The sequence below is a fragment of the Lepidochelys olivacea genome, assembly GCF_965140295.1.
Source record: "Lepidochelys olivacea isolate rLepOli2 genome assembly, chromosome: 10".
Classification (NCBI taxonomy): domain Eukaryota; kingdom Metazoa; phylum Chordata; order Testudines; family Cheloniidae; genus Lepidochelys; species Lepidochelys olivacea.
This window is the reverse complement of record NC_140420.1, coordinates 80,649,700-80,771,595: the sequence shown is the minus strand read 5'-3', so window position 1 is coordinate 80,771,595 and position 121,896 is coordinate 80,649,700. Positions and strand designations below refer to the sequence as shown.

The 121,896-nt window shown below is 43.2% G+C and overlaps 1 protein-coding gene across 1 annotated transcript; it reads right to left on the bottom strand.

Moving 5' to 3' along the window:
• Positions 1 to 584: 584 nt before the first annotated feature.
• On the bottom strand, positions 585 to 106,015 carry SMAD3 (SMAD family member 3). The gene is made up of 9 exons (XM_084642480.1): positions 105,470 to 106,015; positions 25,647 to 25,840; positions 24,651 to 24,785; positions 23,776 to 23,850; positions 21,485 to 21,535; positions 13,838 to 14,050; positions 12,178 to 12,315; positions 9,340 to 9,484; positions 585 to 5,648 (listed from the first exon to the last, which is right to left on the bottom strand). The coding sequence occupies exons 1-9, from the start codon at positions 105,673 to 105,675 to the stop codon at positions 5,525 to 5,527; spliced, it is 1,281 nt and encodes a 426-aa protein (XP_084498606.1). The 5' UTR covers positions 105,676 to 106,015; the 3' UTR covers positions 585 to 5,524.
• Between the last annotated feature and the right edge of the window lie 15,881 nt (positions 106,016 to 121,896).

Genomic DNA, 121,896 nt, shown 5'->3' with positions numbered 1-121,896 from the left:
ATCGAGGTCGGTTAAAAGAGCACCCTGGACTACGTCGATGACAGCTACCAGTCATACTGCACTGTCTGCTGCCAAAAGGGAATAAACTGTTGCTGTGTAGTAATGCCGTACTGCGTCTGCCAGCACCCAAGAGACATACGGTGACTGTTAGCTGAGCGGGCTCCATGCTTGCCGTGGTATGGCGTCTGCACAGGTAACTCAAGAAAAAAGGCGCAAAACGATTGTCTGCCCTTGCTTTCATGGAGGAAGGGAGGAAAGGGGGGCCTGACAATATGTACCCAGAACCACCAGCGACAATGTTTTAACCCCATCAGGCACTGGGATTTCTACCCAGAATTCAAATGGGCGGCAGAGACTGTGGGAACTGTGGGATAGCTACCCACAGTGCAATGCTCCGGAAGTAGGTGGTTGCCTCGGTACTGTGGACACACTCCACCGACTACATGCACTTAGAGCATTTGTGTGGGGACACACACAATCGACTGTATAAAAACGCTTTCTACAAAACTGACTTCTTTAAATTCGACCTAATTTCGTAGTGTAGACACACCCTAAGTACAATGACATCTACTTGCTAAAGAGCCTTGTTTTCAAATTAAAGTTTATTAAAATGACAAAAATAGAAGTTTCACATATGAAAGAAGAGGGCATACATGGTACAGGCCTTTAGTAACAACAGGTGAATAATGCTTAAGCTAAAGCACATAGGCAGCTGAACCATTCATTAACATACAATCTCAGGGTAAGAAAATCTAAATACTAATGCAAACGTGCTCATAGGCAGCTACAAAAGGGGGGAATAAGTCCCTCCAGAAACAAAGAGATGGGCCTCCTCCCGCCTCAAGATGGAACAGGCTGCAATGGTGCAGATTGGTCTAGTAGTCACAGATGGGAGGAAGCAGAAGATTAACCAAAACATTTACTGAGTAATGCTTTCTTTCATTATTTTTAAAGTCTCATTTTGTTGTAAAATAATCAAACTAGAAGACCTGAAGAGCGCAGTGCAATGGCCCATCTGTGTATGGCATTTATTGCTAAAAGACAAAAGAACAGCCACCCAAACAAGTGCTTCTGCAACATAAACTGAAGTAAATGGAACAAAAGTCAATGTATTGTTTAATTTGCAAGGGTCTGCTGATCATTTCTTGGACAGATGTCTAGCTGCTCTCACATCAGTAACATCCTAATTATTAACAATCATCAGAGAGGAGCATATGAGAAACCTCAGATCTTTAATAGGAACCCTTGAAGCGCTCTGTTAAAAATTAAATATTTGATTCATCTGAATATTCAAAGAAAGTAGATAAATATAAAAACATGTATAAGAATATACTGAATTCCTTAACCATACAGCTCAATCAACTACTATATAGTGACTAATAATTTCTCATTCTAGCTTAGACCAGTTTATTCTTGATATTCTATTCCTTCTACCTATCCAGTGCCTCAGAGTACCAGGAGAGCTCACACTGAGACATTTTATTGTGTTGTTGAAGTCCTCCACAGAGCTATGCTCTACCTCCTAGTGCTTCTTCCAGTTAGTAACTGGAATGAGATATGGACATCTACACTAGCTGCTTCAGACTCAGCTATGAAAATCTGTCACCCTACAGTGTCTCTGTACTGTTCCAAGTATACTTCCCTCTAAGAGGAGAGAAAACTGGTCGAATAGAAATTATTTCTTTAAGGTCACCCACCCATCATCATTCCTTGACTAAATGTTTGTAGCAAGAGCCTTGAGAAAAGTTGGAGATGCTTCCAATTCCTCCTGCTTTGCACACACACATACTTTATAGCTGTTGATTAAATCAAAGGTATAGCACTGGATTTTAGTCTAAGACAAGCTAAACACAAAATACACACTGCAATTCAGTCCAATACATTAATAAAAAAAAATTCACCACAGTCATTAAAATCACAAGGCGATCTGTAACGTCTGCCAGCAGCCGTGCCCTTGTGTATGGCAATGCCAATTAAAAGAGAGTCAAAGTTCCTGCTAATGACTCTGAGCTTGTAACAAAAATGTATGAAATCCTGGTAAACTAGCCAAGACTACAGCTAAATGAGAGGATATTCCAGTACACATATGTAATCTAAGCTAAGGCATGGTTGACTGCATACATTTGTGCTACATATCAAAGCTACCATAATAAAGTTTTAGAAAATAAGTAAAAAACAAAACAACCCACACATGCACCTCTGGAGCAATGCTGAGTACAATAAGCTACGCTCAAGTGCTACCTTTCAGTAGTGTCACCCACAAATGGCATGATTAAGACACATTAAGTACGTTTCAAACCTGATGGGGAACAAGGTTTTATCTGTACAATATCCACTTGAAACTGTGCAACACAAAACCCTTGAATCACAATGTTTCTCTCCTCCCCTAGTCTTTTCAGCTGTTTAAATGGCACAGTACTCTCTACTTGAACTTAAAAGGTGACTTTAAAACCATAAAGCTATTATGAATTAGTGAGAAGGCGAAGAAAGGAAGTAAGTTAAGATAACTTTTTTCCTCATTATTTTTCTCTAACTGTACTGACTGAGAGACTTGTTTTCTAGTTGAATTCATTTTACAGGAATGATGATGTTGCTAACCACAGTTTACCATCATGATCTGCATACTGCTTTCTGTGCTAAATATTAATAAAGGTTAGCAGGTTTTAACCCTCTGCCAAATAAAACAGATACCTGCTTTGCCAAGTAAGTCCACATGAAAATCAGATTTGGAGAATGAGATTCTCTCTGTGAACTTCATATAAAAAAAGACAATCAGCCCCTTCCCCTAGCTGCTACCCTGCTAACTCAGTTTGGAATCTTAAAGTCAAACTGGATTCTTTCCGTTTTACACCATCACTAGTTATAAAGATTCAACAATCAGAAATTTAAGATGTCAGTTTTGTTGCTAAGGCACCAGAAAGAAGAGAGGCCAGCTTCCTCCATGATTATGTAAGGAGGTAAAACAGGGCTTGTGCAGTGAAATAAGCAGATCCAACTACAGATGCTCAGGGAAGAAACCTGGGGCTGTTTTTACATAGCAGTTTTTTTTTTTTTAACCATAACATCCATTCAAAACAGCTCTGTAACAAGTTCCAGAATAGATCTTTCCATGCAGTTATGTCAGAAGCCCATATCTGCAAGTAAAGAAGCCAACATATAACAAATCAATCCACAATGACAGTCAGACCTATTCTTTTTAAATGGCTTGCGAATACCATATTACTCAGATCCCCTCTCCATGCATGCATCACAGGCATTCATAGTTAAACAAATTCAGATGCACTGCAGAAATACTGAATGACAGAAACCTCCAGTACTCTGATTCAAGCACTGATGCTCCACGAGAGCTCCAGTCAAAGCTGTAGGGGAAGATTCTTCAGTGGGAGCATCAGTCCCTCTGCAAATCTGCTCTGGAATTCTCGGTCACAAGCATGAATTACACACTAGAGGTCATTCCTCACGTTTGATGGAAAGTCGTCCTCCAAGACATCCCTTTATTTGCTAGGAGAAAACAATACTGGCAAGGAACCTCCTGAAGGGCATTTTGAGTGTGAAACTGACAGCATAGTCACTCTCCTGCACATAGGGACAGAAAGCTTGTGTAGCAGGGTAAATCTAGGAGAATTTGTCTGGTATGCATACTAAAGAAAGGTTCCCTTGTAGCCTCCCTTGGTGATGCCTCCAAATACAAAAGTGTGATTTTGTAAACCAATTATTTTGGCCAGTACATAAATGGGTACCAAGGGAATAAGTATGTAATAAAAGCCTTAGTACATAGACAGACCAGACACACGCAGACACCTGAAATGCATCTGTGAAATGGTATCAAAAGTTCCCTGCCCAGTTAGGAGACTTAGGCTGTGATTCTGCAAATGCGCACTCACAAGACTAGTCACATGGAGTTCAAAGGAACTACTCACAATGTCTAAAAGTTAATCGTGTGCATAAGTCCTTGCAGGATTGAGGCTTTATTTATCACAAAGCACTGCAAAGAGCATTCTATACTTCCCAGAGTCAGACATAGATTTGTAATTCACTTTCTACATCAGATTTCCATAGGAAATTCTGAATGTGGTAGGCTTTTTTCCCTGACATTTTGGCACAAACATGTATGATATTTAACAGGAACAAAACGAAACAGATGATCGAGTGGCAAAGAAGTAGTTATGAAATGTGTATGGCAAATTTTAGCTTGTAACAAGCAGTGTGTGTGTGTGTTTTTTTTCCAGTTGTGGAAGTTATTTCTGCTTGCCATGACAGTCATTACTGGGAACAACTACCATTATAACTGTCAAGTGAGGATATTTAAAAAAAACAAAACAAAACAGAAGAATTTTATAATACACGTAAAAAACACGCTCTCCCCTTATACTTTCTTCTAACAGGCAACAAAACACCTTGACCATAGGTTTTAACAACAGAGAGTATTTCTGTATCTGAGATATTATAGCTAAATTTGTAGAGTGGCATGTGATGGCACTGTATGCTCTAAATCAGGTTACTCCCATGTGCTCTTTCTGAATGTGGCAGCAAGGACTGGGTAGCTCTCCTCTCTAGGGCCCACCACTAAGTTCACTGAGCCCATAACATTTAAAAAGTGTAAGATACCATTCAACATATCGAGAGGATACAATACAGAAGTTCATGTAATTAATGCAAATGGACTACCTAGCAAGGAAGGCTTAACTCATCCAGATGTGGCAAGAGCTCATTGCAATGAGTTACACACACTTTTCTGAGAGCTGCCCTAGCTAATCAATATCACTGCAGCGACATTAAAACAAACCTTAACATTGGTCTTTTGCTTCACGTAAATCCAGTCTCCAAGATTACGATGATATTAACTATACATCTCATGCACAAAGCCAGGCCTGCCTCATTGTCCGCTGTCTGACAAGGGAAAAACACTCTCTCTGGGGGACTCCTCAGTGCTTTTTTGGAGGAATCTCTTTTGTGAGTGTGTTGTTTTTATTTAACACCTCTGCCCCTCTGCTGTGGTTGGCCCATTCAGAAAGGGCAGACACATGCCTGTCAGGCTGTCGGAGAGCAACACAGAAGCGGGGCTTAGCAGCAACGTTCAATGGTATCTGCTTTACAGAGATGCTATGTTGCATTGGGCTGAAGTTCAGTAACACAAAGAGAAAACCTCCCCCAACCCAGCGAGCACCTGATGAAAGCAGCTTCCCCATGCTCGGAGCTGTACATAGCAGAGGCAACATAGGCACTACAAGGATTTAAATGAAGAATGTTTGCTTCACTCCACTAAAATGGAAGTCCGTGTTCTTAGCATGAAAAATATCAGCTTCAAATTCTTACTCCAATAGCCCATAATATGTGCTAACATAGTTTCAGGGAAGTGGCTTAAAATGAGCACTTCATTTAAAAACAACCTCTTGTTTTTGCAATTGATGTTTTTTCTGATCACGTGAATACTATGGAGAATTTATTTATTATGCTTTTTGCAAAGGGTTAAACTGATTCCATTTTCCAGAGTCCTTGTTTTGCCACTCAAGGAGATGTTTCCTTAAGATACACTGGAACAACGAATGCTTGGAGAACCCATTTGTGTAAGGACCTTGTCTAGCCATTGCAAAGGGCCATTAAGATGCAGTTCAATCCAGCAGGGGGTACTGGTCACAGTCTGCCGCCTAGAAGAATGAAAAAAAGAACAGAACAGAAATGTGACTTATAGAACTTTAAAAATATGAAGAGATTTTACAGCTACTAAAACATTCTTTCCTGCTTAGACAATAGCCCTGCATGTTACCCCAAAGGAATGTCTTTCTTCTCTACAACAACATGTTTTGTGCATATGCTGCCAAATTGTTTTTACAAAAAAATTAAAAACCCCAAAAACCCTTTCCCCTTCCATATGCTTTATGATCATGGCAGGAGATAACTGCAATAGCATCTACTTACTACTTAAAGATTTCTGAAAGGAGGCAACATTTGATCCTCTAGATAGAAAGGAAGGCTACTGTCTAAATGCCTTTCACAGACCTTGTCTCATAATTAGATTGGATCGAACACTTCACTGTGTGTGTAATTTAAAAATAAAAATAAAAATCAGGACACTCACTCAACCAAAGAATTGGGTTTTAGCAGCTGGTTAAAATTCAGATATGGCAGAATTTTTGAAAGATGTATGGGGATCTCACCCCATCATCCAGATGACATCTACACCCACTCTGAAGGTGTGGCTTGGTCTGCAGAGAGGGTTCAGACCCATGCATTGGATCTCTGCATTTCCCACCCTTCCCCATTCCACAGGCTCAGGGTCCCTGTAGGTTCAATAATTGGTGCAGTTATGCTGTTTCCAGGGCTGTTGCGGGGAGGAGAAAAGTTAAGATTTGACCAACTGAATAAAAGGAGCAGCTAAGAAGCAGAACTGCCAGGCACTGTACAAATAAATTTTTATTTCACACACACACACACACACACACCCCTAGACCAGTAGGTATTTCAGAAACACATCATCATTAACCTGTAGGCTGCCACTAACCTGTATCTCCTGAACAATTCAAGAGCAGAGAGGTGGAAACTGTAGTGAGTAGATGGAGGAGGCTTAGCCAGAGCTGTTGCCTAGTGGAACTTCTATCCTGTCCTGCCTCCCCTTCCTCCCTCAACCTGCCCTCCTACTAAGTCTTTCCCCCACAGGCCAAATGCCATTTGGAGCAGGTGATGTGCCTCCACAAGGCTTAAGGGCCATGAAGCAGGGAGAGGAAGGCCAAGGGACGGTGTGGGGGAATCTCTCCTCCTGCTTGAGAGTATCAAGTTGGATTTCAGCTTTTCACCAAGGGAAGGCTCAGGGGGCTTGTTCTGGGGCCAGGAGGCAGGTGCAGCTGTTGCAGAAAAGAAGGAAGAAGAGGGAGAGGTTGGAGATAAGCGTACTCTATTTCTCAGCTTAGAACCCATCCTCAGAGTTTTAAGCGTTAATCGTTTAAGAGGAGGAAGTCAAAGCCTCAGTGGCCTTGGGAAAAACTGCTGCTGAATCAAGACCCTAGCTGGTGTTGGGGTAATCTCCGAGGGGCTGCTAGATGAATCACGCAACAGCTATTTGAGCTGCAGAATAACAGTGAGGAGACCCCTTCTTCGTTGCCTACATGAGCGAGAGCTGCAACCTATTCTATCTATGAATGTATATCCATTACCCTCTGGTCTTAAAATGGAGACACTGCCTGGAAGGCACCACACCCATTTCCAAATCAAGCATGGCTGACCAGAGTTGGCAGCATACTGTTTGCTGCCACAAGAGTGGGTGTATTGGCAGGGTTTACTCTGTGCAGTGGCCCAAGGGTGAGTCTTTTTTTACTAATGGAAGTGTCCTGAGCCACCTGGACAGAAGGATTGCAAGGGAGAGTGGAACAACTGTCTCGCTCATTCTGACATTTCAGTGAAGCACACATCCCCTTCATGGCCAGCATGAAATTAAAACACTCTCACTGAAGTTAAAATGGAACATTTGTCCGCTCCTCAAACACTGGCTGAAAAGGGCATGCCAACAAATAGCTCAGCACCATTACATACAAATCTATTCTTTAGCATGCTGTTTCCCCCCATCCCCAAGTCTATAACATCATGCTTTATTTTGACACTCTATCAAGACAATCAGACTTCACTGACAGCATGTCAGCTTGAAGATGGATTTCAGTAAGTTAGACCAGGGATGCCTTCTGTTGCTTTTTGGCTTGCCTGCGTTAGGCTCTGCTGTTAGAGAAGAGCCTGTGTGTCATGGCCTTCTTATGCAATTGCCCCCCTGATCGCTGGAACACAAAAACACTCAAACATCCTGCCAACAGATTGCTCAACTGGTTAAGCAGCTAAAGCACAGATTACTAAAACAATGCTCTAGATGCAGCTTTCAATGAGATTTTCATATGAATCAGTTCAACAAATAACTGTGCTATGACAGACAATTAGATGTAATTTCTCGTGGCACGGAAGCAAATGTTGGGCTTTGCTACAGTAAATGTGAGCATAGAGTTTCACTGACTACAATACTCCAATGAGATAGCCGACTTCCAGTAAGTCACGCTCATCTGGATTTCATTAGTGACCATGGCCAGGAGCCACAGCTGAAATGGTCTGGCCTGGGTGCAGAAGATTTAAAAACAAAATGGACTCCAAACATCTGGAGAGATGAAGGAAGAGAGTAACGTGAGAGGCCTGGGCTCCAGCTGATACTATAGCATCACCCCACCCCCCATTGCCACCCAACCCCTTCTGCTGCAGGAGACTGTAAAGAAGAACCAGCCAGGCATGTCTGCAAGCATATCCTGAGATGGTAAATATCACCACAGAATCTTTAAATAAGGCTGCAGATTTAAAGGAACACCATCAAATAATTATTTTTAAGAGCAGATCTTGTTTTAATCCTTTGCATGTTGTTCTGTCACAAAACAATCTTTATTTTCTGACAAATTTCATTTCCCCCATTTGGCATTAGCAAATATTGTCTTTCCTCCCTTTGTGACTTACGGAGCATTTATAAGCTCTGTTTGCTTGATAAATGCAATGCTACTCAGGATGGCAGTATAAGCTCTGGCATTTATTTTTAACCTGTGCTTTCTGTACGAGTACTGTAGTATTAGGAAACACCACACTGTATGTCCTAACTACAGTGGTCATTATTAATTTGTCCTCTCAATACTCCTTTAAGTTATGGAAAGGACAGCAAACAGATCAGTAATTACAAGGACATTTAAACAACTGCCATGTGGCAGGCAATGAGAATGGGGCAAGAAGAATTTGATTTTACAGTAATTTTTCAACGACCCTAACCAATATCTTAAAATGTAAATTTCCAAGACCATCTGCTTTCAATTTAATCCCACAAGTCCCTGACAAAAGAAATGTTAAGGCTAAACCTAATCCACTAATAAATGCTCACAATGATTCTGCTCATTAGAAACGCCAGCCATCAAATTTAAATCTAACTTCAAGAAATAAATAACTTATAATTTTTCTTACAATGTCCATCTGGATTCACCTACAGTTAAGCTCCAGTTAGAGATCCTGTACTGTCCAACACTGTAACCAGATACACATCCTCCCAATGAGGAATGGTGCAGCTTATACTATATTGGATTGATCTGCTTTTTCCTCTCATTTCTCCAGTTATGGAAACAAAATTAAAACATTTGAAAAACACATTCTTAAGAAATGCATGCTATCTGCTTTAATAAAACTACTGCTGGCTTAGTCTCCTACTCTAAAAGCAGCATATAAAGACCTTGTTGAGCACTCTGACTCCCAAAATCAAGGACTGCAGCATGCATGATTTGTGGTAATAAGCACAAAATGTGCTGTCTACTGAAAGATGAAGACAAAAGATCTGACCTGTATTCAGCTCCCCAGCCCTTGACAAAGCTCATTCGGATTGTGCACATTCTGGTCAGCTGATACACAGCCTCGAAACCCTGATTCACAGACTGAGCCAAGAGGGCTGCAAATTCCTGGTTGTTAAAAATCTTCAAGTTGCACCCTGTCAGGAACATGACAACATGGCATTAGTGTAACTAAATTAAGAAATCCCCTTTCTTTCTGCCTAAGGAAAGAAACCACTTAACTCTGCTCTCCCCATCCCCAAACCATATTACGTTATGGACAGATTGCATAAATAAGAAGCAAACTTCTAAAAGAAATTAAGTTTGGTTATAAATGCAACACCCCCACAATTCAACCCCTAAAAAAGTAAGGAAATACCAAGTTATGGGCCACAATGCTGAACCCTACTGCCCCCTCAGCATGTTTATGTTGATGAAAACAGACTGCATCACCACATGGCACTTCCTTCTACCTCCAAAGGATAAAGAAGGTGCACTACACAAAGCACATTCATCTCCTCTGCATTACAATGCAAACCTTGATTACAACCACAACTCTTAATATTTGCTAATTTTTCTGACAGTGTAATTAAGGAATTAGTAGAAATGTACAAGCTAAAAACAAAAGAAACCATAAAAGCTGAATTTAGATGGTATCCATTAGCAGAAGTCATCACCACCCCATCCTGTAGAGAGCCAGTTGCCAAAATAGCTCTTGCTGTCAAAAGTCAGATGTCAGGACTACACTATATAGTTTGGTAGCAAGTACTATAGTTAAGAATGCGGAACTGTTTCAGTTATAACACTCTTTTCACTTGTTCATAACGTTCCAAGGATTTCCCCTTTCAAATTGAAATTTTCCATGATTGGTCCCAGCTGAAAGCTAAAGAAGAATCCATTCAGCGGGTTTTGAGTTCTGGGTAGTTGAAAAATAACAAGTTTCCCAGAGTAAAACATTATTGCCACACTTTTTTTTAAACCCAGAAAACTTAAGTGCTGGACTTAGAAACTTGGCACATGACTAGTGTTCATTTGGGAGTATGTCCAAGTTTGAAAAACAAATGCTTGGATCAAGACGAATTATAAGTGATTAAAAAAAATGACGCTTGAGCATGCTTTGTGAGCCTGACCATAACTCATATTGTCATCTGTTTGGGGATCAAGCCATTTTTGCTGGGAGCATGTCCACATGTAGGGGCCCGGCGGCTACAGGACCTGGCTACCCATTGGTTGAGTCTGTAAGAGTTCCACTGGGAAAATCAAGGAACAGGCCATCCTAGAATAAATCTTGCTCGAAGATATATGGCAGCTTGTGTTCAGTAAGAGGAGAAGCTTCAGAGAGAGCAGATCTGGGGGCAGGGAGATGCTCCATTAAAAAGAGAGAGAAGAGCCAGGAAAAGGCCAGTGAGGAAGCCAGGCAAAGCACATACAAAGAGGTCCTGGAAAGGAAAGACAGGGCAGTTTGTATTACGGGCAGATTGCCCAGTTGTTTAGGGTTCATGGACTGGAAACCCATAGCATGTAGTGGGCATGAGTTCCCCCTATGCTGCAACTCTCTGAGGCTGTTTGGAGGTCAGAAAAGGCTGGACGCTGAGCCCAAGAGGAGGGCTAAAGACCGTGGTGGAGGAGTGCAGACCTGCAGAGGAAGGTCTGTGCCAGACACAAGCCTGGAGCAGAAGATTGGGTTGTGTTTGCTTATGAACTTCAATTAATTTTGGAGCCTGTGACAGAACAAGGAGTAATGGTCTCAAGTTGCAGTGGGGGAGGTTAAGGTTGGATATTAGAAAAAACTTTTTCACGAGGAGGGTGGTGAAGCACTGGAATGGGTTACCTAGGGAGGTGGTGGAAACTCCTTCCTTAGAGGTTTTGAAGGTCAGACTTGACAAAGCCCTGGCTGGGATGATATTCTATGATTCTAGTGGACTCTTGTGATTTAGCCAGAGGGTTAAGTCACCTCAGCAACCTAAAAGCACTGGAAGCTGCTGGTGAACTATCTGAGAAGGGAAACGGAGGCCACGGATGGGCCCAAAGCCACATCAAGTGTGTGAACCCTCCAACAAAAACCCTATCTCAAGGGTGGGCTTGCTCATTATTTCCAAATATTATTTTCTAGATACTTTTGCCATAAAAATTTTATTTTTGAAAAAGCTTAATATGCTCACACCCTGACTTAACTAACGCAACCCACCCATGTATATCTGACACAAGGTTTATAAATGTATTTTTATTTTCTAAGTAAAGCCTATTAAAATCCCCCTGTGACTTTTCAGTAGGTTTTAGATAGATATAAGTACTACAACCAAGACAATGAAATTGCCTCTTATGTGGTTTCCCTAGAAGAAGAACATAAAATAGAAGTAGGAAAATAACAGAGAAGAACATAGATGCATGTAAATTAAAAGGATTTTCTTCATATATTCATTCAGCAAAAGGTTTAAAAACATTTACTACTACTATTGTATTACTTATTTGTACAGTACCAATAGTTTGCAAAGCACATCCAGACTAGGAGCCCGACTGTGTTCTTGCTTAAACGAATCAGAATCTATTTAAGGTACCTTACACATTTACCTTTATGAACCTGGACACTGGTGATGATGGCTGGATATACAGTAGAAACTCTCATAACAGTAACTTTACCCTTCATGCTATCAAGGAACACTGCTGAAGTTGTGGAAATGGCATAAAATATGTTTATAGTAATCAGAAACCTAAAACCAATAGTATTTATCAAATCCAGTTCATTTTGTTGAATAGCTCAACTTCTGTATGCAGAGCTCCCATTCTTCACATGTAAATGTTACACAGGACAGTGCATACAGCATAAGTGAGTAAGGCTAGGCTTGGTTACCTGGTGGAATCTTGCAAACAGTTGCGGGGTGCCAGCCGTACCGTTGGTTACAGTTAGGAGACTGGACAAAAATGGCACTGTCGCTAAGGCACTCGGCAAACACCTCTCCTCCAATGTAGTACAGCCTTACTCCTCTTCCTAGAAAACACATGGCACAGTTTCAGTTTAGTCAGTCAGCAATGAAGCATGCAGAAAACATTTATCATCTTCAAAACCTCAAACATTTGGAAGAAGAGTTTTTAGAAATCTGGTTTACTTCTGAATCAAAAAGGGAGGAATCAAGCAAGGTCAGTGATGATGGGAAAAGAACATAGTAATTTTGTTTTCAATGGCTGTTGGGAACAACAAACTTCCGTGAGGACTTCAAGCTGAGAGAAGTGGAAGAGCAATTTATGAAGCCAGAAGTGCATTCTCCAGCCACATGATCCTTTGCAGCATGCACTGCACAAATCCGCCACTTTGAGAAATGCCTCCCCTTAGCCACTCCGATATTCTCCATATGAACATTTCATCAGTTCAACATATGGTTTTCAACCTCCTCCTAGAGTCACCACAGATGTATGGCACTATTTTAATTGATTTAGAATAAAATTATATAAGGCTTCTCAACCGTTACGTTTAGCCTGAGATAACATTCACTATATCCTGATATATAACGCTTTAATTCCCATGGGAAATACATAAATGAATATAATAAATACAATCTGAGTTGAAAAATCCTAAGTTTCAGGTATCAGTCTATGTAACTCTGATAAACCTTTGCTGTGCTCTCACACTGCTAGTGTGGAAACTTTGCATTCAGTCTTGCTTGAAGCATATGGAACCTGATGAACTTAAGGATTAACTTTAGACTCTTGGGATTTCTCACATCAGGAACCATTTTAGTAATGAAAAAATTAAACACCTGGTAAGTGAAGGAGCCACTGGTTCTGCCCCAGAGAAGGGTACAAAGAAGAATAAAATCTGGTCGAAGAGGGTTTGCTTTTCTGGCAGGAGGTAGGGAAACTAACTTGTACCATTAAGTCGCATTCGAAGGGCCTAATACTGCCCTCATCAGTGTAAATGGGGAAAACTCCACTAACTTTTACACCAGTTAACCAAGGACAGAATCGGGCCCTAACTTGCTATTTAACATTCAGCACTGTCAGGACCTGAATCTCCTCTTGCTTTCCATGGTGTAAATCAGGAATAGCTCCACTGAAGGAAATGCAGTTCTACTGCTTTAAAATGTGTGTAGGTGATGGATTATCTTATAAAAGCCTAGATAGGGCCCATTGAATCAACGGCAGTCTTTCCATTAATTCCAATGAAATTTGGATCAAGCCACTGCTTTCTATTCATGAGGGAACAGGCATGAAAGAGTAAAAACACAAGAGATCTCTCATAAAATTTAGAAATAAATTTCTTATCGATAGATACAATTCAGCTTCTATGATGTATAATAAATCCATTCTAAAACATCTTTTTATTTTACTGTTGTAACATTAATTTTACTTTTATATTATGGAATTTTAATATGTTAAAATAATGAAGATACTTAACTAAAACTGATCAAGTTACACAGATGGCTGATTTTAATCTTCAGCACTCTGTATCCAACCCTCTACACATTCCCCTCCCACTCAACAGATGGTAACAACAACAAGAAAATAGGCATTACCAATGTGTCGTCTTGTGAGCTCCACGGCTGCGTTTCGGTTCACATTAGACAATAAGCCAAGACAGAAGCGTTCCGAGTTAGAAGGGTCGGTGAAGCCATCCACGGTCATAGAAGGCTGTGAAGCATGGAATGTCTCCCCTACTCGCTGGTTGAGTTCATAGTAGGATATAGAGCACCAGAAAGCTGGCTCGCAGTAGGTAACAGGCTGCAGATCTGCACAAAGCAAAAGAAAGAAAGAAATCAGAGAAGTCCTTTGAAGAAAATGAAACATTTAAGAATATTATTCAGCTCCACTGCCTGTGTTTATTTAACAACCAAGCTTTAATTACTTGACAGATTTTAATGGGTTGCAGCAAGAAAGTTACATCAACCCCAAAGCAGTTGGCATGCAGAATAATCACAAATAGCCAACACTACCACTTAACTGACTTCATCTTTACCACCTATAAAACTGAACTCACATAAACAATGAAAACACAACGTTAATTTCAGGTAGCTACTGTGCCTTACCTAAAATCAACGGGCTAAATTCTGCGCTCAGTAAGATGGATGTAACTGAGCAAAATTTTGGCCCACTGGTCCAGCTTCTGAGTTCACTGGCCCTAGTTTTAAGCCTGTCTAGCTCCACTATCTTCAGTGGAGACACTCCTGATTTACACCAAATGTATGTGGGATCCGTGTCAAGGTTACTGGGAATACTTATTTCTCATCATTCTTCTATCTGGAAAGTTGTAAAAGGGAAATCTACTTTCCTTAACAGATAACAAGTCTTTGGTTTTAGTCTTGTGGCAGTGGTTTGATTCAGCCGGTGGGCCCAACTGAAACTGGTTGCACCATCTTATTGCACCGAGTCATTTTGAAGAGGACAGTACTAAATATGCAAGAGGGGTGTGATTGTAAGAGTAAAGAAATTGAAATTCTTCTACTCCTGCTAAAGTCAATTCCAGTAACAGTCGATAGTAATTTAATCTCCTCATCCCCATTCTAAGCAAGTGAGGATATCTTCAAAACACCCGATTGCTGCTCCTTAGTTGGGGAGAAGATTTAATAGTGAGCAACAGAAAGCACCATCTTTCCAGCTCCTACTGCTAGGTTCCCCCCTATGGTATTTCTTCAGTGCTCCAGGCACAGGGTTAGAGACCACCAGCTCTGACAATCAAAGACAGGCCCCACCTCTCTTCCTCCTCTCCTTGCAAAGACGAGCAGCCCAAGAAGATAAGTTCAGTGTCATTTCTTATATAAAAGATCTGTTACCAGCTCCTTAGAGAAAATGAAGCTGCTATCCAACTATATCCTGTCCAAGTCCACACTCAGCTATACCCAAAAATGCAGCCTTCACACTAGAACAGTCCAAATGATCCTTGCATTTATCTGAACCAGAAAGACAATACAAGTGTTAACATATCCCAGTAAGTGGGATACAGATGTGAGGATAGCCACATACCTCAAAAACACCAGCAGCACCATGTGGAACTGCTCCTCCTCCACTGAAATCAATGGCAAAATTCCTACCGAGTACAGTGGCAGCAGGACTGAGCCCTATTTTATACTCCTCTAAACCAGAATGAGTACCAGTACAGATGCAACATTCTTTCACTGTTTCAGGTATTGTGTAAATAGCGCCCTTACTTTCCTGAACATTTAATGTGTATCCTCACCACTCAGTGGTGGGTCTCATATTAATAGAGTACCAGACCAGGAGACTTGAGTTCTAGTCCCAACTCTGCCACTGGCCTGCTAGGTGACCTGGGCAAATCACTTCTCCCCACTCTGTGCTCAGTTTCCTCATCTGTAAAATGGGGATAATGATATTGGCCTCTTTCGTATAGCGTTTTGAGATGTACAGATGAGAAGCACTAGATAAGAGCTAGGTATTATTACTCTGCTGATTGTTGTCCTCTTCTCCCACTTCCACAGAAGCCAGCACCAGTTATTGCAGATAGTCTGTAATAACTTGCACTGTAATAACTTATCTCCACAATTTTTCAGGGGAAAGCGTTCTCAGGGCACCCGACAACCTGCTGCTGGTTCCTCAGGAGATGTGCTGTCCAAGTGCCACAGCACGCCAGGAATCCAAGCAGCAATGTGAAGGCAAAGGTCCGCTCTGCGAAAGCCACTTGACCCCAGCAAATCCCAGCCAAATCCAGGAATTTTGGAAGGGTGGGAGCCCATTTTTATCTTTTTCTATTGAGGGGCAACCTATGCTCCCTTCAGTGAACAAATTAAAAGGAAACTACTTCCCAAGCTAAGGCTGACATTTCTGCTCTCCTAGGTGGTGTATGCCTGCCTGCATAAGGGAAAGTGAGGCCCAAAGGAATCAGAGTGTAACCCTCAAAGCATAAATTAATAGAAAGTAATTCCATAAAATAGAGTATTTACATACTTACGGGGGGCCCTGGCCTCAACTGACGAGATTTTTATTCCATAACATTCTTATGAGCATAAAACTTAGGTTTCTTCAAACTTAAAGCAAAAAATCTTTGAATATTTCCCCTCACATGTTCACATGCCATTGTACAAATCCACGAGTCATCAAGTACAATACATGCTGTTCCTTTTCCACCTCTGCCTTTTTCTGCTATGTTACTCATTTAACTACTACACTGGGATTGCCATGTGTCAAGAGTGTGTCTACAATTTTCACCGATTAGCAGTTTTGGACTACGGCACCTATCTGTGAGTGTTGTAACCATTCTGACAAATGTACAGCAAAGAGAACTGCTAATCAAGGTAAATTAGATCATGCTCATTTGCTTTAAAAAAATCTATGCTTGCTCTTATCCAAGAGCAAACATTTCTAAATAAGAGTCTATTAAGTTTCATAAAAGCAAAACAAGTTTTTAGCCCGGCAAGCGGTATCTTCAGAGTGATGCTGCCCTTGGGTTGTAGAAGCATCCTCAACCTGTGGGACTGTATATACTTTTGTGGTACTTTCCTTCAGCAACCACCTCCACTTGGGTTGTGTCTCAAGGGGACTGCAGGTCCCCACTGAGGAATGTACGGAAATTTCACTTTCAGCTTGATTTGCAATTTGAGGAAAGACAGAAACCAACAAACTCACCACTCATGAATCTTGTTGGAAATGCACTAGTCTCTAAGAAATGCAGCTGAATGTTTAATGATGCTGCCTTCCCTATGATTGTGGCATAAGGCTTAGCCTAAGTTTTAAGCCACCATGGAAAGAGTGAGTTACCTCTTGAGTTAGAAGTGGTCTGTATGTATCATTTTGATTTTTGTGGATTTGGTGCTCACGCAAGTAAGGAGTTGTAGTAATGCTAGAGCCACACAGTGCCCACAGGGACTGTGCAAACAGCTAAATAAAGGATACATCGTAACCAGGTAAACCCTCCTTCTATCTTCCATGCACGGCACTGCCAATCCATTTAAACTCTGATACACAAGATGCTTGCTTTTTCCTGTCCCAGGTCCCTCTCATGAAAGGATCCCTATCATGCTGAATCATGAGGTCAATAAATGTCCCGAGTACTGGGATGAGACCCATCCAACTTATTCTCCCATAATCTCTGAGCTAGACCTCTAGCAGTATTTCTGTTGGCTCAGCTGCAGAGAACAACTGCAGGCTCTTTACATCAATCTAAGTAAAAATATAAAGTGAATTGATACAACAAATCATTTCATGCTATTCCCAGCACTCACCCTGCAGTGAGATCGGTCACTGAATTTATCTCCGATCTTATTTCATCGAAATTTGGTGAAGTACTTGATACAACAAGATGAAATGAGAATGGTGGCTCCTTTCTGAAAATTCTTGCATCAAGCAAGGAACAGCACTTGTAATGTATGCTCAGAGCAGCTAGCATTCCTCCTGTATATACTACACAGAGCTTGCTGGAAACCCAGCATTTATCCCACTCCAAACTTTGTGGGGGAAATGGCCATTTGAAACGTCTGGTCCAAAAATTTCACTTTTCCACAGCAAATATTGAAAATCAGTCAAAACAGAAGTTTCTCAAAGGTGTGAAAAGGTTAAAAAAAACAAACAAACCCTACATTTTTTCATTCTGTTTTTCAGTTGGAAAAAAGTGTGAAAAGGGGTTTTCCCATCACCCTTTCCTCACAATTTTAATGTAGGGGGGCGGGGGGAACTCCTGAAAATCCAAAAACTGTCAATTGAATGTTTAAGTTTCTCAGTTCAAAAAAAAAAAAAAAAAAAAAAAACACAACCTGACATGAGATGACAGTCAAGGCAAAAATTTATTTAATTTTTGAAATACTGACTATTCATTTAGAATCTACCAGTAGGGAAAATTTTATCAAAATCGATATTTTTCTGTGGAAAATTTCAACCAACTAATGATATTCAAGAACTACATTAAATTACAAAGATGCTGGCCAGGAAGGTCTGTACTGGACTAGGGCAGGTGAGCAGAAAATATTAAAGGCCTCTTATTTCAGATCCTAACATTTAGATTAGTTATTTTTCTTTTGTAAGGCAACACCATCACTGGATTCTCAGATGAGACAATCTCTGCCAGAAATTCTGTATTTTAATCCATATGTACCAGTTATGGCTGCCACATCTCTAACTTCATCCTTAAAGCAAGACAGAGAGAGAAAGCAAGCGAGACTGTGAGCACACTCTCCTCATTATCACTACATTCTATAACCACTGAACTTTCAGAAAGGCTTGGGAATACCACTTTTTTTTTTTTTATTTTGAGTAGCAGCGTTGCACCACAGAAACCAGCTGAGGCCTGTATTACTAACTCATCTGACCATATGGTATGTGGTTATTTCACTTGCAGTGTGTGTCTGTGTCAAGCCTCTTGTAGAGCCAACACTGAGGAAGAGGACAATGGATTTCCAGTATACCAAACTCCTAGATAACAATATGCATATCCAATTCTGGCCCTTTGCTGTATAAACTCCCTGACCTCAATCTGAATATCTACAGAGCACCAGAAGCCATAGATTTGTTTTGAGGCTTTTTTTTTAGTTTAAATAAAAGAAATAGGAGATCACTTGGTATTCGTAACTTTCACTAAAAACGTGTGCTTGACAACTAAACCTTTGAACCAAAAAAGTTCTTTCAAGTGGACTCCTTGCCAGGTGCACTCACATTCCAAAACATTCCCTCTGATCTGGAGAGACCATCTGCAGTGCTGGGAGAAGAGAGTTCAGTTCCCATGGCCCATTCAGTCCTTGGCTTGTCTGCTGACACGGTCAGTTGAGGGAGGAAGTGGGTTGGGTTTTTTTTGTTTTTGTATTGTCATCTACCCTGTAACCACCACCAACTCTTCATTTTGGGCAGATCACCCAACAGCGTGTAGATGGCAGCAAGCTTTCCATCACTACTGACACAGGACAGGTTTGATCATCAATGTGTCATTTCACTTATTTTAAAATTACCCACAACTCAACACCCCACAATAAACTTTAAAAAAGATATGTATTTTTTGAAACCTCCACTTGCCAAAGAACAACAAATGTTCATCTTGTAACTCCTGGCTGTGTCCCTTTCATTTTATTTCAAGTTATTACACTTTCTGACTCCAATTTCAGAGACTACAAACGGATTACTTGTGGTTAACATGCTTTGGCTGCCCTTGTTTAGTCTTTGCTACCAGACACCACATTAGACATCCTACAGACCAACCAGCCAAGCAGCACATTTTAATAACCATTGCCTTTGTTGGAAAAAACATGCACTGAAGCCTGATTCCTAGAGACTCCTTACTCATTTGGGTGAGGTGATTGCTATCTGCAGCAACAAAAAGCAATCCGGATTGGGGTTTTTGTTGTTGTTGTTGTTTAAAATGTTGATAAGAAACATGGGAAATCCCAATTGACTCACAAGCAGCACACTTGAGCATAAAGGATGCAGTCAAAAAAACCAAACACCCAAAAAACCCCTCTTCCCTCTTAGGCTTTGACAGTTAAGCCAAGAAAACTGTTAGTACCACCCAGATATATATATAGCACCCTCTTTAAAAAAAAAAAAAAAATTGACTAGCCCGAGACATCCAAAAACAAGCCAGCCAATGCCTGAAATTCTGAAGTGCTGTCAAGATACTCTGTGCCAGGGCTGTAAGCATATGTAAGCTTTGTGGCTGTGGCATTTTAAGAGTAATCTGAAGTAGTCTGTGCCTACTGGCTTAAGTAACATTTAGAGAATGGATCCTGCAGTATGCAGGGTTGTAAGGGTTTTCTATGAGGGTGACTGCTCAGAGTAATTTCAAATGGGGTGAGCTCAACAATATGGTTAGATCTGACCCCTCTGTCAGTCTGCATGAAAATACAGAGCACCATCAGATACACATTGAAGAGATAATACAAGTTCAGAAATACATTCTCAAAATCTACAAGGCTTATCTCAGGGAATTATACAACCCTGATCTCTACATCTTTAGTTTTCCTCTTATTTATTATTTTAAATATCTCTAGTTGACAGGATGAAAACAGAACCACTGATGTGTTGGTATAATGCAATGGTCTGGACTATGCTCTTGGTGCCTACAGATGAGCCCAGGGCTGCAGAGACCTACACTGCTGCCTAGGTCCCCAGATTGAATTCGGCTGTTCTGGCCAGTGCAAAGGGCCTGCCTTAAGCCCATCCCTGTGTTCAGGTAGAAGGACATACACGGGAACCAGAAGGCTTGCATCAGCAACATAATGGTCCCTGACCTCACCTTGTGTGTCCATGGAGAGGTCAGCTACTATCTGGCCCTAAGCTTTTCAGTGCAGGGACTGTCTACATCTGATAGGAGTGCTTTGCACCCTGCAGGACCAAACCAACAGAACAACTGATCCGGTACGTGAGCACCATGATATCGACAGTCATCAATTCAAGTATATTGAACTCACTTCTGTAATCTGCCTCTCTCGTATTTTAAGTGCTTCAGCACGCCACCTGCTTTTTAGCCTACTACTGTTTCTTCTTTCCACCCTTTCCCGGTCTCATCTTCCCCACTGTGCCCTTGTGCTCTCCAAAACTCCATCACGCAACATCCCATTACCAATCTCATCCCCTACTCAATTATCCCAATACACAAAATTTATAAGGAGAGTCGGGTGGCTAGGGCACTAGCCTGGGATCTGGGTTCAGTTCCCTGCTCCATCAGACTTCCTGTGTGACCCTGGGCAAGTCAGTTAGTCCCTCTGTGCCCCAGTTCCCCGTCTGTATGATAGGGATATTCGCACTGCTTCACAAGGGTGTTGCGAGGATACAATTAAAAAGATTGTGAGGCACTCAGTAAGATAATGGTGGTCAGATAATCACCTTAGATAGCTAATAAGCAACTAAAATTATATAGGTGCTTTCTAGAAGAGAAAGTTTAATTTAAAACACCTTTATTAAAATAAGAACCAGCAGGATGCATTCCTGGCAAACCTGTGTGATCACCAGATCATATTTTTGTTATAGCCCTCACACTCATTCACCCTGGCATTACCCCCCCACCTTTTTTTTTTGGTCTGTCACTGCATCTTGTTTTATATCCAACCCTATGTTGTAAGCTCAGATCTCTGTACTAACTTTGAGCTATCGTGAATCTCTGTTGCCATAATAATGGGAATTAGCACAAAGAAGCATTAAATAATGCCACAACATCAGTAATGTCATCATTAATATATACTCGATATGCCTAGCATTATAATTACACACGGTTATGAAGACAGCATACTTACCCAGATTATTATGTGCTGGGGACATAGGATTTGGAGATAAATTTGGAGAACCTGAAAATCAAGATGATGATGGTTAAGCTGGTAACTGCATAGAAAAAACAGTAAAACAGAGACATCAGTGCTGACATGGGTTTTTGGTTCTAAAGATCAAACCAAGGGCACTTATGTTTTTGGTTTGAGACTACTGTGTTTGCTGCTTAAACCCAATGGATATATATGAAATATGTAACAATCTTGGAATTCTTAAGCATCCCATGCCCCAGATGAACTTCATTCTGTGATCTGGGAAAGTGAGACTTGCAGTTTCCTCCACAGCCAATTATTATTTATACAGGCTCAGAGATACTATCATTATGATACAAAGTAATATTGCTAAGCATCTTCATGCTGCTCCAGGTCTTCATTTACAAGAGACCCGATTTTCAAAACTGTGCACGTAGGCATGTGTGCTTCATTTGCATATGCCATTACTATGACTGCATGTACCATCATGGTAACTACACACAAAGGTAACTACTTAGACAACTACAGCTTTGATTTTCTGTTGCCCTGCACCTTATGTATTTATTTACTCTCGTGCAAAATTATTGCAAAGTGAATGTAACTCACTATCATAAGTATGGTAGCATGTTATGCTCACTTTGCCCTGGTGTAAATTCCCATATAGGTAAAGGCCATGGAGAATCAGGTGATCAAAGGTAAATCTGCATGCACAATTACCAGAGAGTTGTAGGCTTTATCATTCTAATTCTGTATGGAAAATATGCACATTCATTTTGAACATCTGAAAGAATTTGTTCCAATAAAAAAAGGAGGCATTACACTGGAGCTTTGCAAGAAAATATGAAGGCTTGGCAGGTATGAGAGCACGTTGCAGAACCTTGCCTTCCACTGAGCTCTGTTAGCTTTTTTAAAAATCTGTGCTTATAAAAAGAACAAAGTCCATGACGTTTGAGGGAGTGGAGGACCCGCAGAGAGAACAGATATAGCATTTGAACATAAACTGGGCATTTATGGTATCTTCTCGGCCAACTCTGTTCCAGTATTTTATCCCCAAAGGCCCTATTTACAGTCCGGATGTCAACCACAGTACCAATAACTGCATGCACAAAAATGGATTGCGTCAGTAGGCTCACGTTTGATATGGACAAACAAACCCACGCTTGCCTTCCTCCATGTGTATCGTGGAGAAAGGCTATAAATCTGTCATTCCTCTTTTAGAATCCCACATGCACTCTAAAGTCCAAAACATTCACAGAAAGGGAGCCGACTGTGTGCACTATTTGCATTAACTAGGCCCTGCACTCCTATCTTTGTTTGAATGCAGCCCATATTTGTGTATTTCTCTTGTAAAGCAGTAACCATTTTAACCAGAGATGTGTCTTTGCTTTTCAACCACAGCTTTTACAAACTAAGGGATGGATTCAGCAACTCTTATTCACGAGGGTAACTCCAACATCAACAGGATGTCTTGGGTAAGGATTACTTATGTGAGTAAGGACTGTAAGCCCTCATATGTTTAACTACCTTGTGTTCATATATTTTAGCACAAATTCCAAGAGCAAATAATCTGATACACAGTATTTGTTTAAATGCCACAGAGAACCTGAGAAGAAGGGGACTGATGGTTTACAGGGAAGCACTTGCTAAACACTTCTTTCTTCTTTCTAAAGAAAGAAGTCTCTGAACGTTTAAATATTCATGGCCCAATATTCAAAAACACTTACTTGGCCATTTGCAAGGGCAAACACTTGGTCTAATCACACCATTGCTTGCAGTGAACGTGCTGACTGGGTAAACGATTTGTGCATGCATGCATTTCTAATAATAAGGACCCAGACTAAATGCTGACACTAGAACTTCTGACTGCAAGGAAAGGTGGAAGGCCAGTGGTCAGTGTTCCTCTCTTCTGCTTACTAGTGTCTAGCAGCAGGTGCTCTGGGGCACGGGAGTGCATGGTGAACCTTTTTCCAGTGGGTTTAAGGCGTGTTATACAGTGTAGGCCATCTTGCGGAATCCAAACTGCATCTGTCCTGCCCTATCAGAAAGCCTCCAACCACAGTCTACTCATCAGCACTCAAAAGAGAAGCCTAGATATAAAAATGGCCCCAAAACCACAATCCTCTACATGTTATAGTGTAACAAATAAATATGCACTATAATAACATATTTAAAAATATAGGGTCAGATGCCAAGGCCCTTAGTCAGGGAACTCGCGGTGGCATAAGAACTAAGTAAGAGTCTCAGGATTTGACCCAGAAAGCTACAGGAAATGGCCAAAGATGACCCACCTGCATCCATGCTGTGGTTCATCTGATGGTCACTGGTTTCTCCATCCTCACTCAGATAACCTGGAGGTGGTGTCTCTGGAAATCAGGAGATTAAGTTGTCATTAGAGTTGATTGCAGAGTTCATACATTATCAAAATTAATTTCTCTGACCTCTGTTCATAGCAGACCAATGAAATACTTTATCAAAGGGGAGGGAACACAAGAAGGTGAGTGGAGGCCTTTTTACGGTAACGGAGCAGATGGTCAGGATTTTAGTTTCAAATAAAATTTCACAATGATTTTGCAGTTTTCCTTCCTCCTGTTTTTCTCTTTTCTGAACTGCACCTTCCTGGACTGCCAGTATAGCTGAGCTGTAGGTCTATAACACACCCTTATGCAGTTATACAGTAAGATACGCTAAATAGCTTTTTCAAAGTCACAAAAGCTTATCCAAATGTGAAATGGCTAAATTTTGTCTGAATATGAATTTGTTTTCAGAAAGTTTTCTCAACACTAGACTCTACAATGTATTCTAAATCCATCCCACCGAGGGGGCAGAACAGAATGTACAGCAAAACATTTAAGCAGCAGTACGTGTGTTTTTGGCTGATAACAACGTTGGTTAATATACCACTGTGCTAAAATCAGAGATTAAGAATGGGTTCTGTTTACCTCCAGATCTGAACACAATCTGGTTCAGTCAGTTAGGGAGCCCAGGAGTTCTAAAGGTTAATGAGGAGGGTAATGATGGAATGGAGAAAAACAGAGCTCAGCCAATGCGCCACATAACCCTTGGGGCCTAATATTAAACCTACAGGACATATGTATCAGTCATTTACTGGGCAATAGATCCTTTCTTCACCCCCTTTGTTTGCTAGATGAAGGCCATACAGTACCTGGAATGTAGTTGCTTTGTGGCTCAATACCTGCCGGGAAGTTAGTGTTCTCTGGAATGGAATGACTATAATCGTCTAATGGCGGGAACTCTGCTGGAATCTCTGTGTGCCTCGGTACCAGCACTGGAGGTAAAACTGACCACATGAAAAGAAAACAGAGCAGGACAGTGACATTAGCAGCAAGTTTATAACATGTCACCTTACATTGAACCAACATGAAATACTGGAAAATGAGGAGAAACCCACTTCTTGGAATAACACTCTCACAAATGCAGATAACTCCAATTACCATGCAAGTGGCTCCAGGAAAGGCTAGTGGTGAAATATTACTGTCTATTAGTAAGTGCTGACAAGATGTTTGGTGCTGTATATGACACAAAAATAAAGACAATCCCTGCCCTGAGATACTAGCAACCTAAGAGAGACAAGATACACCGAGACAGAAAAAGAAAATTCTAAGTTAGAGCAGAGTTATACTATTGGTCTCTGTATAGAAATCTAGGGCTGTTCTGCTGACTGACACTGAAAGATAGCAGCTAGGTCCTATTAGCTACAACTATGGATATAAGAGTGTTTAAATCTCTAGGAGGCACAGGGAGCAATCCTTAGAAACAGCTACTCTCATCAGCAAAATCTGGCAGGAACTTTATTGTTATTTAAGTAAGTTCAGAACACCCCTGGAAGAGAATTAAAGTTTGGACCCTATCTATATGCACACACAAATAATATGTTTGGAGCTTGGCACGAATGCAACCTGCGTAAACTTATATTTTGTTGATTTGTGTGTGCTGAACTTTCCTTCTCCATAAATAAAGCTGTAGATAGATGCATTATTTCACCACAAGAAGTGGGAGGGACTCAGGGAGGGGGGTAGCTAATAATAGAAACCTTTTGGTTTTAAAACACCACTCATGCTATTTTTATTTTGTCCTGAAACTTTAAACAGACTCCTGCCCTTGCATGGAGAAGCTGAAATATCCAGAATGTCCACAATACCTGGTGTCTCCACTCTTTGGTAGTGATAGGGGTTGACACAGACTTCATCTTTCTTCATGTTAAAGGCATACTCGCACATCTCCATGGCACGCAGCTCATGGTGGCTATGAAGGTCTGGCCAACGCCATAGCCGGCAGTAGATCACATGGGGAAGTCCTTTACGATGGGATACTTGCAACCGGCCATCTAGTGATCTGCATTAAGAAAATAATGATGATAATGAACATCCGTGTGTTTTGCTTTTCCTCACCTCAGAGATGTACAGCATTAAAGAAAACCAACAAAAGTCGACAACCAGCCTGGAACTAATGTATATGTAAAAATACACCCAGATTATTGACCAGGCTCTGGCAAGTACTGTGCAAAGGTACCCAGCAGGAAGGCTGCAGCTAGCAGCAGAAGAATGAAAGCTGCCCTGATCTGGCTCTCCTCAAAATCCAGAGGCCACTTCTCTGCAACAGGAGCTGCAAAGAAGTATTCTGGGACAAGGCCTAGATATGTAAGGAAGTCTAGGGATGTGTCAGTTTCTCTGACTCAGAAATGGCTTTATTCATTAACAGTCCTGAGGCAGATCATTCATGCTCCTGGCAGGAACTAATTTGGGGGAGGCTGCTGCCTACCAGAATACAGCACATGAATGGTGCTTCTGAAGCATGCTTACTTGCCCTATTGAAGGGACTCTGGATAGCTCTAAGAATTTGGCCCTACACATGTAAAGACCATATGTTTGAAAAACATATTAATGAAAGGTTATAACTTTTAAAAAAAAACATAGAAAGACATTGTAGTCTATTGCATTGTAATCATCCACAATGAAGATGCAGAATAAAATTAATACAGGCACTCACATTTTTAAATGGCAACAAAAAGTGACTGTATGCCAATTTCCCACACTTAAGATGCCTAATTAAAAAGGGAGTGGGAAAATGAAACCAGAAGACCTACTCCACAGTCTGTAGGTAAGAACATGAAGCATATGTTTAGGGTTTTTTAAAAATTATTATTCCTACACTGCATTGACCCCAAAAATCTAAAACAAACAATTGTTTTCCCACTAAATCTTCTGTCTGGGTTCAGGCAGTAGTGATCTCCCCCCACCCCCCAAAAAGAGTTATAAACTAGTCTAAAAAAACAGGGTGGAGAATGGCAGTCCAACAAGACTCTTCCCAACAGAAGAGCTGGGGGACTGTTATAACATACACACACCTCTTGTAAACATCTTTATAACAAAGAGTGATGTGACTAATACTGGCTATAGCTGACGTGCACTTCATTTAGCAAGGAAGCAGAGCTCACAGGTTGCAAATAACTGTATGCAGAAAGCATATAAGGAATCTGTACCACCGAGGGGCCTGCTCTCACAGGTTATAAAAACACTCAAAACCTGTGATTATGTTACAGCCCTGAAATATGGCTTAGAGCCCATGGGGTTTATTTATAGTATACACACATTTCTTTATGGTGCTCCTCTGTTATTATTTATGGATCACACATTCTCTACGTGCAAAAATAGAGCAAGGGTGTATCCCACTCTTTAGATTTTTCCATGAAGGGAGGTCAAACACTTGAATATCTGGCATATTTTCCAAATCTCCTCTCAGGCTGAGTTTTGCTGCTAACAATCTGCCCCATTCCTTCTTCGAGCATTTCAAGCAGGAAACATGATTTTCAGGTGAAAGACTCAACAGAAGAAGGCCAAATATAAAATGTTTCTGAGGAAACAGGAAGGACTTGCATGTCAGCATAAAGGGTTCTATCAAAACGCAAGTGACTGGTGACCAGGGATGGTATTCGGGCACGCTGGGGGCTTGATGGAAGAGAATTATTAGAAAGGGATTTATCCAGCAATGCCCCTCTGCCATGTACATTGGCCAAACTGGACAGTCTCTACGTAAAAGAATAAATGGATACAAATCAGACGTCAAGAATTAGAACATTCAAAAACCAGTCGGAGAACACTTCAATCTCTTTGGTCACTCGAGGACAGACCTAAAAGTGGCAATTCTTCAACAAAAAAAACTTCAAAAACAGTCTCCAAGGAGAGACTGCTGAATTGGAATTAATTTGCAAACTGGATACAATTAACTTAGGCTTGAATAAAGACTGGGAGTGGATGTGTCATTACACAAAGTAAAATGATTTCCCCATGTTTATTCCTCCGCTCCCCCACTGTTCCTCACACGTTCTTGTCAACTGCTGGAAATGGCCCACCTTGATTATCACTACAAAAAGTCCCCCCCTCTCCTGCTGGTAATAGCTCATCTTACCTGATCATTCTTTTTACAGTGTGTATGGTAACACCCATTGTTTCATGTTCTTTGTGTATATAAATCTGCCCACTGTATTTTCCACTGCATGCATCTGATGAAGTGAGCTGTAGCTCATGAAAGCTTATGCTCAAATAAATTTGTTAGTCTCTAAGGTGCCACAAGTACTCTTTCTTTTTCCAGATTCTAGAGCAACGAGTTCAACAAAATCTACTTTACCTAAAGTTATAGGGTCTGACCAGGTTTCCAGTGAGATAAATGGGAGCTTTGGCATTTATTTCAGTGGGAGCAGGATTAGATCTTTATTCTCCATCTACCAGTTGATGATAACGTGGAAAATTTTTAAGTCAATATCAACAAGTTCAAAATAATTATTTTTGTACAGGAGGAGTTTATTTATTAAAGTTAAGCAAAGAAACAAGGAATTAAATCAGACCACTTTTTTTCCCACTTCCTTGATACTGACAATGTATAAAAAGTCAATGTCTGCTAAGAAGGACAAAGTTATTTAGTGTAATTCATCACATCTGGATGGGGGCAAAGGACGGGGGGGGGGGGGGAAAAAGCACGTAGATTATCCCAATCATCCAGAGTCCCACAGAAAGCATAATCCTGACACACTTTCCAACAAGTCCCAATCACTGTTGCCATCACAGCAGCACAGACAGAGTTAGATTGACATTAATAGCTGTCTGCTGTACAAACTGAAGGGGAAAGTTAATCCATCTGTTTCCTCATGTGTCTTAACTTCTTCAGCAAGCTTTCAAAGAAAGAGAGAAGGTCTAACACAGAGCATGCACCAACTGGTGAATGATTGGTGAACAAGGATCATTCTCCTATACATTTGTCAGGATGGGACAGACTTTTTATACCTAGAAGGAGAATTCTTCAATCAGTTGAAGGAAAGATTAATCTCCTCCCAGTACTCCACGTACCCTTGGTAAAAGGTGCTGAGGGAGATAGGGGGAGGGGAGGTGAAGCAATGCAAATGAGTTGGCCTTGTATGTCTTACTCATTTCCTGGATGCCATGTGAGAACACATGCAAACTTTCACAGAGTTTCCAAATATCCAACAAGAACAGCCAACACAAATCAGGAAAGCTGTGAACAGCTTTTCCCTGTTGCTTCCCCTGACTGTCTGTACTTATGTTCCCATTGTGGCAGTAGAGCATGTGGTATACAAGAGAGGATGAAGATGCAGGGAGGAGGTTAATTTTATTTATTTTTAAATCAAGTATCCTTTACCCCATACATGGGCCACTGGATTTTATCACATGTTAAATGAGATACACACTTGTGTATCATTACATGTACAGTGACTGGTAGAGGGATTGAACCTGGAACCAAAAGCCTTAGCCTTTGCTATCTGACTAAATGAGTAAGTCTGCCAGAGAACACTAAGGCCTTGTCTATGTTTCCAGGGTAAGTTGACCTAAGTTACGCTACTCCAGCCATGTGAACAACATAGCTGGAGTTGACATAGCTTAGGTCGACTTACCGGGGTGTCTACACTACACTGCATCGGTGGGAGGCGCTCTCTCATCGATAGAGTGACCAGACAGCAAGTGTGAGTATAGCTCCATTGTGAATATGTGAAACAACAACAACAGGTTAAAAACAGTTAATTCACAGTAACTTCTTCTGAAGTTCCATATTTTTGTTAGATATTATGCAAGCTGTAGAAAGTGTGCTTGGTATCTGAAGTTACTTGCAATGTGAGTGCTATTTCTGTGATAGAAAAGGAGGAGAGATGGACCAGTCAAGGGTCTTATCTAAGGAAAACCTTTTGAAACAGAGTAGAATACATTTTATTTCAAAACACAGTAATAATGAAAGGCGATAGAGGGAGAATTAAGATTGCACAAAACACTCTTATGGGTTAATTATATTTTCATTCTTGTGAAATCTCTCCTCAGCCCTCTCTGTAAAGGGATTTGGGATGAGACAGCCCCACTTATGTCTTCTTGGGAAGAACTCCAGCTGGGTGGGAGGGCAGCCTTGCTTCTTCTGTTGCCCCATCTAAATTCCCCTAAGACAGCTGATACTGGACACGGTCTGAGACAGGATACCAAACTAGAGGGACTGATCCAGTATGCCAATTCCTATTTTCTTATGACTGAGGGGTTTACTGGGCTATAAACATGTTGTTCAGTAAGCTACCACAATCTGCTTAGCACCTCACCAGGTGATGCACTGGAATGGTCCAAATAACAGTCATTCAATTAAATCCTTCTGCACTGGTCTAAAGAAATATACTCAAATATACCTTTGGCTTCCATTTTGTTTATCTCTAGTTTATTATTTATTACTAGTTTTCGGCAGCACCCATAGCGTGCTAGGTGCTGTGCAAACATAAAAGAAGGCATGAGCCCTGCACAATAGGATAGAGGCAATTCTCACTACCAAAAGAAGCAGGACTGAGGAGACTATTATATCCTCCCCTCAGTGCTTGGGTGATATTATGATGCATGGTGGGGAAGTGTTACATTTGTGACCCAGACGGGAGGAGTTAATCATTAGGATTTCTATCCTCCTGTGACAGGTTTCAGAGTAACAGCCGTGTTAGTCTGTATTCGCAAAAAGAAAAGGAGTACTTGTGGCACCATATGCCCTGTATGAGTCTTCTCCCTGTGCTACTTTCATCCCATTCAAATGCACCAGGACACAGATAATGCTATAATACATCCTCAAGCATTTCTCAAAGATGCTCCCTTCTGTAAGAGGGTTGGAAGAAACACATGGTGCCAACCAGCAGAAGCAGATGTCAATAGAAAAAGGCAGTGGCTTTTGGAACAGCTAACTGCAATAACACAAAGCCTTTTGTTTTTTAGCTTGCTTATTTAACAATGCTTTCCAGCATAGGTGGTCTGCAGTCTGAGGCATTCCTGGTTTGTACTAAGTAGAGTTCTGCTTGGTTGATATGGAAGGATATTTAGAGGCTGAAGCACTGAAACCGAGGCAGTAACTGGAACATGGGAGCCTGATTACCATACGCAACAGAAGTTTACTGACAACCCAAGTAAGCAGATCTCTCTCTCTCTCTCACACACACACACACACACACGCGCGCGATCTCTCCACTAAGCAGGTGCCAAAATCTCCCTCCCTGCATCCTCACCAGTGACCTTTCATAAACTATAACCTCAACTCTAAGGCTGAGATTTTCCAAAGCTGCCTAAGGCATTTGGACATCCCGTTTCTATAAAAATGAATGAGATCTGGGCAGTCAAATCTCAACCACAGTGGCCATTGTCATGGCAAATATATTCTCAGCTGAAATGAAGACAAGTGTCCATCGTAGCCTTTCTCCAGTTCTCTGCGAAGCTGCTCCCCCATCTTCCATTTAACCAACCTCTGTTGAGCAGCTCTCCACTTGTAGATCGACTTGATGCCAGCCGGGATACAGTTCCACACTCACGGCTACTTGACAGGATCTTCTTTCAGTGCTCAAGCTCCTTAAATGAGGTCGTAATGTTGGGTGATTTTCTCCAACTGCAGTACCATTTCCTGTGGCAGGAAATTATGTTTCCTACCATTGGCTGCAGCTGAACCTGTGAAGTGTCCCAAAATTGCGTGCTGGGACTAAGCAGCAAAGGATGTGGAAACAACAGTCTCCTATGACGCAGACATTTCATAGGTGGAGCTTCATGTGGTTGTTCCGGGCCGTTGCCCAAGAGCAGCACATTTTGGTTTACCCAACATAGCCAGTGTGTATTCAGAAGCAGCAATATAAGAATAAGTGAACGTGATACATGTGAACTTGAGAATGGACTGAGATGTTTCCCCCATGGACCATATCAGTCATCTAATAATCAGTCATAGGTGGTAAAATACCAAATGAGATCTAGATTCCAGAATACACTCATTACATTTGTATGCTTGAAGAAGAGCATAAATTACAGTCAACACAACTGCCCAGCAGCATCAACAGAAGTAATATTTTAGACTACACAGATTTAAGAACGACCCCATCCTTTTTATGTTGTTCAGACTCCCTTTTGTTACATAACTGAGAAAGTCTACTGGACTCAAGAAAGTGTTACTTCAAACTGTATCCAAGCTATTTGCTGCCCAAAGAGTACAGGGCAGTAACGAGAAAACACTAAAGAAAACACCTAAAGCAAATATTTTTCACATCCCGCTATAGCTTTCTGCTGACTAAGCAGAGAAGTAAACTCTGCAAAAGTTGAGCAGTGAGTAGGAGAATGTTGCATTGCAGAATGGGAACTTGGTTTGGAGGACTAATGCATAAAATGTGGTTGTGCTATTAAACTGTTCTCTTCATTGTGAGATGCTGAACGCCCTCTTACCCCCTGAAGTCAATGAAAACTGAGCATGCGTCCCACCTCACAGGAGGACTCAGCACCTTTCAGGAGTGGGACCTCTGTCATTTCCACTTTTCCTCATTTAGCATTTTCAGGTTGGTCTTTAAAAAACAAACAAACAAAAAAAAAACCCCAAACAACACACACCAGACTGGATTATTCAATCCTTTCCCTCAACCATCTACCATACAATTACTGGTCATGGCAAATTCAATCCCTTTAAAGCAAACAAAAGTCAGCAGTGCTTAGTACTATACATGATGCACAGTTGTAGTGAGATTACTATCAGGGTGGCTAAATTCAAAATTTGGCTTACCTTAAGTCCATCCTACACAACACTCCCCCTCCTTGCAAAACATACTCTAATTTGCAAAGTGCATAACACTTTTATATCCATTCCCCTCATTTTCCAAAAAAGCCAAATGCTTCAATACTCCTTACAACAAATAAATACAAACCAAATCTAACTGCCAAACTGTACAATAACAAACCAGTGTGCATGTGGAATGAAAGGGTAAGGATGGAAAAAGAAAATTGAAGAAAAATTATTTAAGTCCCAAGCTTCCAAGGGGTTCTTATTAAAAACAGCGAGCAGAAGTCTGTTTTTAAAATGACAAGTGGCTTGTCAGTATGCTTTTAAAATGCACCATTACCAAGAATTATATCTACAGGTTGTGTTTTTCTATTAAGCACCAAATGTGATAAGTAGCTCCTTACTGACCACACACCTGGTGTACTCCAGGAAAGTAAGTATTTATTCACAAAAATCTGGCTTTTGTTTGCAGAGAACTGAAATAGCCATAGAGTTTCACAGAAAAGTTGGATAAAATCTCAGCTTTCCCTGAATACTGGCCAAATGAGCAACACTGAATGAAAAATGACCCATGCAGCACATTTGTAATTCAAAAGTTGATCCCTTGCCATTTCTTTCTCCTCAACATGTGATTCATCTTAACAATGATATTACTCAATTTCTAGAAATGGGAGTAAACGTATTCTGTTAAGGGTTGCAATGTTGATATATTATGTGTGCACAAGCATATAGGAATCCAATACTAAATTAATACTGCTTCTACTTAGCACTTCTGACTACCTGACAAATATATAATTAATCCTTATCACATCTTTGTGGGGAAATTACGTATTTGATAGTCCCATTTCAAAGATGTGAAAACTGAAATGACGGAAGTTAAGTGATTTTCCCAAGGCCAAATATGAGTCAGTGTCAGAGCCAGTATTAGCTCTCAGGAATTCCTTACACTCAGTGCTGTCCCAAGATCACAGCTCTCTTTCTATAACCTCAGAGTTATTTCATCCTGGTAACCATCTCTCTTATCTGCACCTATGTATATCTAAAGGCATGTCTGCATGCACAGCACTGCAGCGGCACAGCTGCACCAATATAGCGTGTCTACTGAAGACACTCCATTCTGACAGGACAGAGCTCTCCCATTGGCATAATAAAACCACCTCCATGAACAGCAGAAGCCATGTCGGTGGGAGAAGCTCTCCTGCTGACCTAGCACTATGCACATGAGCGCTTATGTCAGCATAACTTATGTCACTAAAGGGGTCGTTTATTCACACACTGAGCAACATAAGCTATGCCAACATAAGCTGTAGTGTAGCCATAGCCTAAGAAATTCCCGTTCCTCTTGCTCTTCCCACTGAACATTCCCTCCTTCTGAATCAGAAAAAATATCCAAGGGGTAAATCCAGACCCACTCATCTGACACTTCATGTACATTGTTGATCTGTTAAATGTTCTTCAGGTACTAAGCCTCTGAACATTACCAGTCCTTTTAAATTTGCTGCAAAAGGCAGTAGAACCAGTGCAGTTAGTGGTGTGAGGTGGTGGCAGGTGACCAGGGGCAGCTCTACTAATTTTGTCACCCCAAACAGTCGCCACCAAATTGCCACCACCGCAACAGCGGCGAAGCTGCCGCCAAATTGCCGCCCCCCTAGAAGAGCACCCAAAAGCCGCCGCGGGACACAGACTGCTGCCCCATTCTCAATGCTGCCCCAAGCACCTGCTTAGAAAGCTGGTGCCTGGAGCCGGCCCTGCGGGTGACACAGTCTAGAGCCCCCTCAGGATTACTGCCCCTTCGGGCTGTCACTGTGCAGTTTTCTGTGGGTCTTCATTCATCTCACTGTACAGCAGAGGTGGGCAAACTACGGCCCGCAGGCCACATCCGGCCCATGGGACCGTCCTGCCTGGCCCCTCTCTCGACCGGGGAGGGTAGTCCCCAGCCCCTCCCCCACGGTCCATCCTCTCCCCCAGTCATGCGGGCACTCCCAGGCTTTCAAATAGGGGTGGATAAGGGACGGAGGCCAGGCTGTTTGCGGAGGCACAGCCTTCCCTACCCAGCCTTCCATACTGTTTCGCAACCCCAATGTGGCCCTTGGGCCAAAAAGTTTGCCCACCCCTGCTTTACAGGGTCATAGCCAATGGGTGGCACAACTAGGTGTATCATCTGGCCATGAGATCCTGTGCAGAGGGAGTGCTACCTACAGGGGCTGCCATACTAGAGGCAAAGATTTTGACCTCACAGCAGTTGCAGCCTGCTTGACACTACAGGAACAGTCAAGCTGGCCTTTGCATATTTTATCTCCCAGAGTCTTCATTACCCTTTGAAACGTGCTAGTCTTGATTTTTGAGATTTGGTTCTTGTTTTTTCTGGTCAACAGCTAACGAAGTACAACACACAAAGGTGATGTCAGGATCATATTATGACAGCATGAGTCATTTATTAAGCTCCCAGCAATGCTAAACACTTTAAAAGGGGCCTTGGGACCATATTTTTCAATGTCCAATTTCAGATTCAGACATCAGTATGTTTTTAGGATTACCATAAACTGTCTGTCCATTGTTACTTTGTTAAGTTTCCCTCAATTCATCTTCTGTTGTGCAGATGTTTGACCACTGAGCTTCACCTACTTGTTTTCCGTGCTGGCATCCATTCAACAGGCTATTCTTAATTTAATTTTATTTAAGGCTGTGGCTATATCTTGCTCATTTCACTACCAGATGGTTATATCCTAATAGTTTTTCCTCAGTACTATTTATTAATCTCTTTATTGTTTGTGCCAGTTTGGTACGCAATGTGCTACACCGGTGGCATAAGGTGACAGCCATACATACCTTTCTTTCCCTTTTAAAGTATGGATTATATGTTTATCTATTGTTCCACCTTCCTCCACTGCTAGACAGCAACATCAGACAGACATAATCTAGGGATCCAATCCTACATTCCTTAATTAGCATCTTTGGGCCTGATGCTGTATTAGGGCTGATTAACTATGGACTCTGGCTTTGAACTTCTCAATTATTAGACCTATACTCTTCCTGGGTTGAATTCATTGTCCAGTAGAATATATACTGCAGGGAAGATTGTAGATCTCAAAATATACCATTAACCTTTGGGAATGTGGGGGACACATTTCCCAAGCAGCGCACAGAGCTGTAGACACTCGGCATCTAATGAGCGCAACTGAGAACTATGCAGTTAAGCCAGCACACAATGCTTTTGAATTTGCCCCTTGCCCACTGTTTTGTAAATGGTTCTCACTTGCGGCAGCCCATGGTTGCCAATTATTAGGAATCAAGAAAGTTAACAAACCACAAAAGCTTTTCATTGCAGAAAGCAAATTTTATTTCACCCAGTAAGTGATCATTTTAAAATCAACCATGCTCTCCACAAGTAGAAATTGGCAGAGTAAGGGAAGAAGGTGGAAATTGTGTCCAGAAATATTTAAAAGGTTCCAATTTTAGTTGTTTTCTTAAACAAAAACAACAAAAAAACCCCAAGATTTTAAAAATATATTTAAAATATCAAATAAAGGACAACTAAAGAAAATGCAAACACAAATTTCAGATCTCCATCTACAGTCCCTTGCGTGGCTGAACTCCCCTCAGGCAAACCTGACATTTAGTACATTTTTCCAATATCTTAACTTTAGGTACAATACTTCTGAACAGCCCTGGTCCTTTTACTGTTTTGACTGTTTTTATTTACTAACCTCTGCACCAGATTCATTTAAATTTATTTGTATTTCGGCCTGATGGTGGTTGAAGTGGGGAGAACAAGACATTGTGAGAAGTTCAGTCTCTCAAAAAGGCATATCCCTCTTTGAAAGCACGTTAATGAATGAGCCAAAGCTTACCATTACCACCCCAAAGTCATGGGTCTAACGCCAGTCTCAAACTCCTGAAAGTATGCACTCTCATCCCAGCTGTACCAGCAGGCTTATTCTTTCAAAGGAGGCTCCAGGCATACTGATGGGTGCGTTTGCAGGCCATGAAGAAAAGTTTCATAAGGCAGGGGAAAAAAATGTCAAAATGACTCAAAGCATTTTGTATAATACTTGGTGCATTCAATGCAAAAGTCTTTAAAAGGAGGGCTGTGTAATATGCCTACACAATAACACTACCTAGCTGACAAAAATTTAAGGACCAGATCTTAAGCTGCTGTAAATCAGCATGGATACAATGATTTCCAATGCTGCTATACTGATTTACACCTACTGAGGATCTGGCCCTAAAATTTCTGACTATTTAAACACCAAGTGGCAAATCTTCAGCTGGTATAAATTGTCCTAGCTCCCCTGAAGTCAATAGAGGTAGGAAAATTTATGCCATCTGAGGAGATTTCCCTAAGTAGTCAGAAACAAAACAGAATACAAGGATTAATATGCATGCTAAGCACTGAAAGAAATTACTACATTGCCTAGTTTTCAACTGGTGGAGAAAATTGTTACCTCAAAAACACACATGCTGTTTAAAACAGAAAGGATGAGTGGGTGATTAGCAGTATCACTACAATTACAATTTTAAGGCCCTGGACCATTCTCCTCTACTTGTTCAATTCCCACTGTTTTCAATGGGAACTTCAAGGCTGAGAGCAGCATATGGTTGTTAGGAACTGACTCCTCAAATAAGTGTTTGTGTTCTACCAAGCTGGAATTTATCCAACCTTTCCACTGGAAACACTTTGGTGGTTTTGTGCAGAGAACACGTGCTTTAGAACAGAAATAACTAAAAATGCACTATGCAACAGCCTCTATCTTTTTTGGATTAGTTTGAGGCTACTTGAGCTTCATTGGTGTTATTTTCTTTATTATATGGTCAAAAAAAGCATCACAGCTTTCCTTTCAGTTTGAAAAGTAGGTATTCCAAAATGTGATGTTCTGAGCCAAACTTTTTTCTTGGACTGAGTAACAGATCAAGGGTAAAATTTTCAGAAGTGCCTAAATCCAATTTTCAAGAATGACTTATGCATTGAGGAGCTTATATTTAATTGAAAGTTAATTCATCACTCAGGTGCCTTTGAAAGTTTTACCCCAAATCTCACCTGCTCTAAATTATCCTGGTTTTCAAGCAGCTTTAAAAAGCAACACAGATGTCCAACTATCTGCATAATTCATATTAACGAAAATGCATCAGAAACATAGGGCTTGATCCCACTTTTGCATGTACTTAACTCTACTCATGCAAATAATCCCTTTGAGCTAATGGAACTATTCACGAGTTACAAAAGCAACTCCCTGACCATTTTAATGGAATTAGCTTGCTTTTACAACAGTCAACAACTTGCTCTTTTTACCAAATTTAAAAAAAAGTGATTACAGAATCTTTAAAATGAAATGACTAAGCAGTTTTCCCCCAGCAAAGCAAGAATCAGACCAGCAGTTAACCACCTCTTTCTTCTTTTCCAAATGAGTTTTCCCATCTTCCAGCTCACTCTGGTCTTCACCAAGTTTTAATGAATCAGTTTTGGATGAATCATTTCCTGTGTGTAGACTGCACGCTTCATCACAGAGAGGATTCTCACAGACTTCCCTCTCTGGTCAGATAAAGCAGATGATAAAGAACTCCCTCTCACTACCAAAACAAGCCTTGAAGTTTCCAAAGAGTTAAGAGCAAATGCCTACATGTATGAAAGAGCAGGGAGTGGGGAGGTGAAAAGGCCAGTTGTGTTAATTTTACAGCTCCAACTTCCTCAATTATGACTCACCATCAATGCAGGAGAAATCTAGTTTCACAAATAAACGTAAAAAGTGCACTGTGTAAGGGGAACGCTGCAGCTCTCAGATGAAAAGTCTTGTAACGAGTCCACAAAAGTTAACCTTTTAGAATCTCTTGCCTTTGTAATTACTAGTGAGATGTGGGACTCAAGACCACAAGAGAAAAAACAAAGAATCTTTCATAATTTTTTCTCTTACAGCTAAGTATTACAGCACACTTCTAAAAGCAGGATGTTTTTAAAACTCTAGCAGGATTTGGCAAAGCTCAATGTATAGTAATGAGCAAGGGTATTTTTCTTACGAGAAGGAACTGGTAAATTCCTGGGAGAAGGAGCTGTACAGAAAGTCTATGCAGGGGTGAGGCTTGCGGAAGGTAGAGTTGAGTTTTGTGAATTATACTTGTATATGGAAACAGACTTCCTAAAAATAAGCTGACTATTCAATACTTGGGTAGTGTTATTTTCAGGAAATAGGTGCATAAAATTTCAGCTGAAATGGACACATTTTCCATAAATAGCTGCTTTATCAAAAAATAGAAAAAAAGTTAACTCTGCTTACCTGAAAATTTCCTTTCCTCAAGAGAGAAGGTTCACAGATAATGGGTACTTCACCCTGCTTTCAGCTTGGGGGCAGAACCACACCCTCAGTCACTGACAGCAAAGAAAGGCCCTCAGGTACCTCCCTAGTTGAGATAATTATCCTTACTGTTGAAGTTCAAGTCTATTTTCCTAAATTAGAGAGTCTGTGGAATATACTTAGATGAAAAAGCATAGTCATTTCTCCTACTGCAGTGCACAGAAAAGTTCCCCTAACGAAACAAACCCAAATCTTTGGATGTCAATTTCCATCTCCATTCTGTTGTCTTCAGGGTGGGCTGGATATTTGGACTTTGTTACTTGAAGAAAGGAAATTTTCAAGTATGTACACACATATTTTTCTACTCTTCATTGTGCAAAGGGTGCAGAGATCCATCCAATGGGGTTTTTACAGCAGTGTGACTCCATGGTGGGCATCCAAAATCTTAAAGCTTCAGCTACTGAGTTATGTGAACATATGAGAATATCAGGCCATATCTGCACTGGAGAGCTTTTATAGTGGAACAGCTGTACCAATGCAGCTGTGCTGCTGTAAGATCTTCCATGTTGCTGCTCTATGCCAACAGAAGAGAGCCTTCCGGTTCACATAATTAAACCATCCCCAACGAGCAGCGGTAGCTATTTCCACACCATTGTCCACACCGGTCCATCTGTTGGTGTAACTTATGTCACTCACTTGTGTCATATCAACAAAGGGTGCTAGTGTAGACCTAGCCTTAGCTTTCATTGGTGGATGGGGAGGAGTCAGTTACTAGCTCTAACGGTTGCAGAGAAAAAGAACGAAAATGTATCCCCTGTGTACCCTAAAGGTTCAAATAGCAGAAAGATAATAAATGTGTGGGGTTTGTTTTCTTTCAAATCTCATGATTTTTTAAACCAATCTCAATTTTGGGGGGGGGGGGGGGACTGACTTCTGATTTGGTAACATTCGAGGTTGGCAGCTCTGTAGTTGATCTTTGTGTAAACTCCCCATTGACAGCAGTAGGAGTTCATCTGGGGCAGGAGAACAGATAAGTTCATGGAGAATATTCAGACAGACCAGATGGATGAGGTAATATCTTTTATTGGGCCAACTTCTGTTGGAGAGAGAGAGAGAGAGAGAGAAATTTCTGAACCACACACAGCTCTTCATCAGTACTCCCAGCATCATCGCAACTGCAAGATGGAACATACTGTTTGCTAAAACAGTAAGTTAGCGCATATTGTACGGGACCATTCAAGGTAGAGTGGCCTACCTCTGTAATCATAGGGCAAATAGAGAGGGTTAATGGGTTACAGATTGTTGTAATAAGCCACAAATCCAGTGTCTCTGTTCAGTCCATGATTTTTAGTGCCTAGCAGAATAATGAATTTAAGCTCCGAAGCTCATCTTTTGAAAGTGTTGTGCAGGTTTCCTTTGAGGATGAGGACTGATTGGTCAGATGTAGACTGATTGCTCTGTGGAAAGTATTCACCCACAGGTGATACGGCATTTTTGTCTTATTTTCCAGTGTACATCCATTTGAGACTGTAGTGATTGTCTGGTTTCACCCACATAGTTGTTATGGGGGCATTTTGTGCACTGGGTGAGGTATGCTCCCTCACCAACAGAAGTTGGTCCAATAAAATATATTACCTCACTCACCTTGTCTCTCTAATATCCTGGGACCAACATGGCTACAACCACACAACATAACAATTCATGGATGATAGGCTATTAGCCAAGATGGTCAGGGACACAACCCCATGCTCTGGATGTCCTTAAATCTGTGACTGACAGAAGCTGGGATTGGATGACAGGTAGGGTGGCCAGATGTCTTGATTTTATAGGGACTGTCACGATTTTGGGATCTTTTTCTTTTGTAGGCTCCTATTACCCCCCACCCCCGTCCCAATTTTTCACACTTGATGTCTGGTCACCCTAATGACAGGGGAGGAATCACTCGGTAATTGCATTGTTCTGTTCAATCCCTCAAGTATCTGGCACTGACCACTGTTAAAAGACAGGATACTAGGCTAGACAGACCATTAATCTGACCCAGTATGGCCATTCTTATATTGTACCATACATAGCCCTGAATTTATACTTCAGCCCATGGACCATAAATTATAAATAGAATTTGACCCTCTCCCCTAAGAGTCTGACACTCCTGATATAATGTATTTAAAGCAGCAATAAATTACATTTCATTGGGTGACAAAATGCAACAGATCAAAGAAACAAAGAAACGTTCACTTAATGTTGTGCTTTCTGTTTTATGCCACATCAGTATATCCTGGCTTATTAATGCTTAAACGCTATTGAGCCCAAACACAAGGAATTTCAGCATGAAGGGTCCTACCAACCACTACAGAGGTTACACATGTACATGAGGCAGGAAACACAGAAAGGGGCTTTCATACTATGAAAAATTCCCCCTGCTTCTGTGGGATTGGGGGAGGGAAAAGCACTCCATCCTCAGGAGTTCAGCCCCCCCAAACTGATCCATCCTTTAAGAACTATAGGGATTCGGGGGGATGCTGCAGAAGCAAACAGTTTCTGTGTCTGCATTGCCTCAGCCCTCCCACTCCAAGTCCTCTACAGCTCCTTGGCATCCCTCCTCCTCTAAAGTCCATGCTGCTCAGGACCTCCGTATTACCCAATGCCCAGAGCCTAATTCCAAGGCATTGCGGAGAGGGAGGAAAAGAGGGAAGGAGGGAAGAAGCAGGTATATTTATGTTGACATGGGCATTAACAACTTACTGGAAGAATTCCCATGAGGAGCCTTGACCATCTCCTTGCCCCCTTCCACACACGGTATTCCTTTATCCATTGAACCCACTTACACTAGGCTTCCTCAGAGTCAGCAAAGATGACTGACTATAGAAGGACTAATAAAAGCTAGAGCGAGGCATTCTCTCTCCCACTTCATTCTACCCTCACTTCCCTAGGCTCTAGATCCCTTGCTGCATGGTAGCAGCGGGATCAACAGGGCCACACACTGAAATTAACAAGGAGTATTGCATAAGCATTAATGAGATGTACAGAACTGCACCATTGGGATGATCCACACCCGTCTTCCCCTTCTTGTTGGGGACAGGATACTGGACTAGATGGACATACTGGGTCAGACCAATGGTCCATCTAGCCGAGTATCCTGTCCCCGAAAGTGGCCAGTAACAGAGCTTCATGGGGAGTGTACAGAACAGCGCTATTGGAGTGATCCACCCCTGTCTTCCCCTCCTTGTTTCTGGCAGTCAGAAGATTTAGGCTCAACCTTGCATCACTGACCATCTTGGTTAATAGTCATTGAAGGATTATCCTCCAGGAAGTTATCTAGTTCTTTTTTGAACCTAGTTATATTTTTGGCCACCACAACATCCCATGGCTATGAGTTCCACAGTTAATTGTGCATTGTGTGAAAAAGTACTTCCTCTTGTTTATATTAAACCTGCTCACTATTAATTTCATTGGGTGACCACTAGTTTTTGTATGTGAGAAAGGGTAAATAACACTTCTCTATTTAGTTCTGCCACACCATTCATGATTTTATAGACCTCCATAATAACCATCCCCCCCATTTGTCTATTTATTAAGCTGAACAGCTGTAATCTTTTTAGTCTCTCCACATGTGGAAGGTGTTCCATACGCCTGATAATCTTTATTGCCCTTCTCTGAACCTTTTCCAGTGTCACTATATCATTTTTGAGAACTGCACACAGTATTCCAGGTGCGGGCACACCATAGATTTATATAGTGTTTATTTTCTATCCCTTCCCTAATAGCTGCACACTGAGCTCAGGTTTCCAGAAAACTATCCACAGTGACTCCAAGATCTTTTTCTTTAGTGGTAACAGATGTGGTGCAAGATGCAGAATTTCTCAAGCTCAGAGTAACTAATATGGAGAATGAGGCAGGCGATGAGGGGCAGGAATAATATTCTATGAAAACATCAAGGCCTGGGCATATCATTAGAAAATTAAATCCATCCTTGTAAAGGATTTTGTCTTTGCCAAGGGTGTCAGCTGATATCAGATACAAGGGATTAAGAGGGAACAAGCAACCAGAAGAGTTGAGCTCATCAGAAACAAAATATCCCATATTAATGCAAATGTCATTAGTAATTAAAACCCAGGGAAGAGCCCATTAAAAAAAACAAATACACACACACATAAAAACAACCCCCTCCCCTAGTCCCACCACAAAGAGCCACTGCCCCTCCCATGCCCACCGCGCCCCTGCAGACCGACAAAGGCAAATTTTTCCTAAACTAAATGTTTTTCCAAACTTTTCCATGAGGCCTCCACACAGAACAGCTGAAAACATCAACTGCATCAAAAGTCAGACAGACATTTGAAGCAGCTTTCTTGTTGTCATCCCCTCCCTGCCAAACTAGAGGAATATCTTTTATTAGACCGATTTCTGTTTGTGTAGCTCAAAAGCTTGTCTCTCTCACCAACAGAAGTTGGTCCAATAAAATATACTACCTAACCCATCTTGTCTCTCTAAAATCCTGGGACCAACACAGTTACAACTACACTGCTTAGAATCAGAGGAATGTTATTTAATACCTGTACTGGGAACCTCACTGGATGAATGCTTCTAACCAGGACTTTCGAAAGCTTGCTGCAAAGGAGAAGGGGAAGCAGACTCACTGGTAAATATTAGTTTGTACTGAAAAAGCCAGAGCATGTTTTAAAACTGCTTTTGATTTCTGTGCCAGCTTCACATCATTCCCAGTCAAATTTGGCAGGGTGGGGAGACATGGGGGAAATGAGGATGCATGCCATAGGGAGCAACACTGACTTGGCTTGTCCAGGAAACTGGCAGCCCTACCGGCAGAATTATAAAAAAAAAAGTTTAACATCCCAGAAATATGGACTTTTCAATCCCCCTTCCCCTCCATTTTTTAAGCCCTTTTCCTTTGATGCTCTCCAGCCACAGCTCCATAGGAGACAGAGGGGAGTTAATACAGCTCAGAACTCTGTCCATAGCCAGTCCGACGGTCATGTGGAATTGTAGCTGGGTTGCAAGCAGATGGTGCTGTGGAGTTCAATTAATTCATCCTCGGTTCCTCTATTCCTACTAAACTGCCCAGGCAAATCCTCCACAAACAGGGTCCCATAGAGGTGGAATTCCCATCTTAGCACAGGCAACCTTCGGGGCTTTAATGTTGCTAAAAGATGCTGGACTGACAGTCTTGGGGACTGACAGCCTATTTATCCACACAACAAGTACAGTATGGGCTGTAACAATACAAGACTACCCTTCCACGGCCTCAACCTGAACCTGAAAGGAGTACACATAGTGGTATGGGTTCAGTCTCCATCCCTGTTCATTTGGCAATCGCCACATTGACTGCCAATTACTGCCAATAGTGGTGGTTTCCACGATGTTGACCCCGTCCTCTGAGAATTAGACACTAACCAAGCTCATTTCACAAAGAATTACCAAACTGAATTTAAACTCCTTAACCATCCCCTCCTATTTACTGCTTATCCTTCAATCCTTGGGAATCACAAAATACTTTGTAAACTAAACATGTATAAGAATCAATTAATTCATTACCGAAACACAGTCAAGTCTGGGGTGGAACCTAGAACCTGTTAAACAGCCTATAGAAACACTATGCAGCAATTTAGGGCACAAAGTGAAGAACACAACCACTGAAACCGATTGAAGCTGGAGGGGAAACTTAGGAGGCAAAATATAATTACTCAAGATGAAATTTAGACAGGAGCCCAAGGCACAATGTACTTCTCCTAAAAACACCAGGAGGCACATCATGGCAACAAGCAATTAGAGCCCTATTTTTACATCTCATTTCCAGCAGCACAGTGCACTTGCTAGGTCCCTAGTTCAGCAATGACTCAGAGGGAGAGTGCCTCTTACTGAATCACCAAGACCACTTCCCTGGATGGGAAATCTCACTACCCACACCTCCCCTAAATAATGACCAAGGCTGTCGCAGCTTAATTTGAGATACACAACGTACATGAGGGAATGCTATCTAAACACACTGCTTTAATCTCTTCTCATTTCTACATTGTTAAACGAAAAGAACTGAATTGACATATACAATTAAAACAATAGGGAAACAATGTGCTGGTAGTGACAAGCTTATGCACAAATATTTGGGCAAAGAAGTCAAGACAGCTTTCCCACCTCCAGTGACTAAGCCTTTGGTCCGCACACCCACTCAACCCTCAAAAACAGCTCCATGAAACAAACTTGCTCATTCTAAAATACACACAGGGAATGACCAGTCACACCTCCTCCTCACAGCACTAAGTCTATTTACTAAGAGTCTACACAGACTGTCTGCTTTGCAAAAAACAGAATCCAACTCTCTCTCTCTCTCCCCATGAGACATTAAATGCTAGAAAGGGTCCAAGTCCTTCGCCCCTTCATTTTCTTTATTCCATTCCCTAACCTCTGAGTTCACAGACTCTGCAGAATTGTTCAATTGCAGGGTGTAGTCCGAAGAAATTATGTCAAGCACCCAGCGCTCCGAGGTCAGCCATGACCAGGCTGGCTGGAAGGGGCATAGACGATCGAGGAAAAAGCAGGGGGGTGGATTGTTGGCAGTGGCTGGGGCACCGTCCTCGAGCACCTCCTCAGAATGCCCGTTTCTGGCTGCTCTGGTCTCTGGAGGGCCCAGGCTAGGCAGAGGAGCGAGAAGACAAAGGGTGCCGTTGCTTAAACCCCTTGTCTCTCTCCTTTTTGTAGGAGCTGAGGGACACCCCATGACCTTGACGGTGGAGGCCAGGATGGCTTTCTAGCCTGTTGAGGGGTGTGCAGGCCCAAGGACCAGAGGGTGGCACAGGAGTCTTTAAGGCTGTGGAGCGTGCATCGGTTGCTCTGAGAAGAGCCCTGCTCCCTCAAACAGGAGATCCTGAAAGGCAGTCTGCATCTCCTGGGACAGCCCAGAGGACTGTAATCAGGAGCTGCACTTCATGGCCATTGCAGAGGTGACCACCCTGGACATAGCTTCCCAGGTCACCTGGAGGGCGCCTCTCGCCACCACTTTGCCCTCCTTCAGTAAGGTGGCAAACTCCTGGGCTTGATCCTGTCGAAGGCCCTCCTTTAACTTGCTGATGGAGTCCTCCAAGCTGAAGTTGTACCTGCCTAGCGGGGCCTGATGGTGAGACACCCGAAATTGCAGGCTGGCTGTTGAATAAATACTTCTTCCAAACAAGTCCAGCCTTAGCATCTTTATTTTTGGCTGTGTCACTGGCCTGGCCCTGCTGGTCTCTTTCGTTGACAGCAGACACTACCAGGGACCCTGCTGCTGGAGGATGGGTGTACAGATATTCAAATCCCTTTGCCGGGACATAATATTTCTTTTTCTCTTTGTTGGAGATAGGCAGAATGGACGAGGGGATCCTACCACACCAACTTGGCAATTTTCAGGACCACAGGATGGATGGGCAACGCGACCCAGGCCAGGTTGGAGTAGGGTATGACATTGAAGAAGTTGTCAGACTCCTCCGCTAGCTCCTTGACCTCCAAGTTCAGGTTAGCAGTCACCCTTTTGAGCAGGGCCTGGTGCTCTTTGAAGTCACTGAGGTGGTGGGGATGGGATGGGAGACGCTGCTCGTTTGTGAGGGGCCCACCACCGCCTCATCCAGAGAGGACGAAGATGACTGTACCGCAGGGGGAGGGGCAGTCTCCCCTTGTCTGCCAGAGGACGGCTCATTGGGCATCGGGGCCCGCTGCAACGTTCCCACAAAGGACTCAGCATTGTGCTCCGATGCCAGTGGCAGTTTGTCCGATGCGGCCCGAGAGGAATGGTGGGAATACAGGACTGGCATGACGGGTACATCCCACGGTCTCCAGTACTGCTACTGAGTGGGCCACTACCCCTGCTGCCACGCTGCTGCAGCTGGGGTCATGCCCATCTTGCGGGCTGTTGGCGATTCGCTTCTCCTAGGTAAACGGCTGATCTCTCCCTCCGACTCGGACCACTGCCCTTCTGGCGACCAGGGCAGAGCTGTAGATGTCTGAGTCTGTTGGCTATCCCTCGCTGGTGACTGGTAAGGAAAGGGTGAGGAGTGGTGCCCGCCCAAAGAGCGGTACCGGAGAGTCGGAGACCGGTGCCACGACCAGGAACGATCCCACACAGAGGGGGAATCGAAGCCAGGGGACCACTTAGGCCATGGAGATCTGTGCCACAGTGATCTCTGACGGGAAGCCCAGCAGTATTGTGGGTACGGGGATTGACGTCGTGCCTCAGGCGTCCCATGCTCCGTAGGTGGCGACCTTGGTTAGGGACCTGGGTCTTCTAACCAGAGACTGAGGCTGCAGCACCAGGGTCCTAGGCTGCAGTGACGGGGATCGACGCCTGCGGTCCAAGGACACTCCGTTGCCTTAGACGGAGATCACCTAACCGGCTTGCCCTTTGAGGTCTGGGCCTTAACCGGGTCTACTGCCTGGCCTGGTGTCTGCAGTACCAGCTGGCCTACTTGCTCCTGGGCCGCCAGTGGCCCTACAAGGGGCTGGGATCCCCTGCCACTCCTGGGAAGCGGATCCCTGGCTGGGCTAGGGGGTCCAACCACAGCAGTACCTCTGTGTAGCTCTGGGGCAGCCACGTGGCCTAACAGGTCCTTTGCCCAAAGCCCCCTTATTCTGTGGTGCCGATGGGACCTTCAGCTTCAGCCGCTTCTTGGGCGCCAGCGAGGGGGAATGATGCCAGACGGATTCTAGTGCCAGCGGTGGCTGTGTGCCAACACAGACGTACTAAGCATGGAGTCCGATCAGGAGGGCTCTGAGGCAGAACAAAACGCAGCCTCTGGGAGGAGGGCCCTCAGCAGAGATCCTGCTCCTTTTGAGTTCAAGGGCAAGAGTTCTGGCAGATCCTGCACTTGCCTTTTCTGTGTGACTCCCCCAGACACTTCCAACTGCTCTCGTGGGGGTCACTTATGGGCATCAGCCGGGTACACGGTGAACACGGCTTAAAGCCTGGGGAACGGGCATGCCCCAGCTGGGACTCTAACTACTAAAACTATTATCTAACACTTAACTTAATGGTTGAACTAAGTATCTAACAACTAACTACAAAGGAGACAGAACAATGGGGTGAAAGAACCACTAACGCTCTTGCAATGCAAGATAAGGTGCTCCGACCAACTGTCAACCAATTGTCACGGGTGGTAAGAAGGAACTTAGAGGGCGTTCGGTCAGCAGTGCCTGATAGACCAATGCATGAGCATGGCACTCAAGGGGGCGCTGCAGCCAACCCTACGGATACCACTAAGGCAAAAGTCTCTGACGACTGTGCACCTGGATGCACATGCACACTAGAACTGAATTGACAGAAGCAAGCACTCAAAGAAACAGGAGTTTGACTCCAGCATGCACAGGGCCATAATACGATGACCCAGGTTACATACAGTGCTGGAAGTTGTTAAAACTCCCAAGCTCCCAAATTTTTCAAACATTGTTCACCTCCTGAAGTTTTCCTGGGTTTCTCATTCACTCTCCCCTGTCCACTCAGTCTGCTATCAAGTTTTGATACATATTTCTGCACAACATTTTTTTCGTTTTTTAAATAAAAAGTATCAGACCAGTCCTTTCTTTCACAACAGCTAAAACATTTACCATCTCATCGAATCTCCTCCTCCTCTCTGGCACACCAGATTACTGCTTTGCTCCCATCAAAAACACAGCTGCTAAAATTATCTTCCTGACCCTTCAAACAAACACCCCATCTCATCAGTCTACTACTATCTTCCCTGAGGTATACATTTTAAATACTGCTCAAGACCTCGTCTTCAAGGCCCTGAAGAACTCTGCCATGCCCCATGTCTGAGATCTCATCCCTTATTGTGATTTCTATCCTCCTCACCCTGCTGAGGATACTTATCGTGCTCCTCCTCTTAGTTTCCTGTTCCCACTCCTGCCTTTGTGACTTCTTTCATGGTACACCAATGCCCAGAACACCCTCCCAACCCCAACAAGCCAGACTCTCATTCGTGAACTTGTTTCTTCTGGGATGCCCAATTAAATCAAGTGCCAGCTCCACTACCAACCTGACACAAGAGAAAAAAAAAAAAAAAAAAACTTAACACATGCTGTGGTTGCACCTTCCTCTGGGTCTCCCAGTGGCTCTTATCTTGTATCATTTAGACTGGAACGCTCAGGGGGAAGGATGGTCTATTCCCCCCACCCTTTACAGGACATTGCCAGCAGTTAAATAATTAATATGAATAAAAAAAGCAATTGACATATAGTTGAGCCTATGCAGAAAGGAAGTGCATGTCCTCTTTCAGCCAGTTTAAGTCATTATTCCTGCACAGCTCTGTCCCAGTGCTGTGTCCACTGAAAGCTCCTGGTCTCCCACTCACAACAGTAACACAACTTCCTCAGTGTCCAATTATCTATGAATTTATATGGCTCCCCACCTCTGCAGTATCTGATCACTAACCAGATATTTCAAAACAGATACAAAGAGTTAACTGTTATTTCTGTTCCTCTTTCTTCTCAGTTGGTAGGAGAAATGGCTTCATTACTTCGTACGGTTTTACTTCCATATATATTGTGAAAATATAATTGAGGGACAGAGTTCTGAATGTCCTGAGCTTAGTGGATCACATTTCTCTCTCTCTGCTGCTGGCAAGTTCCACAATTCTGGCCCAGTTCCTACACAGAAAGAGGACATGTCCTACCCAGACCGTTGTAGCTCATGTACCGAACCCCTTACTCCAGCTCCTATTGTACTTCAGTGAAGTAAAAAAGTGGGGAAGGATTGCATTTTGGGTCTCTCCCCAACTATAACGAAGATGGTGCATGGGGGGGGGGGGAGAGATGTGAACTGATACAGTAACAACAGACAGACAGACGTTTATTATAATTAGCAGCACCATCCACATTTGCCACTGCTTCATAATTCTGTGTGTTATGCGGTTGGCCTGAAGAATTCATCAGCAGTCAGCTTACCACAAACCCAATGTGTGTAAGACGGGGCCATGGTTTTATTAAAAGCAATGCAGGGCTTGTTTCTATAAACACTGTCATGTAAAATGTGGTGTTACTGCTTAACTGTTGGCTGAACCTCAGACAAACTGTTAGATGAGGCAAAACACAGACCATCAAAAATTTGCACTCAAATATACTATCACCAAATATTTTGTCATATTAGCAGTACCCTAAAAATGTAACATACACAGATATCACAGAGACATGACTGCGTATATACTACCCATTCTCTGTATTCATAATATTACAATAAACATACTTTGCACTTATGTAGACCTTCCATAATGCACAGCACTAATTTTAACTATTGTACACACATGGACCCCAGTCACACAGTGGGCTATTAATTTCTAATAATGCATAGTCCTCCCTAGGGCCAAGATGAAGGGCTATAGCGGAGTCTCTTCTCTGGCCCTTTGCCACTACTCCAGCCTTAGTCCTGAGCAAACACAGATTCTTCTCCCTTTGCTGGAACAGAATTGCATACACTGATGCCCCCCATTTAATCATTTAAATAAATAAATAAACCAACCAACCAACGGTGCTGCCATCTGTTCTTCCTTAAACAAACCAGAACCTGTGGGAGCATCACCTTTCTGTCAGTGACAGAAATGCTGACTCACCACAGCATGAGTCCTGAAAGCAGGTAGCAGAGTTTTAAAGACTTCTAAAAACTAAAATTTGCACAGGGTGTAAAAAGGAAGCTAAGCAAAAGGAGGGCGAGATTACTGCTGACTTCTGCTTTCTCTCTGAAGCACCATTCTATCTGTGCACTAAACAAAGATAGGAAGATGACCAGGCTCCAGTTAATTACATTCTTTCTTCCTCATCCCCACTTTCAAATATGAAAATGAAGGGGGGGAAGTCATTATTCAGTGGAAGTCAGGGAAGAATAGAGACTTCTCCAGTTGCAAAGCAAGTTGGTCCCATGGTCAGGACACTAAACTCTGACTCAGTAGTCCCAGGTTCAATTCCTGCTCCACCACAGACTTCCTGTGTGATTCTGGACAGTCATTAGTCTCTCTAGTCCTCAAAGGACACCTGTATTTGTTACAATATCACTTAGGAAGCTCAGGGTTATACTGATCTAGGATATGTACAAGAAAGACAGTCCCTAACCCAAAGAGGTTATGATTTAAGTTTATGACAAAGTGCAACAGGTGGATTCAATAGACAAACAGGAAGGAGGAGTACACAATATGCTAGAATTAACAAAAAAGGGTGAAGCAGCCCAATGAAAAACGACATCCCCTTATTTGTCAATCAGGTTTCATTTCCATGGCATCTGTGATGATAAACTTACTCAATTTGCTAGTCTTCTGGGGAAATCAGGATAGAAAAGACCGGGGGGGGGGGGGGGATTTAAATGAAAGAGAGGGGAAGAAAAGCTGAGAAAAAATAAATGCAAAAAATTTAAAAGTATATAAAAATAAAAGGAGAGGGAGTGGAAGAGGAGGTTAGAGACTTCTAGCCTCTTCATATGTAATATTGAAGCAAAAAAGAGCACACTCCCATTTGCTTTGCAGATCACCTTATCTATATACATCTATATTTCTCTATCGCCCAACCAGTAGCGTAGCCAGCGGGGGAAACGGCCAGTCCTCCTCTGAGCACAAGTGGCGCCTTTTTAATTTATAGGTGCCTTTTTAAATTTTTTACTCACCCGGCGGCGCCCCAGGTCTTCGGCGGTGTGGGCCTTCACGCACTCTGGCTCCTCGGCGGCACTGGCTTTCACGCACTCCGCCTTGGCGGGGGCCTTCACTCGCTCTGGGTCCTCGGCAGCATTTTGGGGGCCTTCAGTGCCACAGGGGACCCAGAGCGCCATGCGGTGAGTACAAGCCGGTGGCACCGTTTTTTATGTCCGCTGCCCCTGTTCGCGCTACCTAGCTACGCCACTGCTCCCAACCTGCGTTATGCCCGTTTCTTAAAGTTTTTTCTCCCTACATGGGGGGGAAGATAAAATTTGTCTCCACTTCTGCAATTGGATCTAAGGCGCACACCTTTACACCTGTATGAATCCAATCACAGTGGCTGAGCCTTTTTTATTTAGATTTAATCATGTTTTAAAAAAACATGGTGGTACCAAAAACCTCTAGACACTGACTATTGTCTAATTATTGCTACTAATCAGTAGACTATTGCTACTAATCAGTAGCAGCACTGCAGGCACATAAGAGGGGAACTAAGACCCTGTAACATTCCTAGGTGCACACTTACAAAGAAGGCAATAAAAAAATGTAACCTACAAATGACTCACCCACAGAAGCCACTGCTGGCTAAGTGGTATACCTCCATACCGCACCAACTTAAAAACATACTTGCTTCCACAAAACCTCTGTGACTTTGCCGTACATGGGAGGAACAGGAGCGCTGCATGTGGCTGGTTAGATAGAGATGACAAGGCCAGTACCTAAAATACATGCTAGCCTTGCAAATGTACATAATTTCTGCAGAAAAAGTAGTATGATAAATTTTTAGTTGGCAATGAACTGCAACACCCTGGAAGGTGGAGAAAAGCTCCATGAGGTTTTCCTGAACCAAGTCCTGCAGGTGTCCATAGGAAAAGTGCTGGAGGAAGGCCAAAGTCCATACCAGTGGTAGAGGAATCTCCATATGACCAAGACTGTGGCTGGTGCACTCCTGACTCCTAGGCCAAGGTGCGTCCGGTGGCCATGCAGAGTGCTAAGCTGGCACTAGCATTCCCTCAATATTGACTTCTTAATTGTTTTCGGAAGTTATGCCATCTCTTCCAGAGAGGCTGTGAAGCCAGCACATTATTTGTGAAAAATTGGTGTAAAATGCTAACATCGTTACTTCCTGTCCGTGCCTCTTATGTCTGTCCCTAATTTACATGGAAAGGTACAATATGGTCCTCAGTGAATAATTCATAAATACCTACACGGACACTCAAAGTGCCCATTTCAGCAAAACATTTAAGTATGTGCTTCAATCCCACTGACTTAATCTGTGCTTAAGCACTTTCCTGAATAGGGATGGACTTAAGCAAGTGATTAAAATGCTTTGCTCAACTGGGGCATAAGAAACTATGAAATCTTGCACAGTACTATTCCAATAGATAATGGAGCAGATTTTTTTTAAAGCAAAAGATCTTCCTATTATTTTGTTCTCACACACAGCTAGATCATTTCAGTGCTTGAGCAGGTAACACTCAAAAGCTATCAGGAGGAACCATCAGAGAAAGAGGCCATGAATGACTGTTTATAAGCTAATATCCCTCTTCTACCCAATTCTCAAACCCTGACTGAACAAAAGCCAACATAATTCATATTTTGCTTCCTGCTGTAAAGTTCTGGCAACTGTAGATCTAGCATTTGATTGATGAAAGGCAAAGCAGGATATCAAGTGTCACTGACTTGATACACTATATGCAAACCAGCAGTAACTGAACAGCAGAAGAGAGCAGGGGTTTACTTTTCTTTACCTAACTTAGGCTTCATGCACCATCAAATAATGAAAAAAACCCTTCATTTGTAGCAACTCTTTTTTACAGGTCTATATGAATAGAAATCCCTTTAGAACTAATTCATTTGAACGTATTTAATTTTACTTTGTGTCGAAAACTGTATGCAATCATCTTGATCAGGGGTCTCAAACACACGACCCGCAGGCCAGTTATTTTCTGCGGCCTGCCAGCTCCCCGCAGCCCCCCACCCGCCCAGCATTTACCTAGAGCAGCTCCCGGCCCGGCACGCACTGGGGGCAGGGCAGGTTCCCCATTCCTGGACAATGAGAGCTTTGAGGGAGGTACCTGGAGGAGCGGCCAGGGCAACACACAGACCCCTGTGCCCCCCCGCCCAAGGTCCCGGCTGCTTCCCAGTGTGCGCTGGGCTAGACCCGCCCCCCGAACCCCTCCTGCAGCAGAACTCCCTGCCCTGAGCCCCCTGCCGCACCACGACCCCGTGCCCTAAGCCCCCTGCCACACCCCAACCCCGTGCCACACCCTGACCCCCTGCCACACCCAACACCCCTCCCGCACCCTGACCCCCTGCCCTGAGCCCCCTGCTGCACCCCCCACCCCGACCCCCTGCCGCACCCCACATACCTCCTGCACCCCAACTCCCTGCCCTAAGCCCCCTGCTTCACTCCACACCCCTCCTTCACCCTGACCCCCTGCCCTAAGCCCCCTACCGCACCCATACCCTGAGCCCCCTACTGTACCCCACACCCCTCCTGCACCCTGACCCCCTGCCCTAAGCCCCCTGCCGCACCCCAATCCCCTGCCCTGAGCCCCCTGCCACACCCCACACCCCTTCTGCACCCCGACCTGAGCCCCCTGACGCACCCTGCACCCCTCCTGCACCCCCCTGGGGGCAGGGAGGGAGTGGAGCTGGGGTGGTTATTTCAGGGAAGGGGTTTGAATGGGGGCAGGGAAGGAGTGAGAAGAGGCGGGGCAGGAGCAGGGCCTCATAAAAAGGGTGGAGTGGGGGTGGGGCCAGGGCAGTTGGGGTGGGGGTGGTCAGTGGTGGGGCCCTCGGGCCAATGTACTAGTCCTCATGTGGCCCTCGTGGTCATTTGAGTTTGAGACCCCTGATCTTGACTATAATAGTAATGCTTTTCAAGTTTATTTTAGTGGCTGCCTCAGGCATGCCTAAGATGATTTTACTGGCCAACTGAGGACTAATGCAATACACATTCTTTGAATAAATGCATTTCCAGAACTTCAGTCTCAGAAGGTGATCTTGCGAACGAGCAATAAGAAGTGTCTGCTTTGAAGTCTTCTTGGAATCAGCTACAGTTGCTTAACCACTGATCAAATTCTAACAGAAAAGGCTTAGAGAAATGTTACTTCAAACTTAGTTTATCTGCGATAATGCAATATCACTGCACTAAAAACAGAACTCTCTCTCTCTCTCATGAAGTATGCACTTACACAACTTCTGAGTATTTAACTATGATGTTTGGGGGGGAGGGGTACTTCATCCTGTCCACCCAACTGTTCCAAGAAGAAAACACCCATACTGAATGGAAAAAGGTAACTTTTAAAGTTTTCCCCCTTTTCAAAAAAATCAGATTATCTGCACATGCTAAGGATCAGTTCTGTTACGTTTACTGGCAAAGGATTAATGATTGCTTTGCTCTACTGGGCTGTGTGCAGCAGTTCTCAGTAAATCACTCTCCGTTTTCCTTTCAGCTAGACAGCTCATTCTCCTGTCAGTACACAGGGGATTTCGGCACGTTTGGCCAAAATCAACAACCTTAACCTCAGTCAAAGCTCATTTGGCCTGATTCTCCAATGCCTTGCACCATGAGTAGTCATTGGTACAAAGTGGGCGAGATTCCTGGTCCCTATACTACTACTTTGTGCTGCACAACCAGCATATAGACTGTCTTTATAGCCTAACAGGGCAACAGACAACTAACCCAGCATGAGGGATCTGTAGAAGGAATAGCGGCGCCAGTGTAGCCAGCTCAATTACAACCCCCTTCCAGCCCCAAGCTTTGGGGATGTAGCTGACAGGGAGAACACCTGGAGGGCCCCTGCACTCCAGCAATTCCCAGATGCTGGAAGAACCCGAGAGGCCTATTTGCAATCAGCATAGATTAGAAGCAGCTCTGGATCTGCCCCAAATTATGCTGGGGACCTGGCTGATAGAGAACTGGCAGTGGAATCAAGGTGCTGCAAGCAGCTTCTTTGTGCACCCTTTCCTAACTTGCCCCAGCTCGTACTGTGAGCAGCAGAGATCTGGGCCACTGAGTTCAAAGGTTGGTGTGAAATGCTGCCCTTGTGTGAGTGAAGAGTTCTGATTTGACAGTGTTTCCTGATTAATTGTACAGATGTAAATGACTATATAAAGTGCAAGACAATGGAGAATTAAGCCTAGTATCCTCAATAAAAGCTGCTGGGTACTTAGCACTTTTGAAAATCAGGCCTCTTAGGTGCCTGAAGAAGGAATTAATTTAATTAAGCATTTATTTTAGAAATCTTGACCTTTCTTTTTCCTAGGTTCACACAGGTTGGTTACAATAATAAGGCCCCAAAGTCTACTTCACGCAAAATTCATTATAGAAGACTGCTACAAATACACAAGTTATTTTTATAACATAACATAAGAATGGTCATACTGGGTCAGACCAAAGGTCCATCTAACCCAGTATCTGGTCTTCTGACAGTGGCCAATACCAGGTGCCCCAGAGGGAATGAACAGAACAGGTAATCATTAAGTGATCCATCCCTTGTCACCCATTCCCAGCTTCTGGCAAACAGAGCGGGGCGGGCAAACTTTTTGACCTGAGGGCCACATCGGGTTTCCAAAATTGTGTGGAGGGCCAGTTAAGGGAGGCTGTCTCCCCACAGACAGCCAGGCATGGCCCAGACCCCGCCTCCTATCCAACCCCTTCCCCTACCCCCACGTCTCGCCCCCTGACAGCTCCCCTGAGACTCCTGCCCCATCTAACCCCCCCACCGTTCCCTGTCCTGACAGCCCCCGGGCCTCCTGCCCCATCCACCACCCCCTGACCACCCCTGGGCCCCCCCCCCCGACTGCCCCCTGCCACCTGATCAAACACCTTCTCTCATTCCTGACTGCTCCCCTGGGTCCCCTGCCCCATCCAACCTCCCGTTCCCTGCCCTCTGACCGCCTCGACCCCTATCCACACCCCCGATCCCTGACCACATCCCTGAACTCTCCTGCCCTCTATCCAACCCCCGCTACCACCTTACCACGCTTCCTTGGGCACCGGTGCTGCAGCCGTGCCACCCAGAGCACCGGGTCAGGCCACGGCTCTGCAACTGCGCTGCCCAGCCGCCCAGAGCATTGCACCAGCGGCTCAGTGAGCTGAGGCTTCAGGGGAGGGGGAACAGCAGGGGAGAGGATGGGAGCTAGCTTCGCAGGCCAGAAGCTCAGGCGCCGGGCAGGAGGGTCCTGTGGGCCACAGTTTGCCCACCTCTGGGCTACAGGCACCATCCCTGCCCATCCTGGCTAATAGTCATTGATGGACCAATCCTCCATGAACTCAACTAGTTCTTTTTTGAACCCTTTTATAGTCTTGGCTTTCACAACATCCTCTGGCAAGGAGTTCCACAGGTTAACTGTGCTTTGTGTGAAGAAATACTTCCTTTTGTTTGTTTTAAACCTGCTGCCCATTCATTTAATTTGGTGGCCCCTAGTTCTTGTGTTATGAGAAGAAGTAACACTTCCTTATTTACTTTCTCCACACCAGTCAAGATTTTATAGACCTCTATCATATCCCCCCTTATTCGATTATTTTCCAAGCTGAAAAGTTCCAGTCTTATTACTCTCTCCACATACGGCAGCCATTCCATACCCCTAATAATTTTTCTTGCCCTTTTCTGAAACTTTTCCAAATCCAATATATCTTTTTTGAGATGGAGTGACCACATCTGTACTCAGTATTCAAGCTATGGGCATACCATGGATTTATAGATAATTTTTTAAATTATCTGCCTGATTTATTTTGGAGGTAGGGGAAGGGAGATATTAGATAGGAGTGTATATTAAAATTTTTATTTACATTTATTTTGTTCTGCTCCTGTAGCTCAAAGAGACTCCATACTGTATAAAATATATTTCACAGGAAGTAATTTCATAATGTGAAACAATTTATGCAATGACTTTTTATTTAAAACTTTGAAAAAAATAACTATGGTTTACTACATATTCGTGGTCCTTTCAAGGAAAAAAATATCATTGCTTTCAACATGCATTATGGCACAAGAATGGCCCACCTTACAGATCTTAATAGATCTCAAGTGACCACATTAAGGCCTTCTTTTGCTTTAAGTTCTTCCCTGCCCATCTGAGAAGCTAACATAACTGAAGAGAGAGTCAAGAGAATCCACATCCGTGTCAATGAAGTTTCATTCAATTTAGGAACTTTCCGACTAGTAAAAGCGGAAAGGGCTGGGAAAACACTAAATAAAGGAAGCTGGAGTTGGTACAAGAGCAAGAAGGTACCAGGCAGAAACTGGAGTAGATCATGGCAACTGACCCAGAACCTCAGCTGTGGCACGCATGGCTCAACTCAGCACCAGTGGAGGGAGGAGACAGGTCATCTTCCTGTGGCAGCTATATCAGCATTAGGAGCATAGCCCGAAACAACCCCAAACACAGGGGAGAATCTGAGCCATTATGTCTCCTCTTAAAGTCATGTAAAGTTGATTCATCTTGGGATGTTTTATTTACACACAACCAGGGCACAATTCACATACTACAAAGGCTAACAAAGGCTAACTCACTTTGACGACTTCCATTCAGTAACATCAGGCAGACTTCTTGAAGCAGCTCAAAGACAGCGTAAGCACCTCATTTTGAGTTATGAAACTTCATAAAGGAAGCACACACACAAGCAATGGCAGCTATGCCCTCTATGGAACGTTCGTTCTAGTCTGGGACAGGCCTGCTTTTTTCTTCTAAGAATCAGATTAGGTGGTCATGAATTCTCAAGGTGCCCTCTCTGGATAGCAGCAGCTTCCAACCAATGGTGTCTCAAACATTTTCAAGGCAGAAGGGGAGATTTTCAGCACTCCTCTATGAAATGTTACCTGGGCCCTTTCCAAGGTGGAGCTATTGGCTATGCTCCTTGGACATATGCCTTTGCCTCTCTCACTTTGCTGTGGTTTCCCTGGTGTTATGCTTACATGGGAGACTTTTTACAGTAAGTTCACGGGAAATGACATCATCAGCTCTCGGCTCAATCAGTTTAGTAGAAACAGCTGCTGTCAAACAAGCTTTTCTATATATATATATATATATATTCAATGGCTCTAGAGCACCTTAAAATGCAAGTACACCCAAGCCTATAAAATCTCAAAGAACTTCCAGTATAAACATCCAGACACTGATTCATATTCACCCACTGCACCACTAATTAACCACAAGTGGATTTCCTTTAGAGAAGATGTTTACTTTGAACATATTGTCACTGGACATCTCTAGTTCCAAAACAGAGCAGTAACAATGTTTCTTACAACTGATATCTGTGTGTTTGTTGCTATTCTGAAAAATATCAATTACGAATGAATCAGTGTCTCAACTCACACTGAGAGCATAAAGGCTTTCCAGGTGGCTAAAGTCTCTACTAAGAAACAAGAACAAAAAACGAAACAAAAAAATCTCAGAATGACACTATCTTTCCTTCCTATCAGATAAATTACTCCTCCTACTAAGCACTTCATACAAATGATTTCATAAATCCTCACAGTAGCCTTAGGAGGTAGGCTAGTATTACTCTCATTTTAAAGATTAGGAAACTGAGGCACAGACTGTCTAAATGACTCACCGAATCCCTAGTGAGTATCAGCAACAGAACTGAGAAGGTCCTGTTCCTACCACGGGGTTTGTGCCACTGGACCAAACCTCTCTCTAGATGAGTGTTTCCGAGTATGGAGCAGGGAAGGACCATACTAATGAACAGCAGTAATAGCATGTGAGCACTGGGAGGCATAGGTTTCAGAGTAGCAGCCGTGTTAGTCTGTATTCGCAAAAAGAAAAGGAGTACTTGTGGCACCTTAGAGACTAACCAATTTATTTGAGCATAAGCTTTCGTGAGCTACAGCTCACTTCATCCGATGTGAGGAGAGTGATCACTTAAGATGAGCTATTACCAGCAGGAGAGCGGGGGGGCGGGGGGAGAAGAAAACCTTTTGTAGTGATAATCAAGGTGGGCCATTTCCAGCAGTTGACAAGAACATCTGAGAAACAGTGGGGCCGGGAAGGGAGGATGTGGGGGGGGGGGGGGGAGAATAAACATGGGGAAATAGTTTTACTTTGTGTAATGACTCATCCACTCCCAGTCTCTATTCAAGCCTGAGTTAATTGTATCCAGTTTGCAAATTAATTCCAATTCAGCAGTTTCTCGTTGGAGTCTGTTTTTGAAGTCTTTTTGTTGTAATATTTCGACTTTTAGGTCAGAGATCGAGTGACCAGAGAGATTGAAGTATTCTCCAACTGATTTATTTCCATCCCACCATCAACCTCAGCCTGGACCAGTTCACACAAGAGATCCACTTCCTGGACACTACGGTGCTAATAAGCAATGGTCACATAACCACCACCCTATACCGGAAACCTACTGACCGCTATTCCTACCTACATGCCTCCAGCTTTCACCCAGACCACACCACATGATCCATTGTCTACAGCCAAGCTCTATGATACAACCACATGTGCTCCAACCCCTCAGACAGAGGCAAACACCTACAAGATCTCCTTTTCTTTCTGGGAGTGATAGAAGAAGCTGCAGTAGTAAAGGACAGAAAAGAGTTGTGGGGAAAGTTGTATAACTCTTGTTCTGTAGCCCCTCTCTCCCCACCACTCCCATTGTAAATATGCCTCCATGGCTGTGTGGGAAGCTGTCCATGCTCCTCTGGCTGAATGCAAAGCAATGGACAGCTCTACCTGTCTCATCGCTGTGTCTTTTGCATCTCCCTGACACAGCCAGCTCTGGTTGCAGCTCACACATGCAGGAAGGAACACAGACTTAGGCAGCAGAAAAGCATGACAGCCCAATCTTCTTTTTGAGAGAGCACGAGTGCGCATGCAGCTAAGTGCAAATGGAGCCACCTCCCGATGGATGGCCATTCTCCCGACATAAGCAGGATGAAACCTTCTAAAAAAAAAAGGTATCGTTAATAAATATAAATACTAGAAAAACAAAGACTATACAAAGGAAAAGGGACAGGAGGGAGAGAAACAATGGATAGAAAACACAAATGATAGAGCAATTTTGCAGAGGCAGGATGCCTGGGGACAGGAGGATGGCCATCCACACTTTGAAGGTGGGCTCCAGCACAGAAATGGTTACAACAAGGTTCGGTGGTTGTGTACTTCATACTGTGAGGCTGCATTTAACAATCGCTAGAAAGGACCAAACATCACTAATGGCGCTCATGTACATAAACACATACACACTCACTCTACAGGAAGTGAACTTTTATCTTTGAACCACTTTGGCTACATTCCCAACCCACATTATTATTTAGAGTTTGAACTTCAAAGTCTTTTTTCAGGACTAATTAATCCTTTTAAAACAAAAAAAAAACAAAGCATGTTTGGTAAGGGACTTCTAAAGTCAGTAATAAAAACTAATGGCACTTAGAATCATAGAATCATAGAATATCAGGGTTGGAAGGGACCCCAGAAGGTCATCTAGTCCAACCCCCTGCTCAAAGCAGGACCAATTCCCAGTTAAATCATCCCAGCCAGGGCTTTCATAGGTATTTATTAACATGGATGAATGTAAATTCTACCTAGATATTTTAAGTGATTTAGATGTACAGAGAGGATGTGGCTTTCAGGCGAAGTCTAAAGTGTACTGTATTCTGTGAATTATGGTTCAAAACTCCTAATGATGAAATTAATTTCCAGTTTGGATGGGTAATTTCAGGAGACATTAGAATACTTAATGCATTTATTTGTGCAGTGCACATAAACTCTGTCTCCCTTAGGGTACTACACAGTACAGCCAATTATGTTTTTTCTTGCGATATGAAAAATCGCCACTAAATCTAAAAGCACCCACAAGCACACCATAGGGAACGCGTCTGCACTTGCACTGTGCACTAGCTTTTCCCATCTTTATTTTCTACCATTCTAAACAAACTAGTGATTTTGGGATCAGGACTGGAACCAGAGAGCCAGATTCTGATGCCTTTACTCATGCTGAATAGGTCCTTTCTCCACAAATGGCTCCACTGACTTCAGTGATGCTGGTGGAAGTTACTGTCACCGGTGGGGGCAATGGATTCACAGTTAGGCCCAGAAAGTTACTGTGGCAGTCAGTAGAAAAACACAGTCACTGTGTAGGCACTCAACTCTGCCACTGATGTAGGTAGATCATTTCATTTTTTCCCTCCACACACCCCATTTACCCATCTGTAAATTGCAAAATAGACCAGTATTGTTATTTCCAAGTTAATGTTTGTAATGTGGCTGGCGAGTCTTGGATGAGATGTGCTACAGAAGGCCAACATACCCTTTCATAAACAACATTACTACTAATCTCACTGATTTTTTTAAAATGCACCTTTTGAAATGTTCCCAGACTGAGATTGTGTATAAGCACTTTAAGCCAGGAGCAAATTTTGACAAGTGAGTAGAACCATCTCTGAAATATGGGGTGATAAAGTGAAGGCTGATAGACAATAAGCAGAAGTGAACCTAAAGGGTGGCACTATGCCAGAAAATTAAAGTATATATTTTTCACTGATGCAAAATATGTACTTCTCCGTGACTGATATCTTAAGAGCATAAAGTAAAAACAACTTGCATTGCAGGAAAAAAAACTTCCTATAAATGAATGCTTTAAACCTCCTCAAATTTGTGGGCAGTACATAGTCACCACTCCTTCTGGGACCTGCAGTCCCAAAGAGCAAGCCTTCCCTCATGTGTGGGGTTTCTGGTTAAACAGTTTATTAAGTTATGTTGTGTCTTCTCTACGACCAAATATTGCCCACATTCTGTTTCTGCAATCAAATCACTCCACTCCTAATAGTGATCTAACTGCTGTGTAAGCTAACATATGGGTCTTATACTACATGCTGCTACACAAGCAAGCACAAGACCATATGTCAAGTTGGCAGTGATCCCATGCAGAACTTCGTGATCTCCCCCTGCCCCCACAAGGTATTTTTCAAACTTCCTATTTCTGCTCACAAAGCACAAGCACAGGCACATTTCACAGTATCGTACCATTATGCAACTCTCTTTGTTTTGCTCTGGACAGCTTTTGTAAAGCTTTGTCATCTCTTGATGAAAATCTCTCTGAGGTGGAATCTCAGCTTTTTTGACTTTTGGTGTCACAAAAACCAGGTTTCTACCAGTATCTTTTGCCGATATAGTAATGTCAGTTAGGGATGTGATTTTTTTTTAATAAATATTTTTAATACTGGCAAAAGCCCAAGTGTAGCTGCAGTTATACTGGCATAGCCTAATCTGCTTGGAGAATTGGCATAAGATAGATATACCAGCAAACTATACTGACAAACATTTTCCTAGTGAAGATTAGGCCTCAGTGGAAGCTAGTTTTCTTTACAAATCCTGAGAACTATACTTCTTTGGTAGCTATTCATTCTTAAATGCAGGTGGATCATCTACGGTACAGAGACAAGTGTTGCACAGGATATGTATTTTACTATTGTTTTGTACTGAATACTTTTGCTTTCATGAAGCCCCTTTTTAGCAGGGGTGAATTAAGAGGAACTAAGGCCCAGAGCCACCAAAATGTCACCCAGACCAAATATCAAGCTGATCTCTTCCAAATTGTCCCTTGAGAGCTTTCCTCTTCTGCCAGTTCCCACCTCAGGAGGAAGCTAAGGACAAAAAGCAAAGTCTCCTCCTAGACCTCTGGTTTTGCGAAGAGAAGGAGCTCTCCCTGGCTTCTTCTCCAACTCCACCAGTGCCAAGGATGGTCCTTCTCTGTAGTAACCAGCAGGGGGCAACTATGAGATTTACACGCAGTACTGTTTGCCAACAGCAGGAAGCACTCTCAACCAGCCTTACATGAAGACTACAGAATCTCGATACATCCCAAATTCTGAGTAGGGACTCCTCTATCCAAACCCTTCCATCTCCCTCCACATTTTGTCTGCAGCCTAGACTTGCACAACATGCACAGCAGGGTCAAGTTAGAAAGCTACCTGTAAGTGGCAGGGCCCAGATCTTCACATGCTACCGATGGATGGTTAATGTGCTACTGCCTACACATTCATTCTCATCTGTAGACCTTCTCTCAAAAGCAGTAAGGGTGAGTTAGGATATGTATTTAACCAAGGCCCTAGTGTACTATACTGCATGCATCAAGATATATGTTGCAGAGCTGCACTGAATTATTCAGCAATGTTAGTTGATTACAAAGTCATTCAGCAGCCAGCAGGTCTATTGGAATAATTCTAAAAATACGTATACAAAAATATAACTAATGTCCATTACTTGCCTGGTAAACCTCTTACTGAGTAATCACTTTCTTATCATCACTCTTATCCTTCCGCTACTTTTCCATTCAACGTATGTCATGCTGCATTTTGCTTGCATGCTCATGGGACAAGGGATGGCAGATGGGATTTTCAAAAGCACCTAGATAACTTAGAAGCACAAGTCACACTGAAAGTCAATGGACTTTTATGCTCCTAGGTCACTTAGGCACTCTTTGAAATCCTACCTCATGTCTTCACATGTTGTGAGGTCCATGGCACATTTCTTGGTGCTTGGGGGGGAAAAAACCCTAGCAACCAACAGCAGCAGCCTCCCAGCAGATGGGCCATTGTAACCCCATGCAAAGCAGGGAAGATACCTGCATTCCAGCTCTCTAAAGCCTCTAGTTGTCCTGTGGACTTAAGTGGAACTACTGAGGAGTGTAATGCATGCACCTTTGCAGGATCAAGGTCTAGCTTCCTTAGCCCTGCATGAATGGAGTCTGAGAGTGGAACAATCAAGGGTGAATGGGACACAAGCTCTGGTGAAACTGGAGGATGCAGGACTAGGTGGGGAGGAGGCAGCCATGAGCTCCTGCCATGTAGAACTCCTACATCCCCAAGAAGGGAGCCTCCACTCCTCTGCAGTTTCACAACTTCGTACAGCACGACAAATAGGAGTGCTAGGATGAGACTGTTTTTTAATTTCTGGCCCCAATCAGATAACGAGTGAAGGTTACAAAAGGTTATATCCCTGTCCTATGGCTACTGGTGCAGCATCAGTCTTCCCTGCTGTGCTCGGGATAGCCCAAAGCCTGCAGCGTTTAGTAGATTATGCAGTGTCTTTTTTTTTTTTTTTATATAAACAGAGAGGGGTAAGTTATGCAACCTTGGGCCCAAGTATAGTCATTGCTTTTGCTAGTTCAGGGCTATGAAGTTTCACAAGCAATAGAGACCATCACTAACAGCATGTACATTTCCCTCCTTAAATCACTAGTTTTGCAATTCTAAAGGATATCTGAGGCCCATGTTGAATCCCTATATTTACTTTACCCACCTTATGAGAACTTTTATACCTAATTACAATACGTAATAATACAGCTCCCTTTTCGGTAGTATCTGAGTGTCTCACAAACACTAATGTATTTATCTCCAAACAACCCTCTGCATTTTAAAGAAGGGAAACTAAGCCACAGAGAGATTAAATTACTTGCAGATGGTCACACAAGGATGTCTACGGCCGAGCTCGGAAACCAAATGCAAATCTTCCAGATCCCAGTCCAGTGCCTTAACCACTTAATCTGCCCAATATTTAGTCGTAATTTGATCCTTCAACGTTCATCCTTTACATGCAGGTAATTTATTATGGGGGAGGGGCCCTACTAAGAACGCTACAAACAAAAATGATGATTTTCTTATTGTGATATATGCCTTATTCCAGCAAGATGAGAAATTCTTCTTTTCTTGCAATGGGAACTCACGGTGTTAAATTTTCACAGCTCAAGAACTGCTATTTGGCACATATCATTTCTGTGTTTCATAGATTAACTCTGTGGATCTCCCTTTGCCAGCAGATAGCACTGACCCCTCTGGCACTTTCAGTTTTCATTAAAATATTACCACCACTTGTGCACCTGTGCACTCCTTGTCCTTGATTCACAACACTATTTTTATGTGGTTTAATATACAAATATGAATTTGAATGAGTTCACATCAGACTATACACTTGGTATCTTTTATTAATTGCTGTTATCAAAAATAATTGAACTCCCTCCCTCATGAGGACTCTATGCACTTGCTCCTGGGGAGGAGTCCTGAGGCTTTACTCAGAGATTAACTTTGTGGGGGCTTCTGCAACAGGATAAATAGCATGCAATGCCTCCTGATGGAAATGTGTTGTGCAGGGGTGGCCAACCTGAGCCTGAGAAGGAGACAGAATTTACCAAGGTACATTGCCAAAGAGCCACAGTAACACGTCAGCAGCCCCCCGCCACCATTAGCTCCCCACCCTGCTCCCAGTGCCTCCCGCCCACCAGTAGCCCGACCTATCAGCACCTCCCCCTCCCTCCCCGCACCTCCCGATCAGCTGTTTCGTGGTGTGCAGGAGGCTTTGGGGAGGAGGGGGAAGAGCAAGGGCCTAAAAAGCTTTGGTAAAGTGGAGTTCTCTCATGAATCAACCACTCTCTCAGGTTGCCCTAGTATAAAGTCCCAATGTCAAAATCAGTCATCTTTGCACATCCCATTCTTCATCTGCAACTCTGGATCCAGGCCACAGACATATCTCTACATTCACCGCAATCCATATTGTTGGCTGACCTTGTGAGGATTTACATTCATCTTGGTGGCATTTCTGAACTGGACGTGGTGTTCAAGAGTTAAAAACCCTGCCCCCACCCCCCAACTTATATTTTCTGATTTTTAACCACTAATCACATTTGTTTTGGGGGTAGTTTTCTGGCAACACACTGAATTTTAAAATGCTCACTCACTCAGAGAGAGAGATGTGAGGGTAGGGGCGGGGCACTAAAAGAAACAGAGCCCCTGGCACGGGGAAGAATAAGGGACCATAGTGTGAGAGTGGGGAGGAGAAATGGGGAACTCCTGCCATGGTAAGGAAGGCCACACAAAGCTCCTGGAAAGTGGGGGAAGAGGGAAGGAGGGGCACGCAGAGGCCTTGGCATGGGGAGCAAGGGTTGCATCAAGTCCCTGAAAAAGAGGAGGATGTGAGGGTGGCAAACAGGGAGTTTGTGGGGGATGCAAGGGGCCCTGGTGTGTGCAGTGAGCTCAGCCTATAGAAGCCATGAAGTATGTGTTAGTTGAGCCAGACTCATTTCCATCACCTTAGTGTAAATCTGGAATAATGCCATCAAAGCTATTCTGTTCAGTGGGATAACTCCATATTTACACCGGTATGTCACAAGAGATGAAAGTCTGGCATACTATGTTTTTGTCTTTGCAAAATACTACAGTCTTCAATAAAAAGCTTGTTGAAGCCAAAAATTAGGCAACTATTGCTCCTGTGGGAGGAGCAGCAGTAAAAATACAATAATTTTCCAGGTTAACTTAGCATTATTTACAAATTAGTGGGGCAGTCCTACTCTACATCCATATATTTCTTGGTATTGGGTCAAGAGCAAGAATCAAAAAACAAAACAAACACAAAAGCCCAACCACATACACACAAGCCCAAGATGGCAATAGCACCAAAAAAAATCCAAGTTTATCAGAGATATTGAATTAACTATCACCAGAAAGGCTGCAAACAAATTTTAATAAGAAACACATACCATGTTGCATGATTTATAGCTTTAAACTCTAGCAGCTTAGAAGGATAACAGAAAAATACATTTTGTTCATATAACTTCTCTGTGGAGAAAATAGTATATTTTTGAGTGATTTTTGCTTTTCTGACAGTTTATATATATATTTTATAGCTTGTCATGGACATAGCGTACCAGAACAGGTCTTTAAATGCATTCCTTTTAGTACTTTAGGAGTTATACAAGGGATGACTGCACAGGTTAAAAACAGGGTGCCACTGACCTTCCCTTTCCTGTTGTATTACAGAATCTGCAAGGAGTGAATAATGTTACCTAGTAAGAGTGTAAGTGCCTGGGCCCATCAGGGTCAGATAAAGTTCAGTGTTCACTCTCAACTTTCCTGCCTCTGTGGGTTTTAGTCAAATCCTTTGTGTTATTTTAACATAATATTTATAGTTTAATTTCCTTTTTGTGCCTTTTTATTATTAACATTATTGACCTTACTGCTGATATGCAGCACCCATTCCATCTCTCACTAAGCATGGAAGTATTTGTGGATTTTTCCCCTCACTAATTAAAATCCTGCCTCACCAACCCTCTTTACTTACCACAGGAGACCTATGCTTAAGTCAACAGCAAAACTCCCACTGACTAAGAGGAACCAGAATTTCACCTCAGTCTTCTCAAGAAGGATGCTGCAATTTATCAGAGCAGCTACCAATACTTAGTAGCACCAAAAGGTATTCTAAAACTGATTTACTTTGGACCTTAATCTTAATGCTTACACCTTTCATAGTAAGGTAGACCTACGCAAAGTAAACGAGAAGTGGGCATAAAAGCACTTTGCCTAGGTCTAAATGCCTACGGCAGTTTCAAATCAGACCCCTGTGGCAAAATTCTTATCTTACATCAGTTTTACACTAGTGCAATTCCATTAGCTTCAGTGAAGTTATTCCCAATTCAGACAGCTGTGAGAGCAGAATCAGGTCCTTAGAATGCCAGATTTCAAACTTACACAGATGTTTATAGCAGAACAAAAATTTCTCAGATACAAAAAACAAAAGCCTATAATGGAAATACAGACATACAAATACATTTACACTATGTAAAATCTGTAGGAGATCACTGCCCCACACATTCATATACATATAAAATTCCAGGTATTGAAAATTAATAAAGTTTGGCAAATAAGCAAAAAAAATCTGTCTGTGGTCCACTAACCTGGGAACAAAGGGTGTTTATTAATAATAAGATGTTGTATAATTGTACCTCTCAAGAGATACGTATTTATTTTTTTTATAAAAATCAAGGAAGAATCATAGCTATTATTACAGTTACCCTGGTATTTGCTGACACACATTTAACAATACGAATTCCATATCTGAATCCGAATTTGTTCAATGAGGAGCATCTCCTTTTAAGGCTCCAAAGATGCACCAGTTCAATATCCTTTGGCATGAGGTCACAGACTTTCCATGAACAAAGACACTGGAAAGTTTATTCATTTTTGGATATTACATATTTTTAAAACTATGACTCAGTGGGGAACACAGGCACCAAATATAAGATTATTGCACTAAACCTCATGTGGTTAATCTCTGAACACATGGTTTTTTGCTACCAAAGAGGGGAGATTTTCAAATGCCATTTAGGATGACAAATACTACTTTGAAATGAGAGAGGTTAGAAACATGGGAAGACAAACTGCCATTCAGCTTAGAAAAGTACAAGCTAATACACCTGGGGAAAAATAATCATAGCTATTCACTGGGGAGGGAAACACCTGGAAAGCAATAATGCTGATAAAGAGGTTTTATGGGAAAATGACCCTTTACAGGCAATGGTTTCAGCTACAGGTTCCCTCTGTGCTACCTCTTAAATCAGCGATAGTATCAGTTCAACTGCTAACATAAAATGGGACAGAACCATTTTCAGCACCATTAGAAGAGAGACCTGGTCCCAGTCAACCTCAATTCTCCTCATGGTATCAGTATGGAAAACAATCTCCTTTTTATACTCCATATTACAGCAGCGAGGTAAACACATTTACCAGCTGGCAGTGGTACCAGAGAGAGAAGCACGCACTCAGCTGGGGTTGGAGTGGTGATAATCGTAATTCTCCAGGCCATTTACCCCTCACATTACTCAGCCATTTAACCCTGTTCACATCCAGAACAAACTGTGTGTAGAGTACTGGCCATTCTGAGTTGGTGGTACTTTACCCTTTGCCCAAGTGCAAATGATTCTCCAAGGTATGGGGCTGTGGAAAAACAGGCCAATTTTTTCTGTGTGAGGGAGAAGGGAAGAGATGCTCCATAACAGGGATCGGCTTACCCAGGCAGGCTGTGTGCCAAAGTTGGCTGATCCCTGCCCCATAATGTTATCATGTGGAGAATAGGCCCATTTGTCCTCCTCTTAAGACACCAAGGGGTTGGGCGGGGGGAAAACTGAGTCCATTAGCTATGCCTGAACATACCAGAGAGGGTTGACAGGCCACTGGACCTCCCACTTTGCTCCCTAAGGAAAGCTACAAACATGGAGAAGCCTACTGTGGGTCTTGCATGGAGATGGTGGGTGGGTGGGTGAAGGGTTTAAATCCTCCGAGTCAAATAAAACTCCTGAAATTCTGAATAGTTAGTCAAAGCCTAGTATCAGAGGGGTAGCCCGACTTCTTCAGATGCATCGAGTGAAAATTACAGATGCAGGCATAAATATATTGGCAAATGAAGAGAAGGGAGTTACCTTACAAGTGGAGAACCACTGTTAACAAGGCCAATTCAGTCAGGGTGGATGTGGTCCAGTCCCATTAATTGATGAGGAGGTGTCAATACCAAGAGAGGGAAAATTGCTTTTGTAGTGAGCCAGCCACTCCCAGTCCCTAATTCAAGCCCAAATTAATGGTGTTAAATTCGCAAATGAATTGTAGCTCTGCAGTTTCTCTTTGAAGTCTGTTTTTGAAGTTTTTTTTTTGAAGGATGGTTACTTTTAAATGTTATTGAACTTCCAGGGAGACTGAAGTGTTCTCCTATTGGCTTTTGTATGTGACCGTTCCTGATGTCCGATTGGTGTCCATTTATTCTTTTGTGTCCCTTCTCTTCATGTGTCAGTATATTTATGCCTCATCTGTAATTGTCACTCCATGCATCTGAAGAAGTGGGGTTTTTAACCCACGAAAGCTTATGCCCAAACAAATGTGTTAATCTTTAAGGTACCGCCGGACTCCTAGTCAAAGCCTGTCACTCATTTTTAGGTATTTTCTCAGCATCAGTTGTACAAGGAATTTAATGCAAGAGCTTCAGATAGAGCTTGATCATTAAAAACTACTGTATTTGTAATAATAATACCATAAAATTCAATAGCATGTACTTGAACCTTCTTGCAGCTGAGAGAGTACCCATCACCCCCCAGAGCCATGTCTTATCTGGGGAACTGTTTGAGAGGAAAAACAATCAAAAGGGAAAATAAGGCACGACCCCAATACAGTGGGGAAGCAGTCTTCTTGGAAACAGGAACTAAATGTTCTACTGTAGGTGGCAAAACCATCTGTGGAAAAACATAACACAGTATATACAGCGAGATTCTTACAACTACACCTTTCCTTGGACGTAACATTCAAAAAGAGCAAGCTAACAAAAATAATGGTCAAAATTTATTTTAAAAAGGGATGCCTAAAGGCAGGCTTCAAGCTGTTCAAAACTGACTAGTAATTTCAGATGCCTCAATTATTGTGCGCCCAAATTATTTTTGTATGCTAAATACCTGCCCTCCAAAAATCTCATGTGATATCTAACACACAGAAACTGTGGTACAAACTGTCCACCTCACACGAAACATTTCTGAACTGAAAATTTTCTTACCTTTTCACTCCATTAAAAGTTTCAGTGTTTTGACTTTTCATCCTGATTTGGGACTAAAATAAATTTTGAAATATCAGAATTTGCCACTGGATGGAAATTCCACTTTTTGATCAACTAAATCACTTAGGTTCTTAGTACTCAGCGGTTCCCATTGGCTGCAGTTTAAGGCCCCTACACAAATGTAGGTGTTCACTGTTGAGAATCTTGGTCATAGATGCGTAGACTGTATCTACACCGAGCTAGCATTCTATAGGTTTGATTGTAGTTTACTTATTATAGAAATGCAATAACAGAAATGAGGTAGCAAGGATGGCAACACGCTTCCAAAAGATATGCCACTTACAAAAGATACTTCCAAACGAAAGATCTGCCATTAAGTTAAAAGAACCGCAGGCTTACAAATGCCACACAGCATATATGTAGCTCTGTTTGCTTGAGCAACGAAATCCTATGCAATTTTTTTTTAAATATGCCAAATCCGTGACAAACACAAGAAACCTCTCTTACTCTGCTGTGACTAACTCTTATCATTTACAAAGTAGCCATTATTCAAGCAAATGCAAATTCAGCAAGTGCTTTTAAAAATCATACACCCCCTAGTAAGAACCGCAAATCAAACAAACACCCACACCCAAGCTGGAGCATGCCACAGCATTCCAGAGCTCTGAACAACAAGAGTCTCTTTGAGTCTATGCAGCTTTTTCTGATTGCTTCTTGCAGCCTTAACAGAAACCTTTGCATGCCACAGAACCAGTGCTGGACTAACAGTATGTGACACCTACCTTCTGTATTCAATATAACTGCTTAAGAGCCTATTATGGCTTTATAGGCTGTCACTTATCTTTTTCTTTTTTAAAATAAAAGCCAGAAAATTAACAAAACACTTTTAAATAAACTCAAGATAAAGTCTTACAAAATGCAGTCTGGTAGTAATGTTAGTGGCGAACGGGAACTTGCATTCCCACTGCACTTCTGACAAATGTGAATATGCCAACTTCTTTGTTAAAAATCTATTGATAGTATAAAAACAACCAACAGGTTTTGCAGGGCCAAATTCTACCTGCAAGAGACATGTGCACAACTGAAAGCAACTGGAGCCTGTGCACACAACTCATGGCAGGATTTTGGAGGAGGATCACCCACACTCCTCTTTCATATGAAATTTAGCACACAGATCATTCATTGATTATTGTGGCAAGTGAGCGAAATTTAAAAGCTGTGGAATGCAACTGCAGGTTTCTCTACTCAGATCTCAAGTCCCTATTCAGGAGAAAAGATACACTGCTCTACATGCCACATAATTCCCAGATGGCTGCTTATCCCGACTTTGCAGAGCGACCTATCCCAGGGAAATGTCTGCCTGCTATGCATGGCCTAGACGACCCCTCCCCCAGTTTCTGCACCAGGAAGCTGTGTTCAGAGCATGTGGGAGGAGAGATGGGGAGGGGAGGGAGGCTCCACATTTCCTGTGTAATACAGATCACTATTTTGTGTTGATTCTATTATCTTCCTTTGTCCCAGTGAGGCCTCACAGTGCTGCTGCTGGAGTTCTAGAAAAGAGGGGTAGGCACAGACAGCTGCACAAGGCTAAAGCTGGACAATTACCTTGAATAAGGCACAGCCAGTGTGGCTGAATAGCCTGTAAGGCTCAGGGACTCCAAGAGCAAGCACCAGCTGCAGAGGTATTCTGGACAGAATCGCATAGCTAATATGCCCCCACAGGAATAGCCCCTTTTCAGGATAAGTAAGGTTTCACACTCAAGGCACTTCGGCCACAAATAAATCCTTAATAGAGAAACTTCTGGCATTTAATCACTTCTATACAGAACATCAAGTTTAGAGTCACTTCTTGATAGCAATTTGCCACTAGCCAGCTGCATGAGAAATCAAGACAATGAATAGTGCATCTTTTGGTATGACACCAAAAGCCCGGTGTTGATTTTCTACACAATAATACATTTGATGAGCTGATGCTTCTCAGGCGTGGTGACAAACACGTTAATGAAATTTTCACTTCCAGGACTGTAGTCCACAGATTAAATCCACTAAGTACAGGATAGATAAAGTAATATGCAACAGGAAATCTAACATTGCTGCTGCTAGGTATCTTTTACTAATTCAGGGACAGTAATGTTTTCCCCTGTTCAGTTTTATTGTAACTGTTCCAGCTTCCAGATCAATATTACTCCATGATCATTATCCAAATATTGACTTACACCAATTTACATAACAGTGTTCAATTCATTTGGGGAAGAGGCTTATTCTTAATCCTTTATCTTCACCATGTCTATGGAACTCACTATCACAGGCACTGAGAAAGTAAAATATTATAGATGGGATTTAAAATAGGATGGATAACCAATAACACTACTGGTTATTCATGAAGGACTAGATAAATACTTAGTCCTACCATGAGTGCAGGGGACTGGACTAGATGACCTCTTGAGGTCCCTTCCAGTCCTATGATTCTATGAATATTGGTAAGATCAACAACCCCATTTTTAGCCATGAGCACTAAAATTAAGGATAAGCAGACTATACGTTTCACAGGTGATTAACACAAGAGCCTGAAAGCAGTTCTCTCTTCTCTTACCCATAGCTTTGCCAGGTGCTTTATGGAAAGAGATGCATGAGGCAAGATACCCGAAGTGGTGAACCAATATTAAAATCCTCTATTGCTAAATCTTGCGTTTCCCTGCAAATCTGATTGTGTTCAACAATCTTTCTAGCCAAGGAAAGCGGACTTTACTCCCTCCAGAACCAAGGCCATTCCTAGATCTGCAGCTGGAAGAAGTTGCTCCAGGACAATATACAAAACTGCCTCATAGATGTGTATGGCCTTCATGATGCTCCCAACCTGCAAGCAGTCCAGAAACAACAAGAGCCAAATTCACTGCTGATGTAAGTTCACTGGGGTTATGCCAACAGAGAATCTGCCCCAGGTTACAACCTGAAGGCAATATTCTGAATCAAGTTTCTATTCTTTAAATAAAGTTTTTTTGGTGTGAATTTATCCAATTAAACACTCTAGCAGTTTAAGTTTAAATGATTCTGAGTTATTCCTATTTTCCCCTCCATTGATCGACTGAGCATCAAGCTCTTACTCCAGATAATGGTATCAAAACAATCAATAGCACTCCAAATAATGTCAGCTGCTGGCTAATTTACACTTGCATAGTTGCCATCTGCTATTTAGTCCATTTATACATAAGCCATCAGGCCAAGCTCTTTAGCTAGCACAGTCACAACAAGACTATTGAAATACTGAAATTTTATCCATATTGCCTATCGTGTAAAGAAATCTGATTAATCCAATTATGGTTTCACTGGCCTTGGTTTTTCAAGTTTTGTTCACATCAACCAGGAAATTATGCTACAGTATCTGTTTATTTAAATTTAGCAATCAGACATGGGGTTCACAGAGAAATTAAACACTCTTTCAGACATTTCAGACAAAAAATTCAGAATAAAACTTGGTTGCGTTTTTTTTTTTTTTTGATAGCTTGATGATCCCCATCCACACATCTGCCTGACAGCTTTCTCCACAATTGTAATTTTATTTAGCGTGTATGAGGGGGGAAAGTGCTTAAATTTCATTGAAAACAATTGTCACCAGAGAGATTATTGCTTCTTTTGTAACAGCAAATGTTCAGTCATTCAAAAAAATTCATACTGTAAATCTGCCATTAAAAATATTTTTACAGTACTTGCACATTATTTCCCTTTGAAAAACTTTTATTGGGAAAGTCCTGTGCAATATGTGACAGAAACATGCAGTATGAACCAAATGTTTATACTTCACAGCCAAGTGCATAGCCGATATAGGATAGATGATAGAATTTTATTCCTGGACAGCTACTTTACTAAAACATGCATGGTTACCAGAGCACAAGATGTAAAACCTGAATTTGATCAGAGATAAAAATAAAAAAAGATCAAAGATTTGATAAATAGCATGACAAATGATCTCTACAAGACTTGGTGTAAACTACACAACCAATCAGATAGTGCAGCATACAGACTCCCTAACGATGGATCACATTTGTAAAGGAAACATTTGGGACACATGGGAACAAGTTATATTTCACTCTTTAAAATGGTCTATTATTTAAGAATTAAACAAACCACATCCATATATCTCTGGCATTAAACATCTCAGGCCTGGTCTACATGGGGTGGGGGTGGGTGGGGATATCGATCTAAGATATGTAACTTCAGCTATGAGAACAGCGTAACTGAAGTCAACGTATCTTAGATCAACTTAGAATCACTTACTTCGCATCCTCACAACGTGGGATCGACGGCTGCCGCTCCCCCATTGACTCCACTTCTGCCTCTCGCCGTGGTGGAGTTCCGGAGTCGACAGCAGAACGATCGGGAATCGATTTATCGTGTCTACACTAGATGCGATAAATCGATCCCCAATAGATCGATCACTACCCGCTGATCCAGCGGGTAGCGCAGACATGGCCTAAGTGTCTTGATCCTGCACTGTCCTATTCCTTGTGCAACTCCAAGTATCCTCTGAGTAGCTACTACAACTGTTTATAAACTAGGTCAGAGGTCCCCAAATTATTGGGCACGCCCCCCTGGAGAAATGTACGGGGGAGAGGGTGGCAGGGCCGGGCCAGCCCCACTCTACCCCCAGCTCTGCTCTGGCCCCAGCCGCAGCTTCTGACTGCAGGTTCTACTCCCGGCCCCAGCCCCAGACTCACCCCCAGATGCGGCTCCACTCCCAGCCCCGAACCCAGCCCCACCCCCAGCTTGGCTGCAGCTCCGTTCCTGGCCCCAAACCCACACCCAGCTGTGGCCCCAGCCTTGACCCTCTTACCCCTGTCTGTAACCGCCCCTTCCAGGAGCCGTGGCCTCGCTCCCAGCTCCTGGTGGGGCAGGGAGTATGGAAAGGAATAACGGGGGGCATGCCCACGAAAAGTTTAGGGACCTTTGATCTAGCTATTTTCACAAACTATACAATAAAAGTATGCATATACATCAGAGGCCAGGATCTTATGCAGTGGTCATTTTTATACTCACTGAAGGAGCAATGCACTTAACTTATGGACTGTAACTTATTATTGTCACCTCTCTGCCTAATAGTAGCAGATTTCAGGGTCTTGCAAGACAATTTCCCATTGGAGGAGAAATCAGTAACAAAACGTCTAGGTATTTTCTGAGAGAGAAACTAAGTTGCACTGTATATACCACTCCTTGAACAGAGGTGGTCACAAACAGCACACAATCCCCCCTTTCAGGGACCTCAGCCCCCACACTAATGCCTGACTCCCAGAAAGGCAACTATGGCCCACGAATTGACTCTAGTTAAGAGGGATTAAGGGAGAGATCAACCATCTTGCTGTTTTAAACAGCTTTCTCCAAAGAACTTGTATCACAAAATTAACAATGCATCATTTCTTCAAAGACTGCATCCTGCACTCACAGAGGAGGAACTTTAAATACAACGTGTAACAGTACCATTTGGCATCTCCTACCATACCATTATTATTAAATATTTATATTGCAGTAGCACTTAGAGGTGAATCATATCAGGGCCTCATTGTGCTAGATGCTGTCCAAACACAGAAAAGTTACAGTTCCTGCCCTACAGAGAACTTCAGGTTCTAATTAATTGCTACAAAACTCAAGCACAACCCATGCTACGGTAGTGTGCTGCTGAGTATCAATAGCAGTTTGACATTCTTCTTTCTTCCCCAAACTGATAACATTTAAAGGAACACTTCATTTCTTTAGTTTTTTAATAAATCTAATGGATATACATTATTTAATTAAATGAGAGACAGAATCTGTATCTCAACAGAATTCTTGAAGACGACACTTCAATGATCAACTCTTCTTCCGATTATCCCATTAACTGGGGTCTGGTCATCATGCACACACCTGTCATCTTTCTGTCCAAGGTGGCACTAAGTTCTACCTGCTTACCAATGTCTTTGATGCAATCCATCCATTGCTTCCCCAGCTTTCCTCAGGGTCTCCTTCCCACCATGCTATCTTCACCTGGTCCCCTTCGTTCATCCTTTCCACATGCGTCCGAACCTGTAATTGTGCTTCCTGTATTTTGACCTACATCCTAAAATTTTCATTTCAAAATCTGTCTTTTCATGTGACTTCTCTTATGGTGCAAAAACATTTAATCTCAAATGCCTGAAGGCACTGAAATCTGCAATCTCTTTATCGCCCATGCTTCTGCACCTGACAGCACTGCAAAGTGCCCCATTGTTCTATACAGTTGGGTTTTTGGTCTCAGTGGCACACAACTCTTCACTCTTTCTTTTTAAACAGGCTTTAAATTTTTGCCCTCTACTGTATTTTACTTAAAGGAAAGTCAGCCTGTCAGTCACAACATAACGTCATGTTATCAATCAATGAGTTATGGACAATTTATTTAAGGCTTAGGGAGCACCATATGCCAATGCAGGTGCTGTATCATTCCAGCTACTGATTATACTTGGTTGTTCTGTGTCAGCCTTTGTTCTGTTACAGGCAATGGCAGCATTACTCCTCTTCGCCAACCTGCTGCTCTGGGCCCCAATTCTGCAAAAAACTTAAACATAGGTGCTGACTCTGTGGGTGCCCCGGGGCTGGAACACCCACAGAAAAAAAATAGTGGGTGCTCAGCACCAGGGCCGTCCTTACCTATATGCAAAGTACACAGTTGCACAGGGCACCAGGAAATTTGGGGCACCACACTTCCTGGTGCCCTGAGCAGCTGCGTGCTGCTCCAGCCCCTGCTCCGACTCTTTTGCAGGGCCGCCACCCCTGCTCCGCCCCACCTCTTCCTGCCCCCACTCCGCTGAGCTCTGCGGCAGGGCCAGGCCTGCACTCACAGGCAGTGGGAAGTGCAGCGACCCGGCGCCACAAACAAGTGAGTGCTCGGGGGTGGTTCCCCCCTGCACCCCAAGTCATTCTCCTCCCTCCCCCACAGAGGCCTATCCCCCTCCCACCCCCCACAGAGGGGCTGCGGAGGGCCCCAGAATAGGTAGTGACAGCCCTGCTTACTACCCACCAGCAGCCCCACAGATCAGCTCCTCCACCTCTCTCTAGCCCTCCTGCCCAACAGCAGACCCCGCAGATCAGTGGAGTTGGGGGCCTGGAGCAGAGCAGGATTGAGCAACCCCCAGGAATTCTGAAAGTCGATGCCTCTGCACTTAAACACGTGCTAAGGTCTCACTGAAATAAATGGTGCATAAGCCAAGCATGGTCTTTCTGCACACAGTTCACAGAGACTGGTGCTTTCTCCAGTAGGCACATGCATTGTGGCATGCTGAGTGAATGAAAACTGCTTGCAACTCTTTTGTGTACCTGCAACTGCACAGTACACTTTACCTTGCTAAGCGCTTGTAAAGCATATTTCAGATATTTATAATCTTGATGTTTCCTGTGACATTACTACAATATATATTTATTACGTTAAAAGCACGTGTCTAGCTACCAAACAATTTATTTAAGAGTCACTGTAACTTGTCCAAGCAAGTCTTATGTGCTGTGTAATCACAGAGTTCTCCTCAGGGCAACAATCCTAAGCATAGCTTGAAACAATAAGAGATTGCTGTGTCCCAAATTTACCTACTAAAGAAATGCCTAAGCAACTCAACCTTAATAAGAATGCATGCCCTCTCCTTGGACTCCTGCTGAAACTACAACAATTTGATTAAAATCAGAACTTTGGGCCTCTTCTATCTTTTCTTTTTTTAACTCCCCTTTCCTAAGATTTAAGAAATTTAGCAGCTAGCTCCAGCTTGCCCCATCTGAGTTTGTCAAAGATGTGTTCCCAAAACTATTTCAATCCAGCATACAAAGAAGTTTCAAATGTAACCCATCTTCTTCAAATGACTACTACTCACACATCTTTTGGTGCTTATTTTGTCCTTGTCCACTCTTCTACAGCAGTCTGATTCTGTGTGGAATATTTTCTGCAAATACAGAGTACAGTACAAAAAATTCATAGGCCTCCCACAAGAGGAGATGAGTCTGCACCCTGATGCCAGGGGAGGGCAGAGGCCAAAAGGAAGAATTATGCTGGCCGTGTGGCACACTGATCCTGCAGAAGGTCCCCTGTGTATACTCTGTGGGGTTTGGCCTCCACAGTTTCGATAGAGTCAGGCCATGGAAACAGCCAGGATCCATCACGCTCTTTTGCCATTCCCAAAACACAAGGCAAACCAGCAAAAATTAATCTGGACCAAGTCAACAATAATTTGTGCTAGTTAATTCTCTTCCTTCCCCGTCTGTCTCCCCCCCCCACACACACACACAGGCAGTATACCCCTACCCTACCCTTCCAAACATGCTGAGGCTATTTCAGGAGACACCAGAACTTAAGGGAGACCCTTCAAGAACAGCTGTACTGAAGCGATGCTGCCAAGGGCATAAGGACGGGCACATCGCCTCGAGACATGAGTGGGAGCCACTGGAGGCAGAAGACAAGATCCATGCATACCCTTGGGGAAGGGGTTGGTGTTTAGAAACCCTGCCACAAATGGAAGTATCAGGAAAACATTCCATAGTACCAGCTCCTAACATCTTCAGTCCTCCATGCAGGGGAACACGCAGCCCATAGCTTCCACGGTACATTATGCCCTTAAAATGACCAGGTTAGCTATGATTTTTGATTCTGCTTAACTCTCTATTTCCCATATCACATTCCGACAATAGGAAGGAAAACATTGATTGTATCTTTCCCAAAGAGGCATCCGCAATGTTTCTAACGCCAGATTTATACACAGTTTATACTGGTATATCCATGTCCACAACAGGGAGGTTATAATGCACTAACTATGCACTACAGCTAAAGGAATACAACTTTCCCGATTCCTTAGGCTTTGTCTACATTACAATTAGCATCTGATTTTCTTCTTTATGGATAAGCATCACTTAAGTTTGCAATTCCAGTCTGAACAAAGCATTGATTAGTTAACAGCTGCATCAGAACCAGAACCAGCGCACAAAATGCTCGTTTGACCCTAGAAGGCAACTTTTTTGTTTTAAATTTGCTTGGCAATAAAGATGTGGATTTTAAAGTGAACAACTTAAGTGGTGAACTGCATTTTCTTTAGTGCCCAAAATAAAATTTATATATTAAAAAAAACCACTCAATACATACACACACAGCTCACTGAAAGCCAAGTCCACAAAAGCATCCCCCCTAAAAATATTGAGAAAGCACTAAGTATTAATCACATTTAAAAAAAAATTACTACAAATGGCAAAAAATCACTCAAACCTAAGTAGAGCAATCAGGAATAAAACCAAATAAGTATATCCAACAAATACTTCAGTCAGCAGTATACCCATAAATCAGTTGCATGTTTCAGGAAAGCAACAGCTCAGTACGATCCTCCCACTTAAGCATTTGAGTAAGTTCCATTAACTTTAATTGGACTAATCATGGCCTTGATTCAACTGTCCCACTGAATCTGGCTACCAAGCATGTTTGCAGGATTGCGGTCTTTGCTGATTTGCTTCCAATGGGACTTCAAAAAGGCACAAGGGGTCTGCCACGAGGAGCTCACTGCAGATAAAAATCAAGGAAATCTTAATTCAAATGGAAGTATACCTATGTGTGGTGGCGGAGGGGATGCAGGCACAGAACTTAAGTGCTCTAATGATGTTTGGGGTTCATCGTTTCTCTCTCGCTCCTCCGACTCCTCTGCCCCATGTCAGAAATAACATGATAAAACATGACAAAAATAAATCACAAAGGAAGGAAGAAAGAAAGGGAACTAGTGAAACTAAGTTTTGCTTTTGTTTTAGGTTCGCTGAAACGACTGCCTTCCCTGGATATGGTCTTTGGGTCTTATACCACCCATTGCTATAGCAAAGCCAATCGCTTCAGATATGCAGAAGAACAGAGGTTCACAACCTTTTTTTTTTTTGCTGAGCTCCCCTTCAGATATTCAGGTCCCATGCAATCCCCCTATTTCTAAAAAAGACAGGGACAGGGGATGCCTAGCACCCACCAGGGGATGTGGGTGTGCCCGGCACCCCCCCATGTGGCAGCTGAGGAAGCCTTTTACTCCCTGCAATGGTCAGGTAGCTTTGGCTGCCAAGCCTCCTAGCTCCTTGCCTGTCTCGCTCCCCTACCTGCACAGTAAAAGCAAACAGGGTTGAGCTGAAGGACCAGAGTCAGGGGGAAGGGGGTGGGAGAGAGAATGCCGAAAGCTGCATGTTGGGAGTACAGGCCCCCCTGCACAGAACTCTCTCCTGACCTGTCAGGAGAAGCAGATGGGGCTCTGTGCCCTGGGCTGCATTGAAGAGTTGGAGTCAGGAGAGGGCTGTGTCCAGCTAAAGGTGGGGGAAGGGTGGGGGTTGGAGGTTAGTTCACACTCCTTTTACTTGACGACTCCCCACTGACCTCTCCAGGCAGGGAGTCTAGTCCTTGCCACCAAGACCATCCCCACAAGTCCCGTCTGCTTCCCCTAATGGACAGAGCCCCTGGCCACACCAGCCCTTCAGTACAGCCCCATCAGGAGGCATGCCTCACACCCTGAAAACCTCTGTAGTACAGCATCTATTCTGCAGTCAAGACCCCTTCCCATTAATGGAAATTACGCACACCTACTGACAGTAGAATAGACAGCAAGTGCCACACACAGGGAAGCTGACGGGGTAGGGATGGGAATACCAGGGCTCATGCAGCCTTACTATAAAGACAGTTGTTAGCTTCTCCCTCAGGTGAATGGTAGGCCACTCGCTAGACAGATTGCTAAATTCTGATTATGACTATGATTTACACACACACTGTAAATGCCTCCAGATTTCAGATTTCGTGTCTCACAGCATACTATTACTATTAATTATTTGCTAAGAGATGACAGACATCCAAGTACAGTACACAGAAGACAGTTGCTGCTCTGAAGAATTTACAGTCTGAATGCACACAGCTGTACCTTCCATAGCAGTGTCCTTCATTACTGTGCCTTTCAGAGTTGTTTTCGTCTTTCTTTTTCAACAGAACACAAATGACCAAACTGTGCAGTCTGTTATATCTACACGTTCAGTGACAGTTCACGTCAGAAGTGTTACAATCAAAGTCTGAATAGTCAGCAAAAAGTACAAAAGTGACTCAGTTCTTATAAAGATTCCCCACACTGCTGATAGCTGCACTGGTGGGAAGTATTTTCAAACATTTAAAATGAATCGCTAATGACAAACGCATCAGGCAGCCATTTAACTTCTGGGGCAGGCACTTTCTAAAAAAGTTATGTCTACACTACAGGTGCAGCTGTGCCCCTGCAGAGCAGTCACGTTGATGCTTCCTACATCAATGGAAGGTGTTTTCCCATCAGTGTAGATAATTCTTCCAGCAATCTAATTCCGGTTTGAGAAGATGAATCCCTCCATTGACGTAGCCACACCTACACCAGGTATTAGGTTGGCTCAACTATGCCTCCATGCAAGGTAGACAGGTCAAGCTACATTTTAGTGTAGACCATAGCTAATATTTTGACTTGGAGATAAATCAGAGCCTACTGGAAATAAGATTATCAGGCTAAGCAGGGTTGATTTAAAAAGGAGGAGAGCATGCCTGGGGGCACAAGCAAGTTTGTCTGAACTACACCCCAATAAGTGCTTATACTAATACAAAAAAAAGAAAAGAAAAACATCGCTGCACTGATCTTTTCTTCTTGCAAAGAGGCACATTTAAACAAAGAAAGCACACACTCTGTGGCACCAGATGGTAACAATGTGGTAAAAATTATACTGGATTCCTGCACAGTAACAAAAAAATGGAGGCATGAAAATGAGCAGATTTTCATTCAATGCTCTAAACATGTAGTATTGTGAGCATCAGATAGTCACAACATATCCACCTTCTCAGTTATTCTTGGCCTCTGACCAAACACAGTGTGGTGGTCTAGTAATATTTCAGTTTGAAAAAAAATTCTATAAAGCTTTAACACTAGTCACATTTTGTGTGCATATATTCACAAATATGCAGGTAGTGTAATAGGATAGTTGTTTCTTACACCTAACCTGAACATTAGCATGTGAATAGGCTAATCGGTATAACAGCTGTTACTTAAACTACTGCTGAAACTGCAGAGCCAGACTCAATTAATATAGAGGAATTTCTTCTAACATCACTTCTGATTTACTTATGTTCCTTAAAGAGGAACTTTGCATAACTGAGTCCTTTGCAGAAACATTATGCAACACCCGAGCATACAATGCATTGGTCTATACCACCTGATGCATGCAGTGTACTAGTATCTGTTGCTTTAAAAAAAAAAAGTTTAGTTCTTATGACAGGCAATAGATTGGGGATTGACAGCCCTGAAAACCAACCAAGAGAATGAAGCCAAAGTTTGAGGGCTTCTGCCCTGGGCAGGGGGGCTGTAACTTGAGCCCCGCTGCCCACGGCTGAAGCCAAAGCCCGAGTCCCACTGCCCACTTCAGCCCTGGGCCCCAGCAAGTCTAACACCAGCCCTGTCAACCCCATTCAAACAAGGTCATGATCCACTTTGGGATCTATTGAGATATTATTGGTGTCATAAATATAAAGGGAAGGGTAAACCCCTTTGAAATCCCTCCTGGCCAGGGGAAAGCTCCTCTCACCTGTAAAGGGTTAAGAAGCTAAAGGTAACCTCGCTGGCACCTGACCAAAATGACCAATGAGGAGACAAGATACTTTCAAAAGCTGGGAGGAGGGAGAGAAACAAAGGGTCTGTGTCTGTCTGTAGTTGTCTTGGCCGGGGATAGACCAGGAATGGAGTCTTAGAACTTTTAGTAAGTAATCTAGCTAGGTATGTGTTAGATTATGATTTCTTTAAATGGCTGAGAAAAGAATTGTGCTGAATAGAATAACTACTTCTGTCTGTGTATCTTTTTTGTAACTTAAGGTTTTGCCTAGAGGGGTTCTCTATGTTTTTGAATCTAATTACCCTGTAAGATATCTACCATCCTGATTTTACAGGGGGGATTTCTTTATTTCTATTTACTTCTATTTTTTATTAAAAGTCTTCTTGTAAAACACTGAATGCTTTTTCATTGTTCTCAGATCCAAGGGTTTGGGTCTGTGGTCACCTATGCAAATTGGTGAGGCTTTTTATCCAACATTTCCCAGGAAAGGGGGGGTGCAAGTGTTGGGAGGATTGTTCATTATTCTTAAGATCCAAGGGTCTGGGTCTGTAGTCACCTAGGCAAATTGGTGAGGCTTTTTACCAAACCTTGTCCAGGAAGTGGGGTGCAAGGCTTTGGGAAGTATTTTGGGGGGAAGGACGCGTCCAAACAGCTCTTCCCCAGTAACCAGTATTAGTTTGGTGGTGGTAGCGGCCAGTCCAAGGTGTAATATTTTGTACCTTGGGGAAGTTTTGACCTAAGCTGGTAAAGATAAGCTTAGGAGGTTTTTCATGCAGGTCCCCACATCTGTACCCTAGAGTTCAGAGTGGGGGAGGAACCATGACAATTGGCAATACAAAAATATGCCAAAATATACTGTTTGGGACTTGTAATTTCTTTTTAAATGCATTTGGCTCTACATTTAGATGAGTAGGAGACAATAGCATAGGTTGAAATAACTAGACTCTCCCTGCACAACAGTAATTGTCTTCAAAAATTCAGACTGCATTTGGGGACTAAAGGTTTAAGCAAGAATAAGTCACAAATAAAAGCAAATAAACTTGGAAGATGCTGGTAATAATTCACATAAACCTAATGGAGTTTGCTAAGTCAAGTTGGCTTGCATGTGTCTATTTCAGAATTAGCTGTGTCTTGTTGTAGACAGTATGCAGGTCTAAAGCCTAAATCCTTCACTTGTCCAATTGGTACAAAGGACCGAAGAAGGGTGAGGAGCTCTTCCCACTACGCAAAAAGAGGATGTTTCTATAGCACCCAAAAACAAAAGCAGAAGGAAGAGCTAGCTTGTGTGTAAACCCAAACACATCATGCTCCCAAAGGGATGTGATCCGCAGCGTAGGATGTGATCCGCAGGGCATATCTGGCTCCTGCAGCCTGCTACCAAATAGAAATGTATCTGCAACTGCTAGACAAAGGAATACTTTGCTCTTTTAATGAGGTTCACTTAAATGCACCTCTCAGAGCTTGTCTCCACTTACCAGGGGATTGACATGCGGCAATCGATCCACCAGGGGTTGATTACTCTCCCATCCACTCTGGTACTCCACCGGAACGAGAAGGTAAGTCAACGGGAGAGTTTCTCCTGTCGACCCAGCGCAGTGCAGACACCACAGTAAGTCAACCTAAGGTATGCTGACTCCAGCCAAATAATTCACATAGCTGGAGTTGTGTAACTTAGGTCAACTTAGCCCCATAGTGTAGACCTGCCCTCAGTGTGGTGCCCTAGCTCACTCTGAGAAGTCCTGGAGCAGAAGCAGCATCCACCTCTGGTTGCTGTGCCTACAGTGATCAAGGATTGATTTAACTTATGGTGTAAGAGTTGGTGAATATCTATTAGAAAAATTATGGCTCAAATAACAATTTGTTTCAGTGTTGTGTAATAATCGTTAGAATGTTGTTTCTGGAAGACAATGATTTAGTTCAGGAGTGGGCAAACTTTTTGGCCTGAGGGCCACGTCGGGGCTGCGAAACTGTATGGAGGGCTGGGTAGAGAAGGCTGTGCCTTCACAAACAGCCTGGCCCCCTCCCCCATCCGCCCCCTCCTACTTCCCGCCCCCTTGACTGCCCCCCTCAAAATCCCCAACCCATCCAACCCCCCTGCAACTTGTCCCCGACTGCCCCCTTTCCGGGACCCCACCCCCTGTTCAACCCCCCCTGTTCCCCATCCCCTGACTCCCCCACAACCCCTATCCAAACCCCCCGCTCCCTGACAGGCCCCCTAGGGCCCCACCCCCTATCCAACTCCCCTGCTCCCTGACTGCCCCCCCCCCGGATCCTCTGTCCCTTATCCAATCCCCCCACTCCCTGCCCCCTTACCATGCTCGCAGCCCCGCTGCCCAGCTGGAGCCAGCCATGCCGCCTGCACTGTCCGGCAGGAGCGGCGGGCCCAAGCGCTGGCAGCACAGCCATCTGAGGCTGCGGGGGAAGGGGGCAATAGGGGAGGGGCTGGGGACTAGCCTCCCCAGCCAGGAGCTATGGGGCAGGCAGGATGGTCCCACGGGCCGTAGTTTACCCACCTCTGATTTAGTTAAAGCAATACACTTACACATCCAGCCATGCCGGATTGACCCACTACCAGTTTTGGCAGCATCCAGCCCAAAAAATGCATATAGAAAAATATCCAGCCTTGTCAGAGGTAGCATAACATTTGCAAATAATAATTTAGGAGGAAATGTACTTCCTATGATGCTTTGCTTTATCCTTGGTCCCTGAACCTTCAGGTTCTCTTTGATACTTTCCTGAAGTAGCCATTTGTTCCTCAGCGGTCCCTCCTCATCATTTATTGGCGGTAGTATTCCACCATTAAAAAGAACTTGCAATTTGTGATTTGTAAAAATCAAAATTTGGGCTTTCCAAAAGCAGAAATGTAGCAGCAACACCACCACCAAAACCTGTGATTCACCCACCTGTTATCACTGGACGAGATTCCCAAATTCTGATATCAGTTATGTTAGTGTAAATCCAGAATAACTTTACTGAGTTTAAAGAAAATTTACTCCAGAACTTATACAAGAACTTGAAGCAGATTTAAATGGACACCTCAACACTTCTGCCTAAACTATTTTACCTGCTGTCTTTCCAAGTAACTTCTCCAGTTACAGTAGCTGAAAAATTTGAGAAAACATTTATGTCCCCCTACATTCTGAACAGTCAATTTCCCCTGTGGGCTATGGGTCTCTCCCACAGCCACAGGGGATACAAAAACCAAACCAAACCCCACACTTGCAGAAAAATGTGATTTTAAAGCCACAAAAAATCAGCAACATGGTCAGGTACAAAGTAGCTCCTAGCCACTGTGGAAAGGGGTCTCAACAGTGGAATGGGCCTGGAACACATCTAGGGAGGGGCTGTAAATCAAGTGATCCCTTCAACAACCCTGGAAGAACACCACAGCAGCTGCATTGATCCCTAACCCTTAACGTGTCACTCACTCTCCTAGGCATTATGTGTTGGAGAGGACTTCACCCTATGGTCAACATTAGAGATGGTTGGGAAAGGATTCCCATCCCCTCAGTCCCCTCCAAAAATAATTTTTAATTGAAATTTTAGTAAATTGTCTCTTTTGTTTTTCAATTAAAACCCAAAATCTTTTGACAAAAACTTTAGTGAAAATTTCTATTTAACTGAAACAATTTTTCACCCAGCTCCAGTGAATACACATGGCTTTCTATTATAGAGTATAGCCAACAATGTCCTAAGAATGCAAGTGACACCCCCACCAAACTAGCCCCCCGCACTTCCAACAAATAAAAATACACCACCACGAAGAAATATCAAGCATGTCACAATGCACGTCAGCAGGGGTATATGAGGCAAGAACAACTTCCCATCTACGGTCAACTAAATTGAAAACATATAAGCTTTACATTTAAACACACAAGTTGAATTACTATCAGATTCTTAGCTTTGATAACCCTCCCTTTTTTTTAAAAACTCTGCAACAGCTGACCTGTCACTATAGCAGCAACTCTAGAATGCCATCCTAAAGATAGAGGGTTGAGGAGGGAAATGGGAACTGAGAAAATAAACAGAGTGAGAAGCACTGTAATATACAAAAAAGAAAAGGAGGACTTGTGGCACCTTAGAGACTAACAAATTTATTTGAGCATAAGCTTTTGTGAGCTACAGCATCCGATGAAGTGAGCTGTAGCTCACGAAAGCTTATGCTCAAATAAATTTGTTAGTCTCTAAGGTGCCACAAGTCCTCCTTTTCTTTTTGCGAATACAGACTAACACGGCTGCTACTCTGAAACTTGCAATATACAACTGTCTCCAGTCAATAACCAATCAAAGTCTTATAAATGCTATTTTTCTAAAATCATAGCATTCAAGCTTCTATTTTTACTCCCATCTAGAAGCAGTTATAATAGGACTTCCAACCTACAAGTTAAGCCTGCCATGCAAACCAGTAACTTACAAGACTCAACTTTCAAGCCACAGTTTCCAAGGCCTTTGCTTGTTTATATGGGTTCACCTAAGGCTGGCACACCAGAACAGCAACATTATTTCAAAGCACAGAGACCATAAACAAAAATTAAGAACTAAAGAAAGAGGGGAGGAGAGGTTTACCAGAAACATAATTGTTTTAGCCCTAAAGATTGTTTAAAGGATTTTTTTTTCTTTTAAATGGGAGGGTGGTAGAGGGCGTCATCTCCTTCATGGTTATACACACTGTCCCATGTGTCTGATGGCTACACACATTAACTATCCTGAAAATATGTATCCTATGTGCCAATAATCAAGAACAGTACTAAGTACAGATGCAGGCTTGCAAACAGCCCATCCCTTCAGGACACTAGACTTACAAACAAAATTTGCTGGATGTCCTGAAGCAAGGAACATCTATATAATAATGAGACCTACTCATTGTAGGAGATTAGAAAGACTGAGAAGAAATACTTGTAAACCACATAGCAACCATTAAAGTAAATGCTTAAGATAACATTTTAAGAGGGTACTTTGCTGCACCTCTGCTGCTCTCCAGCTATAACAGATCTTCATTGGACAGCCCATGTTGTAATATAATATATATGGCTCCACAGCAACAGAGAAATTTACAAAGTGTTTCTTTTAAAAGCCCCTTGACAAAGATGTTTGTAGAATGGCTACTATTGGCCTTGTATTTGTTACCTTTCCTTCCAATCCTTTTTAAGCCTTCATTTGGTTGTGTACTTGAGGGGGTGGGCAGTACAGCCTTACAGAGGCTTGTATGAACAGACTCTAAAGCATAAGCTCTGTGGCAGACCGCTGTGGTATGATGTGTCTACCAGTTAAAATACTCCATGTGTACAGGAGGTACCGGCACAGAGATAAAACACAAATATTATGTAAACCAGTTAAGATTTACCACTAAACATCTATGGAATTCTAATATTTTCATGGATGTAGCATCTACATATTTTCAAAGAAAGTGTCCAGCAAAATTTAGAACAGCTGCCTTAATACAAAAATTACACAGAAAAACAAACATCTTTTTAAAAGTGTAATTTTTAAACATCTATACATTATATACCCTTTGGAAAACTCGTTCAGGCTTTAAAGTCTGCTGTTCCCTTTCCTTATCCTGCTCCCACCGATTCTAATGGCAAAATTCCCATTGATTTCAATGGCAGCTGGGTTGAGCCCTTCCTACTTTATACTTACCATAGGTCCCATTCCTAACATAAGCACCACTTACGGCATGGCCCAGTTGACTGCAGAATATAATATCTTATGTCTGAGGAATTCAAAGTGCTTTACAAACAGTATTTAATTCTCCCAACATCCTTTTGACATACATAAATGCTATGTATTTTTCCAGACAGGAAAACCGAGGTATAGAGGGGTTAAATGACTTGCCCAAGGTCACGCAAGTCAGTACTGAAGAACAGAAATTCAGTGTTTTCAGCTAAGTCCCTTGGTCTAACTATAAAACATATTCACTCGGTCATAATCCACAAATGTAAAAGCCATTTATGAACTTTTTTTAAGTTTAAAAAAAAAAAAAGTGTGATTAGAACCTTAGGACACAAATTTGTGGTTGTTAAAGTTTTGCGAGATCAACAGAACCAGGATTTGGAAAATAGCCTCAAGGATCCTCTGTCTACACATATGCAAGTTATTTATGTCGTCAAGTTCACAGTGATGTTATTGGCAGTTTATACTTGTGAACACAATTTTGTTGGAGACACAAGCTATATTTACTAGTCATATTGCAAAAGCTCTAAAAGCTTTTACTTATGTTTATATTATATTTAGTATCTTTCAGAAGGGATTACTATGTTGCTTTTAGTACCTTTATATAATGATTTTAAAATCAAGTTATCGCCACTTGACATAGCATTGTCATAGTTTTTCAGCAAAGCTCTCCCTCTATATTTTTGGAAAGAATGCATTGACCATAACAGATTGCTACAAAATTCCATAAACAACAACCTTATATGATATCATTAGGCAGGCCAATATGAGGGTGTTCAGAGACATTTTAATCTTAGCCTATAATTTAAGTTCAAGGCTGAATCAGGGTTTCAGCCCCAAGTGGTCCACATATCACAAGATTAGCCAAGCTTGTGAAATTTCCACCACACTGGGCCCAAGAGGTGCTTGTGAGATTTTTGTCCACATCCAAAACAGAACCAATAAATAAGACCCTTCAGGTTTTGAATCTAGCCAAAACCAAAGCCACTCAGGCAGATTTTCACTAAGAACTTGTCAATTTGACACTTCAAAAAAAAAAAAAAAATTCACAGGCATGCAGATTCCAAGCTCGAGACCAACTTCAATAATAAAAGGACATCTAGCCCAAAATTAAGGTACAATCCATTATGAAGGGCAAGGCAGTGCTGTACCAGTAGACTGTCTCTCAGAGTACTGCAAAGTGGTGTGCTCTTAATTCAGGTTAGCTAACATGGGTTAAAACAGCAGCGAAGGCATGGCAACTCAGCTTTTAATTTGGGTTAGCAGCTCAAGCACAAGCCTATAGGGGAGCTTGGGGTCAAATTTGAGCTGCTAACCTGCGTTGAAAGCCAAGCTGACATGTCTTCATTGCTATTTCAGTCTGAATTAGCTAACCTGAATTAAGGGGACACACTTTTTTGCAGCACAGACATAGTATCAGAAGCACAACTGCCTCCTGGAGCTTCAGTCTAACTGGTCCTCCAAGTGGGTGGCAGTAGTGGGAGTAATTTGCTACACCCCTGTAAAATACTCCTTCTGGTGGGCATCGTTGGGAGGAGAAATCATGGCTCTGTCTGCTCCACATCCCTTTCCCAACTTGTTGCTGGGGGGACGTTATGGGGGGAGGCTGTAAGTCAGCATCAGCCCCTCCCTGTTCATGGACTGCAATTCTGGGTGGTTTTCTTTGTAGAGGGGAGTCCTTCCTCCTTCCCGCATTTGCATGGCTGTGTAAGAGAATATGGAGGAGGGTGGCACAAATTAGCCCTAAATGGAGCCACCAGTTTCAATCTCCTTGCTTAGCCTTTCTGTTCCAATTCTCCTCTCTCACAGAAGAGAATTAAAGGAGTTAGAAAAGAGAATCAGACCTCCAGCTTTTTGCGAATACAGACTAACACGGCTGTTACTCTGAGACCTCCAGCTGCTTGTCAGCCTTTTATTAGGGACAAAGTACTTTTTAAGCACTGGCATAATTTTTCAGATACTATTACGCGTTGTGTAGTAAACACTCGCTATGCACAACACTCAAAGGGAAGAACAACCAACTCAAAAAAGGCTTTTGGTAACACTTCACATGTGCAGAAACCACAGACACTGTATTTCTATGAAAAACCACTACATTTAGTTTTATGGAGTATACAAAATTAAGATAGTTGTAGCTTGGTTCAGTTTTTCTACACAGCAAATGCTTAAAATTCAGTAGCAATGGGAAGGAAATTTTGTAGAAATTGTTTTTTTTTAATCAGTTATAACAGAGGCGCACTCAGTTCACAAACATACTGGTAATTCTCACTTTCCAAACATACTGGTAATTCTCACTTTCCAAACATACTGGTAATTCTCACTTTCCAAAGCTGTATTCTATGATGTCCATTTTTTGTATTTAACCATTTTCTGCTGTGAAGATTACTAGTTTAAGTAAACTTCCTGTTTTACGGCTAAAGCAGCCAAAACAGCAAGACAAAATTTACTTTGTTTCATCATAGAAAGATATGGATTCAGTATCTGTTTCATCATCCAATTTTATTGCTGGCTGCAACTTCACCCCTGATACAAACATGTTGACACTCATCAACTGTAATATGATCAGAACAGCTCATATCAGCAACTGTATTCTACAGCCTTTCATATTAGGCATAATAGGGTTATGGACACAGTTTACAACAAAGATTTCAGTACAAGTAGCTACAAACTGTGGTGTAAATTATATCGATAACCAATCCAGACAGTACAACAGCTAAAATGTACAATCTGTTAAATCTCAAAACCTGGGTGTTAAATAGAGATTAGCCTCTAAAAACATTACTAGCCAGGAATATAAGTTATCAAAACCCATTTTATTTACATTTTCTAGAATTATGCATTCCTTTTTGTTCTGGGGTGAGTATTGCTGGATTTATAATATTTTTAAAAGAACATCTTCCCATAAAAAGGAGTACTTGTAGCACCTTAGAGACTAACAAATTGATCTGAGCATAAGCTTTCATGAGCTACAGCTCACTTCATCGGATGCATTCAGTGTGAGCTGTAGCTCATGAAAGCTTATGCTCAAAGGTGCCACAAGTCCTCCTTTTCTTTTTGCAGATACAGACTAACACGGCTGTTACTCTGAAACATCTTCCCATGAGGCCCTCTCATAATATTGCAATGTAGTAGAGATGTGAAATTAATTTAAAAAAAAATCAAACCTAATAAACAGGATTTCTTATGGAGTAACATGCTACTAAGCATGAGCAAGGGTGACAGAAGCAGGGTCATGCTGAATAATTACAGTCCCCAAAGAGCACTTCCCATCGGCTTCCTGATGTCTTTTCATCCACCATTCCCTTAGTCACTAATGTCTGTTATTTCTGTATTGAGTTCTTTTATCTGATTAAGGCCCCTTTCTGTAACCCGTCCTCATGCTGGGTAGTGCTTGTTCATGTGGTAATTGCTCATCTAGAGAGGAAGCATAGTTCAGTAGCTAGGGTACAGGCCTGGGACTCAATTCCCTGCTCCGCCACAGATTTCCGTAGCCTTAGGCAAGTCTCTGTGTGCCCATCTCTATCTCACTGGGCTGTTGTGAGCACAAATATATTATGTACAGATATGGGGGCCATATAGGTAGAGTAGAGTAAGACAGAGTAGTTCCCTTGAAGTCAATTCTACTATATGCACAAATAAAGTTAGACATCTATGTGTTTTCAGGATCAGGCCTCTAATGTCTGAGCAGCTCAAAGGGGAAGGGGCCCTGTCTTTATCTCCTTATGCAGAGCCACAGTACTACATAAAATGAGAAAAGTAAGCAGCAGCAAGAGTGTAAATGAACATCAGTCCTGCCTGTCTGAGGCCTCTTTACAATAATTTTAAGGCCTTTTTACATTGCAAAAGCAGAGTAAAGAGGCCTCAGGGTAAATTTGAATCAGCTAAAGAGACTTCAAGCTATCTTTAAAGTAGCATTTACTCAACAATCATTACATTTAGGAAATCATATTGCTTCTTCAGTTACAGAAGAGGTTAAGCTACTAATGACTAGTACAATAGTCCAACTTGCAAACAACTTCAGTGCTGTTTTCGTGAGCTACAGCTCACTTCATCGGATGCATACCGTGGAAACTGCAGCAGACTTTATATACACACAGAGAATATGAAACAATAAGCTATTACCAGCAGGACAGTGGGGTGGGAGGAGGTATTGTTTCATATTCTCTCTGTGTATATAAAGTCTGCTGCAGTTTCCACGGTATGCATCCGATGAAGTGAGCTGTAGCTCACGAAAGCTCATGCTCAAATAAATTGGTTAGTCTCTAAGGTGCCACAAGTCCTCCTTTTCTTTTTGCGAATACAGACTAACACGGCTGTTACTCTGAAACTTCAGTGCTGTTAAGTTTGCACGTAACAAAATGCAATTAGCAAGCATTCGCTAAGTTTAGTGAAGTCAGCCTAGTAGGACTAGAATACCTGGTTTCTGTCCTTACTAGCTGTATTACTTCCCTCTTCATTCCCCTCTCCCCAGTCAGATCCCTTCACTGCCAATCAACACAGTGAGCTTTGGTCTGGAAAAAATTTTTTTTACACAGCACATGAAAGCAGGCTAGGATAAAAGTTAATTAGGACCATTCATGAGCCTTGCTGAAAGGGACTGCTGCATTTCAACCTTGTGTATTTAATTGCTCTCGACAGAGGAACACAAAATATTAAAATTAAAATAAATAAAAAGATAATTTGGGAATAAAATCTAATTTCAATTTAATTCAAGCACTGTTTGGCGCTATTTATTTCATAAAGTACATCATGCAGAATAATGGTATTGTGCATCAAACAGCATTAGAAGTTCCTAATAAATTAACAAGTGTAAATTAATGGCTGCTCAGTCCATTAAATCTTGTTAATTTTATTTCTGTTGCAATAATATAGTGATCACAAGTTTGCATTATTAAACCAATATTTATTAAGAGAGTTCATTTTAATTGGATCCCTGATGTGATAATCCTGTACAGTGCGCATTTCCCGATTTCATCCAATTTTTCCATTTACTTCTCATTATATTTAAATGAGCACAATATTCAAGGTCTTTTCCCTAATACTATAAAAGTTAAGCAACCATTTTAAACTTTACTTCACAAAGATTCAACATTTACTGTTCTACAACATGATATAATCCAACTCTTATGCGCCTTTAAAAAGCTGCTTAAAATGTTTATCTTTTTTAAAAAGTAAATGGTAGAGAATCAAAGAAAAGAAACAACAAAAGGCATGGTTTCAGAGTGGTAGCCATGTTAGTCTTTACTTGTGGCACCTTAGAGACTAACAAATTTATTTGAGCATAAGCTTTTGTGGGCTAAAGCCCACTTCATCAGATACATGCAGTGGAAAATAAGTAGGAAGATATAGACAGACAGACACACACAACATGAAAAAAATGGGGGTTGCCATACCAACTCTTAACAAGACCAATTGATTAAGGTGAGCTATTATCAGCAGGAGAAAAAAAAGCTTTTGTAGTGATAATCAAGATGGCCCATTTCAAACAGTTTACATGCTTACACTGTACAGACAGAGAGGATGATCCTGCAAAGGGAATTTTGCAGTTGATTTTAATTAAAACATGATCTGGTCCATACCTCTCAGGAAAGAACAACTAAACAATGTTGAGAAGCACTGCCTGCTGAAGTAGATATTACTGATACATGGAGAAAGCAGACTTAAGTCCATTCTATTGGGATATTTTAATTTTTGGCTCAATCTACACACAAAGTTGGGCTGATTTAACAAAAGGGGTGGTTACAAATCAGTTTTGTCAAACTAGTCTAACTTTGCATGTGGACACTCTTAAATTGATGTAAACTTAATTACTATTGATTCAGCTTGCCCACAGAAGCAAGCTAAACTGATACAAGAGAGTTTTAAACTGAGAAGCATGTCCACACTCAAACATGCAGTGGCTTAGTTTGTGTGTAGACAAGACCTGAGACTGTTAGAAATATTAATGGCACACCAGAACTGAAAGGAAGCCACACTTTTGCAAGCTCACAGATAGCATACACTACAAAGTTGTCCTCAGTTGGTTCCATTTACTGTATTTAGCGTTTAGTTTAGATGATCCTAAGGAGAAGGTTAAGGATACATTTTTGTAAAATTTGCAAGGTCAACTAGCAACACAAAGAACACCCAAACAAGGTTTTCTAGCACCTCCTAAGTATCTTCTTAAGACTAGTACTATTAAGCATTATTCCTGTTTAAATGGTATTTTACACCTAGGTGGGGGAAGAGAGGAGAGAACTGTGAAAGACTTTGTAGTGTAGACCAGGTCTAAGTTAAATCAATGTAAGCTGCCTTGCACTGACCTAGTTGTGCATGCGTCTACACTTAAATTCATTTCCCACCAATATAAGCAGCCTGTTACAGTGATGCCATTAACACCACCAACCCAAGCAGCGTTGAGACATGGTTGATGTACTGAGGTGGACACACTGCAAGTGTAGACATAGGTAACACAGTGTCAACCCAACAGTCCTCCAGCAGTTTTCCTACAGTGCCCGACACTGACAATCTGGTCATAATTGTGAACTCCACTGCCCAGGGATCACCTTTTAAAACCCTGCAATTTTTTTTGAAAAGCCTTTTCCTGATTGTCCAGCTTCGTGAGCAGACCTAGCAGCTCTCCACTGTTGCATGGAACTTCCCAGCTGATCGTGCCGGCTACCCGCTCCAGACACAGTCCGGCCTGGAGTAAACAGGAGATTTGGGATCTCCTGTGCGTGTGGGAAGAAAAGCCTGTGCAGGCACAGCTATGGATCAGCTGTTGAAATGTGGACATTTATGATCACACTGCACGAGAGATGCAGAAGAAGGGTACAGCAGGGATCTACAGCAATGCTGTGTGAAAGCAAAGGAACTCTGGCAGGCATATCAGAAGGCCAGGAAGGCCAACAGTCAATCCAGTGCTGAGCTGCAGCCCTACCACTTTTACAAAGAGCTGCATGCTATACTTGGCAGAGACCCCACCAGCACACCACTATGGAACCAGAGTCACAGGCACCTGCTGTGAACACAGAGGAGAAGAGGAAGAGCATGGAGGACATGCAACTGGGAGTTCCAGATATGTCACAAGCCAGGACCTGTTTCAGACTCCACCCCAGTCCAGTCAGTCACAGCAGTTGAGCATGGGTGATCCCAATGCAGGGGAAAGAACCTTGGGTAAGTGTGTATATGTTATTTTCCATTACAATGATGTACTGATGGTAAACCCAACTTAACAGGACACAGCTATCGACTTTTCATTCATTTACTCATCCTAGAAGGTGTAGCAGAACAACAACAAGAGGTAAAGGTATCATCTGCTTTTCATTCCCCTGCAGAGATAGGCATGGAAGGCCACATGGCGCAGTTTGTTTGTGTATACAGGTATATCCCTTGAATCCACCTGAGAAATCTCAATTAAACTTTTGGCTGCAATCCTCTCCCAAAGGTTTCTATGGATGGCAGCCTTATTTCTTCCTCTGCAGTATGACAAATTCCCATGCCAGTCAGCAATAATTTCAGCAGCACCATTGCAGTAAACAAGCTAGTAGCATACAGGTCCTGGTGGCTTCAGAACATGAGCAGCAGCTGTGCTCTCTGGGCCTTTGTCATCCTCAGGAGTGAGATATCAGCTAAAATCACCACCACCTGTGGAAAATGGTGCCAGAACTCAATGCCATTGCCCTATACTCAAGAGTTTCACACAACTGAGCAATTCTCTCTTTATTTCCCTCACCCCTGCTAGGCCATAATCATCCTGGCTGGTGCTGTGAGTGGCACTGTGTGCAAGCACTTCAAAGCAGAAGCATCAATAAATATGTCTAGTTTTAAACTTTAGAGGAGCAAGAGAACAGTCCAAGTCTCAACTTTCGCTTTCCATTGTGACCATGGCACTTCTGTGTGCTTTCTCGGTAGCTACTGCCACTGCAGCCTCGAGGGGTTCACCCTCCACATCCGGAGAATGCCTGAGCCAGATAAGGGGGAGAAAGAAGATGACTCAGGGTAACAAGTTCAGTGAGACCCTGTAAACCAGTACTGCATCAGACCATGAGCTCAGGGTCTGGAGAGTGAATATTGCAGACTGTATGGAGAAGGAAAGAGCAAACAAGAGAATGGCCCAGGAGTTCCAGCAGGAAAAGGAGAGAGGAAAAAATGCACCAGGACATAACGGGACTTCTCCACCAGCAAACACAGATGATGGAGACTGTTGTGGACCTACAGGTTCAACAATCACGGACTTGCCTCCCTTTGCAATCTATGGAGAACTCTGTTATAATACAAAAAGAAAAGGAGTACTTGTGGCACCTTAGAGACTAACCAATTTATTTGAGCATGAGCTTTCGTGAGATACAGCTCAGCTCACGAAAGCTCATGCTCAAATAAATTGGTTAGTCTCTAAGGTGCCACAAGTACTCCTTTTCTTTTTGCGAATACAGACTAACACGGCTGTTACTCTGAAACCTGTTATAATACAGTAACTCCTCACTTAAAGTCATCCCAGTTAACATTGTTGCATTATTACACTGCTGATCAATTAGAGAACATGCTCATTTAAAGTTGTGCAATGATCCCTTATAACGTCGTTTGGCAGCCACCTGCTTTGTCCACTGCTTGCAGGAAGAGCAGCCCGTTGCAGCTAGCTGGTGGGGGCTTGAAACCAGGGTGGACCAGCAGCCCCCCCATCAGCTCCCCGCTCCCCTAAGTTCCCTGTGCAGCAGCCACCCAGCAGGCTACCAATTGCTGGCAGTTCAGCTGTCCCTCCCCCCAGTGCCGTGTGCTGCTCCTGCCCTCTGCCTCAGAGCTGGTCTCCAGAGCCTCCTGCTTGCTGTGTAGGGGGTGGGAAGAGGGGGCTAGTGTCAGGGTGTCCCCCCCTACCCCTTGCTTACCCCCATCTTCCATAGAGCAGGGGTCCCATGACAAGGCTCAGGACAGAGGAAGCTTCCTGGCAGCAGCTGCCATCTCTGCTTGCTGATTAACTTAAAAAGGCGCTGTACTTAAGAGTGGGGACAGTGTACTTAAAGAAGCAATGCACATCTCTGTGTGTGTGTCTGTCTGCCATTGCTGTCTCCCCTCCCTCCATTTGTGCTGCCTTGTAGAGCGTGAGGCTACATTAACAACGAGTTAACCCTTGAGGGCTCAGCCAACTGTTAGTTCATCATTTAGCAACAAGGCATCACCTAGGAAATATCCACCCTCTGACTTCACCACCTCAGCCTACCTTCACAATCATCATCGCTGTGTACCAGTATTAAATTGTTTATTTAAAACTTAATACACACACACTAATATAGTCTCTTGTCCGGTGAAAAAAATTTCCCAGGAACCTAACCCCCTCCATTAACATTAATTCTTATGGGGAAATTGGATTCACTTAACATCATTTCGCTTAAAGTCGCATTTTTCAGGAACATAACTACAACATTAAACGAGGAGTTACTGTACCTCTCTAGATCCCCCTCCCCCAACATTCCACATGGCATCAGGAGCTGCATCCCTGCCCCTAGCACTCCACTCCAGGGTACATTAAGGACAACCAGTTTCAGATACGCTGACCTGAGAGTACCATAGGTGCCATGTGTGCGCCAAAATGGACATGAATGTTCCTGCCCTTTCTTCATCTCTGTACGTATTAAGTTTTCAATGTATTTGCTTTTAACTTTCACAGAATTTTTTGCAGCGTTTTAGTTACTGAATAAAATTCTATTGTTTGGAAAATAATTCATCTTTATGAGACCCGAACATATACTGCAAAATGCCTCGCAGTACTGAAAGCACCCACCTATCTCTTACTGTACAGCAGGACAACTCATATGATCAGTGACAAAATAAATGAATGTAATGCAAGCACCACAAAATTAATAGGCGCATTATAGAATCATAGAACTGGAAGGGACCTCTAAAGGTCATCTATTCCAGTCCCCTGTACTCATGGCAGGACTAAGTATTATCTAAACCATCCCTGACAGGGGATAGTCTAACCGGCTCTTAAAAATCTCCATTGGCAATGTTACATTCACAGATATCACGCCAAGCGCCACACAATTCCTAACGGGTCCCAACAGCAGGGCCAGGTAGAACACAGTACACCATGACACATTACTGTGGCTCTCTGTTAGAGAGCTGTTTCAAAGCATCCCTGAGCAATATAGCTCAGCATTGAGCTATTGTGTCTGGCTCTTCAAACTCAGCAGACAGCCTCTCCACCTATACTCTGGCAGCATTTTTTTCCCCTATGCTCAGAGATGCTATGCAGCACACAGCAGGCAGCTATAACCACTGAGATTATTTTTCCCCAGTGAGATCCAATCTTGTGAGTAAATAACACCAGTGCTCTGTCAATCTACCAAAAGCACACTCAACTGTCATTCTACATCTGCTGAGCCCATAGCCGAATCTTTCCTTGCTTCTGTCGAGATGGCCGGTGCATGGCTTCGTGAGCTGGGGAGTAAGGGGTAGGAGGCCAGGTCCTCCAGGATCACTACTGGCATTTCAACATCACACCAGTGGTAATCCACCAGTTGGGAAAGTAAGTCCCTGCTTGCAACTTTCTGAACAGTCCTGTGTTCTTAAAGGTTTGTCATGCACCTTTCTTGACCAGTGAACGTTGATGTTAGTAAAGCGTCCCTGGTGATCCAACAATGCCTGCATATCCATAGAAAAGTAGCCCTTTCTGTGGATGTACTCTATGGCAAGGTGGTATGGTGGCAAAATAGGCATATGATTTTCAACTATTGCCCCACCATAACTGGGAAACCCCACTGCTTCAAATCCATCCACTAAGTCCTGCACATTGCTGAGAGTCACAGTCCTGCATAGCCAGAGACAGTTAATGGCCCTGCACACTTGCATGACAATGGCTCCTACAGTGGATTTTCCAACTCTCAAATCATTTCCCACTGACAGCATTGTCAGTTTCCACTGTGTGATCACCACTCACTTCTCCTGTCAGTGAAGCTCTCACTCTGGTGTCCCTGCACTAGGAAAATCAGGGCTGGGGCTAGTTCAGCACACAGAGCCACGAATGTAGACTTGCACATCCAAAAGCTATATAGCCATTGCTCATCATGCCAAGCCTGCACTATAATGCAATGCCACCAGGCAGTGCTCATTTCTTGGGCCCAGAAACATCACTCCACCATGAATGCTGCTCTGTGAATGCCACCAACAACTTTGTATTGGTTCTTGCTATGCATTCTGTCCTGCACAAAATCATCAGGTTCCCCACTGATTCGGTTCTTCTTGCAGCTGTGCAAATACCAGAGGCTCATGCGTCCTACACTTGGAACACTCATGACAATAGTGCAGAGCTGTGTAGGTTCCATGCTTCTTTCAGAGATGCAGACAGAAAGAGGAGCCATGAGGGGTTTGTGGGTTTTTTTAAGAAAGGTGCAAAAAATATGGAACATAGATAGCATTATGGAATGGAGAAAATTGCATGATGGGAAGTTGCTCCAAGCCCCCCCTGCATGACTCATTTCTGCCCCAATGTGCATTGCCAAAACTTCCCAAAAGACATCATGCTGGATGGTGGCGGGTTGCACACTGGGAGACCTCTCTGTGGTGCCCTGCACTCTGCACTTGCCACAAGCATTCCTGGTGAGTAAGTACAGGACCAGCACAGGGAGCCAAGTATGCATGCACACAAATAATACACTAACTGCAGCAGCTTTATGCCAACATAGCCTGCGTCGGCAAAAGTTTGTAAACCTGCCCTTATTTTGTTCCATTTCTTTCCAAAAGAAAAAATATCCAGAGTTTCCAATTCAGTCATTACACTCTAGCCTTATATCCGATGAGTTCTAGAAGAACTCACACTCATCCTCTCTTCCCAAATATATTTAAACTAACAAAACTTACTTAAAAAGCTTGCCTCTTTCACCAACAGAAGTTAGTTCAATAAAATACATAGCCTGCCCCACCTTGTCTCTCTACAATTTAAAGGAATTTATTCTTTACATAGAGGAATCTTGGCTATTGTAAAAACCACTTGCAATGTTAAATAGAAATACCACAATTGGATCAAAAAAGAAAACAGGCACAGAAAGACACACAAAGGCCACCACACTGGAAAGATCTTATATTTTACCACATGCGTGCACAATGAATAATACTCTTGAAATAGTAAGGCATTTATTGTCTCCTCTCATACAGACAAATGTCTATACTGTGTGACTCCTAGAAATTAATCAGTATCTGCCACACATTGCAGATTTCCACAGTACACTCACATTTAGTAATTTTAAGAATTAAATGCTTACAATTCACCATAACTCCTTTTGTTTCTAGGACTGACTGTGGAGATGCTTGGCACGTGCACAAACAGTGCAACCCATTCTAATGCAGATCACAGGTTCAGGAACAGACTTATGAACTTGTTGCTCTTCTCCTCAAGGATGAAATTTAAAGTTGACATGTTTGTGTTCTGCAGAGAGTACAGCAAAGGTAGTTGTATGCCATCCAATTCCACTACAACACTCTTTGATTTCAGAGAGCTATACTTACAGCCACCAAGAACTTTGAAAACGTGATGCCAACTGGTGGCTTGTAGGAACAACAGATTCAAACCTATTTTCAGAGTAAAGCAGCAACATCCTAACTTTGAACACGTCTGTGTTCAAGGAAGGTATTCCAGCAGCATACAACTTTGGAGAGGTCAAAAGGACACATGAATGCCCATTCTACACCAGATATTTGCAAAACTATCACAAGAAGCTATCACTAAGTTATCTAGCAAAAGGAGCACGTTTTTGAATAATGTCAGCTTAACGTGAATGGAAAGCCTTCTTAATACCCATTAAGATGCAGGCTAACACATCTGAAGCCATGCTAGATGGCAGTGCTGTAGTTGGGAGGGAGAAAAGGGGAGTGTTTTAGAGAGAAAGCCTAGTGTGCTTAGGGTTAAGTGAATGGAGAGCAAGGGCATGCTTTGTATGACCATATCCGATTATTAATGCACAGATTTCCACCTCTGCACAGAGAAGGTCACCCACATAACACCTTCTCCCTTTCTCAGCCTGGCTGAAGACCTCTGTGGTTGGGGATTCTAATGTAGGAGAAGATGATGACCAAAGGCCTGGGGAGCTATATACATTGCTCCCCCACCACGCTACTAGGAATCTACTTAAAATGAATACAGTCTCAAGCAGAGCCCCCTTCATGCTGTGGAAACTCCCCTTTGGAGGAGGAAGGACAAAGCCTCTTTAAGTAAACTATTCTGCAAGGGAGCAGCACTAGCAGGCCAAGGTGACAGTGGACCCAATTCAGTCAGGGTGGATGTGGTCCACTCCCAATAATTGACGGAGGTGTCAATACCAAGAGAAGGAAAACTGACATAAATGTCCACAAAATGGACACAAAATCAGACATCAGGAATGGCAACATACAAAATCCAATAGGAGAACACTTCAATCTCCATGGACATTCAATAACAGATTTAAAAATAGCCATCCTTCAACAAAAAACTTCAAAAACAAAGAGAAACTGTAGAGTAACAATTCATTTGCAAACTTAACATCATTAATTCGGGCTTGAATAGGGACTGGGAGAGGCTGGCTCACTAAAAAGCAATTTTCCCCTCTCTTGGTATTAACATCTCCTCATCAATTAATGGGAGTGGACTATATCCACCCTGACTGAATTGGCCTGGTCATCACTGGTGCTCCACATGTAAGGTAACTCCCTTCTCTTCGTGTGCCAGTATATTTATGATTCTATCTGTAATTTTCACTCCATGCATCTGAAGAAGTGGTTTTTTACCCACGAAAGCTTATGCACAAATAAATCTGTTAGTCTTTAAGGTGCCAACAGACTCCTTGTTGTTTTTGTGGATACAGACTAACCCGGCTATCCCTCTGATATCTGACATTCTGTGTAACTTTGGGCAAGTAATTTCATCTCTTTATACTGCCATTTCCCCGCCACCCCTTGACCATTTATACTGTAACCTCTTCCAGGCAGTGACTGTCTCTTACTAAGGGTCTTCACAGTGCCCAACACAGGCCAATCTGATCATGGGCTTTATTATTCTAGAACATATTGCAAAAGAATCTAAAGGGGCAGGTTAATCTTTTGTGTTAACTTTTGCTGCAAGGGGCAAATGCTGCCAGGCTTACTCAGGCAAAACTCCTTTTGCTGTCAAGGATTAAGGACTGCAGGATTGGGCCTTGTCTCAGCAGACATAAAAGACTGTAATGGTTGCTGGAGGACTCACTTTAGTGGGTAAAAGTAAATTTGCAGAACTTTAAGAGATAAATAAACCTTAACCTCTGCATGCTTAGCATTAGCTAGAATGTTCTCATTTAATGGTGATGGCTTGTGATGTTTACTCTTTTTGCTGATGATTAATTTTAAACCCCCTTTTCCCAGAAATAATTGAAACAAGTTTCCCCACCCTAACCCTATTTGTTTCCCTGGAATTACAATATATCAGAAAATGACTCCCAATCCTTCCCAAACACTTGTGCTGTTAATTATGTAAATTTCAAGTGATTCCCTTCCCAGTTCTGCACTGGTCAGTCCTTATTAAAATCAGAAGCCCAACACACATAGCAAGTCACATCAGTAGCAGAACTTTTTGGGTTTGAAGCAAATACTTCAAGAGCTTTAGCTGGTCACCATGAGTTTCAAAATTAGGCTTAAAGACAGAGAATCCAGGGTAGTCTCACTAACTACAGTGGAGTCATTCTGAATTTACACTAGACTCTGACCTAGTGTAATTCGGTAGAGAAGAACTGAGCAGATATCAAACAATCTTTAAAAACTGTATTTGTTGGGCTTGGAGGTATTCATCTGGGGGGGAGGGGGAGAGAAAGAGTTCCAACTCTACCCAACTTTTTAAAACTACTTGTTTCAGCGGTTCATACAACTGATGCGGCTTTGTGAGTACTAGCCACTACATATTAAATCATTCTGACAACCAAGAGTATATGGGTGCACATGCACGCATGAAAAAGAGAATCAACACACAGAAGCATACAATTATACACCATTGAACTGTTCTCAGTGAACTTTAATATGTTTAAAAAGCAATGCTGTATTATTCCATAAAATGGAACGAAAAATGCCAGATATCTGAATAAGCTTACCAAAAAAAAAAAAAAATCAGCAATGAAACGTTCTCAGTGATTTGATTTCCACAAAGATAATCATTTAAATACTTGTCCTCTCCTGTGCATTACAATGAGTCCTGTGTGCAATCATACTGAATCAATCTTAAAATACTGCAAAAAGAATTAATTTACATGGAAAAAATTAGTTATTCAATTTACATGACTCCTCCTGCAAACAGCAATCCCATTTCGCTGTGCAAATTGCGTTCCTTTGTTGAGGGGAGGGGGTCAGGTCAAGTTACAACCACCTACTCTGGAAACATGTATCCAAGGGTCCTAAATCACTTCTTCAGGGAAATGTGCGACTGAACATAGCAAGACACCTAAAACTAATTTCTCTCATTCAGAAAGGAAATCAGAGATACTAATTTTAACAGTAACAGAAAACAGAGTGAAACTTTTGGCTATGAAACAGAGAGTATCACCTACGAGTATAACTAATCCAGAATACTTCCATCTTTTTTCAAATCTTAGCTGAAAACATTTTCCCTTCTTAATTTCTGTCTCCGCTGTTAATAGATTGTAGTTCAATTCTGTGATCTCTTAATTTTAAATATGCAAAGTATTCTGGAATAGTTTGTAAGAAAGGAATACAAAACCAAACTTCTATTGGAGTTGACTGGAGAGAAAAGCAAAATTCTCCTAACACAAGCCTGTAATGGTATTGCTTTTCGGAGTACCCCATGTGTATGCTTAACGTCTATAATATCCACACAAACGTGTGTGGGTGCATGCATCAGTCTGCAACTATTTACAGGTACACGTGTCTCAGCCATGCGTATGCAAATGGGTGTCCATATGGTTATTCACCTCTCAGTGTCCTGGCAAGTAGCTATGTGTGAGTATAAAAGAGAATGCACGTATTTATATGGGTGCCCTTATGCTTATGTCTCTTGTGGGTGTCCATTCCTTACCACGGCACATGAATACATGCTTCTGCAAGGACACCCATGATTGTGTATGGATGTAAGTCTCTCTCTCTCTGTGGGCAAACATATATCTCTGCCCATGCCTGATCTGTGCATGCCCCCCTCAGGGAACACAGGTGTCTCTCCATGGGGCCCCCCACGTGTGATGAAGGTGCCTATTCCCACATGTTGTGCCCAGCAGCCTGTGCAGGTCTCTCTTTGTGTGCCCCCCCCCCCGTGTTCTGTGTACATGTTTCTCTCGGGGGGAGCACATATGTCTCCGCATGGGCGCCCCTGATTTGGTCTGTGGGTGGGTGGGTGCCACCTCTGTGGCTTTGCGGTGCCCCTGCTCAGCCTGTGGCTGGGTGGATCCCCCCACCCCGGGGTGCCCTCTCCCTACCTAGGGATGGTGATGCACTTGGTGTTGATGTTCTGCGTGGTGATCGCCTTCTCCAGCTCGTCCAGCTGCCCCGTCTTCTTCAGCTTCTTCACCAGGCTCTTCACCGCCTTCTCGCACCATTTCTCCTCCTGCCCGTTCTGCTCCCCCTTCTTCCAGCCCAGCAGCCGCTTGACGATGGGGGGAGTGAACGGCAGGATGGAGGACATGCTGGCTCCCCTGCCCGGCGCTCCGGGAGGCAGCGCCCCACCCAGCCGCTGCCGCCTCCCGCTGCGGGCGGCCCCGCGCTCCGAGCCCGCCCGAGACCCCGCTCAACTTGGCGGCGGCGGCCCGCTGGGCGCCTGCCCGGCTCGCGGCGCGGCCCCCCGGCGCGGGACTGCTCCGCCGGGCAGCAGCGCACAGGGCCGAGGGCAGCGGGGCTGGAGCCTGGCGCCCGGCTTCGCTCGGAGCCCGGCCCCGCGGCGCCCTCAGCAGCCCCGGCTGGCGGCGGCAAACTTTGCCCCGACTGCTCCCGCGTTCCCCTGAGGCGGAGACTCCTCCGGCCCCCACCCACCCCCGCTCTGCGTGTGCGGAGAGGCGGCCGCTCCGGCTCATTCCCAGTCTGCCTTTCATGCAAATCGCCGCCCGGCCCCCACCCCCGCCAGCCCGCCCAAACGCGCTGGCTCGCGCTGCCGAGGGAGGGAAAGAAGGGGAGCAACGGGCGGCCAGCGCCGCCCCCGGCCCGGCCCCCAACCCGGCACGCGGGAACCACCAAGAGCCAAAGCGGGGGGGCTCCCCTCAGTGACCCCCAAACACACAGCGAGCCTGGGGAACATAGGGGGGCGCCCCTCACTCCCTGTGACCGTCCATACACACAGCCAGGCAGGGCAGGGGCTCCACTCAGTGACCCCCACCATACACCCAGCGAGCCCGGGGAACGTAGGGGGGCTCCCCTCACTCCCTGTGACCCCCGCATACACACAGCCAGGCAGGGCCGGGGGCTCCCCTCACTCCCTGTGACCCGCCCCCCCCTGCACACAGCCAGCCAGGCAGGGCTGGGGGCTCCCCTCAGTGACTGTCCCATACCCTCCCTCAGTGACCCCCCCATACACCCAGCGAGCCCGGGGAACGTAGGGGGGCTCCCCTCACTCCCTGTGACCCGCCCCCCCCCTGCACACAGCCAGCCAGGCAGGGCTGGGGGCTCCCCTCAGTGACTGTCCCATACCCTCCCTCAGTGACCCCCCCATACACCCAGCGAGCCCGGGGAACGTAGGGGGGCTCCCCTCACTCCCTGTGACCCGCCCCCCCCTGCACACAGCCAGCCAGGCAGGGCTGGGGGCTCCCCTCAGTGACTGTCCCATACCCTCCCTCAGTGACCCCTCCCATACACCCAGCGAGCCCGGGGAACGTAGGGGGGCTCCTCTCACTCCCTGTGACCCCCGCATACACACAGCCAGGCAGGGCCGGGGGCTCCCCTCACTCCCTGTGACCCGCCCCCCCCTGCACACAGCCAGCCAGGCAGGGCTGGGGGCTCCCCTCAGTGACTGTCCCATACCCTCCCTCAGTGACCCCTCCCATACACCCAGCGAGCCCCGGGAACGTAGGGGGGCTCCCCTCACTCCCTGTGACCCGCCCCCCCCGCACACAGCCAGCCAGGCAGGGCTGGGGGCTCCCCTCAGTGACTGTCCCATACCCTCCCTCAGTGACCCCTCCCATACACCCAGCGAGCCCGGGGAACGTAGGGGGGCTCCTCTCACTCCCTGTGACCCCCGCATACACACAGCCAGGCAGGGCCGGGGGCTCCCCTCACTCCCTGTGACCCGCCCCCCCCGCACACAGCCAGCCAGGCAGGGCTGGGGGCTCCCCTCAGTGACTGTCCCATACCCTCCCTCAGTGACCCCTCCCATACACCCAGCGAGCCCGGGGAACGTAGGGGGGCTCCCCTCACTCCCTGTGACCCCCGCATACACACAGCCAGGCAGGGCCGGGGGCTCCCCTCACTCCCTGTGACCCGCCCCCCCCTGCACACAGCCAGCCAGGCAGGGCTGGGGGCTCCCCTCAGTGACTGTCCCATACCCTCCCTCAGTGACCCCCCCATACACCCAGCGAGCCCCGGGAACGTAGGGGGGCTCCCCTCACTCCCTGTGACCCGCCCCCCCCTGCACACAGCCAGCCAGGCAGGGCTGGGGGCTCCCCTCAGTGACTGTCCCATACCCTCCCTCAGTGACCCCCCCATACACCCAGCGAGCCCGGGGAACGTAGGGGGGCTCCCCTCACTCCCTGTGACCCGCCCCCCCCCTGCACACAGCCAGCCAGGCAGGGCTGGGGGCTCCCCTCAGTGACCCCCCCATACACCCAGCGAGCCCGGGGAACGTAGGGGGGCTCCCCTCATTCCCTGTGACCCTCCCATACACACAGCCAGGCAGGGCAGGGGGTCCCCTCAGTGACCCCCCCATAAACACAGCAAGCCTGGGAAACATGGGGGGGCTCCCCTCACTCCCTCTGACCCCCCCATACACACAGTGAGCCTGGGGAAACACAGGGGGCTCCCCTCAATGACCCCCCATAAACACAGCAAGCCCGGGGAACGTAGGGGGGCTCCCCTCACTCCCTGGGACCCTCCATACACACAGCAGGCAGGGCAGGGCAGGGGCTCCCCTCAGTAACTGTCCCATACACCCAGTGAGCCCAGGGAATGTAGGGGGCTCCCCTCACTCCCTCAGTGACCCCCCCCATAAACACAGCAAGCCCGGGGAACGTAGGGGGGCTCCCCTTACTCCCTGTGACCCCCGCATACACACAGCCAGGCAGGGCAGGGGATCCCCTCACTGACCTCCCCCATAAACACAGCAAGCCTGGGAAACATAGGGGGGGCTCCCCTCACTCCCTGTGACCCCCCCATACACACAGTGAGCCTGGGGAAACACAGGGGGCTCCCCTCAATGACCCCCCATAAACACAGCAAGCCCGGGGAACGTAGGGGGGCTCCCCTCACTCCCTGTGATCCTCCATACACACAGCAGGCAGGGCAGGGCAGGGGCTCCCCTCAGTAACTGTCCCATACACCCAGTGAGCCCAGGGAATGTAGGGGGCTCCCCTCATTCTCTGTGACCCCCCCATACACCTAGCTAGCCTGGGGAACGTAGGGGGCTCCCCTCACTCCCTCAGTGACCCCCCCCATAAACACAGCAAGCCCGGGGAACGTAGGGGGGCTCCCCTTACTCCCTGTGACCCCCGCATACACACAGCCAGGCAGGGCAGGGGGCTCCCCTCACTGACCACCCCTCATACACATAGGGAATGGGCGGGGGCTCTCCCCATACACACAGCAAATACAAGGAGTGCAGGAGGGTTTCCCTCAATGACACCACCCCACCCATACACACAGTGAGCCCAGGAGTGGAAGTGGGGGTCCTCTCCATTAATCACAATTCCCAGGGAATGGAGGGGGGAGCTTCTCTCTATGATTATTCCCCCCGCCTCCCAAAAAAAACCCCAACGATCCCACAGTAAACCCAGATGCCTGGAAGGGGGATCTCCTCTCAATTACTCACCACACACACACACACAGCGTGGGGATTACTCCTCTCAGCTAATTACCTCCCAACTTCAGAGCATATGAAAGGGTGGATGTTCTACCTTCTCCCTCCCACCCGCATACTCTAGAAAGGTTAACAATTGACCTTCCTCTCCTTGCTCACTCATATGTCCCCACAGAGTGCAAAGGGGGACTTCCTCCCCACCACCCCCTAAAGAGGCAGACTCTACAGAGAGTCAAAGAGGGGGAACTCCTCTCAGTAAAGGTTACACACACACACACACACACAGAGCTAGGGTTTGTTCCCCAATCCCCGACTCCTGGGGCTGAGTGTGGGAGAGTTAGGCAAAACTGTGTTAAAAATCTACACTGAGAATGATGTGGGGGGTTGAAATGTAATTGAAATTCATGCTGCAAAAAATAAACTAATACAAATGACAAAGCCCCTCATGGCCAAAAGGAGAGACACTGAAAACTATAGAGCTGCATGCCAGAACCTAAATAAATAGGCCCCTGATGAAGCTATGTCTTCACTATAAAAAAGACTTGTTTTTACACTGAGAAGTCCTAGTGGCAACAAGGCAGGGTAATTTTACCTCGATGTAGCTAGCTAATTTGGTATTCCACTTGCCCACCTTGCCACTCCCTTTGCTAGTCTCATTATTTTTTGCTCTAAATCAGACACAAATTGCACAGTTGAGACACGACACCAACGTGCATTCTCTTACATTCGAGTGCCTCAAATTTTGGGTGCACATTCAGGCCAACGTTTCAGAAAGTAGCCCTGATTTAGTGACCCAGTTTTTGGCTGACCAACTTGAGACATCTTGAATGCAGATGTGCTGAGCACCCGTAGGTCTTCTTGGCTTCATGCTTGTCTACACTTACAGTGCATGGTGGAGCTGCGTCTCTGTAGTGCTTAGTGAAGACACTACCTATGGTGACAGAAGCCATCCTGTCGACATAGCATGTCTACACTGGGAGTTCAGTCGGTATTGCATTGCTCAGGGGTGTGGGAAACACCTGAGTGACATAGTTGTACTGATGTACGTTTGTAGTGTAGACCAGGGTTAAATCTGGAGTTGTGGTTGCTCAATGCCTCTGAAAATGAAAACAGTTTCAACAGTTGGTCACCTTAAAATTAAGGCACCCAAAAAACATCAGTGGGCAGCCAGCTTCCCTGCTCATTGGTGGTTTTTTTGCCACTAGACATATTGGGCCAAATTCCAAACTTGCTTATTCTGGTGTAAATCAGGAGTAGATCCACTGAAATCAGTGAACCATAACCTGAACTTCACCAGCACTGTGGTCAGCACACTCGAAAAGGAAAAGTATTTTGTCACAAGATGTAGAATTAATTTTAAAGATTGTATAAATATTAAAATTTTATGGGACAGCTTGTGTTAGTTCTGGGTTTACCTGTCAAAGAGAGCTATCTTAAGAAAAATGCCTCTCTGAACCCCTAGACAGTATTTCTTTCAGTATTTCAGAGAGTTTTGGACACTCAGAATGGAAAAATTAACAGAGGAAAATGACGGGATCATCCCAATTTTACATGGTGTGGATATCTTTTCTGGTTTATAAAAAGTCTGATGTCTTAGAGACTACCTCTAGGCTGAAGAAGTATGTCTTTTATAGTAATAGAACAATTGTCTTCGCCTTTTAAAATATATCTTATATCTTGTATTCATACCTCTGTAACACAGTACGGGTGCAGAGGCATCATCCACTGAATTTTGTTCGTACTGAAATGTAAAGATATGTAGCGCAATGTCTTACAACGTGGTAAAAGTTCTAACTCTCCATGATTTATGTATTTGAAAATACCTAAAGTAAGCAATAATATTTTCAGAGATAATGTGCATTTCTTAACCTTTTAATAACAGATTAAAATATTGACAGTCCTACTACAAATCTTTGCCTGGCTGGTTAATTAATAAGGCCTATTAAATTGATAGGAATGGGGTTTAAACTTTACCTTCTAAAAGTTTTAGATTGGGCTTTGAGTCAGCAACAATATTGGATTAACTGCTAATATGAGAAAAAATAGCTCCTCTTCAGCACTCTCTCTCTCTCTCCCCAGAACGGCTTTTGGCTGCTTTCAACATCAAGGAACAAATTCTCTGTTCCCTTTGTATCACTAAGGTAGTAAAAACGGAGTTGGGGGAGGGATTGAAATGACCTGGAGTGTTCCAATTTACAGGGGGGTTGGAAAAGGACTACATTGGCAACATTGCATGTAACTAGTTGACCACCGGGGGCGGGGATGGGGGAATTCAGGGGGGATGTAGGGAAATCCCTGGGTCGGGGAGTTCCAAGCAGGCACAGACCTAGGTCAGCTCGTTCCCAAGCGCTTTCCCAGTAGCTACCAAGTGCCATGGACATGTCAGGACAGGGAAGAAACATGGCTGGAGCATGCAGTGCTCTGACTATGCACAGCTGGCAGATGGTTCTTTGAGGACAGCAGGTGCATGTTGGAGCAGCCCCCAAGATGCACTAAACTGTGCTTGGGGCAAGGGAGGGAATCAGGGACTAATACAGTTCTTAATGTCTCCCTCCCCCTTTCTGCTGCATCCAGCTATTGAAACATTAAGTCTAATTTCTTTCTAGTTATCTAATGCCTATCGAGAGAGACAAGGTGGGTGAGGTAATATCTTTTACTGGCTCAGCCTCTCGTGGTGAGACAGACAAACTTTTGAGCTTACACAGAGCTCTTCTTCAAGTCTGGGAAAGGTACTCAAAGTGTCACAGCCAAACACAGGTCTGAACAGATAGTTTAGCATAAATAGTTAGCACGCCCACCTTGTCTCTCTAATATCCTGGGACCAACACGGCTACAACAACACTGCATATAATATCTATCTAGGTACTTATTCATACACAGAAACTTAGCTGTGTAACAGAGCAGAAGGATAATTAAAAGGGAAGTGGGTAACTTTGTGAAGTTCACCAAGAGTGATGTGGTTAACCATGACCATGACAGTATATTGCAATAGATTGCCGAAGGAGGTTCTGTCCAGCTAGAGTCAGTCATTGGATATTGGGGATGACATGTTCAGTGTCATGGTTGGATAAATGACAGACATGCTGAAGTGGTAGGACATGACCAAGGGAGGAATCACTGGCTATGCCTGTCCCAGATGGCAATTTTGATAATTATTTTTAGGACCTCTGGGTGGCCACTGGTAATTCTAGGACTGAGCAGTTGGGAGGCAAGGAATCCATCTATGTAGGTGTGAGGGCACCCATGCAATGGTGAGATAAAGAGATACCTGGTCTCTGGGCAAGGCAGAGCACACTGGTGAGAAGTATGAATTTTTCATGGACGTTACCGTGGACCCCTGGGAAATGTTAGCATAGAGAGGTAAGATAAGTGAAGAAAAGCAAATGGTTTGGTAGTGTTTGTGTGTGCTTTTGAATGAGGCTATATTAGAATGTTAACTTGTAAATAAGAGTTATGACCTTTAACTTTCAATTTCTGTCAAGCAAAATATTATGCACAGGGGAAGGTGTGGGAGCTTTCCATGGTTAAAATAATATACATACCATCTACAGTATAGCATTTATATACATACAGTACTATCTTAGACATGCAAAACAAACCTACAGGAAAATAACTTTTGGGGTGAGTCAGACACAAATTGAGAAAAGCAAGGATATTCTGATTTAACTATTTCTGCGCTATGAAATATACAACTAACAGCACAGACAAGCTATTTCAAGGTTCTACACTATTATTCTTTTCAACATATGAGGAACATATATGTGTCCAAACAAAAGCTGCTTTGTTGGAAGTCAATTGTACTGTGCATCAATATATATGTCTTAATTCAGCAATATATTTAAAGACACACTGTGAGCACAAAAAGCACACCTTTATTTGAAAATTTTACTTTCTATTGTTACAACTAACATTACTATAAGTGAAAGAAATGAAACAAAAAAATGGTTCCACCCTTCCCCCCCAAGTCTGTGTGCTATTGGCATTTGCAATACTTTGGGAATAGACACTTTCACTGCCTCCCCTATGTAGTCCATTAGTCATTTCTTTGTCATTTGCATGGGTCTTTCACACAATAACAGGGTAGAGAAAAATGTTTAAAAACACACGGAAAAGCAATTGTAAAACCACAACAATTGACAGAGGGTGCTAGGGGAAGATGTAGGATCTGAAATACTTTTTATCTTTTTTTTTAAATTGACTAGAGTTCAAAATGGTGGTGTCCCTTAAATTCAGCAAATCTCACAACTCTGAGCATCTACTTGAGCTTGGCTGTGAGGTTCTTTACAAATTTTAGTAGAAGTGGTTCACAAGTAATATAGGTCTTCATACTTAGCCCACATTAGTTAAATCAAAGTTTGCTCAAATTATCTCTCTTAGGCCCCCAACTTAGAAAAACATATCCTTAAATGAGTGGCTACACTGGGACATAGTGAGCAACATGTGCTACAATAGTGCACAGGCAGTTCAAAAGAAAGCCTTTAAAAGTAACATCTTCCAGTCTTTTTCCAAACTATGGACGAGCTTTAAACTAGTTTAGCTGGGAGGGGAAATCATCTGTTGCACGTACCCTTGTATTAGATACAAAGCTGTAATCTCATTTATCCATCAATATGTCAGGATTATGGACCTAACCAATACTAAATATTAATGTACATAACAGACTCTAATGGTGCCAAAGCAACTGTTGAGACAAGTCAGTCAATAATTCAGGTTCAGATATACAGATATGTATTAATAAATAAGTCTGGATGGATTATTTTGTCTTTATAAATGCAGGTTATATGAACTTTCTTCCATTTTGTGCTGTCACACATCAAAGGGCAAACAGACACAAATACTCCAAAATGCACAGAATTAACATAAAAATTGTTGCACAAACCAATGAAAAGTAACAATTCCAACATTTAGTCTTGTTTTCTGTTCTTTCTTTATGTTTTATGTATGGATTTTTGAGCTATATATTTGACTGTCTATGCTATTTTTTAAGTTTATGTTGCAACTTTATCACTATAGTAACAAGTTTATGTTTTGGGTGGCTGGTTTTCGCAGTGACATTCATACGTTAGCCTCTGCTTGCAGATCTTAAGTCTACCTTCTTTGTCACCCCCGAACTTCGGCTGAAGTCACTGGGCATTCAGATGCACTAAGACTGCAAGACCAGCCTTGCTGTAACCTCCGATACTGTGAAGCTTGTTTATAGAAGTGGTTCTCAACCTTTCCAGACTACTGTACCCCTTGCAGGAGTCTGATTTGTCTTGTGTATCCCAAGTTTCACCACAGTTAAGATCTACTAGCTTTCAAAATCAGACATAAAAATACAACAGTGTGACAGCAATTTTTCAGTAATAGTGTGCTTATGTTCCCATTTTTACCATGTAATTATAAAACAAATTGACTGGAATATAAATATCGTACTTACTTTTCAGTGATACTTGAGCCTGTTTTTTCATTTGTGAGCCTTGTCATTCTGGGAGGCTGTGAAGCGACAATAATTACATTTTTCTCCACGTTGAATCTTCCTACTCTCAGGGCCAGTGTTAGGGGGTGGCAAGCAGGGCAAATGGCTCCACACCACAGGGAGCCCCACAAAACTAAGTTGCTCGGGCTTCACCTTCAGCTCCAGGCAGCGGGGCCCGGGCTTCGGCTTTCTGTCCTGGGTCCCAGCAAGTCTGCCGCTGGTCCTGGTGACCCCATCAAAATGAACTTGCAACCCACTTTGGGATCACGTCCCACAGGTTTGAGAACCGCTAATATAATACATAGCGCAGCAAAAACGAGTCATTGTCTGTATAAAATCTTAGTTTGTACTAACTTCACTTTTATATAGCCTGTTGTAAAGCTAGGCAACTCTCCAGCTGAGCTGACGTACCCCCGGAAGACCTCTGTGTACCCTCCCTCTGTCCCCCCATGATACACGTACTGCTGGTTGAGAACCACTGTTTTATAGTGAAGCAGAATGGAAGTCCCAAAGTGTTCCAATGAAACACAGTGTACAAACTGGAGTTTCTGTTAATAATTATCTGTTTGCAGTAAAGTTGTTGTATAAGAGGGTTCTCCTAGCAAATGTGCAGAAATTGTTTCTTGGCATATGTAGTCACATGTTGCATCCCCTTTTCCATTTTTACATATGCTGACCACTACTAGGCTGTGCAGTAAAATGCAGAGCAAAATCTGGAGGACATGCCCACATGACCCTGAGGGGGCAGCAGCTAATGGCTGCGATCAAAGCACTTTGAACAGAAGACAGCAATTTCAATAGAGCAAATTTCCTTGGGGAGGGGTGTAGTGGGTGGGTCTGACAGTTGAACAATAGGGGTACCTTATGTAGAGAGGGCATGCAGCAGGACTTTCCTTGAAGCTGGAATGGCAGGAGGTTCCTGGTGAGAGGATGGTGTTACAAGAGTACTTTATGTCTGTGTGTTACCGGTGGAGTTGGTAGTACTCCCTATTAATGAGGTTGCCCAACACTGCTCATGATAAGACCCTGTTTTCAGTTGCTTATAACTTTGCAAAACATTAACAAGGCAGGCTGACATTTTTCCATGCCAGGTGTCCACCTCAAGCTTAATACTTTTGGAATATTTTCAGCAAGAATAGCATGACCACTTCAGAGAATGAAGTTAGGGGAAAATATATTGTTTTGTCCATGTTAAAAAAAATTCTGGTGGCCTTGAGAAGCTCTAGCAGGCCCACCTCCCTGTGGTTTGGAGCAGTGACTTGAAATTTGGTGGGGGTGAGGGGGCTTTGGTTCAGGGATGATCCTTTTGCCATCCCTATGAAAATCCACCCAAGTGCAATCAAGTTATAAGCTTTAGAAAACTCACAGTTTGCACATTCTAAGTAGAGATTTCTATTTTAGCAGCTAAAATGCCTGAAGATGATTTAGTTGGGGATTGGTCCTGCTTTGAGCAGGGGGTTGGACTAGATGACCTCCTGAGGTCCCTTCCAACCCTGATATTCTATGATTCTAAGATTCTGTCCTTGTGGAGCATGCTTGAGACTCTTACTGCCCCTAGTGTTGACCAGATTGTGCATGTACTATTCCCCACACAGAGACTGAGCGTAATATGTAAATAGATTCGGTGCCATTAGATAGTGTTCACCTGTAGCATGTTGCCTGGGTTTTGTAGGACCAATAAAATATGTTGTGTGCGCTGCAAATGGCTTTCTCTGAGCAACTCTTAATAGAGGGGAGAGCTTTGCACATGACAGAGGAGGCCTCATGGGGTTGACCCGCAGCATAAACCACAAATGTCTGGGGAGGGCCTAGACCAATCTTTCCAAATGTGTTAACAACCTTGATTTAATGGGCAATTAATTATCTTTAAGGTAAAAACTCTAATGTAGACATACCCATGGAATGGGCAGTATAGAGATGGAGACTGATGGTGCTTAAGGGGTTGATTGTGCCTTAGGATATTGTAGTGCAGAGATGGCGTACTCAATACACCGGCCCATACTGAGGCATCTCTTGCACCTCCTGTGAACACTTGTAGACCCAGAGCTGCTGAGATATTACACACAAATGGCCACATGTTGTCATTCTTTGTTAGTGCACATATTTCCTTGTTCAAAATGTTGCAGACCACCACCAATGAGTTTTTCTTTCTTTTTTAATTTGTAAAGTCCTATTTTTCTGTTGCATGGAAGTTGCTGCTTATGTGACCACAGAGAGAGAGAGAGAGAGAGAGAGTCTCTTGTGGTGTGTAATGTGGCAAAGAAGCTATATCCAGAAAAGGAGTATGTCCAGGCTTGAAAGCTCAAAATACAGAGGCTCATTACAGGTATCTCACAAGCTGGATTCCAGCTGCAAACATTTAATCTGAACTGGGGGATTCTTTCCCCATGCCTCCTATTATGAGTGCCTGTTCCTCTCTGTTCCTTGCTGTTTGTATACTCACCTTCTTGCCAGGGCACATCTGTTTAAGTCTTTTCTTTTTTGAACTGGGCATTCTATATCCAACTGAACTTTTAAAAAGCTTTTTAACATATAAATATTTTTTTCCTTTATGAATGGGGCCCTGCCTTGCTTTTGCAATACCACCTTGTCCACAGCTGCTGGAATATCAGATACTCCAGTACAAGAATACACCTCTTTAAGGAATATTTTTTGTACACAAGGGAGATTCACAGGGAATATTTTAACTGAAAAATCACACATATTGTCAGAGACAGTGTTACTAATTGGCTGCAATCTTAGATACCAGCGATGGGGGCTCAGATCAGAGTACTGGAACTGAACACTCCTGAACTTTGGGAACATTCAGATCTAGATTAAAACCAAGCCGCCTACGTGCCCATCTGTTATATAAACAATTTGTGCTAGAATTGGGCAGAACGCAGGTTCTCTTGCACGTTCATCATATGTACAAAGGAAAGATTTAGGTCTCAGTCTGAATGACTGAAGTCAATGGGAGTTTTGTTACTGATTTTAAGGTACATAGAGTTTAGTTAGCATTATTTACTCTTTCCTCTAAATGCAAGTAAGCAGCACAAGTAAAAATGTTTGCATTTTAAAGGTGTACTTAATCATTTACCATCCTTTTTAATTTGACCTTTTTTGATCTTAAATGTTCTGGCCTTTGAAGGACAGTTTTCTTAATATCAAACAAGGCTCCTCTTCGTCATAGCAGCAAAAAAGGAGTGTCACAGAATGATTTGCCCATGAGTAATATGTCAATATTTATACATAGTTTGCTTAGATAAGAACAACAACTTGAGGATGTGTGGGAGAAGCCCTGCTTGGCTAGTCTTTGTGGAGCAACTCTTCAAGCACTGCAGAATCCCAAGTGTTGATTTTGCCTGCTGACAGTTCAATGTGTAACTGAAGAAAGTTTCTTCTTAAAGATCAAAAGCTGCGCCACTACCATCCCTCAGCTCTTCACTTCTGCTGGGATTCCAGCGACAGCATGCTGACAGGTTTCAAAGTAGCAGCCATGTTAGTCTGTATCCACAAAAAGAACAGGAGTACTTGTGGCACCTTAGAGACTAACAAATTTATTAGAGCATAAGCTTTCGTGAGCTACAGCTCACTTCATTGGACAATCACAGAGGGAATGCCACCATGCTGGGTGTAATTAATATAAGGGTCGCCTAAGCACAAGGCAATTCTGAGTGGGGGAGGAGGAGGAAATGCACTGGTCTCCTTAATACTTTTCAGTCAGTCCCCTTTAGGGTGTTCTATATTACAAGATGCAGTTCTGTGGGGAGTTGCTCTTCACCTTCCTAAAATGAACCCCTGTTTAGGAGAAAAAGTGACAGGCATAGAAGTTACCCAGAAAGGGACAGAGATTACAAAGGAAACACTCCTGCTCTGTGCGGGGAGGAGAGTTGTTTATTCTTTGTTTCTTTGTTCGGACAGAGATAAGGCCCTTTGTGTGAGGCTCTTTGATCACATGTCTGACACACTTTGAAGGGTCAACCAAAGCATCTCCAGTCTGTCAGAACAGGGAAAAACAATCAAGATGGACTACAAGTCAAATTCACTATATGCAAAAGGGGGATTCTACTTTATATGAACACCAAAGGCTGAATTACCAGCCCAAAGGATTCAAAACCCACGAATCAAGCCCCCAGAATATCATGAGATTGGCTTGAAAATCATGAGATTTTAAAGAACGAATTAATTTTAGGTTCTTTTTTATTTGCCTTTTGGTTTTTGAGCCTGTAGCGTTTGTGTTTCCCAGCTTGTCTTTGCACCCGTGAGGGATGAAATGAAATGAAAGCTGAGATTCTGACATAATTATATAGCTCCAGGAGCTGGGGCTCTAATAAAAACACCAAACAGTGTGAGACTCGCAATAAACTGGCTGGAGTTGGCAATGCTGCAGTGGGAACTGGTGCGACGCAGAGAAAGGAGTGAATTATTGAGATGTGGGGGTGGGCAGGCTAAGGAATACATTGCTTGATATGCAGGATTCAATAAGCACAAAATGCTGAACATATCGTACCATACAAACACCACTGAACCGTGATACTCAGCAGCATTTTATTTAGAGACGGGTAAAACAGCAAAAGTTGTCACTGGATTTCAAACCCTCCACAAAGCTGCAGGCTGCTCAGACATGGTTTTGGTACAGGCCTACTTCCTAATTGTTTCAGATGCTCATTTCATGTCCGTGTTTACAGGGCTCCTCGTAGTGTGTCAGACTGGTGACTTTTAAAACGTTGACATTTTTCTCGTGGATGTAGTACTCTCGAAAGGGGCTGGGATTGCCATCCCCAGAGAAGCATCTGATCTGTAAAATGGAGGTGACACCGATCTCCTTTCTAACGTGGTTTAAGAGCTGGTGATGAAGAGCACTATATAATTTCACTAGGTATTATTATTATTATCCAGCAAAGAACTTAAGCACATGAAGTCCCAGTGAAGTCAATTGGAGCTGAGGACTGGGTGCTTAGCTCTTTTGAAAAATCAGACCACTGATTTAGGTGCCTAAGCATAGACTTGGGGAGATTTCCAAAGGCACAAATGTTTTCAGTGGGAGTTAGGTGCCGTACTTCTATAACTGTCTTTGAAAATCCTTCCTTTAGGCACCTCTTTTAGAAAGTCTTGTCCCCTGTTTAGCTATCAGCACTTATGTCCATCCCTAGGATATCTATTCTGTAGCTGCTGATGCAAGTGCTACTGGTACTGGGAAGGGTGGCGAGGGTTGGGGGTAGAAAAAGATAACGTTAGTTACCTAACAGTTATTTGACTGAGTCATGCAGAACTGGCTTAGAGCAGTTGAAACGGAAAGATGATTAAGCTGAATACTGAGTATATATCCCCATGTGATCACCATAATTATTTCTACAGTCTTGGCTGATTTGACAGGTACCTTTTATCCAAAATCAACCCTGTTTCTTTTTTTCCCCACCTACCACCAAGGTACTAGAGATGTTTGCAGCTTTTCACTTTGCGTAAAATGTAATTTATGCCCGCTGAGTGGGGTAACAGAACCATAGTGTGAAATACAATCAGACCCTCTGTGTCTAAGGCCCTGATTCAAAGCCCAGTGGAGTCAAACAAATATTATAATATTTATCCACCTTTGTAAAACATTTTGAGATCCTTAGATGAAAAGGCAGAGCATTACTTTATCATTAAATGACCATAGCATCTTGGTTTACTCATGTATTTTCACATTTAATATCTACTGATATACTTCAGTATCTCTCATAATGCTACATAAACCATATCTTTAGTGGCTTAAGGCACAAAAAGCAAAATATGACCCACCCTGGTGAACTTCAGTCAAGTAAGCAAAATACTAGAAGTAATGACATAGAACATGATGGGTTGTAATAGCCAGTGCAGACATTGTAGCTAGAAAGCTGTAGCTCATGAAAGCTTATGCTCAAATAAATTTGTTAGTCTAAGGTGCCACAAGTACTCCTTTCCTTTTTGCGAATACAGACTAACATAGCTGCTACTATGAAACCTGTCTTTGTCACATGTTTACAAAACATCAAATACATCCATAAATACTGCATATCTTAAAAGACTTAGGTCCTGGTTCTGCAGTCTGATCCATATGGGTAGATCCTCGGCCAGCATGGATATACTGAAGCTTGGCAAATAAATCTGAAATTGTTAGCTCTTCGTCCCTATACAACTCTTTGTGCTCGTATACTGCAACAACAGGTTATAGGTACACAGGTTTACATCAATGTGAATTTCCAAAGAGATTCCAATATTCCTAAGAGAAGAGAGTTTAGTCACGGAAATTTAACTGGACCTAGCAGACAGGATGGGCTAAGGGACAGCCTTTTCTGTCCAGAATTACTGTCGTATCTATAAACGGTCATTGGACTCACTTTCCAATGGTTCCTGGTTAAAGTATGAGATGAGAGATGGGGAAGACTCATATAGCCTAATTCTGGCACCTCAAACATTGGGGGGAGGGGTTTGAGAGTTTAAATCAAACATTATTGAGTTCTGTCCTAAGGCCAACTGGGTGCTGGTTTAAAGTTTGGCATAAATTGGAAGGCTGCTCTAATTTCCATCCTGTTGCCAATGGTCCCTAAGGGGCTAGTAGACCAGCTGGGGTTTATAGGGGCACCATTCCCCCTACCCTGATAACCATGGAATCATGAGGATGGCAGTACAGGATACAATATGGCTGGCATCTTGTTCTCATCAGAGGGTGCCCCCACATAAGAAGAATTGTAAAGCAGTTGTATCTTCTGGGTTTATGAGAGCTTTGCAGCAGAGGACCAGTGTAATACTGCTACAGTGCAGAACAGGATATTATGTTATGTTAATTTGAACGGATTTACACCAGTAAATTATCTGAGAATTTGACCTTTGATCTTTGCTTTTGTTGGGTTCCAGGTGAGGTGAGTTGCATGTTACTATGCAGTAAATTTTGATATGTTGGGTCTTTTCTCATTATCCATACAGCTTGTACTGCAGAGAACAGTCGCTCTCAAATCTTTCCAGACTACTGTACCCCTTTTAGGAGTCTAATTTGTCCTGTATATCCCAAGTTTCACCTCACTGAAAAACCACTTGCTTACAAAATCAGACATACAAATACAAAAGTATCACAGCACACTATTACTGAAAAATGTTTACTGTCTCATTTTTACCATATAATTAGTTAATAAATCAATTGGAATATAAATATTGTACTTACATTTCAGTGTATAGTATATAGAGCAGTATAAACAAGTCATCATCTGTATGAAATTTTGGTTTGTGCTGGCTTCGCTAGTGCTTTTTATGTAGCCTGTTGTAAAACAAAGCGAATACCTAGATGAGTTGAGGTACCCCCTAAAAGACCTCACCTCTGCATACCCTCCAGGGGTATGTGTACCCCTGGTTTAGAACCACTGCCATAGAATACATATGATGCAAGAAGGGAAACTTAGCAAGTTGAAAAATAATTCCTTAGCTAGTTACGCAAAGGCCCTCCAGGAGATCTA

Bases quoted from the DNA above. Each gene is read 5' to 3' on its own strand.
- SMAD3 (XM_084642480.1), bottom strand. From the start codon at position 105,675: ATGTCCTCCATCCTGCCGTTCACTCCCCCCATCGTCAAGCGGCTGCTG. The intron at 12,316-13,837 runs GTAATGCCTATT...TGTGTTTTCTAG, and splicing joins GCTCACAAGACGACACATTG to GAAGAGGAGTAAGGCTGTAC. The intron at 9,485-12,177 runs GTAACCAAGCCT...TGTTCCTGACAG, and splicing joins TGTTTGCAAGATTCCACCAG to GGTGCAACTTGAAGATTTTT.